Source organism: Drosophila grimshawi, unplaced genomic scaffold (assembly GCF_018153295.1).
Source record: "Drosophila grimshawi isolate 15287-2541.00 unplaced genomic scaffold, ASM1815329v1 contig_311, whole genome shotgun sequence".
In the NCBI taxonomy this organism is placed as follows: Eukaryota; Metazoa; Arthropoda; class Insecta; order Diptera; family Drosophilidae; genus Drosophila; species Drosophila grimshawi.
The window spans coordinates 9,263,450-9,396,158 of NW_025063098.1; the positions used below are offsets into that span (position 1 = coordinate 9,263,450).

General features: G+C 39.5%; 18 protein-coding genes and 1 long non-coding RNA gene across 27 annotated transcripts in view; 10 read left to right on the top strand and 9 right to left on the bottom strand.

Moving 5' to 3' along the window:
• LOC6563266 (transcription factor kayak) overlaps window positions 1-897 on the bottom strand; it is a 4,354-nt gene extending 3,457 nt beyond the window's left edge. The window contains exons 1-2 of the mRNA XM_032736947.2: window positions 829-897; window positions 1-681 (exon numbers count right to left, since the gene is read on the bottom strand). The exon at window positions 1-681 is cut by the window's left edge and continues 714 nt beyond it. Coding sequence (XP_032592838.1) covers window positions 1-681; window positions 829-897 — 750 coding nt within the window. The remainder of the gene's footprint in view (window positions 682-828) is intronic.
• Window positions 898-1,661: 764 nt separating this feature from the next.
• On the top strand, window positions 1,662-2,442 carry LOC6571150 (putative lipoyltransferase 2, mitochondrial). Its single transcript, XM_001997320.3, has one exon. It carries the CDS (start codon window positions 1,708-1,710, stop codon window positions 2,392-2,394), a length of 687 nt encoding a protein of 228 aa, XP_001997356.1. The 5' UTR covers window positions 1,662-1,707; the 3' UTR covers window positions 2,395-2,442.
• Window positions 2,422-4,181, bottom strand: LOC6571149 (tRNA (guanine(10)-N2)-methyltransferase homolog). Of its 2 annotated transcripts, XM_001997319.2 has the most exons (4): window positions 3,940-4,181; window positions 3,088-3,880; window positions 2,826-3,024; window positions 2,422-2,769 (listed from the first exon to the last, which is right to left on the bottom strand). In XM_001997319.2, the coding sequence occupies exons 1-4, from the start codon at window positions 4,066-4,068 to the stop codon at window positions 2,430-2,432; spliced, it is 1,461 nt and encodes a 486-aa protein (XP_001997355.1). In that variant the 5' UTR covers window positions 4,069-4,181; the 3' UTR covers window positions 2,422-2,429. The 2 variants fall into 2 exon arrangements, with proteins under 2 accessions (XP_001997355.1, XP_032598263.1); XM_032742372.2 differs by lacking the exon at window positions 2,422-2,769 and having other exon boundaries at window positions 2,899-3,024; window positions 3,084-3,880.
• A 37-nt stretch (window positions 4,182-4,218) lies between these two features.
• LOC6571148 (eukaryotic translation initiation factor 3 subunit A) lies at window positions 4,219-8,578 on the top strand. The gene is made up of 4 exons (XM_043215212.1): window positions 4,219-4,404; window positions 4,560-5,644; window positions 5,713-8,155; window positions 8,226-8,578. The coding sequence occupies exons 1-4, from the start codon at window positions 4,356-4,358 to the stop codon at window positions 8,273-8,275; spliced, it is 3,627 nt and encodes a 1,208-aa protein (XP_043071147.1). The 5' UTR covers window positions 4,219-4,355; the 3' UTR covers window positions 8,276-8,578.
• A 599-nt stretch (window positions 8,579-9,177) lies between these two features.
• LOC6563263 lies at window positions 9,178-16,143 on the top strand. The gene is made up of 7 exons (XM_032737139.2): window positions 9,178-9,358; window positions 12,074-12,193; window positions 12,254-12,362; window positions 12,447-13,187; window positions 13,260-15,169; window positions 15,247-15,392; window positions 15,461-16,143. The coding sequence occupies exons 2-7, from the start codon at window positions 12,081-12,083 to the stop codon at window positions 15,703-15,705; spliced, it is 3,264 nt and encodes a 1,087-aa protein (XP_032593030.1). The 5' UTR covers window positions 9,178-9,358; window positions 12,074-12,080; the 3' UTR covers window positions 15,706-16,143.
• Window positions 16,144-22,420: 6,277 nt separating this feature from the next.
• Window positions 22,421-51,390, top strand: LOC6563261 (serine/threonine-protein kinase 32A). 4 transcript variants are annotated; one of them, XM_032737724.2, is made up of 9 exons: window positions 22,421-22,442; window positions 46,192-46,561; window positions 47,910-47,965; window positions 48,054-48,219; window positions 48,498-48,568; window positions 48,684-48,810; window positions 49,940-50,065; window positions 50,213-50,394; window positions 50,457-51,390. In XM_032737724.2, exons 2-9 carry the CDS (start codon window positions 46,507-46,509, stop codon window positions 51,093-51,095), a joined length of 1,422 nt encoding a protein of 473 aa, XP_032593615.1. In that variant the 5' UTR covers window positions 22,421-22,442; window positions 46,192-46,506; the 3' UTR covers window positions 51,096-51,390. The 4 variants fall into 4 exon arrangements, with proteins under 4 accessions (XP_032593615.1, XP_032593614.1, XP_032593613.1 ...); XM_032737723.1 differs by lacking the exon at window positions 22,421-22,442 and adding an exon at window positions 35,654-35,761; XM_032737722.2 differs by lacking the exon at window positions 22,421-22,442 and adding an exon at window positions 35,692-35,925.
• On the bottom strand, window positions 44,164-45,437 carry LOC6563262 (ubiquilin-1). Its single transcript, XM_001989872.2, has one exon. The coding sequence runs from the start codon at window positions 45,397-45,399 to the stop codon at window positions 44,398-44,400; it is 1,002 nt and encodes a 333-aa protein (XP_001989908.1). The 5' UTR covers window positions 45,400-45,437; the 3' UTR covers window positions 44,164-44,397.
• On the top strand, window positions 46,609-47,212 carry LOC116805496. The gene has a single exon (XM_032737726.2). It carries the CDS (start codon window positions 46,710-46,712, stop codon window positions 47,133-47,135), a length of 426 nt encoding a protein of 141 aa, XP_032593617.1. The 5' UTR covers window positions 46,609-46,709; the 3' UTR covers window positions 47,136-47,212.
• Window positions 51,391-51,695: 305 nt separating the features above from the next.
• On the bottom strand, window positions 51,696-56,614 carry LOC6564327. The gene is made up of 6 exons (XM_001989870.3): window positions 56,386-56,614; window positions 54,499-54,669; window positions 53,708-54,426; window positions 53,566-53,634; window positions 53,268-53,484; window positions 51,696-53,190 (listed from the first exon to the last, which is right to left on the bottom strand). The coding sequence occupies exons 1-6, from the start codon at window positions 56,453-56,455 to the stop codon at window positions 52,772-52,774; spliced, it is 1,665 nt and encodes a 554-aa protein (XP_001989906.1). The 5' UTR covers window positions 56,456-56,614; the 3' UTR covers window positions 51,696-52,771.
• A 430-nt stretch (window positions 56,615-57,044) lies between these two features.
• Window positions 57,045-59,888, top strand: LOC6564326 (ATP-dependent RNA helicase SUV3 homolog, mitochondrial). The gene is made up of 6 exons (XM_001989869.2): window positions 57,045-57,447; window positions 57,509-58,012; window positions 58,069-58,378; window positions 58,449-58,583; window positions 58,642-59,271; window positions 59,332-59,888. Exons 1-6 carry the CDS (start codon window positions 57,132-57,134, stop codon window positions 59,738-59,740), a joined length of 2,304 nt encoding a protein of 767 aa, XP_001989905.1. The 5' UTR covers window positions 57,045-57,131; the 3' UTR covers window positions 59,741-59,888.
• Window positions 59,889-61,573: 1,685 nt separating this feature from the next.
• On the bottom strand, window positions 61,574-64,310 carry LOC6564325 (synaptotagmin-14). The gene is made up of 6 exons (XM_001989868.2): window positions 64,171-64,310; window positions 63,823-63,984; window positions 63,428-63,763; window positions 63,118-63,368; window positions 62,666-62,869; window positions 61,574-62,602 (listed from the first exon to the last, which is right to left on the bottom strand). Exons 1-6 carry the CDS (start codon window positions 64,208-64,210, stop codon window positions 61,832-61,834), a joined length of 1,764 nt encoding a protein of 587 aa, XP_001989904.1. The 5' UTR covers window positions 64,211-64,310; the 3' UTR covers window positions 61,574-61,831.
• Window positions 64,311-65,038: 728 nt separating this feature from the next.
• On the top strand, window positions 65,039-67,285 carry LOC6564324 (programmed cell death protein 2-like). Its single transcript, XM_001989867.2, has 3 exons — window positions 65,039-65,229; window positions 65,583-66,691; window positions 66,758-67,285. The coding sequence occupies exons 1-3, from the start codon at window positions 65,122-65,124 to the stop codon at window positions 67,011-67,013; spliced, it is 1,473 nt and encodes a 490-aa protein (XP_001989903.1). The 5' UTR covers window positions 65,039-65,121; the 3' UTR covers window positions 67,014-67,285.
• Window positions 67,286-67,290: 5 nt separating this feature from the next.
• On the bottom strand, window positions 67,291-69,125 carry LOC6564323 (F-box only protein 9). Of its 2 annotated transcripts, XM_032736820.2 has the most exons (4): window positions 68,960-69,046; window positions 68,822-68,869; window positions 68,036-68,757; window positions 67,291-67,979 (listed from the first exon to the last, which is right to left on the bottom strand). In XM_032736820.2, exons 3-4 carry the CDS (start codon window positions 68,713-68,715, stop codon window positions 67,346-67,348), a joined length of 1,314 nt encoding a protein of 437 aa, XP_032592711.1. In that variant the 5' UTR covers window positions 68,716-68,757; window positions 68,822-68,869; window positions 68,960-69,046; the 3' UTR covers window positions 67,291-67,345. The 2 variants fall into 2 exon arrangements, with proteins under 2 accessions (XP_032592711.1, XP_001989902.1); XM_001989866.2 differs by having other exon boundaries at window positions 68,822-69,125.
• A 2-nt stretch (window positions 69,126-69,127) lies between these two features.
• On the top strand, window positions 69,128-71,153 carry LOC6564322 (DNA-directed RNA polymerase III subunit RPC3). Its single transcript, XM_001989865.2, has 6 exons — window positions 69,128-69,536; window positions 69,604-70,105; window positions 70,159-70,264; window positions 70,323-70,672; window positions 70,730-70,897; window positions 70,965-71,153. Exons 1-6 carry the CDS (start codon window positions 69,262-69,264, stop codon window positions 71,130-71,132), a joined length of 1,569 nt encoding a protein of 522 aa, XP_001989901.1. The 5' UTR covers window positions 69,128-69,261; the 3' UTR covers window positions 71,133-71,153.
• Window positions 71,154-79,734: 8,581 nt separating this feature from the next.
• On the top strand, window positions 79,735-80,238 carry LOC116805452. The gene is made up of 3 exons (XR_004365191.2): window positions 79,735-79,892; window positions 79,961-80,098; window positions 80,172-80,238. It is a non-coding gene; the product is annotated as an uncharacterized LOC116805452 (long non-coding RNA).
• Window positions 80,239-82,133: 1,895 nt separating this feature from the next.
• On the bottom strand, window positions 82,134-94,616 carry LOC6564313 (hemicentin-1). The gene is made up of 17 exons (XM_001989864.3): window positions 94,600-94,616; window positions 92,922-93,131; window positions 87,936-88,493; window positions 87,545-87,864; window positions 87,229-87,432; window positions 87,009-87,160; window positions 86,238-86,382; window positions 85,929-86,059; window positions 85,636-85,795; window positions 84,974-85,143; window positions 84,630-84,753; window positions 84,411-84,571; window positions 84,181-84,322; window positions 83,989-84,112; window positions 83,501-83,919; window positions 83,199-83,428; window positions 82,134-82,429 (listed from the first exon to the last, which is right to left on the bottom strand). The coding sequence occupies exons 3-17, from the start codon at window positions 88,289-88,291 to the stop codon at window positions 82,190-82,192; spliced, it is 3,078 nt and encodes a 1,025-aa protein (XP_001989900.1). The 5' UTR covers window positions 88,292-88,493; window positions 92,922-93,131; window positions 94,600-94,616; the 3' UTR covers window positions 82,134-82,189.
• A 17,680-nt stretch (window positions 94,617-112,296) lies between these two features.
• LOC6564312 (band 4.1-like protein 5) lies at window positions 112,297-118,740 on the top strand. 4 transcript variants are annotated; one of them, XM_032737471.1, is made up of 10 exons: window positions 112,335-113,286; window positions 114,089-114,236; window positions 114,311-114,487; window positions 114,742-115,786; window positions 115,864-115,998; window positions 116,137-116,256; window positions 116,345-116,499; window positions 116,570-116,760; window positions 116,985-117,668; window positions 117,840-118,734. In XM_032737471.1, the coding sequence occupies exons 1-10, from the start codon at window positions 113,065-113,067 to the stop codon at window positions 117,996-117,998; spliced, it is 3,036 nt and encodes a 1,011-aa protein (XP_032593362.1). In that variant the 5' UTR covers window positions 112,335-113,064; the 3' UTR covers window positions 117,999-118,734. The 4 variants fall into 4 exon arrangements, with proteins under 4 accessions (XP_032593365.1, XP_032593362.1, XP_032593364.1 ...); XM_032737473.1 differs by lacking the exon at window positions 116,985-117,668 and having other exon boundaries at window positions 117,840-118,740; XM_032737472.1 differs by lacking the exon at window positions 116,137-116,256 and having other exon boundaries at window positions 117,840-118,637.
• Window positions 118,741-119,457: 717 nt separating this feature from the next.
• On the bottom strand, window positions 119,458-121,258 carry LOC6564311 (actin-87E). Its single transcript, XM_001989862.2, has 2 exons — window positions 121,154-121,258; window positions 119,458-120,935 (listed from the first exon to the last, which is right to left on the bottom strand). Exon 2 carries the CDS (start codon window positions 120,911-120,913, stop codon window positions 119,783-119,785), a length of 1,131 nt encoding a protein of 376 aa, XP_001989898.1. The 5' UTR covers window positions 120,914-120,935; window positions 121,154-121,258; the 3' UTR covers window positions 119,458-119,782.
• Window positions 121,259-123,822: 2,564 nt separating this feature from the next.
• LOC6564310 lies at window positions 123,823-127,451 on the bottom strand. Its single transcript, XM_001989861.2, has 3 exons — window positions 125,998-127,451; window positions 124,474-125,002; window positions 123,823-124,413 (listed from the first exon to the last, which is right to left on the bottom strand). Exons 1-3 carry the CDS (start codon window positions 127,449-127,451, stop codon window positions 123,901-123,903), a joined length of 2,496 nt encoding a protein of 831 aa, XP_001989897.1. The 3' UTR covers window positions 123,823-123,900.
• Window positions 127,452-132,709: the final 5,258 nt, after the last annotated feature.

The window sequence follows — 132,709 nt, forward strand, 5'->3', positions numbered from 1 at the left end:
GCTGCTGCTCGACGAGACACCAGTAGCGACATCTTCAACCTGATGAAATTGTGCTGCCTGTTGCTGCTGCTGCTGTTGTTGCTGCTGCTGCTGCTGTTGTTGCTGTTGCTGCTGTTGTTGCTGTTGCTGCTGTTGCGTTACAATGTTCATCTCTGGCTTTGGCAGCAGCGGATTGGTGGAAAATAATTCATAAAGTTGTGTTTGCATCGGTGGCGTTTGCTGTGCTGCCGCAGCTGCCAGTTGTCCCGGGGCAGCCTGTGTCTGCCCAGCTGTGGCGGCTGTCTGGTGATGTGGAAGCTGTTGCTGTTTCATTGATGCCATATTGATATGCTGAGCGTAAACATCGTTTACGGCGTTCTCGTGACACCGATAGACCTTGAGAAAATTGCCATGACCAACGGGCAGAACGGAGTACGTTTCGGGTTGACCAGGTGCGCTCGGATACGCTACTTTGTATAGGAATTCATTGTAGACATGCTGAGATGGAGCTGGCTGGGGTTGCGGTTGCATTTGTGGCTGATGCATATGTGGGGGTGGTGGTGGCGGCGGCTGATGGGGGTGGGGGTGGCCATGATGCGGCGGAAATTGTACACCCAAATGTGGTGGCCACATTATTGCCGCCTGACCCTGTTGCTGCTGATGCAACAAATGTTGCTGCTGCTGATGATGATGTTGTTGTTGTTGTTGGTGCTGATGCTGTTGCTGGTGCTGATGTTGCTGCTGTTGCTGCTGTTGCTGCTGTTGCTGCTGCTGCTGCTGCTGCTGCTGATGTGCCAGAAAGTTGGCAAATTCTGGGCTGTGTGGGGGCAAATTGTGATAGGCGGCGACAATCGGCTCATCGCCATCGATGATGCCACCGGAGCAGATGCGCTCATCCTGACGTGTCCGCGCCGTCATATCTCCCGCGACACAACGCTGGACAGCGTAGACCTCTGCGCCCAGCGCCTTTTCACGCACTGACTGACGCCTGACTTCTATTCGAGTTGCATGCGTTTGCTGCGTTTTTTTCGCTTGGCGTTGCAAGTTGGCAAGTTGGCAAGTTGCTCAAATGGTTTCCGATTGGCGATTGCAAACGATGCATGCACGAAAATAAATACGTTGCCACACTTCTTTTAACTAACTTTTAACACAAATAATATATTATGCTTGCGCGTGTGAGTGTATGTGGCACCAATGCCACTCACAATTCGCGCAAGCAGGGCTGCATAAAATATACATACGTTTATCGATTGATCGAATTTGCGAAATGGTTTTTGCATATTTTCAGTGGCAACAGCACCCATTCTTAAAACATCTGTATTAATTAGAATTTCTGGCTTTTTGAAAGCTTTTTGGTATTCATGTATAATGCTAATGATATACAAACTAGGTTATGTGCTTGTAATAGCTTAAGCTGTTTTTAAAATTTGTGTCTGATAGTGTTAACACACTTATTTTCTTAGAAATATATGAAGGCATAAAAAAGGCTAATAAATTTTCGAAATTTAAATTTTTGAAATGAGCATCCATTAACTGTAACTGTTACTTTCACTTCTTCAGCAATGCCAAGTTGAAATAGTGCTCTGTTAAGCTTCTGTTACGACTTTACCGCGCTGTTGACAACAGTTGAGCAACATGTTAAAATTCTGCATGTAAGAAAACAGACTGACAACCATTGGCGCAAAATTGAACTTTTTGATATATTTGCAATATAAAGACTTGGATGGAATGCCGACGGTTCAGCCATTTGTAACCGTTGTACGCGCTGGACGCTTGAGTTACGCAGCTGGGCTAAAGTTGCAGCAGGAGCTGGCAAAACAAAATGTGCAACAGTCCAGCGATTTTCGTAACTATCTGCTGCTCTTGGAGCATGATCCCGTCTACACAATTGGCATACGCACCAAAGGCTACACAGCACAGGACGAGGATCGATTACGCAAGCTGGGCGCCGATTTCCATCGCACAGATCGTGGCGGCCTCATTACATTTCATGGCCCAGGCCAATTGGTTGCCTATCCTATCATAAATCTGCGCCAATTCAAGCCGAGCATCCGCTGGTATGTTACCACACTTGAGCGCACAGTGATCGAAACATGCCGCCAAATGGGCATACCAAATGCAAGCACTACGCAGGACACGGGCATATGGGTGGGTGATCGTAAGATTTGTGCCATTGGTGTACATGGTTCTCGTTACGTCACAACGCATGGCATCGGTTTGAATTGCTCGACGGATTTGAAATGGTTTGAGCACATCGTACCCTGTGGCATCGAGGGCAAGGGCGTGACCTCTCTCAGCGAACAGCTGCAACGGCACATCAGCCTGTCTGAGGCAACTGCTGTGTTGCTTGACAGCTTTTCCAAGACTTTCGAGTGTCTTGTGCAGGAGCAATCAAAGGCACGAGTACAAAACTAAGAATATTACAGTATATACAAATATAAGTAAATTATTTAGTCAAAACGAGCTTTATTCAGGTCACATTTCTTGGCACGCCCATCGATATGCAGTTTCCCTCGCAGTTCCATCGCCAGACGGCCTTCCTCTCGCAGAGCTGCCTTTCGCATGCGGCGCTCCTGGCGTGACTCAACAGCACAATTTGTGTTAAAGTAGCGGTCCCGGAAGTCCTGAGTGGGCGCACCGCCTATGCTTTGTGAGGGGCAATCACTATACTCCAAATGTTTCTCGTAGGTGAGCAAACGACGCGCTGTGTTGCCCGCCAGCGGTTGCTCCGAGTTGGCCACCAACCGCAGATGCGTATGTTGAGGCAGCATTGTCTCATCGTAGTCATCGCTATAATTAATTGTGGTTGAAACGTGATCTGCTTGGATTTGTGCTCAGCTACTCACCGGTGAAAGGGCAGCCAGCAAACAAGGCGGCCGCCCAACTTTAAATGTGTTGCGCTAAACTGCAGCAGATCCGCATACAAGTTCTGCAGAGAATAGTGCGAAGTTGAAGGATAATGCGCCATTTCGGCTGTTCTTGTGTTCTCCTTAGCGTTAGACTTGTTCTCCACCTTTTCGGTTGCTTCGCGTATGCCGTATGGCGCTATAAATAAACAATTTGAAATGAATTGTCTGTTAAGGATTAAACGATAATTGCTGTACCCACGATCTGTGATTATGCTGTCGAAGGCGATGCGTGTCTGCCAGAGCGGGTTTGAAAAGTCTGCAACCAGAACATCCATATAGCGATCTGCACAGCCATACTGCTTCAGATTGGCCCGAATGCTCTCGTCCTTGTCGCGCACCTTTTGGCTAATGCGGCTGGGCCGGCATCGTGCGTGTATCATCATAAAATCAATGTCTGCACCAAGAACATAGCCTCCAAATTTGGCGGCACTAACCAATAGAGAGCCAGTGCCAACAAATGGATCGAAAACCAAATCACCATCACGCACCATTGCCTGATTTGCCATCAACAGGCTGAGTTGTGCGTCCATGCTGGTGTTGCCAATGAATTTGCGCTGTTTCAGTGAGAGCTGCTGTATTAAGTGCCGCTGTCCCTGTGTCAGCATACGTCCAAAGAGAATATCTTCGGGTGTGGCTGGTACAGCCGTGGCATCCATGCCCCAGAATTCCAAATACCACCACTCAACTAGCGGATTCTTGAGGTTAACAGCCCCTGCGATTGGCAAATAGTCCATGCTCTCGATCTTTTCAACCTTCTCCCGCTGGCTAAAGTGCTTGTTGTATGTCTCCACGGTTACCTTAAAACTATTCGCCTTAAAATGCACATTGAGTTCTCCTCGATGCAAGTCCACGTGAGCTCGCAATCGCTCATGGAATTCCGGAATTGTGTGCGCGTGAGAATAAAGCTCGATAATAGACCGCAGAGCGACCGAGCGGGAGGCGTACTGCAATGCTGTTTCATCATTCGGAAATTCCACCATCCAAAAGGGTTTCTGTAAAATATTTATGTTAGAAATATGATGGGATTTACACCGAGTCGGCATTCAGTTACCAAACGATGCTCTGTCAAATGACGAAATTGTATATTAAACAATTTAACAATCGACTCGAATTCTGCGACACGAAAATCAACGTGTTCCTGGGCAAACCATAGGATATATTTTTTCCATAACTTTGTCATTTTTCCAAATTATTAATATTCATTAGAACATTTACAAGTGCAGCATTTCTTTATTTTGCGTTATTCAGCTCTTAAAATATCGATTAATTTAGACGATCTATCGATTGAGCATACTGCATGCAACTCTGTCAGACGTCAAATCGGTCATTTTGTATAAATTTCGGAGGCACACGTAGGCGAGCTGAAGATTTTTATAAATTTTCTGCTTAAACAAGCCTCAAAGCTGTTCAAGCATAGTGAAAAAACCGAGTTAAAGGTCCTGTGCGTTAAATTGCAATCAAGTTAAGATGGCGCGTTACACCCAACGTCCGGAAAATGCTTTGAAGCGAGCCAATGGTAAGCTAATGAAAATTTTTCCATGCGGCTGCGAATTAGCTGGTGAAAGGGAAATGCCAAAAGTGGCTATCGCACAATTTGTCCGTGTTGCATTGTGAATGCCTATCCGTCTATCTCTCTCACTCTCTGTTTATCTCTGTCTTTCTGTTGTGTAGAATTTATTGAGGTGGGAAAACCTTTGCGTGCTCTGGACACGTTGCAGGAGGTTTTCCGCAACAAGAGATGGAACTATACCTACTCAGAGACGGTCATTGAGCCGCTCATGTTCAAGTATCTGTACTTGTGCGTGGAGCTCAAGAAATCGCATATCGCCAAGGAGGGTCTGTTCCAGTACCGCAACATGTTCCAGCTGGTCAATGTGAACTCATTGGAGAATGTGATTCGCGGCTATCTGAAAATGGCCGAGGAGCATACGGAGGCGGCACAGGCGCAATCATCGGCCGCTGTTGCAGTGCTCGAGTTAGATGATCTGGATAATATTGCGACTCCAGAGAGTATCCTCATGAGTGCCGTTTGCGGCGAAGATGCCCAGGATCGATCCGATCGCACTATTTTGCTGCCCTGGGTCAAATTCTTATGGGAATCCTATTGCCAGTGCCTGGAGCTGTTGCGTGTCAACACGCATTGCGAGGCACTGTATCATGATATTGCGCGCATGGCCTTCCAGTTCTGCCTGAAGTACAATCGCAAGAGCGAGTTCCGGCGGTTGTGCGACAAGCTGCGCAAGCATCTCGAGGACATCTGCAAGAGCAACAACCAAACGACTGGTGTCTCCATTACGAAGCCCGAGACGCAGCAGTTGTGCTTGGACACCAGGCTGTACCTGCTCGACTCGGCCATACAGATGGAATTGTGGCAGGAGGCCTACAAGGCCATTGAGGACATTCACGGCCTAATGGCCATGTCCAAGAAGACGCCGGTGCCCAAAACCATGGCAAATTATTATCAGAAACTTGCCATGGTTTTCAGCAAGGCCGGCAATCAGCTCTTCCATGCGGCCGCTTTGCTCAAACTGTTCCAGTTGACGCGCGAGCTGAAAAAGAATCTGACCAAGGAAGATCTGCAGCGCATGGCAGCTCATGTGCTGCTGGCCACACTCTCGATTCCACTGCCCTCGGCACATCCGGAATTCGATCGGTTCATCGAGGCCGACAAGAGTCCACTGGAGAAGGCTCAGAAGCTGGCCGTGCTGCTGGGTCTGCCCCAACCGCCCACACGTGTCTCTCTCATCCGTGATGTCGTAAGTGCAAATCAGGAAATCGGTAGAAATTCTGTTTCCTTATTGTCATTCAACTTTCCGCTTTGCAGGTGCGTTTGAATGTGCCCAATCTGGTGTCCGACGAGTTCCGCAACCTGTACAACTGGCTGGAGGTGGACTTCAACCCATTGAATCTTTGCAAGCGCATTCAATCCATTGTGGATACCATTGAGAGCACCGAAAAGGAGAATACTCTGTTAACGCCTTATATTCAGTCACTCAAGGATGTCACCATTATGCGCCTGATCCGACAGATCTCGCAGGTGTACGAGAGCATAGAGTTCAAGCGCCTCCTCGAACTGGCGCCCTTCTGCAACATCTTTGAGCTGGAAAAGCTGCTGGTGGAGTCGGTGCGTCACAATGATATGCAGATACGCATCGATCATCAGCGCAACAGCATCTTCTTTGGCACTGATCTAACCGAGAGCCAGCGCGAATACCGTCCCGATGGACCGGCCCTGCAATCGATGCCCTCGGAGCAGATACGCTCCCAGCTGGTGAATATGTCAACCGTATTGACCCGAGCCGTTTCCGTTGTCTATCCGAATCGGGAGCGTGACCAGCGAGCCAAGTTGCGCACCCAGATGGTGCAGCACTATCACGAGATTAAGGATCGCGAACATCAGCGCATCCTGCAGCGCCAGAAGATCATTGAGGATCGGAAAGAGTTCATTGAGAAGCAGAATAACGCCCGAGAGTTGGAGGAGGCTCGTCGCCACGAGGACGAATCACGCAAGGCCAAGCAGGCCGAGCAGAAGCGTCTGGAACAGGAGCAGGAGAAGCGCGAACGCAAGCGTCACGAAAACGAAATCCAAGCCATCAAGGAGAAGAGTCTCAAGGAGAAGGTGCAGCAGATATCGCAAACTGCGCACGGCAAAAAAATGCTCTCCAAACTGGATGAGGAGGGCATCAAGAAGCTCGATGCCGAACAAATTGCCATGCGTGAAAGCGAGGAGCTGCAGCGCGAGCGTAAAGAGCTCCAGTCCAAGATCAAGTCGCAGGAGAAGAAAATTGATTACTTCGAGCGTGCCAAGCGATTGGAGGAGATTCCGCTCTTCGAGAAGTATCTGGCCGAGAAGAATGTCAAGGACAAGGAATTCTGGGAGTCCACGGAGCAGACGCGCATTGAGCTCGACATTGCTGAGCGCAAGGACGCCGTTGCCCAGCAGGCTCGCCTTCAACGCATGTATCCCGATCGTGATGAGTATCTTAATGCCCTCAAAAAGGAGCGCGCCTCACTGTACGTGGAGAAGCTCAAGAAGTTTGAGATCGCGCTCGCCGAGGAGCGCAAGAAGCGTCTGGCCGATCGTATTGTGCGTCGCCGCGAGGAGCGCCGTCAGGCCTATTTGCGCGCCAAGGAGGAGGAACGCTTCCGCAAGGAGGAAGAGATACGCCATGCTCGCGAGGCTGAAGAGCGTGCCGCTGCCGAGGCTCGGCGCCTGGAACGCGAAGCAGAGGACGAGAAGCGTCGCCAGCAATACGAGAAGCAACGTGCCAAGGAAGAGGAGGCCGAACGCAAGATCCAAGAGGATCGCGATCGTCTCGCCCGCGAAGTTGCCGTCGAGCGTGAGCGTAGCGAAAAGGAGCGCGACGTCTGGCGTCCACGTGCCGAGCGAGCACCTGCTTCAGCCGGCGGCGCCAGTGAGTGGCGTCGCAATGCTCCTCCATCTGATCGCAACGATCGCAATGATCGCAGCGATCGCAATGATCGCAACGATCGCAATGATCGCAATGATCGCAGCGATCGCAATGATCGTAACGATCGCATTGATCGCAACGATCGCAATGATCGCAGCGATCGTAATGATCGCGGTGAACGCGCTGATCGTGGTGAGCGTGGTGAGCGCAAGGATAATGAAGGAGGCGCTGATTCATCGTGGCGAGTGCGTCGCGAACCCGAACCCCAACGTGGTGGTGGTGGCGGTATGGATCGCAGCGAGCGTGGTGGTGGCATGGAGCGTGGCGAGCGTGGAGGTGGCATGGAGCGTGGCGAGCGTGGAGGCGGCATGGAGCGTGGCGAGCGTGGTGGTGGCATGGAGCGTGGCGAGCGTGGAGGCGGCCTGGAGCGTGGCGAGCGTGGTGGTGGCATGGAGCGTGGCGAGCGAGGAGGCGGCGGCGCAACTGGTCGTGATGACAAGTGGCGTCGTGGCGGTGAACGCAACGATCGTCTCGGCGGCGACCGCGATCGTGACTCCTTCCGACGCAACGATGGGCCACGACGTGACGATGATCGCGGTGGCTTCCGTCGCGACGATCAGCCTCAACGTGAAACCGGCGGCAACTGGCGTGATTCGCCACGTCAGCCCGAACGCGACAATCGTCGTCCTGGTACCGGCGAGAGACGCGATGCCCGCGGTGCTGGAGCCAAGGAAGGTGGCGGCGGCGGCGGCGGCGGCGGTGGAGGTGGCGGTGGCGGTGGAAACTGGCGCACAGCTCCGGCTCCACGTGAAGAAAAACCCGCGCCCAAGAGAGAACAGCAGCCACAGGACAAGGGTGAGTTTGAAATGATAACAAAAAAATACCAGGAAAAAAACAATATATTCAAATAATTTTCCTTTCGCAGAAAATAAGGCAGCTGATGACGGCGAATGGACTAGCGTTAAGCGGCGTTAAAAATAAATACATAAAATATATCTTTCGCATTGTCGTCTATACACACAGCAATTCAAACAGTACCCATTTTTTTAATTATAATATATGTACACATAATTATTGTAATTGAAGCGAAATATGCGTTAATCTGATCCATAAAACACATTGGCCACGTTTAAAAAACAAAGAGAAAAATGACTTCAATAACAGAAGTTGTCAAGTCTTGTTCAAAATATACATATATTCGTATGCCAGCAGTCTGCCCTTGTTTTTTCAGATGCTGGCTTAAAATCAATACTAATAAATCTGATTAGCACAAATGTTCATTTTTTAAAGTATTTCAATTTAAATTTCAACCATATCTCGGAGAGTTGAAATCATTTGCAATGCATTCAAAACTGTAACGTAAGGCCAGATGGCGTTGATAGAAAATCATCGAGTTTATGTCGTCCAACTAAGCATCGATACCTTTAAAATCAAGTACACTTATTAAAGTATCGATATTTTACCGGCTACACATAACAGTAGAAGCGCTGTTTACAGCAATTCTTCTGTAGCTTATGAGTATGCCATAGCTACTGCTTAACTTAATCATGAATTTTCAACAGCTATTTTGAACTATTTATTAAACCATTTTATACCAGTAAAATATAACTAGTAACTGTTGTTTATTGGAATCAATTCGTGCTCGCTGTTAACAACAGTTCGATTTATGTTAACGTGATCGGTGGTTGTTCAACAAACAGCTGTAACGAAGAAAAAACGAGAACGGTCACATTTACCACATTAACTTATTCCCCGCGGTTCGCGTCCACGTGAACACATTTTAGCAATGTGATTCATAAAGTTATTAGATAAAAATCCTATTAAAACCGTCTAGTGTTTGATTAAATAAAAATTAAGATTAAATCATAAATAAATAATCAACATTTTTCAATAATTTTTTGAATAACTCATAAAGTGCGTGCGTTGGCTTTGCAGACGCGGCGCTTAACATGTGAGGTTAAAGCAGACAAACATCCAACAGCAACAAATATTAAGATACAATTTAAACAGTGTTTAACTAAACAAATATAACAAAGTGTCGTGCTTAATTCCTTAAAGGTAATGCCATAAGTGTTGCGAATCAAATACTCTCATCTAGTGACAGGTGCTCCAGCCGCCAGCAAGTGCAAATGATATGCGAGCTGTTTTAATTTGCATGGAACTGTTGGCGATGTCTGGCTTCGCATTTCTTCTGTTTCCTTTATTTATAATGAAAACAGCTTTCTAAACAAAACTGAGTGGGTGTGTGAGTGTGCGTGAAATGTGATAGTAAAGATTAACAAAAATCGGATACATTGTTTTTAGGCATCAGCATACATACACATTCACAAATACACACTTAAATATGTTAACAAAAAAAAGCACATGGTGCGGCGGCGGCACTCACACACATGCATTTGGTCTGTGAGTGTGTTATGTGTGCGTCGTGTATATGTGTGCCATGTGTGTGTGTGTGTATTCGTGCGGTGTTTCTTGTTATTGTTTTCGTGTTGCCAGCGAGTGTTTTAAGTAGATTTGCTATTTCGCATAGTAATGATATAAAAATAAGTAAAATGTTGATTTTTTAAGTCTGGAAAAAACCATAAAACATTTAATTCAAATGTTTAGGCGGCATACGCAAAATGCGGCATGGCGAATACAGAGACAACAGCATGTTGCTCAAAACGTGCCACGCTGCTTATTGCTGTTTCCTTTTCAACTAATTTTCGGTGCACTTCTAGCGTTGCCAACTTGTTGAAGTAGGCCCGCCAAATTGAAAGTTATCGATTTTGAATTCGTATGCACGTGGATGCAAATGTTTTACAATAGTCGGTCAACAATTTGAATAAATTGTTGCAAACGGAAACTCAGTAAGAAAAATAAATAAATTGCGAATTCTTCAATTGCGACCATTCGGGCAGGGCCATTAAAGATTCAAATTTATTCGGTCTTCATGTAGGTCTTTTAGAGTCACTAACCCCAAGTTATCTGATCACATTTTCTCAGATGTTTGTTTTAATTTTTTGGTTGTCTAAAGATAAATACAAATGTTTAAACATGTGTTTTCAGTGCTGTCTGAATTCTATGTTGAATACAGTTCAATTTATTTGTATTTTACTTGTTTCGGTAAATATTTTGTACGTCGTGGTTCCAGCATGTTCTCCTTATCCCTCATCCGCTGTAATATCTGATTTCGATTCCTTACCAGCTCCTCCAGCTGCCGTTCCAATTTATCGGTGATGCCAGTCTGGAGCAACACGGTATCCTGAACGTGCACATTTTTGGCTGCCAAATTGTTGAGCTGTGCGGCCAACTGGGCATCGGTGCCGGTGAGCACTAAATAGCCAGTATTGCCAATGATCATGGGTGGAGGCACATTAACTGGTTCCTCAGACTGCTGCTGAATATCGATTTTGACTGAAAGCGTAGCTTTCCCGGCACTTTTCAGTTTGATCATCTTTGTTTTTGTATCAAATGTTACGGATTTCGATAGTTTGTTTGGGTTGGGTGACTTTTGATCAGATGTAATATTATTTTTTTCGGGGTTCTTGGAATTTTGTTTGGCATCCGGTGTGATATCTTTTTGGGTTGCCTCATTTATTTGTGTTTTTGGCTTGTCTTTCTTCACGGGCTGTTCTTTTTTGACCATCTTGCTGGATTTTGGATTCTGGCCATGATTGTTTTTATTCAAGAGCTTCCTTTTCGCCTGCAGCATTGCCGCAATACGTTGCCCATTGGTCACAGACGGTGGCGCCAATTCGCCCTCCTCTGATTGCTGGGATTTAGGGGTAACATTTCGGGATGGGGGTGTAACGGAATGACGATGATTGCCAGGACGCTTGCCAGGATTCTTGCAGCAATTTTTCCCATTCGATTGATTTTTTCTGGCCAACATTTGATTTATGACCACTTTGCAGAACTCGCAGCTGCATTGTTGATTCAATTTGGCGTCTTCGTTGTCATCCAGTTGGACGCCATTGGTTGAATTCGTTGGATCGGCCACTTTTGCCGTTGGCTGTTTGTGATTCATTTTCTTATTGAACGCTTTGGATAGTTTCTGAATTTTGTTGAATGTTGCAACTGCTTGACGTGTCAAAGACTTGCTAAAGGAAATCGGCTCGTTGCCCGGCGTTGCTGGCGACGGAGGAGGCAGCATTAAGCCGGGCGCAATATTCGTCACCATATTCATTATTTCAGACTTTGTAATCTTGTCCTCCGCCACGATTGACGTTCGTTCCGTATTTGTGACAACGCCACCTGCTAACATCTTCTGCGTCTGCAACGGCTTTGGCTTGCAACACTTGCACGACGGCTTGTAGTTCAGCGCGCCCACCGGCCGGGCACCCAAATTCTCGATCTGCGGATCCGTGGTGCTTAAGTGTGAATTTCCCTCCGCCTGACGCTTGGCCTCGGCCGCTTTGCGCTGACGTCTCGTTATAACCTTTTTGGGCATATTCCACTTATCGCCAAATTTGAAATAAATATTTTTGAAAATATTTTTCATGAAAATTGGTTACGCCTTTAATCGAAGTGTTCGTCTACACACTTTAATTCACTTCGAGAAAATGGGCACATTTTCCTTTTGATATGTGTCAAATGAGCTTTGACAGATAAATTACAAATCCTGCTTGGATCTTAGAAAACCCATTTACGACAAATGATTAATTCAAATACAATGGAAACGTGTTTCAATTTATTTGTAGTGCAAGAAAAATGAAGGGATATATGTTAATTTGATAAATATATAAATTATTTTGATATATAGTAAATAAATGTACCATTTAATAATTGTAGATTGTTAATGAACTCACATATTATGGATTCACGTATGCTAAATGTGTTTCACGAGGATCCTTTCGAGGGGAACTTTGTCAAATATGATCCAGAGCCGAATTTCTGGTCTACCAATGATGAGTACGTCAATTGTTGTTGAACTTCAATTCTCAATACTTACACCCACATTTATTTCTGCAGTTTGCAGTTGACGGACACACTGAATGGCATCCTGCCCATTGACCCCACAGATGAATCACTGCTCAGCCAAAGTGAGACAGAGGTGCAGCTACAGAATAGTAAAAACTTGGTAAAGTTTTATATGCACAGCTCTTAGTTAAAGAGAATTTCGATTAATGTTGCGCTTGCTCTATTTTTTTTTATCATACTTCAGCTCATCTATAGCGATTTTATGGATCATCAGCTGAGCGACGATGCTCACGTGCTCAATGATCAACAGCGTAAGCTGAGTGCACTAATCGATTTGGATGAGGAGGAGGATGAGGCTGTTGCCGTCATTAGACTAAAGGGCGACGATGACGTGCATAGCCAGTGCAGCAATTCAACATTTCGGACACGCACCGACAGTTCTTCCATTGGAGATTATGAGTCGCACTCAAGCGACTACGATGATGAGATTGAGGGCGTCAATGATGAATGTCTGCTATCCACCGATGAATTTGCAATGCAGGAAGAGCGCAAGAATCGCACGCTTAGCACCAACACAATTGGCTCCGATGCGGATGCGTTTGGTCTGAACATTGATGTGAACAACTTTGATTTGGCCGAATTTATCACTAAAGATGATTTCACAACAAATGCAGCAGTTGCCGCAATTCCTATCAAATTCCAAACAGCCATAGTCAAACTCAAGACACAGCCAACCATTGCAGCTAAAAGACCAGTCGCTCCGCTGCCCAAGGCCGAGATTATATCTTCCAAGAGTCGCGACTCTGATTATGACTCCGATTCCATCATCGATGTGGAGACCGTCGATGTGGATGAGTCTCGGTGGGTGGCCAGACAAGCTGTAGAAAACTCTGCGGCTGCAGATGATTTATGCTATGTGGACAATGTTAAGGATGATCCATCATGGTGTCCCAAGCAGCAGGCTAAGCGGTTAGTCGCCGCTGAGGTGAGTACAAAGTGGTGAGAGACGAATGATGTGGAGCGTGTAATTCATTCTTCCAATGCTATCTCCACATAGCACAAGACACCGACGCCGACCAATCCGATGGCATCCAAGGTAACAGTCGCTCTAGCAGTACCTTCACAGGCAAGCACAGCAAAGCCAAAGGCAACCAACAACATTTGCCTGGTGCCCAACAAAAAGCAGTGCGACTTTCTTAAGCGCAAAGTGGGCGCCAAGATGGTGGGCAACCACAGCATGCCCATCAAATCCAAAGTGTCGGCTAAGAAAATTCATGAGGCTACCAAATCCACAACTCCCAAGCAGCAGACCAAGCCGGCGGAGTTGCCGGCCACGAGGCCTGCAGGCCTGGGATTGGGCGGCAAGAATTTGGCGCTGCTTAAGCAAGAGCGCGATGCGTCCACTGACGCGGTCCATCCTGTTGCAGCAACGATTGCGCCCAAGCGCAAGCTCAACCTCGAGGAATACAAGCAACGGCGCTGTGGAACAATTTTACCTGTAAGACCGACGACGATAACGCCGGCATCTGTGCCATCCAAGCAGGCCAAAGTGGAGACGAGCAAAGTGTTGGGCACAGCACCTGGGCAGAAGGCGCATCCATCACCCCAAAAGGCGGCCATTAGCAGCATTGTCAACAGTCTAAAGAGCCCAGTGGTGCAGGCAGCAGTTCCCACAGATCCCATTACAGCTGCCAAGAACAAAGTGCTCCGCATGCTGGAGATAAAGCGTGCGCAGCAGCTGAAGATTATAGATTCGCGGGTTACGGCTAAGGTGCCACGTGTCACAAAACTGCCGCCGCTCAAGGACATTGTTAAGGACACCTATTACATGATTGAGTCTGAGTCGCAGCCAGAGACAGCACCTACACAGGTCGCGGGGAACAGCAAACTGCTGGCCGACTATGAGGAGATCATCATCGTGTCAACCAGTTGCAATACAGACATTACGATACCGCCGCTTCAAGCAAGTGTTGCGCTCCGGGACAACAGGACAACCACACCATCGTCGCGCTCGCTGCTGAAATCGTCGGTGCTGTTGTACAACATATCGAACGGTAACGAGGCGGGCAAGGATATGACAAACTCACTGATAGCCAGCATACAGTGTGAGGTGGTCAAGCAGACCAATTGTGTTGCGCTAGCAACAACGGCAACAACAGCAGCAACAGCCAGTACAGGAGTTAAGTCTTCGGATAAGAATACACAGCATGGCGAAGATATGGTCATCATGCATCTGGCCAAGAATCGGGTGCGCAAGCGTATGGTCTCCATGGGCACCCAAACGGAACTGCAACCCGAATTTCCACTACTGACGTTGCCAACGACGCGTCAATCGCGTGAACGGACGCGTCGTGTGTATCGCAAACGTCTCCACGAAGGCAACGCATCAAATGACTCCAGCTGCAGCTCATCCTCAGCATGTAGCAGTATAGCCTCGTATCGTTCCCGTTCCAATTCCAATTCAATGGAACGTTTGCGCCACTCGGACGCAACAGCTGCCTGCGGCAGCAGCATCGGCGGTGGCGGTTATTCATCGCGCAGCACACGTCGCCATCGCAGTTCGGTGAGTTCCTCGTCCTATTCGGAGGCTGGCAAGTACGAGCGCCAGCAGCGCCAACGTCGCACTAGCTACAACAAGCGACGTTTTAAAAATCGGGCACATGACACTTGCTCCACTTCGGGTTCAGAGTACAGTGATCGGGAGCGCAGTCGCAGTCCGCAGCGACGCTCACGTTCGCGTTCCACGTCTGCCACACGCTTTGGCAACAATAACAAGTGCAACAACAATAGTAACAACAACAATAGACGTGGATTTGTTGATCGCAATGTATCACAGCCGGCTGTCGAGGAGCGTCGCATCGTCTACGTGGGCCGAATTGAGCCGGATACCAACAAGGAGCAGCTGCGTCGCAAATTTCTACCCTATGGCAGCATCAAACAAATAACGATACACTACAAAGAGAATGGGTAGGAGCGCTACGATTGAAATGGCGGCAACGATTGCGATTGTAATCTTGTTTTTGATTTTTCATTTAATTAAACAGCATGAAGTATGGCTTTGTGACCTTTGAACGTGCGCAGGACGCATTTACGGCCATAGACACGAGTGCCAGGGATGCCCAAATCAATATGTATGACATTAGCTTTGGCGGACGACGCGCATTCTGTCGCGCTTCGTATGCAGATTTGGGTGAGTTGACAATCGGGTTTGTTTGTGTTGGAGAGTTGTAATTTAATATTGAATCGCTTAATTTGCAGACAATGCGGGCATCAACAACTACCATTCGTACGTGTTTCCCAAGGCAGCACCAGCACAAGCACCACAGGAGGATTCGTTTGAGGCACTCTTGCTCAAAGTGAAGGCAAAGTTAAATGCCGGCAAGCCAGCTGCATCCGTTCAAACAACGCCAGCAGACCAAGAAGCTGTAACACCAACACCAACTGCAGTTGCCAATTTGGACGGCGATAATAAAAACCAAAATATGAATAACAGTCAAATTTGACATCTTTGCTGCATTTTGCAGATTGATGTATTGTTATTTTTATGATTTGCCAGAAGTTTTTCAGTTCATATTTAGTATCCCTACAACGATTTTCTTTTTGTATAGACCCTGAAGTTTCTAACTGCTCAACCGAAAGCCTGATTATCATTCATAACTCTTCATTATTATTTATTATAAAATAGTTGACAATACACACACCCTACACACACAAAGTACACACATGAAACATGTACAATTCGCGCTGGGATAATTTATAAATTTGATTAGTGCAGAGATTTGTCGAGTTTACAACCTACAGCGAATTAACAAATATGAAATTACTAAATGAAATTGTGATAAACGCGTAATGCATACAAAGTCATTGATTGCATATAAGTTAGCTGAAGCCACATACAGAAATTAATATTGTAAAAATAAAAGAAGATGAAACAATTGAAATGCAAATTGAAGTAAATAGCCATAACGTAACAACCGAAGCAGCGATCCCAAAATGGATAATAGCTAATATTTACCACATGCAACGTCTCTAGAAGAAATACAATTAAAAATACATATAAGTATATTCGATTGTATTGTATTCATTGTATAGAACTATGTTGAGAGAGCAAGGCACGCGCGCATGCTGCATGCGACGGTCACAAATTAAACTGTTGATAACTAAACTTTGATATTAGTTTGTAAAAGGAATATTTTGTACGTACGTAATTTTAATTTACTGGATACGATTTTTTTTTGTAAAGCACTGAACTAATCTATCAACATTTCAGCAAAATAAAAGGCTGCATTGAATTTCAAATTTACCTGTGTAATTGCATGCAAATCGCAGGTGAATACAATAACAGCAGCAACACACAAAATTACAAAACAAAAAAATATGAAAACAATATATTTATAATTTAGCTTGCATTGTTTGATTTCGTATATAAACTAAACTAAATTTGTAACTCATTTATAAATTTGATAAAAACTTTGCTAATCGCCCAATAATAAACAGGGTGAATCAGCCTTAGGTCAGATACACAATTTTCTACTTATGTAATTTGATTTAGTAAATTGCTATTCCCAAAGCAGAAGTCACTTTTTGTTAATGGAAAGGGAAACTCTTAATAAGCGAATGCAAATTTTTGTTTAAGTTTTTTTATACTACTCTTTTTTGAATAATTTAATAAATGCGATAGTTTCTGCAAATTGAAAATGAAATGTGCTTTTTGAAATAACAACTACCATGGCTTAGTTTGCAAAATACCATCATTTCTGTGTATTTGGCTGGCTAATTAATAGCTCGTTGCCCAAAATTGTCTTTTTAACGCACTGCTGAGTCTTTAAAATATCAGAGTTCTCGTTCGGTGAACAAATTTAAAATTTAATGAGAGAATTCAAGGCAGTTCTTTTAAGCTTCCTTAAGGCAAAAATTTCTTTAAATTTCGCTTTTAAATTCGCAAGAATTATATTTTCAAGCGAAATTTTGGTGAAATATAACCATGTCGTCTGCTCTTAGACTTGTAAACGGCTTTAGGCTATTTGGCGTTGTTGTATGACTGTTTGAAACATGTGGCTTTTAGTTAAATATAACTTTTCGCATGATGTCCCAAATAATTCACCTGCTTTTGCCGCCACTTTATGGGGCAATGTCTTTAGCTTCTGCCTTTGAACTCTGTTGCCAAGCCAGAAATTGTTGAAGCTTTAAACGGAGTGCAGATAATGTGCTCAATGTGCTGCTTACATAAATATTTATTTATTTTTATGAACACGCCGTATTATGTAACTGGTGTATCTAAGATATATAAATCTATATGTATGAATAACTCGAGTCCCTTATAAGTATTGGATTTGCGCTTTGAGGTTGTTTGTTGGATTGCACAAGAGTTTTTTCTACTTGGTTGAATTTAAAATGTTTATTTTTGTAAGCCATAAATATTTACAACCAGCCCATATAAATACAAAGAATAAAATAATAATAATAATTTGATTACAAAATTCATTTTATAAAGCTGCTAGATTACATTTCTATCTGAATATATATATAAATATAAAAATATGTATATACACGTATGCAATACAGATAGATACCTTATTCAATTTTCTTAAAAGCCATTGTGTTTGCAGATTCACACTTATATTGAGGGGGACTGTCTGTCCCACTCGTCAATCGCGGCCAAAATCGATAAAAAAAAATCATATTCAATCGTCCAAAGGATCCATCAACAAAATGGCAACTGTTGTTGGCGGCATTTACCGACACAAAACGCTTAACTCCCAACGTTCAACACCCCAGCGCCCATTTGCATACTTAATTTAAGATGTCAAAGAAATCAGAAGTTTCAGTCCCTAGACAAAATTCTAGCTTCGTTGCGTTGAATATTCATCCGCAAGGAGCCCCTCATGATTTCAAATCAAACACTCTGTTCTCAAATTTAAATTTGTAAGTACCTTTTGCAGATTGTGTGTGTTGCCAATGGATGTGCAGGTGTGCGTCATAGTTTGTGTGTTGGCTTTTACTCAAATTGTAATTAATTTCACTGCTCTCGATCAGGCTTGCATTTTGATTTTTTTTTGCATTTTATACTCTTTCCACTAGGTTCTTGCTGTGCAATCGATGCTGCTCATGTGCTCATCACAAGAGCTTAAGTTATGTGGCATTGACAGTGGCAGCCATCAAAGTGCACCATCATCTGACTTCATTATCATTTTCCACATGGGCGTCGTATCTCGCTTTTAACGTCAGTTTTGTCTCGTCAGCACATTACTTTCGTGCCTTTTGTCTTTGGCCAAGCAGTGAGTTAGACGAGTTCAAGCGAAAGCAAACGACTTTGTCAGAGTTCCAAGCAAAGCATAAAACAATGAGTGGCATTGTGATGAGTGTCTGCTAATGATGCTATCGCTCATTAAACTCATAAAAAGATATAGCCATGGTGTTGGCGCCAAGGATAACTTACCTTATTATTCAGAACGTATATTTGTGTCTCTCTAAAAACTATGATTTTTCTTTTCTTAAATCCATGTTGTGTACACAATATTATGAATTTATTATACATTAGTATTTTAAGAGTTCAAATATAATAATTGAAACATTTTAGACAATTTATAGATTCATAAAATTGAATTTCAAAACAACTACAATTTCAAGCTTTACCAATTTTTATTTTATGACCATTTTATTCTGAGTGTAACCATCTCTCATTAGTATCTTTCTTGCAAATCACATTTGGAACTGAGAAAAAAACTCTACAAATATGACTCAGAAAGCTATTTTAAGCAATTTATTTCAGATCTTAAGCCATAAAGGCACTTGACTATCTTATAATCACGACCAACTCGAACTATTTCAAACAAGCTAAGCTGATTACATGGCATCATTTGTACAAGAAGATACATTGTGTCCACAATTAAACACGTAATGTGTGCACACTGTAAAGTAAGTATTCTTAATCTACACTGCAATTATTTATATTCTAAGAGGTGCCTTTAGTTTGAGTTATTGAAAATGTTTTCGTTGCATAAATTTGCAAAACTTTATTCAAACATTTTCTACAAACTTTTCAAGGGGTATAGTTATCTGTTGTATCCTTTTCCTGTCCAAGTCATTTGACATCTAAGAAGAGTTTAGACTCAACAACAAGTGAGTCCCCTTTTGAGCAGACTTCAAAGGATTGCAGGGATCAAACCTCTTTAGCAATGCTCTTTGCCTCAGCTGTGTGACTATGATTGCTGTCAATGCTTCCGCTCGACTACAAAAACAGTTACTGTGGCAACAAGAACAACAGTGCCACACAAAACAACAGGGACGATTACAAACAAAGAACACAAACCTCACTGCATTACTCTCTTTTGGCTTTTAACAGTAGCCAATAATGTCAAAAAGCCGATTTGTTCTGCAATTTTCACTTGTGTGTGTGGGTGTGTGTGGGTGTGTGTGTTCTTTTGAGCTCTGTTCGTGTGTTTGGATTGATATATCCTGTCACTGTGGTTATCATTCGTATACTGTGTGTTATTACTTTCGGCTTTTAAGCATGCTCAGTCAACAAAAACACGAAAGCAAAATCATAAACCAGAATGCTCTACTAGCAGATACCCTCTAATGAATTTTGTTTTCCTTTTTTCTTCTTTGCTGAGCGTATTATACTTTTGTGTGAACTTCCACTTCAATCTGATTATGCTAATATCTGAGAACCAAAACGTGTGAAAACATTTTTACCGGCGAGCGAAGTAAATAAATTCGAAACGAGAAAATCATTGTCTTCTCGAAAACTACAGATACAATTCGGATATCCTTTAGGCAGTTGGTAGTTCTGGTCAACCGCCAAGATCTCGAATTAAGTCGGCAGGTCAAGTATAAAATTACACGTGCACTTAGTTCTTGAAATATTTTTTGTTGCCAAATTTGGATAACAAAGGCAAGTCTACTTACAGTAAAATCATTTTTTTAAGCAACAGCATAAGCAAATGGCGCCGATGATTTATGTAGTAGTCTCTTGTATAGACACTGTGTATAAAGTTAAGAACTGGAACGGAAAAGAGAGCATTATCCATATAAAGTTTCTGTGTTGCTCTTACGTCAGTTATCTTTCTTTCAATAACCAAAAGACAGCTTTGTTAGAAAATGACTATGAATTGCATGGAAATTATTGTTTTTGTAATTTAAACACTTGGCGACACTTATTAAAAGCAACGACACCCCAAGGATGAACCCAGGATAAACATTTGCAGGGTCGCTGCTGTATATAATTGTTTATATAAAATCGCAACGGCTGCCAGCTGCCAGCTGCCATCTGACTCAACTCACATGATTTGATGGTGTCATTTTAATATAGAGTCGCCAAAGTTGCCGCCTGTGCCAACTCAAATGATTGTCATTTCAATTGTGCAATTGTCTGTGCCGCGGACAATGGCGCTTGGAAGGGAGCACGGTTCGTATGCGCAATGAAAATAAATGGTTGACACTGTCGTCGCTGTAGTTGTAGTAGTTGTGCGATTGCAAAACAAATTAATTGCATTTGTATTCCATCGCTGTCATGCTGTCATATTCGCAACTGAACAATAAATAAATAATGCACAAATACAATATAGCCGGAGTCCAGGAATCCAAATGTCACTGCGATTGTTTCAATACTCTCCCCACATTGCATTGCAGCATATATTCAATTCTATGGGTATTTAAAATGAAAACACTCCATACATAACTCATTGAGCGATATGTATATGGGTTTTTAATGTGTTTAGAAGTGAATCAGTATTCAGCCCACAATTCCATTAAGCTAGTATTTGGTTTTATTCTGTGCCATCTGATTTAGTGTTGAATAAATATTTGCATTTTAATTATAAATTTTACCCTGGGCTCATTTCGTATAAGAGCATTTATAATTGAATATGTTTGGGATTAATTAATATATACAGAATGTCACGTGAACATTGTCGATATACCCAATGGGGAATTGTGTGCTTAATTGAATTTAAGCAGTCAGAAAAAAAGTTGCCCTTAGAAAAGTGTCTCATATTTGACGCCAAAGCTAACTCAACTTATTTCAATATTAAGTTTTTTTTAAACGACTATTTAGAAAATATTTGTAAAAACATAAGTTTATTATTTTTTTTTTTATGTTCAACGAGTTTTTTTTCTGAGTGTTGTCTGTGGTATACAATTTTCAGGCACTTTGTACCATTTTTTGAGGTCGATTTTTTCTTTATTTGGTTTATTTTATGCGTCTATGTGTGTGGTATATGATTTTCAGGCACTTTGTACCAAATGAAACTGGGCGTAATTGCAACGCTGAAAATCCAAATAAGAAAATATAAGCTTGCCATAAAAGGATTTCCTTCCTGGCCACGCCAACCGGAAAGAAACCGACTATAACGACATGGTATAAAAAGTCTTGACATACAGTTAAGAGTTTGTTGAAACAACAGCCAGACTGAATCGGCAAGGTCTTCTCGACTAGGCCATACTCTTTCGCCATGCACGCTCTTGAACGTCTATTGCATTTAGTCGGGTAAGCTTGTGCTTATAATATTTGTGAGTGGCTTTTAATGGCTGTCAAGTGCATTTACACAACTTTATTGTATCCATTTTACGCGTTATACAGGTACAAAGGATACAAAAAAGAAAAGCATTTCAGATTGTTGGCTGACAACATTTTTCCGGCTGCTTCTGTTGCTGAGCTTCAAAGTGGTGGTCGCCCCCACGCACCAACACCTGCGATTGTACCCCTCCCCTGACCAACGACCCCCGACCCCCGACCCCCCCTCACTTTGTTTACACAAGTCGCCAAATAAAAGCCGCTCTTTCAGCTGGATAAGCGCCTGCGCGTGCTCACGGCTAACAATGCAAGGCTGTCAAGTGTCGCACGGTCTTTTTATCCCAACGCTTTCTGTTTCTGTTTCTGTTTCAGTTTCAGTTCGGTGTTGGACTTTCAACGTTGCGGTGCTTAATGCTGTGGCGGCTCAGTATTGGCAAGCGGTTTAATAAACAAAACCTGAAAGACGCCAACTCGATTGATTGTATGTGTGTGTCTGTGTGAGTCTGTGTCTGTGTGAGTCTGTGTGGTGTGTGCGTGAGTGCGGCAGACTATGGCGCCAGCGAGCAATGTGCAAATAAATATCACTTACACACATAAACATCCTCAGAAAGCCGGAGGGGCTTGAGACATCCACTGGCGCCGTCCTGCATGTTAAAGTGACTTAAATAAACAGTGCCAAGCCATACCGAATATAATAAGCAGCCTGAGTACGAGTTTCAATGGGTATGTACGTGCACGTGTATGTGTGTGTGTGTGTGTGTGTGTGTGTGTACGTGTGTGTGTGTGTGTGATTGTGTGTGTGTGTAGTATGAAGTGCGATTGTGTGCTAATAATAAATACAATGGCCAAGGCAAGTGCTAACGAAAAAACAATCAGCAAAGATCTAGGGCCAATGAGCACCTCCTAGATATTTACAAATGTCTGCAAGGTGTGCTGCGATAAGTCTTTTGTTTATTTCTATCTGCAGTTTGACAGACAAATTGCCTCGCTTTGATCTCAATGCCAACTTTTACCTTCTTTGTGTTATGCGTATTTGTGCTTATGCCACAATTCAATTAAAACCGCTACAAACGTAAAGTTAAGTGCTGCTGGTTTGTGGCAGCTTAAGGATGTGGAGTACACTTTCTGTGTGCACTAATTGCATTTGTCAATTCACGTCAAAAAGTCGCTTACAAAAATTAAATAATGATTTATTCAGGTGTTTATTCAGGAGCTGTTTCCAAAACATTCACCCACCATAACCACAATCAGTTCCCAGCAGATTAAAATTTAAGTGATAATTCAGTCGAAGTATGTTGAATGCTTTAAAGAGCTAAGATTTAATCATGTTATAATACTCTTAAAATAAAGATGATTCAACAATTTCATATTGCTTGACGAATACAAAGCAAAAAAATAAAAATAAATAAGAGAAATTAATAAAAGCAAATGACTAGCATTGCAGAATCAAGTGTAGCAGCCAACAAATAACTATAATAAATAACAAAACCACAGCATTTGGAAAAGCTTTATGAATTAAAAAAAACATGCTTAAATTGGACCACATTTAAACAAAGGAAGATAAGAAAGCTTGCCATTGAATTATCTGAGTATGGGTTATAAAAAGTTTCCGACAAAGTCTACACATGTCCTTTGACTAATGGATGCTATTAGTTTAAGCTTTCAAAAATTATTTTAGCCAGCTTTAAGGCGTTCATTCATTTGTTAAATCCTTGTTGGAGTTTGCTGAGTTTGCTCATTTCCCTTTTTCTCTGGCCACGCAAATTATTTCGCCTTGGTTAGACTGCGGTGAACAGTTGGCTTAGTTTTTCTCCGGCAGGATATGGTTTGGCACAATGTTTTCACTCCAAACGGGAAATTAGCATTTAATGTAGATTTTGCCTAATGTACAATTTTGTGTGGTCAAAATGCTTTGAAGTTTTACAGTTGGGCCAACTACAAAAATGACCCATGTTTTTGACAGTTTAATTATCATGCAAGGAAACCCATCCCACCCTTACCAACATCTCCTCATTCCCCCTCTCTATCTGTATTTTTATCTGTATTGTTTCCTACAAGTTTTGTGTCTACTATATTATTTTTCAGGCTCTGTTTGGTCAGTATACGCGGTGACAATTTACGAGACAAATACACAATGCAAACAATGAAGAAAAAAGGTATCTTCTTGTTCATATATGAAAGTAAACTCGACTAATTTTCACACAAAAAATTGCATCATTTAAAGCATCTGATTGGCAAATAACAACACGTACATATTTAGACAAAATACGGGAATTACAAGTAAAGACGACGGGCAAAGGATGGGAATTGATTTAGTGATGGGGTCATTCACCATTTTAAGTGCTGAGTGCACGTGATCCAACTGTGAATCCACTGGGACCGTCACGGCCATAAAACGCCATATTAAGCAAACGGAAATACTTGGCTGAATATTTATCGACTTGGGGATATCCATGTCGTAGGTAGCTTAAATAACTTCTACATTGATCATTCAATTTTCCATCTGCAAAAATTCAAAAAGAAAACAAGGCTTATTTTTAAAATGCGTATTTTGAATATTTAAGAAGAAAATATTATGGAACTTATCTGAAACTCTTTATAAGTAGTCATAAAGTATATAAGAATATATTTCAAAATATCGGTAAAGTATACACTTTCAAATAAGGGACTCGTATATATATATATATATACATAGATCAACTGAAGTAAAAGATAAAACCATTTCAAAATGACTACTTATTTGGTATACCCGCAGTAAATGGAAAAAGCTGAATGAATTAAAAAAAATCAACGATGCCACGTATAATATTAGGGAACTTCTTTTATACTTCATAAAGTATTTATTGCCGCTCATTAAATATATTTCCATTTATTATACCCATGCCATACTGCGCACATGTTAGTTATATCCGCATTAGATGAAAACAAAATGCTTACAGGGTATAAGATATAAAACTCAATGTGGCCACGTGTCGATCGTTTTATGTCTATATACATAAGTAAGTAATGTAAATTAAATTTAATGAACTTTAAGGGCTGCTTCGATTTCCTGGAAACACACACTAAAACAAAGTAGCTCTGGCAGGGGCAACAAGATGGCCAAAAGTATGGTCAACTAATAGATTTTGAATTTATACTAAGTATATTTAGCGAGCATTTTGTACATTTTGTAATTTGGCGCAATTGAAAAGAGCTTAAGCATAAATAGTATGCCATTAATATTGAATTGAGCAAGTCAAGTTTAGAAAGAAGTCGAAAGGACAAAGTTTTTGACGAATCCAAAGGGGAAACTTAATATATTAAAGTGAGATGGTAAATATTTGCTGTCGCTTTCCTGGTCCATTATCCCCCTGGGTGGGTCTGGTTGCTGAAATTCTGTTCAAATGTTGACTTTTGTTTCAAATTACAGTTAATAGTGGACACACCAAAATGGCAAATCATTTTAGTTTTATATTGTTAGCACTGTGCAAACAACGACAGCCCGTGAATTAATTCATTTGCCACAAGTTTTCTGTTTTTATAGCCTGAACCCATTAAAAACGGGAAAAAGGGTAAAAGTCATAAAGAATTTATTTTTCTTGATCAGCATAAAAGTAGCGTTGATTTAGCCATATCCCTCTGTCTCTCAGTATGAGCAAACTGATGTCAGAGACTATAAATGGAAGATAAGTTCTCGTATAACACGCGCCGATCAAATTTATTTCAAGTTATCCGATAACTGACCCCATTTAACGGACAAAGCCATCCAATATAAGATATACGATACTTTAACATATTACCGGGCTGTAAAGATCGAATAAGAAATACCTAATTTATAGTCAAAAACGTATTTTCTTATTTACCTCATGACATTTGCTATAAATTTGTGTGTATTCTGCAACGCCCCGATATCTATGAATACGGTATATATACACTACACACTCAATGTATAAATAAAAACATAGACTTAGTTTTTTCATTCTCCTTCAGTAAATGTGTAGACCATAAGAAATGAGAGCAGTTCCACACATGATTACATTTAAGTGTGCAAACATTTTAAGAGCGAAGTTTGGCAATAAAACTAAAAAGATGTATATATTGAACAGCTATGTTCAGGCTGTTTCATAGTCGAGCCCACTCGAGTATAGCATGCTGACTCAACAATCGCTTATGTTCAGGCATTTGATCTTGAAATTAGCATAACATGAAACATGAAACTATGCCAACGGGCATGGCTTAACCATGAAATAGCTCTATTATCCGAGTGGTTGCTACCCCACTGCGCCTCCACTTTATAATGCTCTCAATTAGACAGAATAATTAGCTTAGATGTCACGTACACAGGGCGAAATGAGGGCTGCCGTCCTCTTGTTAGGGCTTAAGCCTAGCAACCCAATCCAGGCCACGTTGTTCATTAATATTTGCAACAAAAAATTTTCATTACCCCCCCCTTTGCAGAGCATACACACTAAACACACTTGCAGGGGTGTACCCAGCTTTTCGTAAAGGAAGAGCAGAATTTCGCTAAGAGGAGCGGCCCGAATTTTAATTGTTCATACATTTTAATACATATTACGTTTCAAACCGCCCCTACGAATGTCCTTGCACACTTGCATGTTTAATCCGCTTAACTTTTGCACTCTATTGAATTCACAGACTTGTTTTTGGAACTTCAAGCTTGAAGGCACTTGAAGGAATTATCAAGCATATCAGAATGTTGGATCTGATGTTAGTATACGGCTTGATCACAGAAGCACAAAATCAACAGACCTCTACTACACTCACAGAAAAAGTTTTCCTGAATTTTTAATAATTATATTTCTAAATAAATGAGAAAAATATTTATTAATAATTGAAAATATTTTTAAAATGTAGGAATTAAAACCCTTATTTTTATAAAACATTTTTTTTATTAAGTTCAGAATATAGTATTGCAATTTGCTTTACCGACTGCTGGGTTATCTGGAAATAAGACTTTTTTTTTCTAAAAGTCAGAAAAATGTAGCCTTCAATAAGGAAAAGAAGAATCACTGGTTATAGAAAGAGCTTCTGTTCTAGAAAAATACTTTCTGAATAATAAAGTGAGTTACCAAGAGTATGAGATTCCAAAAGTAGGGCGATTTTCCAAAACATTAATTACAACCTTTTTGCCAGTGTATATAGTTCCACTTAAAATATTATATACAGTGCCTTCACCCAATCTCGGCTTGAGCTTAAACTGTATGTGACAATAATGTTTGTCTGCCATTTGTCAATTGTCAAAGTTTTAACTTTACAGCATGCAAACACTTACATAAGCGCAAATGTGTATTCTATGTTATTTTTGGAAGTCCTTCAGTCAAGTTGAACAGAGCCTGGAGAAAACATTTTAGAGTTGTATGTCGTCTAGCGAACAATAAGTCTGCCTGGGTTTTCGAATGCCAAGCAGCGTCAAAGAGGAGCATTAATCTTATTTCTAGTTTATTTACCTTTTCGCCTTTTGCTTTCGTGTTGAGCTCTTCACTGAGGCCTACCCAAAAGCTCTGTCTTCCTTGCTTAAGCAAGAAGTGCCACCAATTGAAGCAAAGTGAGCACATGCGAGAAGTGTGGCTGCATGTAGAATGTTATATGAAAGCATGACATCACGTTCGAGTGCCTTGTTATTATAGTGGCACGGCACAACACAGCACAGCACGAAAGCAACAGACATATATATAAAGTCCCACAACATGTTTGATTGCCAGAGACATATCGACTCGGCAGATTGGAATTACGGGCCAAGTACTCTCACATCGTCGTCAGCATCAGCATCAGCATCAGCATCGGCATCAGCATCAGAGCGGTGCATCCGAGTACATGTCATAGAATTGGCCCAGGGCAACAATTACACACTTCATTGGCTTGATGCCTGTGCGCTTCATTAGATTTCAACGAGGCTGGTTTGGGTCCGCTGATAAATATGTATATATTTTATTTTAAGAGACCATACTCCTCCAGCCTCGGGTGAGCTAGCAAGGGAAACACCGCTGGAGTACATGTCATTAATCAGGCCCAAAATAACATTAGCCGCAAATTTAAGATTTTTTTTTTTCAAACTTGTTGAATGTAATCATCTTAATTCTTATGTAAGCTGTTTTAAGCATGCTTAAGGCTCTATCTAACAGCTTAGTGTATGTGCCGGGATTAATAATAAATGTTTTCAGTCAGTCATTAACAGCAACAGCAACAATATTTAGTAAAAGTTTTTGTTCTAGTTGCTGCTTTGAAGTTGGTATAAACTTTTGCCAAACAATTTTTAATTAACTGTATGCATTAAAATATTTATAGTGTCATTGTTGTGTAGTTTATTTTAGTATAGATGGAGTGACATTAGCTGTAAAGTTTGGCTTGATGGCGCTTTACACATTTCAAATTCTTGCTCATTTTTCATGCATCAAATGTACATGATTTAATCCAACAAAATGTTGGTCTCTTGTTCGTTTTTATTTGTATTTGTAAAAAGTTTGCTATTAGCCAGCCGGTGCTTTGCTGATTTTGTGGATTTGTTGACTTTGTTAAAAACGTGACTTCATGTTGCCTACTTTTGTGCGCCCCATAAAACGAATTCAACATTTTGGCCTACTAATTAAGATCCGTCGGGCTCAAAGACACGCACCATAGCTCGGGGCAATATAGCTGTGCGCAACAGTTTGTGAATTAATGAAATAATTTATTTAAATGTGAGTGTGCCGCAAAAGCGTCATCGTAAAAGCACTCTGAAAAGGCCTCTCCATTAACGCCTCTTAAGCGGCGAACAATACCAAAAAGCGTTGACAATTCTTACGCAATAATCCTATTTGGCCAACAAACAGACATTCGTCTGCAGTTTATTCGTGTGCATGCTATTCTCCGATTCCACAAAAATCCACAATTGTTGCCGGTAAGTGCACGTTGCACTTGACGTTAGCAGCAGACTTCTGCTCTCCATGTTGCACTTGCAAACTGCACTTTCCACAAGATTAAATCGGTAATCTGAATGTGCGCATTGAATGCGAGATAAATTTTGTTGTTGCGCTGCTTGTGAATTTTATTACACAAGTGCTCAAGAGCTTTACACTTGCTTTGTATTTTGGAATATATAGTTCGTTTACTTACAATAAAATGTTTCTGCATTCTTACAATAATTTGTAGATTTACGAAAAAATAAATTCTTAAGATTAGAAAGGCTGTTTTTATATTTTTCAGAAATATATTTCTTACTCATTTAAAATATTTTTAAAAAGTACAAATGCAATAGTGATTTTCAGAATAAATAGTTTCTGAAATTCAGAAAATGGTAATGCAACTTGCTCTCTCGACTTCTGTCTGCTTTAAAGGCATAAAGCATGTGAAAACTTAAAGCACAAATGTTTAATAAAAATATAAGAATCAAAACAGGTAATAAAGGAATTCTGTGTGCACATTTAGAAAACAACACACTGGACAATTTTGTCGTATTTTGGAATTGAGAAAAGAAAGTCTTTTGAATAATAATATGAGTTGACATTGACACCCAATAATAATGCGAATTTCAAAAATGCACATCATCAAAAGATGAAGTGACTTGTATTTCTACGCCACAATTTAAGTGTCTTAAGTTGTGGGATCGACATGAACATAAACATACTTTTCACCCTTTGTGACATATTATAACTACACAAATGTGGAGCATTCAGTAAATAGTCATAGGAAAAAAAATAATATAATAAAGTAAGCAAAGAAATAAAAAAAAAAGAGTATACTTTGCTTAAATCGCTTAAAAGACAATATATTTCGATTTAAAGTATTCCAGCAGATTACTACAGATGCTACTGGCTTAAGCGTAATTCGCACGAAAAGTATAAATGTGAGAATCCATTTGTAATCGATCAATAACACAGTCAAGTCACTCAATTATGCATCACGTAATAAATGTCAGAAACAACCATACTTAAACAATAATAGCAACAACAAGAGCAGCAAAATAAATTATTTGGATGCCTGTTGTTTTGGCCTTTCAATTATGCATGCGAATGAATGTGTGAGAGCTGCGTGTTTGCGGATTTGGCACCAGTGATGGCCTAAATCCTGACTTTCGATACATTCGCTCGTCATTGTGGTCGCAACCGCAGTGGCCAGAACTGCGATAATTGTCTTAAATGATGTGATACATAGCTGGACAATCATTTGTGTTATAATTTGGACAACGGGGCGCATGATGATGCATGGGCATTGATTATACTGAAAGAATTCGGTTACATTATAAAACACTGGAACAAAACAATAAACATATGTATATCAAGTTAAACGTAGCCACACAATTGATTGCCTACAAATAAACAAGGGATCTAAAATTGTGTTGTGGCTTTGCCGCCAGGCAATTCTGCGGGCACATACGCATTTTATTATCAAAGTTTTATTTGGTACCCCCTTTATGGCTGTTGTCGTTGTCGTTGTCGTTGTCATACCCAGCGGTGGATTATTATTGTTATTGCATATTGTTGCGTGTTATGACATGTGTTGCCAACTCCCCGATCCAAGCCTAAGCCACCCAACCAACCAACCAACCAACCACCCAACCAAAATGGTGATGCGGAAAAGATAACATAATAACAGCGTGGCAATAAAAAGGTTTGTTCGCCTCCAGCTAACTGCCAGCCACAAATTTATTGTCAATGGACCTGGCCAAGTTGTTATTGTTTATACCAACAAAAGGCACTCGCGTGACCGTTGGTTGACTGGCTTTGCCCAGTTTCCCACAACAAACAAATTTCAATCATTTTTGGCTGGCATTTTGGCACTTTTTCGCTGCAATATACGTGATATACTCAGGGGCATAGAGCTCGCTGAGGTGCCTCACAAAAGTTACTTGCCTCAATTTCATTTTTATTAAATGTTACAAAACATGTTGACAGTTCAAACTGAGAAACGGCAATTCATTACGCAACTTTTAAAGTGTTTTAATATTTATTCTGAAACACTGGAGAATAAACAACAGCAAAATACAAGCGGAATAATTGCCAAATGATTAAAGTTGGATGTGATGTGACGTGATATAAAGAGATGTAATTTATATATATCGCACAATTGTTGATGCTCTTTTGCTGCTTATTGGACATTATATTATTGGCGCAATTTTATGTACATAAAAAATGTTCCAAGAAGGGTATGTATGGTTGCTGAAAATTAAATAGTATTTTTAGCTGAGCTGTGCTGTGAGCTGTGACCTGCACACATTTCTCTACATATCAAATTTGTTGACTCTATTAAATTTCACATAATTGCGCAATACTATCGTAAACAAAAAAAAACGATTTAAAAATATCAATGATTAACAATCATGGAGTAAAACTACATTTATGGTAGGGCACAATGTATGTGCTGCTGTCTGTAAATAAAGATGATAGAAAAAGCTGGTAACAGCTTAAGGCGCTCACCGTAAGCGAACACTCAGAAAAATAATTGGCATGAATAACTTTGAAAATCGAAATACTTTTGACGCCAATTTTAACTCACCTTATTACGCAGAAAGTATATTTTTTGAAAGAAAAGGTTCTGTCTTTATAAATCCAAGATTATTCCTATTTTAATTTAAGGAAATTATAAAAGTTAAGCACATTATTATTCGTCATTTTTATTTTAAGACTTATATTAGCATATTAGATAATTTATAAGTTTATATTTTATGTTTTTAAGAGAGATGCCAATTTTTCTTTCCAAAAATATGTGATTGCATTTCGTTTTTTAAGAAATACATTTGTAAGAAAATGAAAAAATTCCTCTCTAATTTTAAGACATTTTCTCATTTTTTTTCTGAGTGCTAGCGCCAGAACTTTAATAACAACGATAGTTGCCAGCAAGCTGAACTATTTTCGATTTTTCCAGAAATGTTTGTGGCAACACGCGAATTCTGATAACGAATGTGGCAAAACTTTCAGCTCGGCAGTTGGTTGTTATTTTGAGAGCAGTGGCTTTGCCTACTCTGCTTGCCAGAATCAAATGTTAGAAAAGTTTTCTGCTTTCCTCCATATCCATGTGGAGGTGCAACCAATTGAGAGATTACATTCAACATGCAGCTATGCGTCATAAGTTGAGAAGCTTAGCTAGCTGGACTGCTAATTAATGGAATGCAATTAGCTTCGCATCAGCTCATTGAACTGTATAACACAATTTAACTATATATACAAGCTGCTTAAGCCGCGTTCGACTGTAATTTAGTTAGATAATTAATTTCTTACTTAACTCTAGAATTTTTTGGGGTTTTTGCGGATTTGCTGTGAACTTGGTGATTAATTATGCAAAGCCAAATTAAAATTTAGTAGGAGCCAAACAATTAGAAAATGGTTGTAAATGTAGTTTGGATTATTTTCCATGTATTTTTTAATCCTTCCCAAAATCCATTAAATATGGGTAATGACGGTATACTAAAGTTGTGCAAATGTACGCAACAGACAGAAGGAAGCATCTCCGATTTAATCAAGATTATAAATGCTTCAACAGTGTTGGAACTACAGTTCAATTTTAGAAAACAGGTTCTGGTGTACCTTTGGATAAACCAATTTTATTTCATTTTGTCGATAGCTCTTCCAGTTTTCTTAATTTCGATAACAATCGATTTCCGCTAGCAATGAGACCACCAATTTTAAAGGTAAAGCTTTAGGTAAAGCTTTACACTTTATATATAATACTTATTGATCAACTGTAAAATATAAATGAAATGTAATCTCATATTGATCCTCATACTATCAGCAGACGTACGCATTTTCTGTATACATTTTTCACAATTTTGATAGTCTAGGAGAAAACCACTGTTATTATTTTGAGTAGCCATTTTTCGATGTATTCTTTATTTTCAATGTTTTGGAACTAAATGAACCTAAATTTCGTGCAACTTAAATGCAAATTTCTTCTTAAGAGAGTATATTTCACTTAAAAACATCACTTCGAGCATGTGAGGAAGAATCCATAAATGTTGTAACCAAAGCTACAGCATTTTATGTGCGCACTCCCATCAAAGTATTTTGCTTAAAGTCTTTTTCATATTTGACTTGCTGTTGTAGTCGACTGACAGATATAATAAACAAGTGATAGTGTTACAGTCGGCTGTAATCGACTGCGAAATACTTTTATACTAATAAATAATACCGGCTGATAGCATGTACAATCGAACAGTGTGGGTGTAGTCAAGGAATACGGATCTTTGAAGAAGGTTCCTAGTAATATAGTAGACAGCTCGAAAAACATTGCTCAAGACCAATATACTCTTGAACCTTCGGTATCAGAGTATACGAATTTATGAAATTGGAAATATGTTATGGAGTCTTTAAATATTTGATTTGCTGTTGTATTGGGCTGACAAAAAAGTTAAACAAAACTTTTGAGAACTCGAAAAGAGAACATCATCTCTTGCAGACATTTTTTGATATTTATTTTTGTTTTATTTATCGCAAAATAAGTGGAGTAAATATGCGCCTGACTTCTGCTAATTTGACTAGGTTTTCATGGAAGCATCACGAATGTTTCTCTTATTTGCGATATTATTGTTAGGTGAAACAGACAAAGTGTAACTGTTATTAACGTGGTCTATACTTCAGTATGCGCACCATACATAAAAGTCGGCGGCTATCGTCGCTGTTGCAACAAAACTTTGTCTGCCATTTGAAAAACCCCATCAAACCTAATTGGCTTTTTGCACTGATGCTATATTCTTTTTTCTCAGTTTGCTGTTTTGATGTTGCTGGTACTTGTTTTGCACTCAACACTTTTATGGTGTATGGCAAAAGCATCTAGCAGTGGCATAGAATTGGGTAATTTGTTTAATTCACTAGTTGGGCTTTAAAAAAGGTACCAGGTATTGAAGTGGTTCATTATAAATAAAGTTGTTGGCAATTTTAAAAAAATTTTATATGCTTTGCCCAATACTTGGGTTTCAATGCAATCATAGTATACTCTAATTGACTCAGAAAGAAATTTAATCCTTTTTATTTAATGATGGCAACTGTGGAACATAATATGACAACAGCGATAATCAGTGATTGAAAGGCAAACAGAGGTCAACCACTTTAAGGAATGTTGTGGCAGCTGCTCTTATCAATTGTTGTTATCAATGCAACATTTGTCGTAATCGATATGCGCTATGTTGTATTAAAGACAATAGCAATATATGTATCTCAATAGACTTTGGCTGTATTCAGTATAAATTCTGAGCAGATTCTTGATTCGCTGCTTTGCCAGTTGCATGCCAAGGCTAAGGTAAAAGAAAGGAATAAAACACAAGCTTTGTGCACTCGTTTCAATTTATTTTCATATTAGGTATTCAATTGAATTTATTAAATGTACAAATCCAGCTGTTGTTATCTCACACAGCCATTAGAAAACTTTCATAACAAAATCCTAAATTTTTTTTGTCAAGATATTTTTTTATGTCACCTTCCTTGATAAATCCAGATACAGTCTATGCAATCTGTGAGCGACATAAAAACAAAAGAAACAGCGACAACGACCTAAATCTGATGAAAAAAAAAAAACAAAAGAAGAAAAAAATAAATACACACAAAATAGCAGAAGACCCCCAATTTGTATACTCTGCCAATGTGTGTGTGTATCCTTAACCTACATATTTTTGAAGCAATAAGTATTAGAGATATAAATATGATACCTAAAGTCAAATTAATTGGAAGAATTTTGAGGGTGCCAGAAATAAACTGAAATATAATATGTACAATGGTACATAAATGTATTTAAGCTAAATATTTGTGAATCGAATGCTTTAAATTGCCATCTTTCACTGATTTTGAATAAATGTTGTACAATTTAAGCACACTCGGAACAGTTTAATAAAATGAAAAGACCGAAATAGGTTGAAATTCAAATACGTACAATGCGACATAAATATTAGGACAATGAGCTTGTCTCTTGCACTGAATTTTTAAAATATATTACAAAATTGAAACGGTAGAGTATATAAACATGACAAGCCCTCCGACTTACCATTTTCAAAAGAGGCACACACTTACGCAGCCGACCACTTGGACGGGACAAAAAAAAAAATGCCGCTTTAAGCCTCATTGTTGACACAGCACACATAGGACACCCATACAGTTACTGAAGCAAACATACAACACACAAACTCACACACAATCAAAGGCACCCGCAGACTTGGAGGCTGTAAGACAATTTAACCGCTTTGGATTATTGGGCTTACTGGGTGTAAGGCATACAATTTTGACTTTACTGAATTTAAATTGTATTTAAAATACATCGGTTGAGTGAAGGCTTTTTTTAATATTATCTTTATGGGTTTGCGCTTGTGCACCTTGTTTGCTTTTCTTATGTCAAAACAAAGTAAACAATTGAATTTAAGCTAATCAAAAAATGATGAAACAATAATAAAATACATGTAACAGAGCAGAGATGGGTGACCTGAGGCCAATTGACACGATGTGTCATGTTCAAACAGATTCTCATATGATAAGCAAATTGCAACAAGAGCTTAACGCACGAGTTCGGAGGCAATCCAGTGGAAACATCATTGATGCATGCGACATCTTCAATGACAAGCAGCACACATCGACTTGATGTGTTCATATTGGGGATAGGATGCTGAACTAATGTGATAAAATGTCGTAAAATATGTTAGCAATAAATTTGCGTTTAAAGCAAAACAGCTAACCCAATTTGTATGGCCGTCTAATCATAGTCATAAGAATAATGATAATGATAATAAAGCAGAGCCTGGCCAACTTGCCGCTAATTGGCGCTCATTTATAACGTACCGATTTCAAAGGAGACTCTCTTTCCACTCACTCTGTGCCATTTGGCTCTCTCTCTCTCTCTCTCTCTCCCTCTCTTAAAAGCTGAGAGTCTGCGTGCTAAGCTAGAATTTTGTGCTCTTGTGCAGTCTGGCAACGCTACCATCGTAAATAACACAACAGACTCTACGTAGCAGCAAACAACAGTTGTTAGTTATGTGTTGTGCTAGTTGAATTTTGGCAGTGCTAGCTGACGGTCCTGATGCACGCGATTTTGTGACAGAAATACGAAAGCTTTCATAATAACGGTGAAACTGATTGCGTTCGCGTGCTTGTGTGAGTAGGTGTGCTTATCTTAACAATCGCGTGACTTTACCAAGCAAAAACAGTTACACCGAGTTCGGAGTCCGCAGTTCAAAGTGAAATTACTGGAATTTGTCTACGAATTGTTGTGGCCCCTTTGAGACTTAAGAACTTCCAACTCACAACAGGAGCAGTTGGTAAACATATACGATACGTACATATATGCATAAAATAAGATATTTATATGTTAAGTGTGCAGTTTGAATAAATTATCTTGTGCAATTTGGCTACACGGCTACACACACTTAATATGCATATGTATATATGGTATATGTGGTATATATGAGTGTGTTTGAGTTTCTTCAACTTCGAGCAATGCCAATCGATAAATTCTAAACGTAGGTCCTTACCACAGACTGAAACCCCATCCATCTATCCGCCACCTCTCAAGTGTTTACTTAACTCATAAAGCACAAGAATTTTTAAATGAGGTGGGGCGCCATGCACAAAATATTCTTGACTTGAGTAAAAATTTGCGTGATTTCGTACCAATAAACATTTTTGCACATATACATGTATGTGTGTGCGTGTGTGTGTGTGTGTGTGTGGAAAGTCTTCTGACAGTGTTAGTGTATGGGTGCGTGTTTTTGTGAACGCACAAAATGTCAATGAACCCTGAAAGCAGCGCATATTTCTTTTTGCCCCTGATTTGTTGATTACCAGTGTGCAAAAGTGCCCGTCAGATGCTTTGTCCATCCAAGTATTGCTGTTGATTTGATGTTTTGTAGGCTTGACACATGATAAGTGAAACATTGGAAAATATCTAGCAATTGTTGCTCCCTGGGCGAAAATGTTGGCCAGAAACAAAATTTGATTTGTCTAAGCCAATTGAAATATGCATGGCAACCAAATCGAATTAAAGCTGTTACTAAGTGGCAGCTACATTTTAAGATTGTTAGCTTAATACTCCTATTCATATTAAATGTAATACTCTGGCTTAGCTGAGATAATGTATATAAATTGTCTCCATTTATATGACATGTTTTTTACTTATATGAAGACATGTATGTAATGTAAGTTGTGGAATATTCATACGAGTATTTAATTTTAGTTGTCAAGGCGGGGATGTCACTAAATTGCCGTCGCTTTATTTATTTATTGTTGTTTTTTTTTATTTATTTATTTAATATCGACTAATATCAGTTGACACAAACAATTAAAAATATATTAAATAAAATGTATATTTTAAAAAATTAGAAACATTTTTAAGAATTCTCAACAGATTGAATTGCAATATTGAATTCATGGATTAGGGAAAACCCAAAAACATAAACTCAATCTAACCACAACACATAGTTCGCCACCACAAATGCATGCGAAAATGTTAATCACGAAACAAATCGTTTGAAATTGAGTTATTAATGACAGAAATAGATTACTTTGAGTTGATTACATGATAGTCTATTGCAATCATTACAGAAGCCTCCACAAGTTTCATGCAAGGCGTAATTAGTAAAACAACGCTTGGGATAAAGTGGGGAGAAATAACCAAGAAGTCTAAAGGGAACTGAAAAATTAATTTGGCTCATCAACGCAGTGTAATCGATTTCACCATTTAGTTATTTAACTAACAAATAAAAAACCTTGCATAACACGATGATTAATTAGGAAGGGAAGGTTAATAAGGAGGAGTCTGTCGATGTATGCAGGTAATACAACCCAGTTATAACGACGAAGAACAAAATGTGAGCATTCCTCAAATTCCTTTGACTAACGCATATGCAAGAACCTGAATGGCTTTGTTGACAGTGAAATTATGGCAATTGTATAAACGGAAATGCAAATTTATTCAATAAACATCGAATACCAATTTAATGCCTGGAAAACTGTTCGAAGTCATACAGGAAATATGGTTCCATTATACGCAGGCTTCAAATTCAATAAACGGACATTTTTTGGCTCTGAATTGGATTAATAGTTGATATTGCAATCATGTTTTTAATTTATAAGTACATTTTTTATTTTTTTTTAGTGCTGAATTGTGCTGTGAAAAATTATAGGAAATGTACTTATAATTAAACGTAAAAAACCTTATTTATATTCAATTTTACTTTAATTGCATGTGATTAAAGCATCGGGTTTTTTCATTTTGAGTTCAATGCACATTTTTTTTTAGCAATAAATCCCACTTGTCAACAGTGGCATAAAAAAGCCAGTAATAATAAGAATATCGCTTGATACTGAACCGTAAACAAAAAGTGTCATAAAACGTGGCCGTTTACGAGGACATTATGGATGTTTCTGTGGTTTTGTCAAAGATGGCCTTTAATGTGCCATAAGTACGTGCATATTCCAGCTAAAAGTGGACAACTTAACTGATGGAATCAGCGGGTATTGTCCCATCTAAGGGACATAAATAAGTTATGGTATTACTGCGAATAGTAAATTAATACAGTGCCAAATAATCGCAACATTAAAGTTGTATAAAAAAGTCTACAATTCACGTATTTTTCATTATTAAAGACATTATAAATGAATAGCACTCATTAATAATTTATGAATTTCTAATTCAGTAATTTCGTTTTACTGCCTTTCTTCATGGTACATTTTTTTTTGGGTATGATGGGTTTTTTATTTGAGCTTACCCCAATCTATGTAGCAAATATTGGATCAATTTTCCATTTAAAGAAAGCCAGACATCTTCAAAATTTTTCTCATTTGTTTAATTTACATTATTTTTACTTTTTAAATTTTAGTGTGTCGATTGATATTAATCCACAAATAAATAAATTCAAATTTAAGTGGGTGCAATATATAAGGAAAATATTAATATGATTCAAAGAGTCTAGTTAAAGTCAAACTAAAATTGTATGCTTGACATACTCAATAAGGCTCCAAGAGAAAAAGTCATCGAGTCACTCGTGCGTGGAAGCGCACCCCTTTGTCTGAAATGCAAATGCGATGGCGATTTTTAGACAGAGAGAGAAAGAGTAAGAGTAAGAGAGGGGTAAGGAGGGAGACTTTCTCTTCGCCTGTAAAGGGTTCGGTCACGCCTCGTTGGGTCTAACTTCAACTGGCAGTTGGCGCCAACAGCTGTTTAATTAGTTTTTCCGGCAAGAGCAACAGATTTTTGTTCGGTGGCGTTGAGTAAATACAGCAAACATTTTGAAGCCGCCATTAATTAACGAGTCCTTTCGAATTTCAACCGTCCGACTGACAGAGGGCAAAACGGATAAACAACAACAAATAAAACCAGAGAATTGTGCCGTCATTTTGATTGATGTGCCGCCATTTATTTTGTTAGCAACAACTAAATGGCCGAGTCTCCTTTCGTTTTGTGCTTGTTGTTGCTGTTGTTATCAATAGATCGATTATATAATGCCTACGTTATCTGTGATTAATGAAGCGTTGCGTGTTCCTATTGAAAGCGTATTGAGTTGTTTTGTATTGTATTTTACGAACATAATAGTAAATATTATGGTTTGATTATCAAATTCGATGTAGTTCAAATATGAATGGTGGCTTATGCATTAGGACTATTATACCCAGAACACAATCAAAATGGTAAAATGAGTATAATAAAGTTGTGTAAAAGTACGTAACAGGCAGGAAGCCGCTCCAAAACCATAAAGTATGTATATTCCTGATCAGCAACAACAGCCGATTTAGCCATGTCCGTCTATGTGTACAAGTCGATCTCAGAGACTATAAGAGCTGGAGACTTTTATCGATAATTGCTCCCGTTTCCCGAATATCGGATCGGTACACATCGATTTCTGATTGCAATGAAAGACAGTATTGTAAAGAATTTAAATTGATATATTGTATACCCTGTGAACTTTTCATTAAGATAGGAAAGAAATTCGGATTTTGATAAGCTAAACTTATATTTGTATTTACATATTACTAAACTACTAAAGCTTGTCAATTTTTGTTCTGATTTGGCTTTTTATTTTTTCCAAAATCCTTGCAATCGATATTAAACCATTTTAAATTTTAATATCTCCAGCTTTATGAATTTATTTTCTATATCCTTTTGTAATTGTAAGTAAATTTGTAAGTAAATTTAATTTGACTGAAATGTTATCAGTATTTAACCGATGGTATGGTATCTAGTCAAGCCATCTTGACTAAAGCATTCTAATTTTTGTTTATATAATCTAAATATAAATTTGTACATCATTTACATTTACTAATTGCCCTCCCAAAATAGGAGCAAGTGGGAGTGCTCTGGTCGAATGAGCTCGACGCCTTGACGCCAATAATTTGTATAATTTAAATTTGAATTAACTTATTAATTAGTTGTATTCAAATTTAGCAATCATTTAAAAATGTAATTAGCTTAAAACGTCTTCTGTTAAATACAAAAATTGAAATTCTTGGACGAGCAACTCTTATAACTTTCTACTACTCCGAATATTGATTTGAGACTGGCATATTTGGCCACCCTCATCAAATAAGGTTACATAAAAAATACACTGTGCATTGTTGAACAGTGCGATACCCTTTTTTTTTCATTTTTAATGAGTATAGGATATAATTACGAGTATATCTCACCATTCACCATTCACCTAACCGTTATTAAGCTATTTCAGCGTACCGAAAGCACACACAATTGTTAATTATGTAAAATCAATAGGGCTGCCGCAGCAGCGAGACAGCGTAGGGCCAAAACAAAAGGGGCTAAAGATATTCGGGTTGGCAATTAAGCGGATGGTTCGTCCATTGATTTTGGGTGAGCACTGTAGTGTGAAATATGACGTGGAATGGATTGTGAGCGAATACCTTGCTTAAAGTAAATCTCTCAAAACTTGGCTTTAATCCAGAAAGTCACGGGCTAGGCATGACGGATATTTACAAATCGAAATTTTCTCTACAAATAAAAAAGCACGTTGGATTTAAGGCTGTTGGTAAGATAAAACTAAATATAAAGCTAAAAGCACACGGCAAGGCCAACAAGGGGTTGAAGATGCTTAGAGCCAAAGGGTCGACCCAACGAACCAAAACAAAATTCCTGTGAAGTCCTTAAACTTTGCTGCTGCTGCTGCTGCTGCTGCTACTTCTCCTTTTTCTTACATACGGTGGTCTGATTCCAGAGTGAAGAGTGCGTGTAATGAGTTTTCAAATTCGCGAAAAATCAGTTTAATGTTCTGCATGCTGTATGCATAAATATGTTTTATGAGTCCCGGGAGGGGATTACTTACGGGTTCACACCCACATAAAACACATATGTAGCAGGCAGGCACGCAAAAGGCTTTACATGTTGCCATCCACAGCAGCTATTCATATACTTTTATTTATAAATATATATAACCAGTTGGTTATTCTTATATATTATATATATATATATATATCTTACAGAACTTGAATACCAACCAGGTGAGTTAAATTGTTTAGCTCTGAAAGCAGTTCAAGAACACCTAGCAAAAGCGTTCACACGTAGACAGCATCCAATCAAACATGCACTCACATATCGAATGTATCTTTGTTATCAGGAATCCAACGTACTCTTCAAGATCTGTGCACATTTCATTTCGATTTTACAACTTTGTATCTTAAGTTTTGTTGAAATGCAAATGAAGCGTGTGGCTTCCACATCGACAGTGACATTGAGAGCAGTTTGTGTCCTGGACCAACTTCAATTTATTTCATTCCTCTTTGGACCTGGCCAAGAACTTTGTATGCCATACAGCCGCAAGCAAGAGAAAACCGTCCGGATATTGTTGCCAAAGCCCAGACGTTGGCCGCAAGCCACAGTTAAATTGTGTCCGTGACTGTTACGTGAGTTGCAATAAAAGAATTGTGTATAATTTGAATAATGGCAAGAAATTCAACAAAGTAATACAGCAAATCAAATGCTTAAAAGATGCTAGAACAGAAAAGAGGCATTGCCGGTTAACATTTCAAGGTGACATTTGGCCGGGCTAAGACTCACCAAGCAATCACATTAAGCAAATGCTACTCAAAGTTGCTTGTTGTATTCATTGTTGTTGTTGTTCCTTTCGTTGTTGTTGCCATTCAATGTTGGCCGTCGGTCGTTGGTGTTACTTTGTCATTTCATAAAATATTTAAATGAAACTGAAATGAGCTGTATCCAGGCAAAAAAAAAAGAAGAAGAACAACAGCGTTTATGCCTATGTGTGTGTGTTTGTGTGTGTGTGTGTGTAATGAAACAACAAAAACTCTGCAGCTGCCGCCGGACACGTTGCTTCCGCGCCATTTTGTCACCTACAGCACAGAAGTCGCCTCCCCTGAGCTGCTTCCCACTAATGGCCCTTTTTTCTCTCTGCCTTTGTTGCTGTTGTTGCTGACTGTGCATTTAAAGCACATTACAGCTTAAATAACTAAATTTGTAAGGGTAAGTTTACGTATGCATGGCGTTGACACTGAAGATAGTACACCTTTGTGATGCTTTAATATACACTCAGCAAAAAAACCGCCTCTAAATTTTCTGATTTTTGGAAATAGTATATATACAAAAATACATTTCTTAAAATTAGAAGGGTATTGCTTATTTTCAGAAACATATTTCTTTATAATGAAATATTTCTAAAAACTAGAAATGATAACCTTTATTTTCAGAAAAAATTGTTGCTGAAATTCAGAAATTAATTAAATTTGCTCTCTCGAAAGCTTCTTCCTTAGAGACCGAGCTCAAATTAATTTATGTGAACTTAATAACTATCTAAAATGTTTGTATATGGGAAATCTTAAAGTACTAATGTTTTATAATAAAATAAATATAAGCCATCAACAGGTAATTTTAGAGCTCTGTGCACTTGGAAATTCTGGAAAATAATGAAGATAATGTCTTGAACTCGAGATGATATAATTGATATGATATTGATAAATTTATGAAGAACGTTAACTTTATCGAGGGAGCCTTTGAAAGGTCTTCTCGATAGCGCAGGTATGGAAACGATTAAAGAAATGCGCTTTGTGAATTCTGAGATGAGCAGATGTATCGCGATTTTCTAAAATTCAATGCGATTTACTTTCAGAGTTTATACATATTTACCTAGCTACCTTTTTGAAATGCAACACGTACTTGAACTACTTACTTAGTTCTACCACAAAGTTTTCATCTCAAGGTTTTTCAGAGATATCCATGACACAGTTAGGATTCCTTGCAATTGCTCCAAGTTTTATCCGTACACTTTTCTTCGACAAACAAATAAAAATAAAAGAAAGTAAAATCAATAGAAAGCTAAAGGATGCGCACAAAAAAGTTGTAAACAACAAGCAGCATACATTTTTGATGCAAGTATGAAAATATATTTATCGAATAATATATAAAATATATACATTTTTTATATATATTTATTTTTTTATTTATTCTGCCAGCGACTGCTAGACAGATTGATAAGTAAGCGCCTCAAATAATGATATGTTTGCCGCAATTCAAAAATAAGAAATATGAAACGGCTGTCGGAAACTTGTGGCATGCGCCATTGATGGAAACTGTCAGGAACCTTGCACCACAGATGTATTGATGGCTGGGTGGCTTGTTAGCTGACTGAAAGGATGGCCAACGTAAAGTATTGCCCAGCCTGACAAAATTGTTTCCATCAATCATATATAGATTGTGACGGCAAATGGATTCGTCAGGATTTGCGTCTGCTGATGACAAAAATGAAAAATTTCTAGACGAACGGCAAACCAAAATAAAGAAAAATGCTGAAATGCTGAAATGCCCAGCATTTTATAAAACATTCAAATTTTGTATGAGAAATGCGTATGTACACAAGCAAGTGTTATTTTGAGAAATATCCTTTCGAACTCTGTCTAGCCGAAATTAATTTTAACACTAATCCACTGGAAAGCTAGACGACCTAATGTGAAGCGCATTGGCTCATTTAATTAGCGCAAATGAGTCAACTGCACTCGGAAAAAAATCGCTATGAAATTTAAAAAGTCGACATAATTCTAGGCTGGATTTTTCTAGAATTTAGATGAGATATGTCAAATATTCAGGGTGTTTTTTTTTTTTTGTATGCACACCTAAATATTTTGGTTATTTACATAATTATTAAAATTTTAGAATATTTATAAATTCGTATTATTTTCATTTCAAGAATCTTACGTCTAAAGCAAACAACAGTTAAATTCTAACAAAACAGTCCAATAATAACCAACAATTACAGTTTGCATTTCTACTTTCTAGAACAATTTTATATTATTAATAAATAAATTGGAAAGAAATAGAAAAAAGACTTTCTATTTTTTATACATTTCTTTTCGTACATATTTCTAGTTTTTAGGGCGATTTTTTTTTTGAGTGTACGGTTGAGTAACAATATCCATCACTTAGGAAGGTGGTCATTTTCCCCATTTCCGATGCGACAAGCGATGGGTCCAGGACCTCAACTTGGTTATGAGCTCCGCTGCTGTGGTTAAATATTTAGCAAGGACATGCCACATTTTTGGCAGAGCTATTACACACACACATACACTCGTATTTATTCGCTCCCCTTTATGTAGATAGACAATAATAATGAAAGTAAAATGTATTGAAAATAATTTGACATTTTGAGAGCAATTGCCACTTAAAGTGCATACACAGGCAATGCACCAAAATGAATCGTATAAATTAAACGTTTGGGTTGTGTTTTTTTAAGTGGCCGGTTAGTTGGGGTAGTTGAGTAATTGAATAGTTGTTGGGTGTTCTTTTAGCGGTTCCATTTCTTCAATTGCTTGACGGCAGTGGGTACATCACCCGAGGATATGAGCAGTGCGCAAATGTTGCGTTGCCAATCCATGTGGCCCAGCTCACGCAACTGCTCCAACTGGGATCGAAATTGCTCCTCCCAGCGCTTTTTATTCCGGGACATAAATTCAAATAGGTTGAGCGATGTAACATCTGTTTGGGTGGGCTCCAGCTTCTCTAAGAGTTCCCGTGCAGCCTCAACGGATATCTTTTGGGCATCCAGCAAGGTAAGGTCACATTTCACTTTCATCACAACGATCGTGACCTGCACATCCGTTTTCTGTTTGACTCGCCGCCAGGGATTCGGTAGTGGCAATTTATTTTCACGTCCACGCTGCTGATTGTGCTGACGTTCTGATGTATTCTGATATTTTTGGGCCACATTGTCCTCGTAGGCCTTGCGCAAACGGAAGCTAATCTTACCCAGTATATGGGTGCAGCCATACATCGACTCCAGTCGCATGAGGTGCACATCGTGCATGCGACGCATCTCCTGCTGCTTGGCCGGACTCAGCATGATGGAGAAGACTTCGCGCAGATTACGGTCGCTGGACAGGAATTGCCTCATGCCCAAGTTCTTCTCCAGCATGGCCTTCATTTGAGGCACTGACTCCAGAATATCGCGCAATGTGCCAGAATTCTCTAGCAGCGGCTTGATGAATTCCCTCATCTTAAATCTCATAGCGGGCGGCTTAAGCGTGCCATTATCCGGTGGAGTGGGTAGCTTTATTAGTTGACGAAAGATCACGTGGACAGTGACACCTGCGGTGATGCCATGGCCATCAATGGTGCCCACATCCAGCAGTACCTGACCTCCAAAGACAAGCACAACGATTTCGATGGCCTTCTCAAATCGGGCCGCAACCAGAACACGCAGGTTGCCAACGAGCTCAGTCTGGCGCAGCGAGATGACAGCCGTTCTATTGCCGGATTTGGCATTTATTTCGATGATCTTGCTGCACATGGCAATTGTATGTTTTGTTTATTGTACAAGGAAGTATTTTACACTGACTTCTCTCAGTTGTCTAAATTTTGTGTTTACTTTCAGCAGCATGGGTTGCTGAGATTGCTTTCTAATTCTTTTATTACACATATTATTTAATTTGTGAAGTGTAAATTTCAAGAATATTAATATAAAAACTTAAAGGTTGTTTTGAAAAACTCAGCTCAGAAAACCGTTTATACACTGAACCCATTGTTTTTGTTTTTGCCCCGACTTGTCCTCTGCTGCAGAATGTCTTGCTGAGATAGCTTTCTAACTAATTTTCTTACACAATAATAAATTTGTGAACTTGAAACTTCAAGAATATTTATTTATTAATAAAACAGCCAATATCTCTCGCGTAGCAGTAAGATAAAGCGAAAACTTAGCGGGGGGTTGAAAAGTCGACCGGGTTTTTGAGAAAATCGCGAAATTTGTTGTGCCAAAGGTATCTCACTTTATTATTCAAAAAGTATACTTATAAAACGAAAAGTTGGGTCTACCTACAACTCATAGTTTTTCTTTTCTTAATTTGGAGAAAATATTTGCAATTTCCTGGTATTTTTTTGTGTATATTTGGCAAGTTTAATATCAGTTTACAAACTATTGAGTGGTGTGAGTGTTGAGTGCAGTTCGCTATTCACAAAAAACTCATTCTAAACTTGAGTTACAAATATTTGATAATGTCTATTGAATGCTGACACCTTTACTTTGATTACCTTTATAGATATATATTCTTAATCTATGTCTGCCTTCTTTTGTGTGTTCTTCTAGGTGCACAAGCTACTGTAAGCTGCCACAACAATCACATCATTCTCAATATGAACAGCAACAACAACAACGAAACAAAAGTGCAGCGAGGCTAAAGCACAAGTTGCGGCAGGACACAACAGCGAATCAATTGAATTCAATCGAAGTGCCACAAACAACTCGAGCAATCGGCGCAGCAGGAGTCGCTAACGGAAGCACAACAAACACGCAATCACGCAAACAAGCAACAAGCAACAACAAAAAAACAAACGGCTAAACAACAATAATAAAATAGCAAATAAAACCGCAAGGAAGGCGGCACATTGATGTAGCTACAAAATGGGCGCAAACTCGTCGAGCAGATCCGACCCGAGTCTGCACCAGGACGATGACGGTAAGTGATTTTGTGTCGAACAAAACAAACAAAATTGCATAGCATCTGAAACCTGAACTAACTCAGTAGCTCGTGCTTGGAAATTTAAAAAAGAAAAAGAAAGGGAAAGTATTTGGAACATTGAGACAGACGAATTTGGGAGTCGGCCATGGAGCATCTGGATGAGCTATGTCTGCAGCAGATCTTGTCATATTTGCCATTGCCAGATCAGTTGGCTATGCTGGAATGCGATGATCGCTGCTATTCGCTGCTGGGGAGTCTTTGGCGCCGTCACTTGACCAGAATTGAGCTCAATCTGCTCCAGGTGCCCCTAAGCAAGGAGCACTTTGAGTTCTTGCTGCTGAGCTGCTGGCGCAAGTTAATTGTACTGCGGCTCAACTATCTGGACAAGGAGAAGTTTGAGGTGCTGGTCGGGCACAGGTTTCCCAAACTCCAGATGCTTCAGATCGATGCGCTGCCTCCCTTTTTCCTCTGTTGCCAGAAACAGCAGCAACTAAGACACATGATTATGAAGGACTATCAGGATAATGCCGTTGGCGCTTGCGTTTCGCAGCAAACTCAGCTGACCTGGTAATTTCTATAAAATATAATAGCTATTCCCGCAAAGGGCTGCGCATTCAATCAACCAAATAAAAACAGCCAAAATGCCAAGTCTGTGTTTAGAATAAATGGCCTGAAATCATTCGTGCAAACCCAAACAACTTAATAAACAAGTTTAAATGCTCTAAGCGAGACAGCTCGACTTGCTAATACCCTTGACACAGCTTTAGTTTCTTAGTTTCTTATGCGATGCTATTTAAATGCTTTAAGTTGATCCATAATATGTCAGGGTATATAATTTTTCAATTAAAAATCAATATCATTCAATTGCAGTCTTTTATAGCTATTGAACATCGATTTGTATCGATATTTGCGAAACGGGTGTAGTTATCGATAAAATGAAATAAACTGGATCTGCCTATGGTATACTAGAACTTATATGCCCCGTTTCAAGTCTCGGCTTGTTCTTACAGGCGGACAGACATGCATGGCTTAGTTGACTTGACTGTTAATACTGATCAGGAATATATATACTTTGTGGATTCGATGATGCTACTTTCTGTCTGTTACATAGTTTTGCACAATTTCACTTTGACCTTTTCCCATTTTTAATAAGCTCAGTTAAACAAGCTAAACAAGTACAGTGGTCACTCGTACATGAGAATGCATTTAAATATATCGACTTTAAAAATCATTCAATATTATTACTTTGTTACTTCGTTTTCCTATAATCGTATAAAGATTTACGTCTTTAATTTTTTATCGACCACTTTAAGCGTAATTATATCTGTGTCGGTTTTTTTCACAGTCAACTTTGATCATTTCCAAATCCTGCGCGCCATTGGCAAAGGCAGTTTTGGCAAGGTGAGTAACCATGGCAACCACGGCGGAAGCCTTTTCCGTACGTAACCTCAATGTGTCTGCGTGTGTGTTGTGTGTGTGATTATTTTAGGTGTGCATTGTACAGAAACGTGATAGCGGCGTCCTTTATGCCATGAAATATGTTAGCCGTTCAGTTTGTGAATCGCGCGGCGCTTTAGGCGGTGTCATCAAGGAGGTGGAGCTCTTGTCCTCATTGGAACATCCATTCCTGGTGAATTTATGGTTCTCGTTTCAAGGTACGTATACTAGGACACACCTATGAATGTGTATAAGTATGTATATGTATGCATATACATATATACATATGTAAATCACGTTACTACCTGTAGAGTGGGCGTTGTTATCGCCGACGCTGAAGAAACTGCTGATTGGCAATCAAAATGCAAATTAAATATGTGCATTTCTTTTGATGTCTGAACATTCACTTGCTACCCATTCATTCAGCCATTCACATACGTATCTCTTGCTCTTTCTCTATCCCTCTACCACTCTCGTTCTCTCTCGACGCACACAGATGAGGAGGATTTATTCATGGTGTGCGACCTGTTGACTGGCGGTGATTTAAGATACCATTTACAGAATCGAGTATGTTAAGCTGTTGCTTTTGCTTTTCTCTTTTGCTATTGACAATGTGATTAGCCATCCCGACTAACTGAACAACTAACCATTGAAATTCACACATTTCTCCAAACCTGTGCAGGTCGAATTCAACGAGCAGAGTGTGGCCTTATTAGTGTGCGAGCTGGGCAGTGCCCTGGAGTACCTTCAAACACAGCGTGTGATCCACAGGGACATCAAGCCCGACAATATTCTATTGGATGATGCCGGTAAGTTGAACCAACAAATACCAATATGTATTTGTAGACATATATATATATATATATACAAATATACACGCCTGCCAGCCACTTGGCACCCAATTTCAAGTCACATGTCCAAGTTTCCCAAACGCATCCATAATTCATTATAATGTGTCCCAGACCCATGCTAGCAAATTTATTGATTTCATGCGCGCAGACAGGCAAAAGTTTGCTGCCCCAGGTGAATAATACTTGGGGAGAGCAGGCTCAAATTATTCATATGAGCCCGCCAGGCGTCTAAGCATCCGCCTGACTGGCTGCCTGCCAGGTGCTACTTAAGATATCTCACGTTTGCATATACACATACCCATTACATACATACATGCATATACATACATATGTATTTGTGTCTGTGTATGTACAGGTCGCAGTTACAATTAAATTTATGCGGTGTCAAATTATGACTCACGCCAGTTTGTGATTGAGTTGGCTTGTGGATTAACTCAAATGTGAAATATTTTGAAATTATTTAATTTTATGAATTTTCTTACTACACAAAAATCTGAGCAATATTCGTAGTTTGTCGTCAAGCATTTTAAGCTGAAAAATATTGTATAATCATAATTTTGGCATAAGTCTCAACTTTACATAGACGCAAGGTGTTTTGAAATGGTGAGGAAATTTAAGTTCAACCCCAAATCTTTTTATGATTTAAATATACTTTTCGCTGGCTCGAATCCTGATTATAAAAAAAATGGCGCCTACTTATGTTTTATAATATTATAATTTACAAAAAGGTAATGAATGGGCTCCACTGTACACATAAAAAATACCCTGAAAATTAGACATATTATATCTCAATATTGTTTCTGAATAATATTATGAGTTAACCTTTGTGCCAAAAGTATGGGGATTTTCTAAAATTCAGATCCATATTTTTTTCTGACTGTTTTGGGAGTATCCAAACGAAATCGCAATCAGCGCCTGAATAAAAATGCAATTGAATGCACCCGCAGACAAGCATAGCATAGTAACAGAAATATACACACATCAGTTGCTGTCATTCACACTCGCGTGCACACACACACACACACATACAGTCAATCAAGAATGGTTTACGGCTAAATGGAAACCAATTACGTGCGCATAATTGCAGGACACGCTCATTTGACTGATTTTAATATTGCAACGAGGTTGCAGAAGGACTCCCTGGCCTGCAGCATGTCGGGAACGAAACCATATATGGCGCCAGAGGTGTTCATGTGCGCCCTAGAAGAAGTCGGTAAGTGAAAATCGTAAACACTGGAAAGGTCCTTTGCCCCTTTCCGTCCACCAGGTCCTAGTCTCCGTCACATCAACATAACAATTCAATTTGAGTCGAAAACAAAGTTAATTGAACGTGTCCGGTCATTTGGAATCCAATTTACAGCGGGTTATAGCTACCCAGTGGATTGGTGGTCCCTGGGTGTTGTTGCCTACGAGATGAGGTCCAATAACCGGCCATTTGTGCTGCACTCCCACACGCCGCTGGTGGAGATCAAAAACGTGCTGAATACCAACGTGCACTATCCGCATCACTGGAGCCACAGCTTTATCGATCTGCTGCAGAAGGTATGTGTGCTAATCGTAATTGCAATCGTAATTTATTTTTTTCAACTGAGTTCTGCATTTAGTTGCTTTGCGTGCATCCTGGAGCGCGGATTAGTACACAGCATGAGCTACATCAGACGCCGCTGTTGCGTCCTCGAGACTTTCAGCAGGTGCTCGATAAGAAGATAAAGCCCACATTTAAACCGCCAGAGGATCATCTCAATTGCGATCCCTGCTTGGAGCTGGAGGAGATGATCGTTGAGACGCGACCGCTGCACAAAAAGAAGAAACGTCTGGCCAAACAGCGCTCAGCGCAACGGGACAGTGATCCAGAGACGACGCTAATCAAGGAGTTCATTGTGTACAATCGCTTCAAGGAGCTCAAGCGCAAGGCCATGGAACAAAAGGAGACAGACTGGCAGCGTGAACTCGAATTGGCCATGGCTAACTCGATAGTCAACAGTTTGGCGCCCATACAGGAAAAGCCAACAACATCCCTTGTCACAGCGGCAGCAACAGCAACAACAGGAGCAACAACTGCGATTAATGCCGCCAGTGTTCGTTGCACTCCAAGCGCTCCAACTCAGCCCAAAGATAGTGATAATATTGAATTTATAGATCGCACACCATCTCCACAGGCGGCACAAGCGATCCAAGGGATACAAGCGACACCCACGCCCCGAAGATTCTGCTGCAAGGCGACCAGCACAATCCGCGAATAAACTGAACAATTCAGTTTGCAATTGGAACCATTAACTCAATGCACAACTAGCGACAAAGTCCAAATAAATCACAGGTTTCATGGCTCACACACACACACACGCACACATGCATACCTACATAGCTATAAATGCACTCAATCCAAAGATACAAATACAAATTACTACCGATAGAGCTTCTACAAGAATCAATAAAAAAAATATTTTTCGAGCAAACATATAATAATAATAACCACAAACATAATTTGTAACATCTGAAAAAACACTAATAAACAAAAAACACGCCATATTACATCTTTGTATTGCATATATATATATGTATGCTATTTTATAAGTTTTGCGGTGGCAGCATATGTTGCCCGCTTCAAACTGTATATATACAAAAATATGTACCTATTTTTTAGATGTTAGCCACAAATCAAAATAAATGGTAATGTCCCCAACTGAAATAGTGATTTCAATTCTTTTCGTTAATAAAAATCATCAAATCTTTATTGCAGCTGGCAAATCAGTCAAATTGTTAATTACAATAATAATAATAAAGCGTTGCCAATTCGATTTTTTTCTTTTTCAGTTTTTATTTCAAGTTATATTTCATTCATGTTTCACATAAGATTTTTTAATGCTTTTTCTTTGTATAAAAGAGTAAATAATTACGGTTTGTATGTATAATTTTTTTGTTTTCACATCTTGTTGATCTTCATGTTGTTAAAATATATATAATAATTGTAAGGGTATTGGTATTGGTGTTGTTTGTGGCCGTGTGGGAAAAAACACTAACCAAATTACAATAATTATGTTTTATTGTTCGTTTCTATATTGATTTCATTCAGCAAAAAATGCAACATGTTAATTATTTGTTAATTCAATTGCTTTAATCCACGCGATTTTGTTTTTTTTTTTGCATTGTTCTCAATTTTTTTTTTTTTTTTTTTGTTTTTTCGTGGTTAATTTAAGAATTTACGAATATCAACATTTCGTACACGAATTCCCTAATCCACGCGCAGGGCGTGCTCCCAAGAATAGCAGCTCAACTGTATCCTGGGCGGCACGCACTTAGCAGGTGGGTTGGGGCCAGGTGTTACAAGTTGTAAGGAAAACGTTTAGAAAATCGTAAAATATTTATATTTTTTTATTTGACTTGTCAAGGAAAAAGAAAGACAAGTGGTGAGTGGATGAAGGATTATTACCTAGCTTGAAATAATGATCCACTTTGCAAATTGTGGAACGAGTATTTCATTCATATTTTTGTTTTTCATTATATAACGAAGTTTTTTTTGTCGTTTTGTTTTCTTTTAAAGCAAAAAACAAATGCAATTGTTTAGAAATAGCGTCAGAGTTTCAGTTAGAATTGAATCGAAATATTTTCTGGCGCTTGTTGTGTCTAAGAGTTTAGAAAGAGTGAATGAGAAGAAACTACAAAGCTGAAAATTATAAAGTTAAAGTGTGTTTGGATGAGTGTTTAGTTTTTCTTTTGTTTGTTTGTTTGCATGTGTTTTTTGTGTTTGTGTGTGTGTTTGGAGCTCAATTCGGTTGGTTTTTTGTTGTCTGTTTGTGTGTTACTTCATTTCGGTTGTTTCTAAACAAAATGTTACTCTTTTTCGTTGAACTCCACACGTGGCACTGGCGGCGGACAACCGCCGGGGCCGTTTGGTGGCAGCGCTACCGACTTGGTCATACTATACAGTGGTTGTATCCACCGACTCAATGCGTGAAGCGCCGCCCTCCTCGGCATTCGCATTGGCATTGGCATTGACATTGACATTGACATTGGCATTGGCATTCTCGCCATTGCCATTCAATGGGCTGGCATCAGCATCAACATCACCACCCTCGCCAGCGTTGCCACCGGCATTCTTTTTGCCAAACTGAAGTAGCTCCACATTGACATTTATGGTTTTCGTTTGCCCTGGTGCATTCACATTCTCGACTGGCTGCTCCTCGGCACCAGCTGCAGTTGCCGGTGTTGACTCGAAACCGCCTGTGGTAATGGTTAGCGAGAGATCGTTCAGCGACTTGAGAACTTTATCAACATCGTCCTGAGTACTCGGATTGCCATTGCGATTGCCAAAGTGCAAGAAGCACTTTCCAAAATGACCTAACGAATGAAAAGCGATAATAAATAATAAATTGTGATCCACACAGAGCACAATTGTTGCAGTTATAGTCACATACCCTTCCATGTAATCGACAGTGGGTTACATTCGCGCTTACGCAGCTCTGTCTTCAGATCCTTGACGCGAACGTCGCGTGTCAGGTTTGTCAATTTAACACAGAAATCACGCGGCGGGCGATTCTTCTTCCTTGGGCGACGTTCACCAGCACCGCCCTCATCAAATTTACGATCTTCACTCTTAACACCAGCCTCGACACCTGACTGGTCGCCCTCAGACTGCAAAAAATGCAAATAAAAAAATATCAAGCAAAATATAACGAGCATCAAGTTTAAGGAGCGTTTTGTTTTTGACTTTACCTTGTTCGTACGTCTGCGACGATTAACGAAACGATTCTTGCGGCGAGGTGCGCGCTTCTGCGCATTTTCCTGCATGTAAAAAGACAAGTTTTATAAGAAAAAAAACTCTTTGGGCATTAAATGACGAGGTTTGTAAACTTACGCCGCCTTGTTGTTCGTTGTCAGTCTGTGAGGTGGTGCGTCCTGGGTTTCCTCGTTGGAAGCGACGACGCAACGGTCCACGACGGCGTCTACTATTCTGATGCTGCTCAACATCGGTATCCTCCTCCTTCAGGGTTATCTGCTTACCCGACTTCTCCAGCTGCTCCTTAAGCTGTTGCAGCACAGGCAAGATCTTCAAGCGGCGCTCGGACAACAGTTCCCAGAAAACGCCATTTGGACGCGGCAAACGCTTGGCCACACGTATAACCTCGGTGGGTGTTACAATGATGTCCACTGGTGTATCGTATTTTTGGAACAAATTAACGGGCAATGTGTCGACAACCTGCACATCATGCACAATTGTTACAATGGCCGTCTCCGGCGTGATCACTCCCAGCTCAATAAGCAAACCAATATCCAAATCGGCAAAACCATTGCCGCGTCCAATGCGATAGCCATCACGTGAAACGACCACCGAACCGATGACAACCAAATCAAGCTTTAACTTGCTATCGAGACCAATCTCCGAACGGAACTTCTGTATGTCTTGGACACGCAATGCCTCCTTCTTCTGCTCATCGGTGGCATCATCCGCCACATCAACCTTCAGGCAGAGTGCGGGCGAGTCCCGTGTGCTGGGCAAATACACAGATTTATTGGCCAGCATCGACTGTTCCTTAAAATCGTGCAAGGCGCGATCGATGTTCACTTTGATGTGCTCTATAATTACATTAAATACATAATACATCTAACACATTTTTTGATCGACTTTAGTTAAAATGCGCTACTTACGTGCTTTCTTGAACTCCTCCTCCGCAATGAGCAATGCTGCAGCCTTATCGGCATCAACGAACGCAGGAATACGGTTGAATATGCCATTGAAGCCAATTCCAACTTTGCCATCCTGGATCTTTTTCCAGGTTAAAACGCGCAACGAGCGCTTTGTCGGCTCTGCGGGTTGAGCTGTTAAAAATCAAACATACAGCGGATTAATAAGGTTCAATAAATCTATTAGAAAACGTTTAAATTTATTTTATGTCGATTTTTTATGTGTGCTGAACAACATACCACAGGCCACAACAAAAACAACGCAAACGCATCTTTGCCCAAAAATAAAAATACTCCAGAAATTATTGGTATTTGGTAATCATTTGAATTTTCCAGCATTAAAAATATGCGATCGTTGTTCATGGATATGGCATATGGGGGTCTAAAAATAAACACAAACAAATGCGGCGGCGGATATTGCTGCTGCTTGCTGCTTGCCAGAGAGCAACAATGAGAAAAGTCCCATGAAGAGAATAAGCGAGAGGGGGAAAGAGAGAGAGAGAGAGAGAGGGAAGGAAAGAGAGTGCAAGTGCAAGATCTCGCATTACCGGCAACAAATTCATGTTTGATTTGTCAGCAGCAGTTGTAGCTGTTCTTATCGCTGACCCATGATTAACAAGCAAGCATGTTATCACATTAGGTCGAGCAAAATATTTCTATGCACTGCTGATAAACCGGTTTTCACGCCTAATAATACACACACACATATGCAAGTGTTGACGAAATCGGCAATTTAGTTAAACAAACATCGACTAAATAGCATTTGCCAGTAAAAAAAAACTATAAAGATATACAAAAAGGGGTTGCCACCTGTCCGAATGTAACATTTATTTACATAGTTGTATATATTCTTCTAAATCAAATAGTAATTATATATGCAAGGTGTAAGGCAAGAATCGTACGCGCCTGTTAATACATCAAATGGTGAAGACATTAATATATCGATATTGACGTATGACATATAAGTTGGCAACGCTGCGGCACCTCACACACACACACACATACGCACTCGATTCTCAACACATACACACACACACACATAGAGCATTTCTCAGCGATGAGCGCATCAAGACGCGCGAATTTTTCAATTAATATGTATGTATGTACATACATACATATGTATATGCAAAAGTATAGCTGTTTTTGCTTGCACACACACAAACAAATAGTCCGACTATGACATTAGCACAAGAGCAAAAAAAAAACTAAAAAAAAAAAAAAAGTTTAAATTCATATGGGCCAAGAGCAGGCAAAATGATTCACTACGTACTATTTGGACATCAAGTTAGCAATTGCAGCACTTGTAGCATTTTGAGCATAAAATTGCGCGCTCGATGACGTAATTAATAGAAGAAACACGAAAAAGAATTGTAGACCAACAATATAAACGCTCACGTATAAATACGCATGCATACAAATGTGCATATATATGTATGTGTGTGTGAGTGTCTTCGCTTATATACACATTTGTAATTTGTTTTTTTTTTTTTGCTGCTGTACTTGTGTTTTATTTCTCTCTGTTTTACAGTTTCTAATAGCAAAATTATGGGCAGTGTGTCAACTCTTATTTACCGCTAGAATATATGAGGAAAAAATATGGCGGCAATTTGACAAAATTTTTGTGTCAACGCTCTACAGAAAATGGCCGTGCAAAAAAAAGAAAGAATACAAGAGTGTGCCCGTGATCCAATTTTATGTTCGAAGGATAAATGCAATGGACAATATTGCAATCCATATTAAGCCCGGCTAATAAATGTTAAATACATACACATTTTTATATCTACTACTACAGCACAAGGTAAATGATTTGCTCACAAACAGAAAATTGCTGCCCTCACCCCGAAAACTTACTTGTCGATGATACCTCCGCAGCGGCGGCGGCGGCAGCGGCAACGGGAGCTTCGTTGCTTTGATTTTCCATCGTATTTCGTTTATAAACTGTGTATTTAAACTGTTCTTTTTTAGTTTTTCGTTTTCAACAATTTATTTTTCTTTCACAAATTTACACAAGTTACAGAGCAACGTCTACCTTCTCCGGCTGCTTCCAACAAACCACGTTTCTCACCCGATGAAATTCGAGTATATCGATGTTCGTTCTAAAGAATACGCGATGATAGAGACAAGTAAAATTAGTTTTAGTATTTTTTTTTTTTTTTATTGATTTGATTTTAAGAAACGAAATGGCAAAGTTAATTAAAAATAAAAAAAATTCAAGGAAACAAACAGTCACTCACACGAATTGCAACGTTATGAGAAAACTAACTAATTTCAATTGAATTGATGTTAACAGTTAAGTCAATGGCGATTTGTTCAGAATTTCGCTTAGAGAACCGATAAATTACTCAGAACTGAATGATTTGTGCCTACCTTATCAAAATGATCACACTACCTACCTGTATATTTGTAAAAAAATAAATAAATTGCTTTGCGGTATTTTTGCCATGGTCGGGAGAAAATACTTAAAAGCGAGCGCGAATTGTGAACAGCGTACGGCTCTATTATGTCACAGCTGTTCTGTTCACAACGTGGAGCGGTCGCTCGCTCGACAAATTTATTATTTGAATTTCTTCAATTAAAAGTCAGCCTGTGCCAGCTCGATGCAGAACTCGGCGCATTATGCAATTTCAACTGGCAGACGTCTGCTCTGCGCAGTGCGCCCGAGGCTCGGTGTTAGTTCCTATTTCGAGGAGCGTTGCTTGCACCGTGGAGCAGTTTATCTATCGCGAAATAGGAAACACGAAACGAATGTTTCGGCGCTATTCAAGCCGGTGCAGGTGCAGGCCAATCTCGATGACGAGGATGTTGGCTCCGAGCTGGTGGGCAAACTGGAAAAGTCCGAACTGCTTAAGATCCTCAACAAGTTTGCACAGCGTCGGGAAATCAAAGCGCTTTGCAGTGAGAATGGATTGGATTGTGAGTAGTGTGTTCTTGCTGATGATATCCAAGTCTATCAAGGCTAATCTCTGCTTCACAGCTTACTTGCAGCAACAGGCATTTGGATCGTTTCGTCGCTTCTGCATCGAGGCTGAAAATCTGCCGGTTGACATTCACATCATTTTCAGCGATATTATGCAAGGCGCTGGCCACATTAACGACATCTTTCCCTATTTCTTGCGGCATGCCAAGACCGTGTTCCCCCATCTTGACTGTATGGATGATTTAAAGAAGATATCCGATTTGCGACAGCCAGCCAATTGGTATACCAATGCCCGAGCCATTACCCGCAAGATCGTTTTCCATGCCGGACCCACGAACTCGGGCAAGACGTATCATGCTATGGAGCGATATCTGAGTGCAAAATCTGGCGTCTATTGTGGGCCACTTAAGCTGCTGGCCACCGAGGTCTATAACAAGGCCAATGAGCGTGGTACGCCCTGTGATCTGGTCACTGGCGAGGAGCGCAAATTTGGCATAAGCGAGAACTCACCAGCAAGCCATGTGGCCTGCACCGTAGAGATGACATCCGTAAACACACCCTGTAAGTACTAACTAAAATAGCAAAAATATATTTCATGATGACGGGACTACCTACAGACGAGGTGGCTGTTATTGACGAGATCCAACAGATGCGAGATCCTCAGCGTGGCTGGGCTTGGACACGTGCATTTCTGGGGCTGATTGCCGATGAGGTGCATGTATGTGGCGAGGCGGGTGCGCTGGATTTGCTGGAGAAAATATGCGAAACGACGGGGGAAACGGTCGAGGTGCGTCGCTACGATCGTCTCACGGAATTAACAGTTGAGAGTTCAGCGTTGGGATCATTGGACAATGTCATGCCTGGGGATTGCATTGTTTGCTTTAGTAAACATGACATTTACACGGTTTCGCGAGAAATTGAAGCGCGGTAAGTGTGCATCGAATCGAATCTGTAGTTAAACAGTTTCCCCAACGATTTGTGGATTCATTTGTTTTAGCGGTAAGGAAGTTGCTGTAATCTATGGCGGCTTACCACCTGGCACCAAGCTGGCTCAAGCTGCCAAGTTTAATGACCCCGAGAACAGCTGCAAAGTCATGGTAGCCACAGATGCCATTGGCATGGGCTTAAACCTGTAAGTCTGCTCCATTCATTTATTCACTCAATTCCATTAATAAATCACTCAATTACAGGAGCATTCGTCGCATAATTTTCTACTCGTTGGTGAAGCCGACGATGAACGAACGCGGTGAACGCGAAATTGACACAATATCAGTGTCCTCGGCTCTGCAAATTGCTGGACGTGCTGGTCGTTATCGCACTCAATGGGAGCATGGCTTTGTCACCGCCTTTAAGTCTGATGATTTGAAAATTCTGCAACGCATACTGGAACAAACACCGGAACCTTTGAAACAGGCAGGCCTGCATCCCACCGCTGACCAAATTGAGCTGTACGCTTACCATTTGCCAAACTCATCTTTGAGCAATCTGATGGATATTTTCGTCAATCTCTGCACTGTTGATGACTCCTTGTACTTTATGTGCAATATTGAAGACTTTAAGTTCCTTGCCGAGATGATACAACATGTTCCTCTGCCGCTGCGTGCCCGCTATGTATTTTGTTGTGCGCCCATCAATCGCAAAATGCCATTTGTGTGTTCCATGTTTCTGAAGATTGCCCGACAATATAGTCGCAATGAGCCAATAACATTTGATTTTATTAAAAGAAACTGCGGCTGGCCGCCAAAGTTGCCCAAGACAATTCTGGATCTAGTGCATCTGGAAAGCGTTTTCGACGTCATGGACTTGTATTTGTGGCTGAGGTGCGCTTATTGTTTGAATACTTCAATTTTCTTGTTTGACCAATTTGTATTTCTTTGCAGCTATCGTTTTATGGATCTGTTTCTTGAAGCGTCTAGCGTGCGCGAGGCTCAGAAAGAGCTCGATGAGATCATACAGCAGGGCGTATTTCAAATTACGCGGCTACTCAAGAACACAGAAGCTGGCCAGGACGGTGAAATCCCATCCTATCAAATGCGCCGTGCGACTTATGTCAAGGAGCCGCGGCTGCCCAGCTCATCGCGTGGCCGCCTCACGGAAAGACTACTCGCCCAGGGTTTGCTGACGCCTGGCATGCTCAGTGAGCTGCGAAAGGAGTGGGATGCACAGCAGCATGCAGTGCCCCAAGTCCAGTCAGCCGACAAAGACTCTCAGGAATATGTTACGGATAGCGATGATGACGATAGTCTTGCGGGGAACACAAAAAAGACTCGACGAAAACGCAGAAAGTAGTTGTATTAGTAGAATCTGGTTGTAGGAATAGGATGGGAGCCATGGAGCTATAAGCTTAGTGTGGTTGCTGTTGTTAATGTTATCATTTTATTTTTAAGTCACAATTATGTAATATTAAAATTATTATTTTAATAATCAACAATGACAATTTAATTGCTTTAAATTGAAAAATAGAATTTTGTAATCTATTCCAGGAAAATCCAATCACTTCATTCATTCTTATGGAGGGAGTTTCTACAAAGAGGCTGAAGTACTTTACAAATAAACTGAACAATTTATTTGCATGGCCCTTCACTGTTGTTGTATAGTTTAATTGGATAAAGTGGAATGCACACACATAGAAGCTTATATAATAAATATGTTTTACAAAAATGACTTGACAAAGTTTTTAAGTGTTCTTTTTTCCGTTTTCCAACTTTCTCTATTTCCCCTCTTTCCTCAACTGTGTTCAGCCCTCCAAAATTAAATTTTAGTTTAACTTTTATATCGCAAAGTTCATTAACAACGAACACATATTCATTGAATTGTGATTATAAAATATTGGACATCGAAAACATAGAGATTTTAAAAAGATACAAATATATATAGTAAAATATTTAAACTATTTTTAAGGTATTTCGCATATGAGCATTTGTTGTACATAGTTTAATACTTGTTTTTTAGTTTTAGTTTTGTTTTGTTTTCTCTTAATAAAAACTTTGACAATTTAAAATCAATCAAGTACCGACATTTATTAAAGCTTTCCATTTGCATCCTCTGATGACATAGTTCAACCCATGTACTCAAGGTAAATGCTCTCGCCCTTTTCAGTAGGTAGTATTAACGCTTCTCTTCCGAGCATTCCGATATTAGAGATGCTCTACAAAATTCTTTGGTTATAATTCAATACTTCAACATTTAATGTTGTTTTTGTCGCTTATATAATTCCCAAGCAACCTTTATTAAATATGTCTAAATGGTGCTGGATATCCAATTTCATTCTTCAACTTGATCTGCCTCTCAACTTTCACTCAGTTGTACAATAGATTTTTGTGCGTATATAATTTGAATCCTAAGGTACTGGTATTTATTATATTCACATATAAAAAACTGGAACAATGCTCATTGTATTCTTGTTAAAAAACTTCAAGAATTTCTTTGTGGCTCTGTATATGGTATGCGTTGGCTACAATTGTTGCTGTTGTTGCTATTATTATTTGGAGTACGTTTAACAGGACACCTCGAAATGTGATACGGAACTGGTAACAAGAGTCATCGTTCTGGCCGTGATTGTATTTTCTTGTATAACAATTTTCGGCATATCGGATCATCATTATCACAAATCCAAGTGTTCTAGTTAACACATGGTTAACAATGCTATTTATGCATGTATATAATTATTTTTGTTTTTGGAATTTCTTATTTATGTTAATAAAAAAGTGCTAGTCTGGTTAGACCATCAATAAACCTTTGCGGTTAAATATTTGTTGTTGAGATGCAGAGAAATAGTAACTACAAAAATTGTACATGTACTTAGATGCTTACATGTCACTGTTCTTTCGGCCTTCTTCTTTTCATATCATATTCGTTATCACAAACAATTATAAAGTTCAAATTTTTAGTAATAAGTTATGCATATGCAGTTGCGTACAAAATTTTAGTATTCTAGGTAATTGTTTTCTTTTGTTTTAGTTCTGTTTTCCTCCTCACATTCTATAAAAAATGTGTGCCAAATCTGATTCGTTTCCAAATTACAAATATTTTGTTGCTTTTTTTTTTTTAACCCATTGTGGGCTCATATCTGGTTATTAAAACTCCCAGATTTTCCAAAAATGTTGGGAACACAATGTACGATCAATGTACTAAAAATTTTTTTGTGTGTTCCATTAAAAAACCAATCATCAAGTTAATAGTGGACCTTTCGGTTCAGTTTTAGACAAAATCAAGCTCCAATCCCGGCTCAATATCCACTGCAACCGCATTGTCTGCAGGGAATTGAACCTCGTCCATCTCCTTACGGGTTTTATCCTTGGACCTGTCCTTGAACGCAGCAAAGCCCAGTTTCTTGAGCGCTTTACTGCTGCGTCCTGAGGACTGGCCCAACTGTTCGAATCAGGAATCAACCAAAACGTGCCATCGCGCCAGAATCTCACCCTTGGGCATTTCGCACACATCTGCCCAATGCGCACATTCCTCCGGTCCGGATGAGTTTAGACCCAGGCTAAACCAACCGACCATCTCGTTCTTCTTCATGTGCCTCTTGGCATACACTGAGATCATCAGCGTGACATCGTTCAGCTGGAACAGCGCCACTTGAAACGCGAAGGTCTCCTTAAACAGCGGATTCGGCCCCCTGCGGATGGACGTTTTTGCTCGCGAAATCTCCTGACCAATGCTGCTGACCATGCACAGCTTCACGTATGTGTCCGGCGCCTTATTCAGTGTCAGGCTGCGGAACTGGCTGCCCTTGATAATTTCGACACTGAGGCGACCCGTCACTCCGTTATAGCTTAGACCCAAAAGTAGCTCCGAGACACCTCCATGCTGCATGGAGGATGTGGAGCCGGCACTGTCTGATCTGGCCAGGCTCAGCAGGTCGCTTGTTGATCCCAAAAGTGAAGATGTGTTGCGCGGCTCCAGTGGCAGCCACAGATTAGTCTCTAGCTCCAAATCGACAGTTGCGAAACTCACATACGCCTCGCCAATAAGGCGCTCCTTGCGCAGCCGTTCGCAACCATAAAGACGGACTCGCAGACCCATGTTGTTCACATCCTCGGGATTGACACGATGCAGCAGAAAACTCTCCATATACTGTGGATTCTCACCACTGCGTATCTTGGTTTTGTGCTTTTGCTTCTTATTCGGCAGCATTAACATGCGCACCTGGCCAAGCGGAATGGAATCAGTGATCTTTAGCTATAAAAGCTGAAGTCAATTATGTCTCACCTGGGTATGCGTCTGCTGGCCATTTGCCAGCGGTGGCAGACTTCTCGCCTGCATCACATGCACCGTCATCTTACGCATGGGTGCATCATACAGCAAGGACATCTCCAGTTCAATGGGCCCACGTGGAGCTGTGATTTTTGAATCGCTGACCGGAATATCATCTGACTTGATCGATCGCAAATCACTGGTATCAAAAAGGGGTTCCTGAAAGCCAATATTGACATCATCATTATTAATATGTCACCAAAATACAAAATAAAAGTCTATTATTCATTATTCATATTGTTTGTCGAAGCCGAAATAGATAAGTTAAAATTATACGATATTGCTGAAGATATTAAATTTAAAAGTATTTAACTTTAACAAAAATAAAAACGTCAATAAACATTCCAAAATGGGCAACTGATCTGAATAAATTATAGTTTTATATGGAACTTGATAAGTGTAATTACATCATCGTTGTTGTTGGGGTTGTTGTTGTTGTTCGGGTTGTTGCTGTTGATGTTGCTGCTGCTGCTGTTGCTATGATTGCAGTTATTATTTGCGGTGCTAATATTGTTGTTATTTTGCTGCTGTATGCTAGTAATTGGCACCACCACCACGCTATCCCTATCCTTTTCGGACTTCTGTGGCAACACATCAACCTTGTGCTGATATTTTTGTGACTTGGCATAGGAGCTTCTCAGCGATGACATCGGAACTGCTGTGAACAAATTGGATAAATATCAATTTGAATTACAGTCGAGTCACTTAAATGCTTACCTCGGCTCTCGCCTGTCAAAATGCCAGTGTGACTGTCGACAGACGCCTCGATGGAGTCATTGGAGCTGCACTCGCTGTGGGATGAGGGTATACCGACCTTGCCCCGTTCAGCAATTGCCAAAGGGTCACGGGTCACTGTGACCCTTTGCAGGTCAGCCTGCTGATGATAATTGAAGCTGTGGCCTGTCAATGGGTTCATTTGCTCGCTGCCCATTCCATAGCCGACTAATTTCCCATTGGGGGGCAGAAGGTTGTTGTTCTGCTGATGCCAGCGCAGGCGTCGCAGCATATCCTCCTCGGAGTCGGAGCTGGTGTTCTCATATCGACGTTTGCGTGCTGAATGACACACTGTATTTAATTGATTAATCTATGTCTGATATAAGTGTAATACTTACTAATCTTTTGTACACATTTGGCCGCCAAGTGACGCTCGTCACAACAGTTGATGCCATGGCGATGATGAAAACAGCACCTGCGACTTATGTACAGGAACAGCAGGAGGAGCAGCACTAATACACCAAAAAAGGCACCCAAAAGAGTGGTCACCTCAACCGTACCTGCAACAATCAAGATACATATTAAGTTCACTTCGGAATCCATTTTCATCATATCAAATAACATTCAATTAAAAGTGTCGTGTGCTTTTCAGGCCGACCCCACCATACCACTCCGCCCGTCCGTCCGTCCGTCTGTCCGTGTGTCACCCCGTAAACAACAAACGGAAAGTGACATTGAGTACGTACCTAATGAAGCAGTGCTATCCACACCAGATGTAACAATCATGTTGGTTCATGCGTGACTTCGATTTTAAATCAACGTTCCTTTTTATCAATTTTACATAAACCTCAATTGCAGTGCCTAGATGAAATAATTGCGTTCATATTAATATTGCGTTCGATTTGTATTGAACTTGAGTACGAAAGCTCATAATTTGACAGCAAAGAGAGTGTACCACTGTAAGAATTTAATCGATTTTTCACAGGACAATGACTATTTTGTTGACCGAGAACTCGAATTACTCTTCGCAGCAGAAGCAACTAAACAAATGTTGCGTCAATTGCATCAGTGGTTTAAGTTATTACTTAAGCACTTTGTTATAGTTAAAATCGACTAATATTAAGAAAAACTAATTTTTATTTTAAGTTCAAATTGAATTTAATTATTTTTAAAAAAATATGATAGATTTTTTAATAGTATATTGTACTGGTGCCGTGCGGCACAGACTACGGTTAATTTTGAAATATTTTTGCACTGACTATTCGAGCATTTGTACTGTTTTTATAGGAATAACTATCACGGAAGCAAATATACCTGAAAGGACTCGAAAGCTTTCCCCCACATCCTATTTGTGTGTATAAGTATTTGTGAAAGCTTCCCTTTGACAATTGCAATGTCAAAACAACTGTTGCTTAGCCACATACAAAATAATGAGGTTACACAATTTAACAATTATTTTCACACAGATCTATGCATTGCTTAGCTAGACAAAGTAATTATTAAAAATGTGCAAATCAGACGTTATTGTTCAGCTTAAGCGCATTTTTTCCGTTTTATTTATCGATGTCAGTTGGGCCTGGACTTATCGATGACATGCCACTCTTGCTGTATCGATAAGAGCCAAAACGCTGGACAGCAAGCTCGCAGCGCGTGTGGAGGAGGAATCAGAGAAACAGAGCTATTGAAAAGATGAAAAAATGGCAAAGAATAAGTCAACGGTGTACTTAGGCTATGACGATGAAGAAATTACAGCCAAACAGGCTGCATATCTGAATAGCAGCACAAACAAAATCGGTGGTACTCCAGTAAGTAGAAGCGAGATAGAGATAGAGATTCCTGTGACAGGAATTTGCAAATATCGGTGACAGTGAATACATATATATGTATATATGTATATAAACATACTTACATGCGTATATGACAAATTGTAATATGCGATTTTTATGTAATATGTAATATAAAAGAATATTTAATTTGATATTTAATTATGTCAGACTTATGTCCTTCTCATTGGTATGCAAATTTCATGCATCACTAGCACTCATACATGCACGCTTACATATGTAAATGCTGCACACACACACATACATATATATGCATATGTGCTCGGCGAATAACTGAGATGGCAGATAATTGAAATTGATTTTTTTACATGTAGAATTGGCCGCGACATGAAGTGACCGTCCCCGCATGCCCACTGTGCGGCATGGTGCGTCCCTTGATTGTGCAGATGTATGCTCCTTTGGATCGTTCGCAGTTCCATCGCAATCTGTATGTGTTTGCCTGCGTGAGCCCGGCCTGCTCGCCGAATCAGAAGAGTTGGGTGTGTGTGCGCACCCAGCATCTGGACAATCAGTTTGATGTCATCAGTGAGCAGTCACCGAAGTTGGCCACCAACAAGCAAAACAACAAGAAGAAGCACAAGTCGAGCGGATTGCCAAAGGTGAACTGGTGCAGTGGAGCCGACGATTGGGGCTGGGGCGAACCGGAGATCGTTGACGAGGCCATGGATCTCACTGCCGACGATGAGCAGAACGAGCGCAATGGCAATGTGAGGCCAAGTGCCTTGCAATATGTCCAGCCTGACGATGATTTCGAGGGATCATCGGACACAGCGGGTCACGATATCGGCAAGGTGGTCGGCGAGAATGATGATGATGACGATGAGAGCACCTCAGTTGAGAATGATTTGGTCAGCGGCTTTGGTCAAATCGATATGAATTCACCGGAGAAAGCTGGCGAGGATCCCAATGCGAATTGTGCAGCGGCAGTTGTGCCAACAGCCAGTGCAGATGGAGCAGGCGCAGCTGCCACAGCGATTATTTGTGCCGAAATTGAGGGATCCGAGACGGATGTTGTTCTGGTCGACACCCCAAAGAAACCGGAGCGAGATCTGATTGCGTTGCTGAAGCACACCTCGTTGCCGGCCACTCTGGGACCACTGTCCCAGATCAAAGATCTGACTCTCAGGTCAATTTACATTGCAGTGGATGTTGAAGCGAATGCCAAGCAGGATGATTATGAGAACTATGGTGGCTTGCTGTCCATGGATCACATACGCGACTTGTACCAAGAGTACAAGCTGCAGGATGAGAATCCATCTCGTTCGCCTGTCGCATCAGCCGCTGCTGCTGCTGCTGGCGGTGGTGGTGGCAACGAAGCAGCCGATGAGCAGGAGACTTACGAGAAAGCGTTACCCGCCCACGGGGATTTGGTGTTTCACAACTTCATCACAACCATCCAACAAAATCCCGGACAGATTCTGAGGTGCGTATGGCAAGCAAAGTAATGTTGTGTACTCGAGGGAATAATATTTATACTTTTGTGTATTAGATACTCGCGTGATGCACATCCGCTGTTGGTGGCGCCACTAAACGAGCCGCTGCCAAAGTGTCAGAACTGCAAGGGTGATACTATTTGTGAGGTGCAGCTGTTGCCAACGCTTATTCCCAAGCTGCGATTCCAACAGAATTCCTGCAATGCGCCAATCGAATACGGCAACGTCTTAGTTTTCACTTGCCTAAAGAGCTGCTGGGATACACCCGACCAGATGCGCTATGAGCACGTTGTTGTGCAGTCTGAAACATAGATCAACTTCAGCCTGCTGCAGTAGCTTCTAAGGATCTCTTGCAGTCCCAAAACAACAACAAAAACAAATAATATTTTGATCGCAAATTGCAATTATGTAACTTAGAGAATGAAAAGCAAAGCTTTCTCACTTATCCTAGGATGATTTTATGCTCTAGTTGTTAAGAACGTTGTACGCTTTTAGACAGCAAATGCTAAATATTAATAATGCATACTTGCTAAAGACTCGTTATTTCCACTCACACTAAAAACTTTTTAATTAGAGAAACGCTATGCAATCTGTTTTATTTTTTTTATTCACATTATGCATTATGTGTGCAACTAAGGGGTAGATTAAGCCAATGGCGCATCCGCATCCAGGTGATAGCTCCTCACCGACGAGAACCACAACGGTGGATACCTTGCCGCCGTCAAATCGAACTCGGAGCTCGTCTCCACCTTATTGCGCTTCTGCACCAAGGAGTAGTTCGACCAGATCAGTTGGGCAAATCGCCGCTTAGGCGAGTTCATGATACGCATCTCGATGACATAATGTGTGTGGTTGCCCTCCTCGTCGCCGGGCATGATGCTGCCACGTCGATGACGCTGTGCCGCCGCTGGCCGGCTTGCCTGCGACTTTTGCAGCATGAGCGTCACAGTGCTGCCAAAGAGACGATAGCGACCCCGCAGCACATCCGGCCGTGTATTGTAGAGTTGCTTCAGTTTGGTCACACCCTGTGCCGGCTCATCGGCACTGGTCATCATGAGCACCTTTCCGTCGGGCAAGAAACGGATATAGCGATAGTATTCGACCAGCTGCAAGGGGCGATAGAACTGGTCCTGGAAACTGTTCTCGCCCATGCGTAAATAAGTGGTTTTGCTAATGTAGCAGCCGCTGAAAAGGACCCGCTCGCGTCGTATGAACATGTCGCGCCACGTCTCATAGCCATCCTTGGCATCCAACGTGCCCAAATTGTGACCCCAGACGCTGCAAGAGAAACGACAAAATCAGCAAATGCTACAAATCTTTGGTGTTTCACTTACTTTGCGCAGGCCAAACGCCAGAGCTCCTCGTCGCGTCCATACACATAGAAACCTTTGCACACAGCCGAGAACTGCTCCAGGGAGCGCATGTCCAGCTGTGAGGACACCACCCAGCGCAGTATATGAATCAGAATCTCGGGCGGCAGATCAGAGATGTGCAGATTGTTGCCGGTTGTCAAAATGCTTGCATCGCGACTATTTAAGACGATCTTGCCACCGTAGATCTCCTCGCAGCAAAGATCACGCTGAAACTTTTCGTATAGGCCATCGATCGGCTCGGCGTCCTTCTCGGCATTGGGGTCTGCCAGATCGAGTTGCTTGCTGAAATCGCTGGGCAGCTGGTGGTACTTTTTGTAGACATCGTTCTTCAATTTTTGCTGCTCGTAGAACTTGAACTCAATATCAGGTACAATCTGAGTGGCCTTGCGATAGAAGGCCAGTGCGTCGTAGACTTTGCCACGCTGCTCCAGCTCAACGGCAGTGCGATAGAAACTCTCCGCCCTGGCTTGAGCCTCAATATTGTCATGTACATGCAGCGGGTGCCCCTGCAACTCCTGCTGATCCACTGATGGCGCCTGCGGAGGTTCTGCTTGCACATGCAGCTCACGTTGCCAATTCACTCGGAATTCATCGAGCGCCCTGCTCTGAATATAATCAGATGGGTCCTCCGTGTCGGACATGACAACACCGATTGGATATGTACAGTCGGTGGAGGGGAATAACTGGTGAAATACAACATATGAAATGAATAATTGTCTCCTTATCTTATCTGACGCAATTTCTAACCTGCAATTAGGATGTTGATTATTATCTAGAAACTCGATCGCGCTAGTTCTGATGCCAGATCCATGTAAAAATCAGATTCGTTAGATACTATAATAAATGGACGTGCGTATTGTTGATAACGGCCGCTTGCTGCTTTACCCATGGACTTAAACGTAGCTCTCCGTGGCATGGGCAATTTATAGGGCACTTTTTCAGAATAGATTTTTGTAGGAAAAGCCCTGCCAGCCGTTCTATATTTATTAATTGTATAAATATTTTGCTGCGCAATGATATACTTGCAAATATCGATTAATTCCGAGCGATGCTGCAAATTAGTTATCGATATATCGCGTGGCGAGTCGTGCTCGATGTGACCGGCTGATTTGTTATTATTTATATTATTTGATCTTAAGCTAAGTGAAAAGTGGTTAGACGTTGATTGCCGTCGATTGCTGTCGATAATGTCTGCCGACTATGCGCACCTGTGCTCCTCCATACTGGAGCAATGCTTTGGCCAAGTGGTGCAGGCGGTTGCCGATTGCCTGTTCTCAGCCACCACGCGCACATTGTCGCAAATTGTGAGCACCACGCAATTAGCACGCAAGGAAGTGGCACTCGCTCTGGCGGTGCTCATCAAATTCCGGCTGGTCAGATTTGAGCCATCGAAGAGTAATCAGTTTCTGCCCGAGTATTCACTCAAGCGGGAAGATGTCATTTGCCTGCTTCGATATTCCCGGTGAGTGAAAAAGACTTCATTGAGAAAAGCACAACTAATCCGATATTAATATATGTATATTCATTAGCTATATACATCTTGTGCAGACCAAGTATGGCAATGTTGGTGCGTCCATTGCGGAAGAGTTGCTCAATTCGGGTTCGGAGACGGCAACCAGTTGCTTGCTCAAGTGTCTTTCTGATGGTGACAATAAGGCGGAGAGTGCGGAAACTTATCGGACAACATTTATACAGATGATCGCCGATCATTATATCATTAAAACACCTGAGCTGGTAACGGGCGACGAACAGGATGACTGTGTGCCTAAGTTCTTGAGCAACGAGTGCGATTTCTTTGTGCCGCCAAACATTGATCTGCAGCTGTTGGCGCAGATACGCAAAGGCGACGCCACAATTGCAAGTGCCACAGATGGGGGCATCGTTTGGAGCCTCAACTTTGATCGCTTCCATCAGGAATTTCGGGACGATATCATGAAACTTGCCATCGAGCGCAAGTTGGGTGAAACTGCCGCCGAGTGCTTTAGTTTTATTCTAAGCCTCATCTACAAAACCACAGATCCGTGGCAGCGAGTAAGTCTTTAAATTATCATTAAAATTAACTTACAATTTCATCCGTTTTGCAGAAGGCCTCAAATCACATAACATTTGTGGAGATCAAGCAGGCAATTGAGCGAAAGTCGAATAATCTGGACTTGATGAAGTACTTGGATCAGTACATAAGCTTGATAAGTAAGCAACTTAAGCCACATACAGCATCCTTTAACAGAATCCATTTAACCTTTTACAGCGGATGATTCGCTTGGTTTTCTGCGCAGAGTTGGCGACATGGGAGGTGGCCAATATGTGATAGACATGGAGCATGCATTCGAATCGCTGGCTTTCGCCTGCGTGGAGTCGGTGATAACCGAACGATTTGGCTCGAAGGCGACCCGCATATTCCGGGTGATTAGATTTAAGAAGTATATCGAGCAGGAGGATCTGCAAAAGGAGGCCATGATACCCGCCAAAGAGGCCAAGTCTCTTGCCTACAATCTGTTCCAAGAGCAATTCATTCACGTGAAGGTTATCAAGAAACCCGGCGGAGGAGGCAGTGGACCAGCAAAGGCTTTCTATCTCTTCCAAATCAAAGAAAAAGATGTACGCAAATTAACAAATTCAAAACTCAGTTTATTTAAATAGCTTTTGATTTTGTAGACGGTGAGAATGTTGCTAGATAATTGCTACAAGTCGCTTTACAACACAATCCGTCGATCAAATTTTGAGAAAAATGAGCACAAGGGATTAATTGAAAAGTCCCAAAGATTGGACAGCATAGTTGAGACTATGAAGGAACGCGGTGACTCCGATGACTACATTGCTGAGGTATTCACTTTATTTCGATTAGAGAAATCAAATGATTTTAAATGCAATAATTAAATTTATATTGCAGATTGTGGAAACATTTACGCCGCCCGAGTGTGAAATTCTGAATAAGGTTAAGAATCGTATCAGGACCTTGTCGAAGGCTGAATTGACATTGGACGACACGATATTTCTTTTGCAAATGTATCAGCACCATTGCACAACGCTGCCAACTGGCATTAAAAAATTTAAATAACAATGCTGATGAAAATCGAAATTCTCCAAACTTTTTTTATGTCGTATTTGCTTAGATCGTATTTCACGTGTGAATTCCCAGTATTTTAGTTCAGTGCTGCGTAATTGTTACTGCCATGACATTTAGCTTTTGAGTGTATAATTTCTTTTTTTCTTATAACAGTCAGCTTTTTACTTGCATCGCTAGACCTTTTTTGTGTAGTCTGGCATCACTAAGACAATCTTTCTTGGTTTGGCAGCACCACATTTAATTTAAATTCAAATTTGAAAATTGCACCGAAGTAAGCGATAAGATTGACGAAGTTGAAGTCAGAATTTGTTGCACCGGCCAAAATCAGAAATTGATTTTCTTTTAAACATATTTTAGAAACATAAGATGTGGTTTATTAAACATATTGATTATTCTGTAAAAAACACAATTGGTAATGCAAAAAATCGTCTTATAAACTTAAACTTCGACAATAAATTATTTTCTTATCTGATTAATATTAATCGTATAATATCAGCTGGTGGTAATTGGATTTTGTTATTCATCCAAAATTGAATTTGATGAAAAACTATGACAGCTATTGCTATAAAAATATGCCACATGAGGCTTTTGTTCCAATTATCTAACTGGAAACCATGTTCTCATGTTCGAGGTGCTAACGACCATTTGATTTACTTCTTTTTTTACCCGCATTTGACCTCTGACATACGCTCGCTTTGATATGGGCTCCGATATCTACAACCGCAGTGCATAATAAGCTGGGGAGCCAAGTGCTGACTGGCAAGAAGAACAGCAATAAAAGCGTAAATTAATTAAGAATATCGTATTTCCATATGCTGCTCCATATGAGAGTGAGCAAGGGGAAAGTCAAGACCCGGGCATATTTTGTCAGCGGCCACACGCCTCAAATGGCACGCCCCCAAAAGGCCCGCCCAACCCATGCCAATGACGCCCACAACACCACACACCCTATGTTTATTTGCATAAGTAGCTGAAGCTCCTGTCTCCGGCGGGCTTGGAACGAGATTAGGGCAGGGGAGAAAGGAGGTGTGTGTGTGTACAAATTACGAACGAAAAGAATTTCTTGACGGCCAGGAAAAACTTAACTCAACTCTCTACTCAGCTGAAGCTCAACTGGTTGAATGATGTCCTTCATAATGACGAAGCAAACCAGAGCCTTAAATAAACAGAGCAATGGGCTAAGAATATCGTTTCCATTTCCTAAGCTTGTCAGAGCTACACACACACACACACACACACACACACACACACACACACACACACACACACTCACGTAAATTGTACATATAAGCGGAAATATTTGTTTTCAGACAGTTTTATCTTTCGGGCAAATGTCAAATCATATGTCATCTTCAACGTATTTATTTAGCCGAGAGTACATTTTTTACAAAATGCGTATATGTATGGGTCGAAGGTTCGGCAGTCAAAAAAGGAGGACCAGCCTCAGACAGACAAATGGACGGACGCACGGACAGTGGGACAGTAGGACAGGTGGACAGATTGATGCTCGATTCCGAGAAACATTATTAACAAAGTTTCCAGTTCCCTTCCAACCAACCAGCCAGCCAGCCAGCCAGCCAGTCAGTGGTTATTGCGGTTGAGTTTATGTTAATCACGGCTACACACACACACACGAACACACACACACACACACAGACACACACAAGGATGAGCATGAGGAAAATTGGGTAGCTGTTTTTGTTGTTCTTGCCTACATTTGACAAATTGCCCAGTGCGAATGTGTTGCAGAGAAGAACTGTGTGATTTATGCGCGATATGAGAGCGTGACTTTTAGGATGGGGAAGGGGTCTGGTAGAGTGGAGGGGGTGGTGCTACTGAAGTTAACCTTCGGCGATAAAGGTAGAGGTAATTAGGCACAGACTGCCTTTTGAGTCTGCCTGCAATGATTTTCCTTTCATACATGTGACTTTTAGCACGTACAAACGTGTTGCAACCTAATTAAAATTAAAAAAAAAATAAAAAATAATCACACACACACACCGAAAAGAAAAAATGGAGTCCAAGTCCTTGACACGCCGTGCTGACAACAGGCTCAGCTAATGCGTACCACACACACACACACACACACACAAAGCCGAATTCGTGGCAGCCCAAAGCCAAATGCCACTCAAACCAGTCAGGCACGAAGCAACTCATATTCTCCGTGGCATGGGCTCATTCACACACACACACACGCACACCAAGAGTCGCTCGATTTGATGCATGCTGCAAGCTGCAAGCTGCTATGATGAACACTTCTGGGGTGGTTGCGGCCGTCTTCGTGCCTCCAATATGCGGGCAGACTTAATGTGGCCCTCACATGACTACCATTCTATGTATATATATTATATATATATTCATAATATTATTATATATATATATATATATATATATATATATATTGCATTAGCATTGACAAACGCCGGCATTTGCAGCTTACAATTTTCACGAGGGTGTTTTGAACAAAAGCGTTGGTTACTTACTTTAAGACAAATCTTAGAAATTGAATAGAAAAAAGCAAGAAAAAGACGCATTCGGAAGATGACAATATAAGATGACGAGTGATCCTGATCAAGAAAGTATATGTTTACTCTATGAGATCGGAGTTACCAGTTTCTTTACGACAAAATTATAATACACTCTGTAAGCGTATATCGCGGGAATGTCCTGAATCTATAAATATCTATTCTCTGCGTTACATTGGATACATCTTCCCATTAGTCCACATAGAGCAATATAGCCAGGCCAGTCCATTTGTCAAGTTCTGGGCAAATTAGGCCATCAGTTAGCTAGCCGACCTATTTCAGTTAGTAAATGTAGAACTAAGCAAAAGTGCGAAATATATCGAAATCGTCTGATTCCGTCGATTCCACCCAGTTTCAGAACAAACGGAGTAGAATCCAAATCCGGTAGTATAACAGCTCAATTCTGGCCTAACTGAGTTTGCTTTATTGACCAACAACTGTCTAACCTTACCTAAACTAGTCTCTTAACTTCAATCGATACAAACGTGTGAAGGAGTGGGTAGGATCGAATCACTACATCCAAACACGTTATCTTCATGAAGAAATGTGTCAAAACTTTTCACACCAATAACTTTGTCAAAACTTGACCAATTTTCTAAAAACAATACTTTTTTATGGCTTGGCCTCTGAATATGGCTGTGCCTCTAGATTAGTGCTGCATTCAAGTTTGATGTGGTCAACTCTATATGTGAGTGGGCTGGGAGTAACCATAAACATACACTTCATCCATTTCAACACATTAGCTGTAAACCTTTGTTTCACTATATATATATATATATATATATATGTGTGTGTGTGTGTGTGTGTGCATTGCTTTCTTGTTAGATATTTGAAATATTTCTCGAATTGAAACAACTCTTGGAATACAAAAGTCAAACTTTTGAGCAACGGAATGTCGACTTTTGTCGGTGAATTGTAATATGTTAATAAGTAAGTTGAATACGTATTTGCTTATGTATGTACAGTAAGTAATACAGAATACTTTGCAACAATGGCATAAGCTATCTGCATATTCGATGATGCCGATATACCTTTCAATCGATCAAGTACAAATTGGTTTTTGAGTTCACGCTGCTTTCTGGATAGCCTGGATAACCTGAACCGGGACTATTGGGGGCAACTGGGGCATCCGGGGTCTTGTTGTCGCCTGTCTGATGCTCTGTGAGAGTCATCCTTGCCGTTGTATTGTAGTTAGGTGGATAGGTGGATATAGGTGGATATAGGTGGTTTTGCCCACTCCTACGATTACAATCAATATAAATCACATTTACCCAAAGCGAGAATGTTTTCTACTTCAGTGGAGAAGCCAAAAATTCATACGCAACAGGGGAATTTGCTGGTTATATTTTGTTTGTTTGTTTGTTTCTTTTTTGGATTTTTTTTTCGTTCTATTTTTTTTCATACATGCGTATTACATACATATATCTACTTACTACAACCTTTAACTGCAGATACATGCGAGGGCTCACGACTGAGAGTGTGCAAGGGGTGGAGGGGGTGGATGGGGGTGGGGTGCTTCAGGCTGCCTCCCACACAGCTGGCGTTGTCGCCAGTTTTGCTGCTGTTGCTGCGGCTGCTGCTGCTGCTGGTGCTGCTGACTCTCATAGTGAGCACGTCTATTTTTTTCCATTTGGCCAAAAAGGGCAACCAGTCAGGCAGTCAGGCAGGCAGGCAAATATGCAACAAATTCTCATTCAAAACACGCACGCAAATTTCTCCAATTCGCATACATGGCAAAAGGCGAACCGAAACTGAAACCGTGGCAGAAACAGGAAGGGGAACGGGAAGGGGAAGGGGAACGGGAAGAAGAACTTGAATGGGGAACGGAAACTGAAACCGAACCTAAGTGTAATAGAATGAGGATCGAAAATGGTACAACAAAGGATGGCATAATAATAAAAAATTTAAGATGTGTAAAAAACATAAAAAGAAAATTCATTTGCGCCAAATTTGTGGATTCCACCTTAATCTTTGTGTATCGACGACCCCCCCAGCTACACTTCAATCGCACCCTCCCCACCCCCAGTAGTCGACAACAATGTGTGTGCCGAAAATCGATGTACCCCAATGAGTGGATACTCTTCTCCTCCCAAGGCAAGGGTTTAGCCCAAGTCGTTCCATTTTATAGGATTGCGGTGAAAGCGCCACGTTCAAAACTCGTATTTGTAGATGCATATGCCTATGTCTATGTCTATGTGTGATTGTGTCTGAGTGTGTCTGTGTGTGTGTGTGTGTGTGTGTGTGTGTCTGTGTGTGTGTGTGTGTGTGTGTGTGGGTGAGTGGGTGGGTGGGCTTAGCTGTAAGAGCTATTTAAGTTGACTTGCCCCGGTCTTGAGTTTTACAATCGCTTACGTGCTCAATGTACACACATACACATATATTTATAAATATATCTATTATATACATATATATATACTCTAGTCGTATATATATACTGCCTATTAAATCATGTATTCGCCGTAATAAGGAAGCCACATCTTGTATAATGCATACTGAATCTCAAATTCACATTCACACTAGAGATGCTGGACGGGACCAAATTAATGTCGTTGACGATTTGCTTCCACTGCTCACAGACTGACTGACTGACTAACTGACTGGCTGACTGACTAACTGACTGACTGACTGACTGATGTACGTACTTCGCCATCCTACTTTCAATTGAATTAATTGAAATTCTTCACTCAACTAAGTAAAATATTCAGACGAGCGTATTTATCACAAGTTTAGTTCTTTTCTACTTTTATGTGTATGCCACAAGTCAGTCATTATGGCTCATGAACGATACTGTGCAATCACTTACGGAATGCATCCCATAATCCATTTATATAAATACTTATTATCGGTTAATATATACATGTTTTACATTTATAAGCTCTTTCCATTATTGCTTTTTTATAAATAATACTTGGCCTTAAAGAATTATTTAGCATTGCAATTAATTCAATCTTCATTAATCTGAAGGTTTTAAATAGCTAAACTACATTTTTAGAATCTAATTTTTTTTTTGAATTTTCAAAACATATTATTGTGTTAATCTTTTAAGGTTTTTGGCTTATTATAAATTATATTCGGCCTTTTTTCTCTAATGTTCTTAAAATGCACTCAATTCATAATATCAAAATTAAATTTTTAAATTTTCTTTTATATTTTTTGTAATTTTAATACGTCTAAGCTTGTGGGTTGTATTTATTCTTCACTAAATAAATACATATTTCTATCATGACTTCATTTATGTTGTTCGCAGCGGGAATTTCGCAAATTCCTCACAAATTTACACAAATTTAACTTAAACAAAAGCACGTCTTAAGGGAAATACATAAATGACAAAAATGTATGAATATTTCATTTAAAATAATAATGTAAAGTATAACACAGGAAAACGAATTCTAAATTCAAATCGTCAATATTTAATGTATATTATGAATATCATAAATTTGAAACAAATTTTAAATCGCAATTCATGCTGAAAAAGCCTTGGCAAAACTGCTATAAAGTTTTTTTTAACTAAATAAGTCCTCAAAAGAAATTTTCTGTAAAAATGTGCCTATTTTTAATAATTAAATATGTTTAACTAAGAAGCAAAGAAGTAAAAAACGAAAATTACATTTTATAAATTATTGATTTCAATACGTTTATTTTTGACTTAAGTGCTTAAGGAATTATCTCTAAGAATTAGTCTAATTTTATCAATAAAAAATATTAAATTAATAAAAAAAATGTATTGATTTCAATATTTTTGCTTGGGCTCGAATTGCGTCAAAAATTTAGAATAATGGAATCCAGAAAGCCCCTGCATAGTACAACCATAGCATTTTGAACAGAGAAAATTGACAAACATATTTTCAGAGTGTATTTTAAATTTGTACTTTCGATGCATAAATTTGGCTGTTTCGGGTTCGGGTTCGGGTTCGAATTGACCCTCATCGTGCCCTGCGAAAAGTGCATAATACTGATGGACATTTGAAATGCATTTGCCCAGCAGCTGCTCAGATCAATTGAGCAAACGCTTGGAGCAATTCTATTTATTTATACGGGACTTTCGCACTTGGGACCAGCCTAATCTATGGAATTATATGCACGGCAATCTGAAGCCGGCAATGATGGCGATTTAAGATTGAAAAAAACTAAATAAAAATACAACTAAGAAGAAGATGGAGAGAAACAGAAAATAAAACTGTAACAAGCTGCACTGAGATAAAATAATCTCATATGTGAAAAGGGGGCTGATATTTCGACTACTTCTATAAATGCGGGACATTTGCCGAGCTTAGTTAATAATCAACTGCTGCTGCTGCTGCTGCTGCTGCTGCGGGGCTGGGCTCGGCCGGGGCGGTGCAGGGCGTGGCGAGGCGGGTTCGCTCGTTGATCGTTCTTTTTGTGTTGCGGAATTGAAGTTGATGTCGTACATCATCAGCAACGTTCATATACTTATACATATGCATATACATACATATATAAATGTGCATGAGGGCGGCGTGTCGAACACACACACACACACACACATAGAGAGGGAGAGACACACTTACACGATTGAGGCTCGGTAATGAATTGATGGTTATTTTCAAAAATCCAATGACTGTCCGAGCGATCGCTGCACAAATCAGTTGAAGAATCGCACTCGAGCGACAATGTTCTCAGCGCTCTCGCGCTCGTCTCGCGCTTAAAAGACTCGGGACTCGGGACTCGGACTCGGACTCGGACTTGGATGAGAGCATTAAAAGAATATTAAAATAGTGTAGCTGGCAAGCTTAAGCAAATAATTATATATGTATATTCATATAAATCTATATGAACATGTATGCATGTGTGTGCACCAAAAGAGACATTGGCACGAGCAGTCGTTGCTGCTACGTCTGGTCAATTCTCCATTCGGCGGGGTTAAGACCCCTCAGAAGGCGCGATAATCATAATCGGCAGCGTTGTCGGCGTCGTCATCGTCGTCGTCGCCGACAACTGAGAGGGGAACAGTTTTGCTACAGCTGCTCTCAGCACCGGGTGGGTGTTCTTTTTACTGTTCTTCTCCTCATACATTTCTCAAGATTCTGGCAAATCGTTGCGAATGCTGCATTTCGAAAAATACAAGAAAAAAAGACGCACTCAAAAACTCAAATTTTGCAACAAATTCGAATTGGAATTGTGTAACGTGGACTGGGAAATATAACTAAAAGCGGCTTAGGGCTTGTGAGCTGCAAGTATTCAAAGTTTTCGAAAACATAAAATGGTAAGCAAAATACCAAGCAAGGCAAATGCCCAAAGAATGTGATAAGCCACAGACAAGATAATTTTTTGAATTGCACAAGTAAGGAATGAGTTTTCAGTTGTAATTTGCATGACTAAACGAGTGCAATTGAATACATGTACAGTATGTACAGGAAACTGTCTTACTCATAAGTGCTGCTATCAATTTAGTACTTATTAATCTATATTTTAATTTATGCGCCATATGCATTTGCTGCATTTTGTATAATTGGCTTCTTAGCCATTGTGTTGTTGTTGCGGTAGATTTGTTGATTTGTTGATTTGTAGATTTTTAGATTTGTATATTGTTTGCGTTGCTTGCAATGACAATTTACTACATATTTTTGGACAAGCATTTCAGTACTTGGCGTATACAACACAATCTCAATCAAATGGAGGCAAGTGGTGGCAGCAACAGCAACAACAACAACAACAAAAGCAACAGCAACAGCAACAACAACAACAATAAGATTCCTGCTACACTCACATTGTGTGTAGTTTTATTCGTTTAAATTCAATTGACTTTGAATGCTCCACAATGAAGGCAAACAAGCGACACACACACACAGACAGACACACATACACACACACATACAGACAGACACACACATGCACACAGAGTACAACAACAAAAACCCAGAAGGAGAATCGTCGTTGTCGTTGAGCGGCGCAACGGAAAACGAATGAGGGTCAATTAAGCCAATTTAAATTTAATAAACTTATGTATTATGTGCAAGAGGTTACTAGCCATAGCAATATGCCATATATGACTTGTAATGATACACACACACACACACACACACACAACAGACAGACAGACAGACAGGCAGACAGAGACAGAGATACACAGAGAAAGAGATGGGGCGAGATAGATACAGATAAGTGAGTGAAAAACTGAGCTAGTTGGCCGCTGATCTTTCCCTGCTTTTTTCGGCGGTGGCAGAGAATCATTATTCAAGTAGATCTCACACAGACTGCACATGAGGTTAAGTATATATATATATATATGTGTGTGTGTGTGTATTAATAACTCAAAAACTGTATAAATTATAGAGTGCATAGTTCACAAATACGTTAAAATATTCGGCTTGCATATGCCGCACTTACTCAATGGATTGAGGCAAGCTGTCATACTGTGTGGCAGCATGTTTGATGTGTGTTGCCATGTGGCATGAATGCGACTCGATTGGGGTAAGCTACATAGCTACATATTAAGTATTTTGGAAATGCATACGATTTTGAAGACATTAACATATCTTTGCAGAACTTTCTCAAATGCCGCAGCCGGATGATTAAAGCTGATTTGATACAAATGCAGCTTGTGGTATGTGGTAAGTAGTTCGTGTTGTGGCACTTACTTGAGCTTGATGCGTATTGCTTTCCTAAGTACTAGTGCCGCAGGAGTTAGGTTTGTGTCCGCAATGCCTCCTGCTGCCCAAGTGCTTATTAAGGCGACGAATTTTCCAACAATGTGCGAGTGAAAGTCCTTTTTGTTTTTTTTTCTTTCTTTTGTATCATTTATTATTTATAATTGATTTAATAGTATCTTTTTGAATAGTTATAAATACTATTTTCGTTTCTTTCTGGTTTCTGACAATTTATACTAATCTTTGCAGTTTCTTCATTTGCTTTCAGCTTATAATTAACATACATTTCTTGGACAGAAATTGCCTAAAACACTCACACACACATACATTATTATTACTAATTATTAGCTACACTGTGTCTTCGACATTATCCCTTCGAATACGAAGCATACATATGTACAATATATATATATATACATATACATATATATATATATATGTGTGCGTATGTATAATTAGGAAGTCGGTATAGAATTGCGTTACAAGTTTTTGGATGAGGACACAGTTAGCCAAACATTGTTTTTAAGTGGGGACTGCCTTCTTTTGAGTGGCTTCAATTGTTCTAAATCATTGCGTACATGTAAATATTAATCTTAAATGCTCAATTCTTGACTTTATTTCTAGTTTTGGGTAGCCTTTCCGTATTAAAAACTATTTATGCAACAGCATCGAAACAAATATTTAGAAATTAATTTATCAAAATTTTTATTTATATACAACTAATTCATATCAATCGTTGCGATTTCGAAATTGAGGCATTCAAAGAAGTAAATTCCAAGAAAACATTTATGCTATGTGAAGACTTTAACCATTTAATGACCAACTAGATCTATCCTAAGTGTATATATATATATATATATATATGTATGTGTATGTATGTGTGTATATGTACAAGCCTTACATTTATATATATAAATACATTCTTAAGTATTTAACACATATGTGGCTAATAGTAGTTAAACTCGTTTGCTTAATGATATCAACACGTTTTTTTAGTTACATCAACGAAATTAGAAAATCAGTAGGTAATACTTTTATAGAGATTGAGAAGGGTTCTTAATGGTTTCTCAGAAATGCGACTCCCTCAGAAATCTGTTGGGTCTGGAAGAGTTCAGCGCCTGTTTAGATAAATTTGATATCAGGGCATAAATTAGTTGTTTATTTTAATTTTATATATATCTTTTTGTTTTTGGAGAGAGTTGTTTGTTTGTTTGTTTGTTTGATTTCTTACGACATTAATCACATATCTTTGATAGAAAGAAGCATTATCTGGGTTAAGCAATATCGTTCGTTAGATATGATCGCAATTTGTTGATATCCGAATTCGGGGAGATATGCATGTCAGTGTGTAAATATGTGAATTGAGATTGCTGCCATGTAAATTATACAACAGATTGGAGGATATGTAAGACAAGCATTACTGTGTGTGTATATCTGTATCATCTGATAGCATTGCTGATCGTTAACGTTACGAGTATTAATTAGACTTACGTGAGTAATTACAACAAATGACAACGAGTTAAGTATTTACAAAACGAGTGTATTCCACTTACACTTTTGGCATTGTTACCTATATGAAAATTAAAAATGCAACAATTACACAGAAATGCTTAAAATTTAGAGAAGTCTTGCCTCAAACCATGCGAATATATGTATAAATAAATACTATGTATGTCCAGCTGCTACGATCTAAGTATTATTCGGTACGATATTTATGTATTAATACATTTGTTGTTGTTGTTGTTGTTTATGCTTGTTTTCCATTTGATTTTCTTACACGCAGACACACACACATACACACATACTCAGACATAAGTACATTGATTTATTTATGAATAGTACTATTTGTATGTATATTGTATAAATAATTATTATATATGCAGATATGTGGCATTAATGCATATATGTACGAAGCTTATATACAACTTTCCTGTATGCGATTCGAAGTGGTAACAACCTCCGGCCGAAATCGGTATTCACTCAGCGACGAGGTCACCGATGCATTATTCGGACTGAGTAAACTGACCTCCATCGGCTGCGGTGTTAGATGATATGATGATGAGGGCGTCGATGTACTTACATTATATGCCGAACCCAGCGAACCCAGCGGCGGGCTACAAGTCGTTATGCCCTTCTTATTTAGAGTTGCATAGCTCTGTTATTTGGGCAAGCAAAAAATAAGAAATGAAAAATAAAAATAAAAAAATAGGAGAAGTAGAAGAAGAAACCGCAGCAGGATGGCAAAAAGTGAGTGTGTGAGTATATATATATATATATATGTATGTATGTAGTCCACTCATATAAAATCGGACTGAACTTTGGGTAATTAGCCAATAATGAAAATCGCATTTAAACTAGACCAATTTTCGATTTCGGAAAAATCGAACAAATTTTAGAAAATCGTTCATTTATTTTTAAATATATCTCTGAAATATAAAAAAAATTTAAGAACATATTTCGAATTTCTAAAGAGTAGAAAAACAAACACTTAAAAATTCTTTCTGAAATTCCTAAAATAGTATTAAAAATTTGATCTTTCGACTACTATTTTAGATTTTAAAATCGTACGTTTTTTAAATTCAATTATTTGAATTTATAAACTATCTTAAATTTTTGTATGTGTGAAAAAAAGTGATAGAAAGCTAATACTCTTCAAATTATACACATTTCTCATAAGTTTTGGAAAAATATATAATATTAAAGATAAAAAATGTTTTTAGAAAACCACAACTATTCTTTCTAGAAATATTCTTTCTGAATAATTGGCTGACTTAAGCTTTGGCGATTTTCAAAAGTTCAGTTCAATTTTTATCCGAGTGTATATGCGTAACTGAATAACCATAAGATATTAATCCAACACCCATCCCACCCTCTCTCTCTTTCGCTCTTTCTCTCTCCCTCTGTCGCTCTCAAGTGATACTTACGATTTGCTTGCTTGGCCGGAAGGTATAATGCAGCACTTCGTTGCCCGAATTGCTCAACAGGCCAATGGTGCTGGCATCCGTGCCACCCAGTCCGGCCATGGCTGCCACACTGTCCGCATTGCTCTTCAGCAGCTCAGCGTCTCGTCCACTGCAATAATCCCGCTGCATCAGCCTCGTCGAGGGACTGGCAAAGCCGGGCGAAGCACCAAGTGCCTTAAGTGGCCGTTTTTCTAAAAAAAATAAAATAATCAAAGCAAAATATGACAGCAGCTGCTTTGAGGAGCTTTCTATTGAGCGCTTACCATACTGATTGGGTATAACATCGGGATCGGTGTCATCTATGTCCGCTGGATCGCTTAGTAGATGTGGATTAGGACGAGTGCGTGTTGTGGAGCGCAGTGTATCGCTGGGCAGACCATGATGATGATGATGACCACCACTTGGCGATGTTCTCGTACCGCCATCGATGCTCACCTCGCTCAAGTTGGCGGCGCATTCGACCGCATTTCGATTATCACAATTAATTGGAAGGAGGCTGTGGTGGGACTGATGGTTGTTGGCCAGCTCATGATGACCCTGCCCGTGCCCCTGGCCCTGTCCAGGGCACTGCCCTTGGCCATTCGATGTGTGCGTTGAGTTGGGATGCAACGGATCCAGCTGACAGTCGGCTGGTATGGCTAATTGGGTGTGCTTCACAGCTTTCAGATTGTTATCGTTGCGGCTGCAATACAAATTGATTGGTTGGTTAGCCAAAAAGCACTCAAAAATTAGAATGTACACGGAAGCATACCGATTGGAGAATCGGCGATAGATGGCGGCCAGTATGATGCAGGAGAAGGCAAATAATAAGCCGCACACAAGCGTCAGAACAGCTAGGAATGGCGATAATGGCACTATCAGCCCAGTGGAACTGCCTAAAACATGTGAAGGGTGTATTTAAGTCAAATATATATGATTTCAATTGTAGTTTTGTAGTTGCGACCTGTCAGCTTCGCCACGCCCTTAAAGTTAATGTCATCGATAATTGTGGGCTCCGAGCGACCTTTGACATTGACGGCGAATATAATCATGCGATACGTGGCCGTCTGATCCAGATTCTCAATCACAAATGTGACAGGTGTGTGCTAATATATGTATATAAGATGTATAGTTTATATAAGCATTCAAATTTCATTATATATACACAAATACATATATAAATGGATCACTTACAGATACTGTTATGTTTCTGGCCAAACGCAATGAATTCAGCTCGACCAATTCAAGCATAAAGTTCTGTGGCAAGCCACCATCGAATCCCTCAATGCAATCCACTTGCAGAGAGTCCACAGATTGGTTGGTCACCGTACAGTTTTGCAGTGGAAAAGGTCGTCCTATATATATATATAGTTGAAGTATATTTGAATAAGTCTGTCTGTGGCAAAGACTTACCCGCAGCCACAATTTGAAAGATACACGGACTCTTCTGCAGTCCAATCGAGTTCTTGCCCCAGCAGGATATCGTGCCATAGTCCAGATCCGAGCTGGGCGTATAATTCAGTCGCGACATACCCGTCTGCAAGGAAAACCAGTTTAGCTAGCTTATCAATGATATCAATAGTTCAATCAGTTCTAATTAACTAAAAACTAGAAACTCGAACGTCATTCGACCGACCGACCAACGGATAAATTGCACTGGAAAGCTCTTAAGCAGCTTAAGTGGATCTTAAACATCTTACAATTAGTGGTGTATCTCACACTCTCTCTCTCTCTCTCACTCTCACTCAAAGTCTCACCTCGCTCGAGTGGAGGCGGGCGGGCAACTCCGTTTGCTCCCCGGATGAGTTGAAGGTCCAGTGGAAGGAGTCGGCTGGCGGTGAGGCATCCACTTCGCACTTCAGTGGCAACGTTTCGTGTTTGAGGGCGCCCAACAGCTCCTCGTGGTCGATGGCGCAGATGGGTGCGTCTAACAGGCAGCAAATAAATAATTAAAGCATTTATTCAAATGTCAATTTATGTATATATATATATTTAATGCGCTGTCCTCACTGCTTAATTTAAATGGCTTAAATCAACCGCACAAATTTGGGCTGCGGCCTTTAAAACTTCTATTATTTAATTTCAAATGAGCTGCAATTTTCATTGCTACTGCCAAAACAAGCAAATGCATTTATTACGCCATAATCTTGGTCATTAATGTGGAGAGACTTCAAGTGGGTCGTGTTGGGATGGGTGCTGGGTGCTGTGTGCTGGGCGTGGTGATTACTCCCTATCCACAATCCAAAAGCCCTACCTTGCGGCGCTTTTGGATGGCGGCCAGCAAGGCGATGCTGCTGCATTGGCAACCCACATTTCGCCTTTACGCAAATGCATTAGGCGACATTCAAGCTCAAGGATTAAATTGTAAATTACACAGACGGTGGTCGTTGCCAAAATTGAGTCTGGCTATTTTACTTACAGCGTATGCGCAATGTGACCGGATTACTGAGGCCTTTACCCTCCGAATTGACAGCCAGGCAGGTATAGTCGCCGGCGGAGGCACGCGAGACGGTCTGCAGGACCAACGACTGATCCGACAGGATGATGCCCACGGAGATGTTGTGCTGCAGCTCCTTGCCCTGTATACACATATATATATATATATATATATATATATATATATATATAGAGAGAGAGAGAGAGAGAGAGAGAGAAATTGTCATTGGGTTTTAATCACTGCCAGACAAAACTCGCAATAATTATGCGGCTTACATTGTGAAACCAGGACATCTTGTATGGTTTGGGATTCGATTGCACAAGACACTCAAAATAGGCATCGTCACCTTCCTTAATGTCATCCGGATTGAGCGAGGAGCCCATCTTCAGCACCGTCGTTGGCTGGTCTGCAAAATGCAAAACACGCATTCAGTGATTCAGTCGCAGTCATAGTCATTTTTATTGCCCAGGCATGTATCTTTGACCCCGATCCGGGCATAATTAGAGCTTCTTGACTTGGTGGAGTGGCTTATCCCATATCCCATGTCCCTTATCCCTCATCCCGTACCCCAATCGGTCACTTACAGTGCACAATGAGACGCCATTTGTCCTCGATGGAGCTGCCATCGATGAATTGATTTTCTGCTCGACATGTTAAATATTTGCCATCGTCCTCCCGGGTGGGTGCAAACGTCAGTATGCTTAGGGATTGATTGTCTGGCTCATTAAACTAAAAACAAAAAAAAGAAAGAAACAAGAAGCGCAAACAGAGTCCATTAGGAAATGAATAATGAAAAAGTGGCGCTAAAACGAAAGCGCGAGCTCAGGCGAAAGTGAAAGTGAAAATGAAAATAGCAGCAATTATAAGTACAGCATATCCTTATCCTTGCCCAATACACACTCACACACACACACACACACACAGAGAGAGAAATCCACTCTCGCGAGGGTCGATCAATAAATAATGAGCCGACTTCTCACTACAAATTATACAAATTAAGCAACATTGCCAAGGAGCAAAAACTTGACTGGCATTTTATTAATTATTTCGTTTTCACTTAACTTTACTTTTCATTTATTTAATAGCAAATTGTTGTCAAAATGCCGCACAACTTTCCCAGTTCACTTTACATAAATCAATATAGAAAACGAAACAGTTGCTGTCAGTTTTTTGGGGAAAATGTTTGTTTAAATGGGACAATTAGGTATTGGACTACGATTGCCTTCTATGTACATAGGATGGGAGCATATGTTTAGCAATTAATTAATTGTGTGTGTCTTGTTAATATTAATGAGAGCGTGTTTTTGTCTATATTTAATGAGTGCCGCGATAAACACTAAGCACTAAATACTTACATTCTTTGTCAGTTTTTTTAGCTGCTTGTTGGCCTTCCACCAGGTGATTAAAGCCGGTGGCTTCGAGCCCGAACTTTTGCACTCAATGTCATAGGTGCGATCCGCGGACACAAACCGATCCTTGGTCAGGATGTGCACAGCAACGGGTTTCACTGTAAGCGTAGAAATAACAGTCAGTTAATTGGCAACTCTCTTTGTCTCTCAATCTCTCTGCACGCACAGTTCACATCCAGTATGACGACCTTGTTGTTGGGCGGCGTCAGATTCGTATTGCTGGCCACGCAGACCAGTCTGGCATTGAGATGCTGTCTGCCTATGTTGGGATAGGATAAATGGTTGATGGTTTTGCCATCGGCCCGCTGATCGAATGACTCATCGATGACCGCATTGTCCAAGTACCAGGTAACATTGGGGCGTGGTCGACCTGTGGCAATCACACACACACACACACACACACATACACACACACAGAGACACAGAAAAAGCATTTAATTACATGCAAGGGGGTTGGAGAATGGAGTCAGAGCCACCCTTACCTCCGGATACCTCGCAGGCGAGCACAATATCGTTGCCCTCGTTAAAGGACTCTACATTGCTGGTCTTGTCATGCCTATTGGGCTCATAGATAATCGGTCTGTCCGGCGGCACAATAACGGTTAGATTTATCTTTAGATTGCGGGTGGGTGAGTTGCGGAAGTCCACGCGACACCGATAGACACCCTCATCCTCGATGCGCACATTATCGATTTTCAGCTGGGCGGGATGCGAGGTGCTGCTAAAGTGCGCCCGTGTGCCAAACGCCAACGGGGATGACCAAAGGCGAGCCTGCCCAAACTGACGGCCCCTCACATCGAAGCTGCAAGCAAGCAAATGGAATACCCATGTAACTCCAGTTGGACTTATAGAATACCGCTCGCTGTGACTCACTTGTAGATGGGCTCGCCGTCGCCGTCTCGAAACCAGAGCACCATATAGACGGCATCGTCGCGCTCCAGCGGCGTTATATCACATGGCAGCATTGCCTGCCTGCCGAGGACACCTTGCACCGATGTCAGCGGCACCGGACGATCCAGCTCGTGTATCAGCTCATCTGGTTCCAGATACGAGGCTTGGCTCTGCCAGCAACTGCCCAGCAGCAGCAGCAGCAGTAGCAGCAGGGCATCCAAGTGGAGGCGGCCCGTTTGTGGCATGTGTCGCCGGCAGTTGAAATGCTGATCCAGCTCCAGGTCCAGCTCCAGGTCAAGTTCCTGGCATTTGATATCGGTTGTGAGCTCAGGCTGCATCTCTCTCTCTCTCTATCTGTTTGTTTATATGTTGGTTTGCTTTTGTTAATGGTTGCTTTCACTGAATAAGTCTTTCACTTCATTCATATTCCATTTGGTTCAGTGCTCTTTAATGCCGAATTTACTCTCAAGTGTAGGTTAAGTTTATGTGTTAAACTCCTGGCCATCGTGGACAAAGGAAGGAGTCGGTTGATGTTAATGGCTGCAGGCAATGGAAAATGTGCATTAAGTGCATATTTCATTTAAATAGTATATTTTCATGTTAAGCCATGTTTAATCTTGACAGCTTGTAATTGATGCGATTGAAGGCAATACAAAGAACACAGCCAACTGCGAGCTGTTTGCAAATTAATGTCGTTTTATACATAATTATTAAGTTGCTGTCAATCGATATGCATAAACCGATTTAGTTGTCTACAAATTGTGTAGTTTAAGATAATTATTTAAATCAAAGCATATATCATATTACTCCTTTATATTTCATCAATGGTTCGAATGGCTTCTTTCATTTAAATGCTAAACATTGATTTATAAATTCAATTTAGAAGTTTCGTCAAGTTATTAATAAGAACTGAAACTATTAAAAGAAATAAAAACAAGTTAGAATGCTTAAGTCGAGAGAGTTCGAATAGCAGATACCCTGAATATATATATATATGTGTATATATGTATACATAGTATATATATATAGTATATATGTAAAAAAAAGAAGTGCAGAGTCTTTTCCGAGATAATCAAGACTAATTATTAAGAATTGTGACTTGTTTGCTATCGGAAATGGGATGCCTATCGATAATTGTGTAAAAGTTATCGAGTGACAGACAGCTCTCTCAATTATAAGATGCCGTGAACCCAGCCGTTTTTCATATTATATATTTATATAATATATACATATATAAGGTAAATTTATTTATACTATTTATTTGTTGTTATCGGAAATTGATTTTGATCGGAAATTGATTTATATCGATAGACACGGCTGGAATGAACTGTTGATTCTGGCTAAGAATATATGAAGTTTACTATTGAAAAGCTGTGCATTGAGAATTGTGGCTTTTGTATCGATGTTTGCAAATAATGAACTGTTATCGATAGCTCGAATCGACAGTTGATCAAGAATATATTCAGCTGAAGGGCTTGGAGATGTTTGCTTCTGCCAGTTTCCTATTCTCGCACAACATCATTAGATACCCTTTACCCATTTTACTAATTTTAAATAGCTACTGGGTATAAATAGTTTGAAGACAGCTGAGTAATGAACTTAATGAGCTTCGATTAAGTAATCTGTGTAAGAGACAAGGGGACTTAGAGTCAAGGCAGATGAATAGTCAGAAACAGCCGGATGAGACTACGTCTCTTAAGCTGTTTGGCAATCGGAAATACCTCAACTACTACGTAAGCCATTTCATGACAAAATAAAAAATAAAAAAAACCATAAATAAAATCAAACAATTTATTTGAAGAATATGCCAAAAATTATCGGATATACAACACGAAATTCTAATTGTTTGAGACACCTGAGCCCATTGGAATTCAAGGGAAAAAGTTTAGACGAAATACATATGCGAATAGGGGTATAGCCCAGACAGCAATTATCGGTGTTTTTGGCTAGGAATGAAGGCAACAAAAAAGAGCATGACAATTTTTGGTTTAAATCTCTGTTTTTGTGATGAATGAGCTCATGGCCATGAAGGAACCCATGACGCTATTGCGGTCAATCGTTCAATAAATTTTGGTGAAATTCTTGTCTATGTACGCTTGTGTGTTGTGAATTGTATTTTGTGTGTCTTGAAACGCTCAATCTCACCTGTCAGCATAATATCTTTAAATATGTGGAGTCATTTATTTGGCACATGGCTCGCATTGCCAAAAACTGGCAACAGCTCACAGAAAATAACTTTGTTGCTTGTGTGTGCTGGTTATGAGAGTAAGCATGATTGGTTTGCTTCCTCACATCCACCAAATTTCACACCCTCTCGCCTTGTCAGCTCCTGACCATAAATTGTGTTGCACAGAATGTGTCACAAAGCATCAGCAAAAGCAAAAGCAATAGCAAAAGCAAGAGCGATATCTAAATCTAAGGCAAAAGCTAGTCTGGCAGAGGCGATGTGTATAAATTACTAGATGGCTACCCCATGCCTTTATATGCCTTTTACGGTTTTAGATCTCAGGTGATAACAATAAGAGTTATGGGTTTTCACAAAATTTCTGAGATTCTGGCCAATCAAGCATGGCCCATGATTATATATCCACAACCACTCAAAGTTATGGCCATAATGCCCCTTTATGGACATTTAATATTATAACTTAATTAATTATTACGATATGCTCGACAACAACAACAACAAGAACAGCAACAACAGCAACACCAAAATACAAAATAAAATAGAAAAAATATCGAATAATAATTCCGCTCGGCATCCCCACAATTTGCCTATGAATGTGCCCACAGATGAGGTTTTGTTTGGCCGCACTTGAGCACCAGCTACAGTTCCATCTTCATCTCCATGACCAGCTAACAACTCTGACAATGGTCAGCAATAGGCTGGCCTTTGTTTATCTTTAGCTTTATCAAGTCAAATGTGTTTATTTTAAATGTATTTTGAAATTGAACCGGTTGTGACAAATGCAAATCATATATCAATGAACTTGAATTCTTGCTCATTGAAATTCATTAGGCTTTATCTGTTTTAATGGCCACAAAAAAACACAGACAATAGATGCGTTGATTTATTAATATTTTGTTTAACAAATTTCAAAAATTATTATTATGTGATTTTAAACTATTTGCATGTCGAATAGCATGGCAATTTCACATCACTTATTTTTCCAAATGGGTAACAGCTGAACTCTGATATTTGCTAATGGCAAAATAAACGCAACTTATGTAAATTTACACTCGGAAAATAGAAATGGCACTGAATTTTAGAGAATCAACATACCATTGGCAATAAGCGTAACTCAGCTTATTATTCTGAAAGTTTATTTTTGAAATTAAAAATTCTGTTTTTTTTCTACAAACTTCAGGGCTATATATAAAATATATCTAATTTGTTTTTTAAAGTGTGTTCACCAAGCTCTAATATAAGCTTTTTGTTGCTTATATTAATTAACAAACATTTACGATAGTTCATAAATGCATACATTTTAACTAGGAATTTAAAGTATAATATTGCATTCGAGAGAAGAAATTTCTTTACCATCTTGTGAAAGGATTACTTCTAACAATAATGATTTGCCCTTCGACTTTTCCTAGATGTTCTCCATTATTAGGAAATATACCTTTGAACAAATGCAAAATAGCCTTTTTGCTTTTAGGGATCTTTTGGCATATGCCTAGACATTTTTTGCATGTCAAGAAAAACTTTCTAGTTTGAAGGTCGATTGTCTACAATTCAGTGCAATTCTTTTTCTGCGTGTACACACACACACACACACACACACACATTTAAATGTTACAATCATAACAAGTGCTAAGCGTTTTCTAATGGAAGCAATTAAAATGCTTCCCGCCATAAAAATGCATTTTTAGTGCTGCGAGAAGTGAACGTCCAAATGAAATTATTTAATATGGGTTGCCCCCTCCATGTTCTCGCTGCTCAAGGTGCGAATTTGTTTCTTCAGTCAGGGTGAGAGCAGATCAAAAGAGATTTTTGCATATTTTAACCAAAGCCCGAAGGTGGCAACACACACACACACACACACACACACACGCTTTATATGAGAACATCGGTGGCGACAACATGCTAACTACAGATTGTCAAAGCTGGAGGAGCTGGGGCAGGAGCTGGGCGAGCCTGGAGAAGCTGGCCGCCTTTGTGGAGTGCTTGCCAGCCTGATTCCCTGAGCATACACTGGCGCTGCATATTTAATATTTAATATTAAATATGAGCAGGTAAGTTTGTTAACTGCGTGATGGGCAGCCGGTTGGTTAAAAGCAGGCGTGTCGGCCGCTTTGACTTCGGTTTGTTCAAATCGCCTGTTGTTTATTTGCTGGTCATTTGCTACAAAACACCTTTGGCTCCAATACAGAAAAATATGATACCCAACCGGTTTCTGGTATTGAATGGTATGTGTATTTCTTTATTTTTTTTTCACTCAATTTTTTTTTTAAATTGTACACAACGCTTTAAAATGCTAAAAGATGTTTGGGTTGAGTGCTGGCGCTGAGACCCCTAGGCCCCTATAGCCCCCCCCCCCCCCTCTCCCTCTCCCTCTCAACCAAGGTACGTCCCTTGTCCAGTGTCTCGGTGTGGACGCTGTGGTGTTGCTAATTAAGATTACAGACATTGATACTTTTCGGTACGCAGCGCAGTGGCACGTACAGCCACATAACAAAGTATATAAAACAAAAAAAAGAACCTATATATGTATATATATATATATAGATATATACATGTGTGTGTGTGTATATAATGTGTGAGTTTGTAAAGTTTTATGTGCTGTGGCCAGCATCAGCCACTTGATGGCATGCTAAGGTGCTAGATCAACATATCTGACAGAGTCGACGGCCTTTTTGCCTTATTAATTATGTAGCTTAATTTGCGATTATGCAGATATGAGCATAAATTTTCAAGAGTAGCATAAGCTGCCTGAGATAACTCACCAACACTCCACCACTCCAACTTACCAGTTAAATTATGTGCATACACGAAATCAGTTCATTCAATATTCCATGTTGGTTTCGGCTTGACTTGACTTAATGGACCAACTGTTTTTTAGTTTTGTTGTATTTTGTATTTTGTATTTTGTATTCTTATTTTTGCTCTTTTTCGGTTGTTTTTTACTACCTGCTGATCAGTTTATAAGATCAATAAGCGACACGCCGTCTGAGCTTTTACTGCGTTCAAACATAAAATACTTATGATATACATATATATATATATATATAGATGTATATATATATAGATGTATATATATATATGTATATGTATGGGAGACACTTCTTAACGAGCGCACGCACTTAATTGGCCAAGATTTACGTTGACGCTTTTTCCAATAACGTTTTGCACTATGCATTCACAGGAGGCACCAATAACGACACAATACATTTGTCATCTTGTTTCTTTTTCTCTTTACTTTTGTTGTTGTGGTTGTTGTTGGTGTGTTGGTATTGTTGCTGCTGCCAAGTGTAATCAAGTGCCACTAAAGAGATCTCGAATCTCTCTCGGTTTGACAACTATTACCATAACAAATCAGCGCGCCTGGCTCTGACAGGCCAATTGAACCGCCCCGGCAAAACGGCAAGCAGCGAAAAAAAATATTTACACGGCACGACTATCACAAAGAGAGGGGGTAGCGCTGCTTAGGATAGAGGAGGAGGAGGAGGCGGGGGGGAGGGTGTGTGTGTGTGTGTGTATTTTTTGGTAGGCAGGCTGGCAAAGCAACTGTAACCGTTACCGTCAGCGTCAACAAACAATTCCCGCAACGAGGCAGGACGTCAACGAAAGCGGAGGCCCGAAAGGCAACAAGGATTTGTGGAACGGGGAACGGGAGGAACGAGGGGAACGGGAAACAAGCAACGACAACGAGCAACGTAACGTAACGTAACCGTTCACGGGCCGTGTTTGGGCCGTGGCTTATCCTTGTGTCTGTTCTGCGTTTCGCCTCTTTTTATGCCAGAGTCGTAAATTCCAATTATCGACGAAGTCGAAGCCAGCCCGCAGCCAGCCAAGCCAGCCAGCCAGTAACTGTAACTAGCCACAGGAGCAAAAGCCGACTCGACTCGACTCGACGCGACGCGATTTGATGCGACTCGACTCGACTCGACTCGAATTGAGGAGCTATGTGAAGTGGAGCGATTTTCAAAGTCAGACGCGACACGAATCGGCAATTGTTGTTGTTGCTGTTGTTGTTGCTGTTGTTGTTGTTGCTATTTTAGTCACTGGCTTTGTGTTTCGTTTTCATTAGTATATTTAAATTTTTGGGGTAATCCTCGTTAGGTAAAATGCAATTTTAGCCGAAATTGAAATTGCCTTCTTTTTTGTTTAGCAACTTGGCAACCGGCTTGTTGTTGTTGTTGTTGTTGTTGTTGTTGCTGTTAAGTGCGCACTTGAAGAACTACATTCATTCATTCATTTATTCATTCATTGATTGAATGGGTCACTAGTAACTACTTGCCACTTATAGTTGGCAGAATTATGCTTGCCTATTAATAAATCAACTGCACTCATTACTTATTATTATTTTTATTGGGGTTTCGCTTTGGGTTTGGTTTTGGTTTTGGTTTTTGGTTTGGGTTTGGGTTAAGCACTTGGGCAAACAAACACCGTGTCGAGTGCCAGAATTCACTTAAATTTCACAAATACCTTGACAGTCTCTCACACACACAAACAAATACACTTGCCTCACTCTGAGTGTGTCTGTGTTCGTGTGTGTGTGTAGATGTGTGTGTGTATGTGTATATGTGTGTGAGTGTGTGTGTGTGCGAGTGCTTTAAACGGATACCCTAAAGCGAACGCATTGGGCTACATTTCAGGCGTTCCGAGTGCAGAGTCCGAGAGCAACATGTGTACCGTTATGGCTTCGCGTATCTACTGGATACACGACAACTTCAACGTCGTCGTATTCGTCGCTGCTGCTGCTGCTTTGATTTTTCGAAATTCGAGCTCGACCCTCTTCTCGACTAAAGAGAAACACATAATTGAAAGCAACAGCAAACAGCAAATAACAGCAGCAGCTGAAGAGAGTGCAGCATTTTTGAACTGCTGAAACTTGTGTTTGGTTTACGTTTTGAGTTTTGGTTTTTGGCGCGATTAACGATTAACAATATATTTCTAGGAATTGGTATTTGAGTTTACATTTTATAATAGTATAGACTTGATATATGACATTCTTGTAAAGTTACAATACATAATTTTAGATTATTTTTAAATAAGTTAGCTAAATTCTTTAACTACTCATAGCGACAGTCGTGGATCATGGCTATCCAATGAATTTATATATTAACATTATTTATTTACTGATGTAGCCTGATGATCGTCAATCTGCATTTAAGCGCTTAACATCAGCAATATCAACCATTTAGCTAATCGCTTAACATGTTATTGGCTGAGCGCTGCTGTTAAGTGTGTGTTAAGTGAAGCCACTGCTTTGGTATTCGAATTTCGAAAAAGAGCATGAAACTGGCAATCAAGCAACCAGCTCAAGAGAAAACGTATGTGAAACTTGGCGATATTGGCATGATGTTAGCAGCATTGAATATCGTAAAGCGCACACTAACACGCTGTAAGAGCACTAAGAGTCTTTAAAGGGAAGGACTGTAATTTAATTTCGATGTCAACTTGTATCACAAAAACAGAAATGCTAATGTTAATTTTTGGCGATTAGAAAATGTGTTGCCTTTTAAATAACTGTGGAATTTTCAACATGTTTAAGGTGTGAATTTTTATGACTTTAATTAGTTTTTTTAGTCGAAAAGACGAAAAGCCGCACTAGCCATAATTTCAAGTCGCTTACTTTATGGCTTGGCGAAGATTGATTTAGTTCCTATTATGAGATTTTAGTTTTGATGTGGTAATAAATTGGTTTTAAAATCATGTTAAATTAAAAAAATAATAATATTTAAATTGGGTTTAACATAATATTAAATTAAAAATAGTAATAACAATAAATAAATTGGTTTTAAAATAATTATAAATTAAAAATAATAATAACAATAAATAAATTGGTATTGACATGATTTTAATTCAAAAATAACAATAATAATAAATAAATTGGTCTTGAAATGATTTTAAATTAAAAATACTCATTTGACTCTTTAACAGCAACAGCGAAAAGTGCATATTCAATGCTTAATTGGGTAATGTGGCAAACAAACAAATAAACATTAATATACATATATAATTATGTATAAATCAGCTTAAATTTATATATATCTTACTATAAATGGAGCTTTCATTAGGGCTGCATAATGTGTAGTAATGATTCCAGTCACCAGTCACAAATTGTGGAATAATTCAAGCCACAAATTGCTGGCAAACATTGTGGAATATGTTTTGATAACTTCAGCTGATCAGATGCGTATAATTTTTGGTATCAATCAATTTGTTGAGCCGCGGCTTGTATAAATACATTCTTCAACTTCTTCAAGTAGATTTTCATAACTTCACTGTATGTGTGTGTGTGTGTGTGTGTGTATTTTGCAGAAAACAATTCACTTTTATGCGGCCAGATGTTATTCATCATTTGGCTTTGTTGTGCTTTATCCGTTTGATTGATGCGCCATATTCACACGATAAGATAGCGATAGGAAGTAATAAAGATGCCCCCAGGCAAGCACACACACACACACACACTATATATATGTATATGTACTTTAGATAGCATTACATATATATGTATATATATGGGAGAGAGAGTACAATCACCTGGTCCACCATCGAAGCTGGGTGCATTAAATCGTTATAGTAACGTATACAAATTAATGCAAACAAATACAAATCGAGTGCTTTCCACAATATCTCTTTTGTTTTTCCACCCCTCCTGCTTTTGTTTTCCCTCTGGGCTGGCAGTTGTTTGGGATGGGTGGGGGCGGTTGGGAGTTGGGGTGCCCAGTTCTTGTCGATAGTTACGACTTTCTGATGTGCCACGGAATGCTAAGCAGATCAAAAGCCCGGGCACCAGCACGTGAGGAATGAGGTGCGAGAAATCTCAAGTGAGCTGCCCATGCACTCAGCTGCATATGCTCAAAGAAACCAAATCGTTTCTTATTTTTAAACAAGTATATTTAAATATATTTCTTTTGACATTGAGATTCAAATTGAAATTCACAAATGTGATGTTTGAAGCCATCTGGTTTATAGCAATAAATTCTAAATGTACGCAGAAAAATTCATAGAAATTATAAAGTTTTATTTTTATATAGCCCGACAATAAGAAAAAATCGATATAAATCGATAATCGGTCGTAATTATTAAACTTAATATTTCAATTAATACTTGATATTGCCTAAGAAATTATCGATCAAAAAAGCTATAGCGGAATTCAGAAAATGAATTTATAAACTAAAATGTTAGAATATGTATCTTAAAATACTAATGTTTAAAACTAATATAAGCAAAAGACATTTTTTTCTAATTTTTATACAAATTTGGAATAAAGAAAAGAAAATCCCTGGTTTTTAGAAGGACATAAACTTTATTTTATTTTAGAAATATAGTTGCTGAGTTATTAGGTGCATTATATGACGACTTTATTCTGAGTGTATGCACTGAACTGCATATTCCCTGTTGCGCCTAGGCAAAGATGCAGATGCCGCTGCCATTGCGGATGCATCCCCGATCCCCGCTTCCATTGCCCCAAAATGCAGCACGCCTAGGCTTTTATTTTGGACTTAACACTGGGGATTTGTGGTTTATTTTTGGGCACACATTGTTTGCCTGTCTGCCTGTCTGCCTGTCTGACTGACTCGCTGTCTGTCAGTTTGTCTGGCTGTCTGTCTGGTTGGATGGCTGGCTGGCTGGCTGGGTGAGCTCATAAAATAGGTGTGGTCATATCATCAATAAATATGCCCCGGCTGTTCAATAAAAAGCAGAGCAACGAGTAAATTAGCTAGAAAAATACAAAATGTTTGGAATTGAAAGAACTTGCGCGCTGTGCAATGTAAAAATAGCATGGCGTACGTATGTAAACAAAAACAACACAACACACACAAACACACTTGAAATGTATCTGTGTGCGTGTGGGTGTATTTGTATCTGCATCTGCTGCTGTGGGGTGAGAAACGTGAATCGCGGTAATCGCGTGCCAGGGCAGAATCACTGGCCACGTACGTATTGAATGAAGAAGCTGGGCGAACTAATGATGTGCATTTTGTTTTCTGGGAAACCCTAGACGATTCTCGATTTTCGATTGTGGCCATTTGCATTTGTTACGCACGTCAGCGGCAACATTCATACAATGTATCAGCGGCACACACTCAGAGAAAACTATTTATACCAGCATCATTTTTTTTCAAAAAAACTTCCAAGTGCAGCTCAGATTTTTCTCGCAAAACATATTTCGAAAATGCTATTTTATTTCTTTCCAAAACCAAGTTTTTTTCTTTTCATAATTCCAGGCTTTGTTTCTTACAAATTTATAAAAAAAAATATCTATAATTTCCATGTTATTTTTTTTTTACTGTATGAAATGAACTTTTAAATAAGTTTTCTATTTCTATTAATTATTATTAAGCATTAGAATTTTATTTTTAACATACACCGACATTTTAAGCTGCTATAAGCAAACGAGTTTTTCTAATATTAAATTCAATTTATAATAAAACAATGTTTTTGCAGCGCAACTTAGTTATTATTTCTGAAAAAAAGCTTGAAAGTCTGTTAATCAAATTTTGTTTTATTTGCATTGCCATATTAAATTAGAAATTGTACATATTTGAGATATTTTATTCATTTATATATTTATTTAATTTTAATAAGAAAAAAATTTAGATCTGAATTCAATTTAAAATCACTTCTATTTTCTCAACTTGCCAATGAACTTTTTCCAAAGTAAATGTGGGGTTTATTGTTAAGAAATATACTGCTGAAAAATAGCAAAAGCGCATTTCTAATATTAACCAATATTCTTTGTATTTTTTAAATTATTTCTAAAAACAAGAGAATATATTTATTTTTAAGGGCGATTTGAATTATGGCTTATTTTACAAAATATGAGTTTTAGTTTATTTTCTGAGTGCATGCCAAACTGAGGCGTTCGTTTCACAGCCAAGGCTGAGGCATTTAAAAGCTCATTTCAACACGCGTTACATGTGTTTCTTACTGCTCGAACATTTATTGTGATGCCCAACTTGAACTGAGTGGCATCTACAGCATTTACAGCATCTTCAGCTTCTTCAGCTTCTTCAATTTCTTTAGCCTCGCAGCTTCGACTCGGTTTCCGAATCAGTATTTTTGTCTGTGCAATTTGCATACGGCATGTGTTTTATTTTATTTCGGTTGCCTTTTTAACGAATTGCTTGTCAAACAGCAATTAATAGCAGCTGCCTGTCAAATTAGACAAGAGCATCGTAATCCGACGACTTAATGACAACTTCCAAGAAAATAGTCGAAGCAACGAGGTATATAAAAACAAATTTATTAAATTTACAAAAGGGCCACAACTGAGATATTGCTCGATAATTTGGCCATCAAAAATTTGCATATGAATGCCCAAAATGTCGTTTAAACAATTTTTCAACAAAACCAAAAAAAAAAAAGAAACAACAAAAAATGGTAGTAAAAAAAACAACTTCTAAATGCCGTGTTTGGTCCCATTAACATTCGCTCGTTCATTCCATTCGCTTATTAGAAACGGATGAGGAACAATGATTTTGCTATGGTAATGGGCATGTCTACTGGCGGTTTGGGAAGGGGGTGGTAGGAGTGGGAGAGGGAGAGGCAGGCGGGAGGGGAGTGCCCTCTCAAATCCTATATATTCATCGATTTATCGCTGCACAAACATAAACGCACACAAACAAACGCACACACACACACACACAGACAGGGACACACACTAGCGCCTCAGCCACGTGCTTAATACGTGCTTAAATGTTAACATTTCAATTTGCAATTTGGACTATCTGTCTGTCTGCCTGTCTGTCTGTCTGCATGTCTGTTTGTCTGTTTGTCTATGTGTATTTCTGTTTGTTTGTGGGTATGTTCTGCCTGTCTGTGTGTTTGTCTGCCTGTTGGCTTATGTGCCTATGCCTATCGGATGTTCTCCTGGTTCGTCCTCTTACGCACTCTCGCCACGCCCAGCGTGCTAAAATGTTTTCCAAACATGCAAAGATCATTTGCGCGCACACACACACACACACACACACACACATACATGCAAACTGAGTTAGCTGGCTTTGACCCTCAGCGAACCGAACCCTTTGACATGTTTGTCTCCATCTCTGTTCTTCATCGAGTTGAGTTTTTAGCCCAGGCCAAGGCACAAACAGCTACATACATATGCGGATACATTTATACACATATGTATAATCAGAATTCAAAGGCACGCATTATTGAATAAGCCCAAAAAAGAAAAAATTTAAAAAAAACACAAGTAAAACGCTGTTGAAAAGTGAGCTCGACTACGAGATACCCTCAAGCCAAAGACAATCACAGATATATTTGTATAATATTCCATATTATTATATAATATTCAATTTCGAAATACAATTGTTTATATTGTTATGTTTAAATATTCGCGAAATTATTGCAGTTGTCAATAAAATTAAGATATAACTGATTGAACTGATAGCTCTTGTAGACTCAGAGATGGACTTGTTTATACATAGTTGATATATTTAATAAGTTCGGAGTTGCTTCCCTCTGCCTGTCACATGCTTTCGAACATAACCATTATACCCTCTTAACCCATTTTGAATGGGTTTTGGGTATAAAAAGAAATAGAAGCGCCGTCGTGCTGTTGGGCCATATAAGAGCAGTGTTCTATCGTATGGGTATCATATCCGTAGCCATCGCCCCGCTGAATGTGTGTTCTCCAGATAAGATACTTTATTGACATTGCGTGTCTAAACACTTTACCGCTACGCTAGTATTGCTATACTTCCCCATTCTCCACGCTCCTGTTGTTGTTGTTGTTTCTTGATTGTGATTGTGCGCTTTAAGCTTATTTGCATAACCATAATTCTTTATTCAGTGAGGTGTGCGTGTGTATTGTTTAGCACGAGCACAACAAATACACACACACACAGAGACACAGACACACATGTATCCATGGCTTGTGTATCTATCGGAAACACAATTTTAATCTAAACAAAAATAATAATACGAGTTATTTTGAATTGCTTAGTTTGGTAATATTAATTTTGTAAATTAAGCTGTTTGAGATATGAGATATGGCAACAACTCAAGCAACCAACCAACCTGGCCAAATGGAAACTTTTAACTCTTTTCCGTTGTTATTATATTTTTTTTCTTTTTGTCGTCGACCTTAGCAATAAAATCAACCCCCACCAAGCACATTTTTAAATTAACACAATGAGCCTGTATAAAGTGGTGCTCAAAACGAGTGGCCCTTTTAGCCTAACCGCACTTAAGTTAAGGCTGAGCTTGGCTAAATTTACAGTTTGATTTACGATATGGCCTGTACGGGGTATTTAATTTGCCCCACTCAATGGGCCATTCTATTTCTGTACACCAAACAGCGACATTATAAGCATATTTTACTACTTGTGCAATATTCATAACTCCAACAGGCAGTCCAAACATATCTGAGAGTGCTATGGCTCATAGTAAATATTAGTTACAGTATGCAAAATGGAGTTATTTTATTATTTTATTATAATTAAATATTTACCATATGGCAAATTCAAACATTCAATCAATATTTTCCTTTCGTGCCCCATGTGCTTTGGAATATTACTTTATTTTAGAAATTAATTTGATTAGCATCACTTTTCTAATTTCAGGCAATTTGGGAACATAATTCGAAACCAAATCGTAGTCGTGATCATGAGGGGGAAAGGCAAACATTCCAGATTAACTCTAACTCCAAACTACAACTTTAATGTTGTTATAATTCTAAAGAATTGAAGCAGACTACCTCAGAATGTATATATATAAATTCTTGATCAGCAGCACTACTTACAGCTCGTCTGATCTCATTTTTTACGACCGTTTATTTCTAAACTTGTTTTGTTTAAAGTAGACTTATCTCCTACTAAAACTCATCAGCTATGCGCATTATTACTCTCCCAAAATTTTGACAATATTCAAATCAAAGTCTGTCTAATTTATCACATAGTTTTCATATGAATAATCGGTTGTTGTTTTTTATTTTTTTTTTTAGCAAAATTGAAAAGTCGGCAGCTTGGTTTCGGACTAAAATACAATAATATAAACGATCTTTCTTGCTTAAGTATATCTTTAGATCTCAATTTAAAATATGATTGTTTATTTTTTTTAATATGAACTAAGCATAGTCCACACATTTTGAGAAAGGTTTTAACAAATTAAAATTTTAAATGACTAGCAAATAAACGTTACAAATTGAATGATAAAAAGTAAAAATGAATAATTAAATTAAAATTAAAAGTGACAATAAAATGATAATAAAAGAAAGCACTTCATAAATCTGTAGGTAATAAAATGTTAAATGGTCCAACATTTATGACATGAATTGGGGAAACCCAATCAGATCAATATAGCAGTGGTCCGATCTTGCATAGCCACCTAGGTATTTCTTTTCTCATTTATTCAAATTCGTATTTATAAATTTATCAATAGGTATTCGCCTGCTGCAGGTTAATAAATACATATGAATCTTCAACTATTTGGCACAAACCAGAAAAACAGGCGGACACACAAGACACAAGTGAAACAAGTGTCTGATTGTTGTTTTGCTGGCAATGATGATGATGATGATGATAATGATAATGTTGTTGTTGTTGTTGTGGCCATGTCAGCATGTTAGCCTGGCAGTTGTTGTTGTGGTCGCCCCAAATCATTAATTTCACAAAACGTGACTTTTTTGCCATATTTTGAATTCTAATTCCACTCATTAGGCGGCACTGTCGCCATTGCCGTTCTAAACATAACTTCAAAAGGTGCAGACTGCACTTGTGACACGTTTCGTAATCTCTTGGTTGCTTGGCGTGGCTTGGCTGGTTGTTTGGCTGCTTGGTTGCTTGGCTGCTTGCCTGCTTGGCTGGGCAAAGCCTTTTTCGCATTTCCCATAAGCAGGCGACAACAGCACACACACACACACACACACAGACAGTTGCAACTGCAAATACCAAGATGCCGCATGGCAGCAGATAGCAGATACAAATACAGATGCTTAAGCTAACCTGCATCTAAGTACACCTGAATGTATGACTTGGATGGATGGTGCTGGGTGTGGGGCTGTGTGTGTGTGTGTGTGTGTGTGGGCTATGAGTCTAACGTCAGAGTGCATTACAAGCTCAAGTACAAGCTATTTCCGTAACGGAAGGCAACACATTTGAGTTTACCTTTTGTGCCACTGCCGGCTCAGTCAGCGACGCAGAGTCTAATTAAAATAAGCAAGAAAGCTAGAAAAGGTCGTCGTAGATAGTTTTCTGCTGAGTGCTGAGTGTGCTGAGGGCGTAGTGGGGTAGGGGGGGCAAGGTTGGTAGGGTTTTGGGTTGGCAGTGCAACATTTGGCAGTAGGTGGCTTGCAGTTTGCAAAACACGTTGCATAATTGGCCATTTTTGTGTGCAGTTGCCGCACATCATCCTCAATCTTAATTAACAAATATATATATACAAGAAATAAAAAGTGTAACCCAGGGCCAGGAGTAAGCAGAGAGCGCGCTCCAAAGATGCCACATAAAAAGAAAAAAAGACAGAAGAAAAAAAATTGCAATTTACGACTTGTCATAAAGGGAGACCCCGCCATATAGTAAATCATTTTTTATGTAGCTGTGGACTGTGGGGCTACTAACAACGCAAATAAGCCACGGTTAGGCCCCACATAAAATCCTTTAGCACCTTTAAAATGCCTGGCCAAAAGTCCTAAGCTCAAAGCCATGGACGAGGCGGACAGACGGTGGCGAATGCGACTGCTAAACAGCGAAATTTATACAATCAACAAATGACATAAAATTGTTGCTGAACGACGCAAAAATAAAAACAACAACAACACCATCAACAACGAGCAAAAAAAAAAAGAAAAGAACAAATAAATTGCATGACAAATTCCTGTCGAGGGTCGCAGGTCCGCATTCGAAGTCGAAGTCGAATAAGGATGCCAACAAATGATGGACGATGATTATATGAGACGCAGCCAGCAAACACACGCTCAACATGTGTGTGTGTGTGTGTGTGTGGGCTTGCAGGACCTTTAGCCAGGCTCAGCATGGTCGCAGCGAGAGCAAACAGGCGAACCAACAATTTAAGTCCTCAAATTCCAGCATGTGAAGCAATAATAATAATTTTATTGTTTTAACACAGGTAACAAACAGAAAGTTATTTCAGCCACAGCTGAGCGGCTTTTAAAAACAAATCTTGGGGTGAACTGGCAGCAGCCAAGCAGCCAAGCCAAGCAGCCAACCAGCCAGGACAACCACCCAGCCAGGACAGCAACAAGGGTAAGCGCCAGGCAAGCGTAAAGATACACACACATACACAGCACACATACACAAGTAAAAGAGGTTTTCGCTTGCAAATGTGACGCTGCAAGGTGTATGTTGTGCACAAACAAACCAATCTTCCATACACACACACACACACACACACACACACACACACACACACAAACACACACATTCACACACACACAAAGGCGAACAGCACAAACATAACTCGAAGAAGAAACAAATAAAAATGGCGAAATAAACCAGAATAAGATCTGTAGCGAAATATTTTTATTGCCTTTTTGGCAACAACACACAAGCACAAACACACACACACACACCCATACACACACACACACACACACACGCACAAATACGCTACGTGGGTGTGTGCCAGCCAGGTAAGTATGGCGTTTGTTTATTTGTGGATCTCTTTTGATACATAAGTAGACAGGTGGCAGGGGGTTAAGGGTGATAGCGGGTGGGGCGTGTGTGCAACCCAACATAATTTACGCCGCCATAATTTGTCATAAAAATCTTCCAGCAATAATTTAATGTTGAAATGCAAATTTTTAATACATTTTTATACCCAATACCCCACTCAAAAAGAAAAAAACAAACACAAAATTCGCATGAGCGGTTTTAAATGTTGGGTGTATTGGAGGTAAACGAAGGTTAACACTATATATATGTATATATATTTATCGTTTAATTTAATTTAAAATTGTATTTTAGAAGCTTACACTTTTGAAAATCGCACAGAAATTTGGAAAGTTGCACTGAAGTGTAGCAAATCGCACTGAAATAAATACAAATTATTTCTAAATATGCAAAGGAAATGTCTTAAAAAGGTAAACTGGCTTGTCCTGTTTTTCGGAACTATGTTTCCTAAACATAGAAAATGTTTCTATGAAGTATAAATGCCAACTCATATTTCGTGAAAAAATCCTTTCCAAAATTCGGCTAACAGTAATGAAAATTAACCTCGTACGTTTTTTCAAAATAAATTATACGAATTTATAAACTATCTGAAATGCTTGTAGATTTAACATGTTCAGATACGAATGTTTAATAAAAATATAGTCAACAAAAAAAGAACAACCCAAAAACTAAACACAATTTACCTAAATTTAAGCAAAATATACTCAGGAATTAAGATAGTTGCAATATTCCGTTTTAGATATCATATAATAATCTGAGTTTCACTTGTCGGCCAGAACATGCAAATTTTCTAAAATTCCTGCATGAAAGGGATATGCTTTAGTCATGTACTTCTAAGTTGGACTACAATTGCTTTTTTACTTGATTTGTCTATAAATTTAACAAAGCACACATTACATATATCATATCTTTGTGGTACATCTGTGTGATATATAGCATATAACTGAAATATCTTATGGGATTTGGCTTGCTGCCTTTTGATTCATGCGCTTAAGCCTGGCTAATTGAGTGTAAGCAGTTGAATTTGCAGCACTTTTCATGATTTTAAACTGGGTCAACGAAAAGGAATTCCTTGCTGCATAATCAAATAAGCAGTTAGCACAAATCATGCCAGTGAAATGCTGTATATATATATATATATATATATACATACTCATTTTTGACTTGCTGCCGCTTAAGAAGATTTACATGCGGTGCTGAAAGAGTTTTGTGCCACTAGTGAGCTGAATTGCCGCAACGGCTGTCATCGCAATTGCCACACATGATTACGCTGTAAACATTTTATGTACCCCGGGTACGTAACAAATATTTAAAGAACTTAACACAATGATATGTGAGCTGCATGAGAGTTTTATGGCCACATTGCTGCCGCTGCTTGGGACGGGTGCAAAAGAAGAAATGCATGGTTACTTCACTGCTGTTTAATCTTTATGGCGCCTAGGCAACCCAAACCCTCAAGCTCCCAAACGCAACCCAAAACTCGAACTCGAACTAAATCATAATCATGGCTAACAAATACTGCGTGTCATTTGAGCACACACATCATAAAGCAGCAATTAAGACAATGTTAAAATCGTAAGCGTCAAAAATGCCATAGAAGACTCTGTCGCACAATAAAAAAGAAAAACTGTCATAAAAGGAAAACACACTCACAAAGCGACACAAAGGGAGAGTCAGCAGCGAGAGGGTGAGACCGACATAGAGAGAGTGAGAGAGAGAGAGAGAGAGAGAGAGAGAGAGAGAGAGAGAGAGAGAGAGAGAGAGAGAGAGAGAGAGAGAGTGAGAAGCCATCCAATTTGAGACGCTTGCGTGTAAAAGAAGTCAGAATCTGGCAGTCATTGGCAACACTGCTAATTGCCAGTCAAAATTCTATGCACAATAAAAAGATGAGATAAATGCGTAGTAACAGCAATAAACTCGTGAAAATGACAATCTCTTTGTAAGACAAGGTGTGCTGCATTGCAAAAAATAATAATAAAATATATACATATAGAAAGTTTCAAATTATCGTGTCACAAGTGCGACGAGCAAATATATGTATTTAACATTGCAAGTGTTTGCCGTTTTATCTTTGGTTTATGGCTTTTATTAAATGAGCTGTCATTTGAATTTTATATTTTAAATGTGAATCAAAGATGTTGCTTAAATTCAAGTCAGCGCACTTTCAGCAACATTTCTACACACAAAAAAAAAAGATTTAAAACTTAAGAGATTATCCTAAAATGAAAATCACCTTGAAAAATATTCTACTAATTTCTAAATATACCAAAACATATTCTTATACTAAGAAATGCTCTTTAATTGCTAAGTAATTGAAAATATTCCTAAAAAGTTCAAACTTTGTTTAGTAAAATCCTTTCTGAAATTCTGAAAATAGTAATGCCTTTTTCCTTCTCGACAGCTATGTTATAATTTAAATTCATAAGGTTTTCCAATTAAATTAAATCATTTATAACATATTTAAAATGTTTGTATTTGTCCTTAAAATACTAATGTTTAATAATAATATCATTAACAAAAAAGTTTCTGTACACAAGTAAAAAATCACCCTGCATGTGATAAATATTTCATTAAAGTTTCGAAAGATTTGCCCTAGAATTAAAATACAACTTTCCGCTGTAGAAATATACTTTCCGAATAATATTATTAACTGTCCATGGCGCTAAAATTATGCCGATTTTCTTAAGTCGACGCTGATTTTCTGAGTGTAAGCTGTGTTTATTTTACGTTTGTGTTTTTCTGGATTTATTTAAAAAGTATGATTCCCACAGGCAATGTAGTCATAAAATGCTTTTCAAATTGAATTTATATTTATTTTGTTTTTGTCATAAGTATTTAAAATGTGTGCATTGGAAAATTGCAGCAAAATTAAAGAGAAAATGACAAAAGTGCTATTATTGAAATGGTCAAATCTGAACAGTTGCCACAAAGACCGCACACACATAACACCCACACACACACACACACACACAACAAACACATGAGGAACTGACTCTGTCACCTCAGGGGCGTACACATGTTTGTTTGTAGAGAGTAGGGGAGGGGCTGTGGGGTGGTGGGTTATGAAACGGAAATGACTCTTAGCAGCAGGCCCGATTTAGACCAACTGGAAGCCAAACCATTCAGCGAACTAATGCCGACCTAAGGCAAATATAATTGCGTGTGGGTGGCATCGGGGAAGAGGGGAAGTGGGCATGTTGGTAGCGGGGCAGTTAGTGGTAGCTATTTTCTGCACAATGTTACAAGACATTTGCATGCAGGCGTCATCTGGTATGGGTTCGGTTTTGGGTTTTGCGGTAAGCGTATGGCCAGAAAGACAACACCAAAGCGTTCGACAATTGTGCTGATGCCGAGTATTGGTCACTGCCATCTAGGAGATGACACCCCACCAAACCCACCATCCACCCACCGTCAACCACTTGCTACTCCTGTTGACGGCTGCTGCTGTTGCTGTTATTGCTGCTCCTCTTACTTCGCCTGCTGCATACGTGCCCAACAAAATATTGATTTAAATGAGTTTCAGTTTCGGTTTTCATTTCCTATCGCAAATTCCAACAATCAGCAAATTGTGCTGCTCAATGAACTACTTTTTCCTCGAGTGCTACTCCTCGTTAGATGTTTCCCAAGCAAAATGCATGATAAGCAAAATATTGCAACATTGATGATGAGCTCCTCCTCCTTGACTCCTCAACATGAACAATGTGGGTGGCTGCGAATGCGATATCATTTTGTGTGTGGAATGTGCGAATGGCACATGTAAAACCCAAATACCCCAGAACCCATTCCAAAAAATATGCTCATGCTGAAAATGGCCGTTTTGGCTATTATTATGAGAACTTGCGACTACTTGCCAAACTTGAAGCCGAGCGCACAGAAAAACACATCAATAATATAAACTACAATTTAAAGTTGATAGTTTTATTGTTGCTGCCACATCCCAAGGGTAGAATCTTGGACCAAACAAATGCCAAACTGTTTTTGCTTTTTGCTGTCATGGCCAAGCGTATTACACACTCCCATACACACTCCCACATACACACACTTCCACTCACACACACACATAGGAAAAGAGTTGTACATATGTCCGAATCAAGTGTAAATGGCCAGAAAACCTTTCAACTTTCTTGGTTGGGCAAAAGTCATTTGAAGTCATTTCAGAGTCGCATTCACCCGAAAAGCCGCAGACAGTCAACCAAAGCTAAGCAAACCAATGCGAAAAACCTGACCGGAAAAACTTTTCCCACAGTTTCTACCTACTGGCATGGAAAAAAATATATTTGAATATATGTAATATCTCATTTGCATATTGTTTGGCTTTTGTTCTACTACTATTTGTACTATCTGGAGCATAAGAAAGCAGCAGCAGCAGCAGCAGCAGCCTCCAAGCGCTCTTTAAAGTTTTGGCAGCAACTTTTGGCCCAAAACTGGCCACATCCCTGGATTTGGGTTTCTTTTTTTTTTTGTGGTGGTTTTTTTTTAAGGAGCTGTCTCCATTCAGCGTTTCATTTGGTAAGATTGCTACAGCTACAAAGCTCTTAAAGTAATTAGTGGCATAAATTAAATCCCCTGGCTAAATAACAATGGCCAATTGTTTCAATGACCCTTGTGCCACTTTTAATTGTTGCAATGCTGTGAAAGTTTTAGACCTAGCCATGGACCGGAGCTGCTCCGGTTGCGACTACTGTTCCAGCTTCGGCTACAGCTTCAGCTCTTCTCCCTGTCCCAGAGCCTGTTTCCATTCTGGATTAAAGCTTCGGGCCCCCAAAAGATGTGGAAAAAGGGCCGATAGAAATTTTTTCTTTCTTCATTTTTTTTTTTGTGTTTTTTTGGTGACACCACGTTGGATAGGCTTGGGTGGCGGGCGTGGTGCGTTGAAGGGGTAAAGCTGTGGTCACTAAGCACCAGCGCCCCAAATGGCGTTGCAACAAAAGCAGCCCCGGGGCATAAATAACTTTTTATACATTTCATATGTTTTTTTTTTTGTTTTTATAGTAAGGTCGCAACGGCAAAAAGTTGACACATTTTAAATTGTATACGAAATAAAATATATTTTTGCATAATTGTACGCATTTAACATATTTTAAATGTGTTTTGTTTGGTCCAACCACCTCTGGTATGTATGTGTATCTAATCTAATTATTTAGCAGTGCAAAACATTTGCAACAACATTGATTTTCAATTGATTCGAACGCCTGCCAATCGCCGTCCGTCATAAAAATAAGAAAAATACTCATCGAAAATTACACGGCCGAATAAAACAAGCTGTTGACTTGCCAAATAGCCGTGAATTATTCCCCCAGGGCGTAGGTGAGCAGGTAACGGCAATCGCTTAGTTTGCCCGGAGAAATTCGCTGAGACGACAAATGTTGGTTTGGTTGTTGTTGTTGTTGTTGTTGCTGGTGTACGTACCCCCATCCCCTGGCGACCCGGACGTCATCACATCCTGTGCTGTCTCTTTGGCCGACAATAACGAGCCGTGAATCGAGGCCAGAATCGAGTCCAGAGTGAGAGGCAGAGAGAGAGCTCGAGGATATCGTAAAGCGACACAGAATCACACATAAAATTTTACAACACAAGGATGTTTTTTATTGCATTGACGGGCTTGTCCACGTCCACGTCCACATTCACGTCCCTGGCCATCAGGTTCGCGTACCAATCGAGTCCTTAAGTAGCCAATTACTGAAAAGTTCGAATTCCTTGCAGTGGATATCAGTGTGTCGAGAAGGCATTTTCAGCTAGATGCGACGACGGGTTTGTTAGCCTTAGCTGAGGGTAAACAGCAAAACATTTTTCTATTTAATTAAAATGAATTTACCTTTTCGGTTGCCATAAGGATTGGAAGGCCAAGGCGGATGGTAGATGGTGGATGCGTCACGAGCATCGACTGATTTATGGATGGCCACCGTATAAATTGCGTTGCCGCCTCAGCCGTGGTAATTTAAATCACGAGCTGCGGTTTTAATTAAAAGGAATTTATTTTACGCTCAACTGCAGATAAATGCACACTTTCAGTGCACAGTTGAATTATACACACACACACAAATATTTACACACACACAGAAATATAAGCACACACACTTAAGATGCTACCCCTTTTAAACTAATACAATCCAAGTAGAAGGAACCCCATTTTCCTGATGTGAACCTCCCCTCCTAAAGGCAAACCATTTAGCTGGCTGTCATAATTAAGGCCTACGCATTTGTTTGCTGGCAATTTTGTTATGGCCAGCTCAGGTTGTCGTTTTATCGTCTCGTCTCGTCTCGTCGGTCGCCTAATTGTTATGAAGATGCATGGCAAGGCCAGCTTGGCCAGCGTTGGATCGGGTTTCCATATTAGCCCGCAATCAATCATGTGCACCATGCAATAATGGGGCGCTTTGTAATTATGTTTTCATATCTCAAATGCATTTCATCTATGTGCAAATACAGATCTGGCCAAGAGATTGTGTGAAAATTGATAGCTAATAAACCTTGATTAATCATCCAATTGCGCTTGAATAGTTTACGCTTTTAGTAACAAGAAAAGGAATACAAACAGCGAAAACAGGAAACCAAACACCAACCAACATCCCGAGGGCCCACTAAAAGCACGATATAAACATGGCCAACAGAGTTAAGAAGGCAGAAAACGTTGCACACCGTAAGAAACACAGAGACACACACTCTACACTCTACACACACACACTACACTCTACACACACACACACACACACACACATGTGTGTAAGCATACGGAAATTGTCGGTGATAAATCTCCCATTTACCTTTAAACTCAAAATATTGCGACCAATGGGAGCCGCAGCGTTGGCTGACTGCGTCGCTTACAGTTACATTTACAGCTACAGCTACAGCCCCTAAATCCACTAACAAATAAAGGAATAAATTGCCCATAAAAAGGATTTTGCAAATGCCGGCTGCAACTATAAGTTCCCCTTACCCTCAAGCACCACCCTCCCCACATCATGGCATGTGTTTCGTATTTACAGCTATGGTGGACTTTTGTTGTAACTCCAACTTAACTGATAGTTTTCTTTTGTACTGCCAACTAAAGTGAAATGTTATAAGCATACAATCCACTAACTTTGTCTCAATTTTGTAAGCCCTCATTGCTCATATTACTTTTACAACTTGAGTAAATGTTCTTTATTTTGTGAATATATTTACTCAATATCATTGTGTTTTATGAGATGATTTCATTTTAGAAAGCGCGCTGGGCTTTGAAATTGATTGCGCTTATCGATTAATTTGCAATCGAACAATTTAGCGCGTGTCAGTGTTGGGCTACGCAAGCAGAGCTGGCATTCTAACAGGAGACTGCTATAGCAATTATTAGATTATGGATTTTCAATAAATAACAATTACTTAATAGTTATATACACATCATAGTTTCTAGTTAGCTTAATTGTAATAAAAGTTTCTCTCCTCAATGATATGTGTGCAATTTGAGTAAAAGTGCGACCATGCTTTTCAAATATAACTATGGCGATAGCTATCGATATATTAACAAAGAGGCCAAACATATCTGCGCTATCGCGCTTCGGTCACACTGCAGCACCTACCATCATCGCATAAAAGTTTGGTCGAAAGTACAGCAAATTTACCGTTTACTGCACCAAAATAAATAAAATAAATACAATTACATTCACAACTCACGCCCACAAATGTAACAAAACGTCGCGCAAACAAATTAACCAAACACAAAGGATTGACTGGTGTTGCAGCAGCAGTCGTTGACAGTCGTTGTGTTCTGTGGCAGGAACGAAAGGAACGGAACGTGTTTGGGGCGGACTTGTTTTTTCTGGTGCCTGTGCAAAAAAGGGGACGCCGCCGCCGTTGCATCAACTAACTGTGCTTATTTTTTGGGGGCTGCAGGAGCCCACAGCCAAGCCGCACAGCTCAACCAGATTCGTTTGTCTGCTGGCCAAGTTAACCAACGGAGGCGGGGGGCGTGTGTGCTAGTGTGTGTCTACATATATATACAAGAACAAGTTGAAGCGCACTTGTGTGTGTGTGTCGGTGTTGGTGTTTTCAGTTGTGCAGGTGTGTGTGTGAGAGTTCTGTTGTGTGTGTGTGCGCGCTGTGGTCTTGATGTCTGTGCTTTTTCCCAGACGAAGACGAAGACGTGAGCAGCACACAGGTGAATTATTGTTGCAATACGCTGAAGCTGCCGCTGCCACTGCCGCTGCCGCTGCCTCTGCCTTGGCGCTGCTCTAGCCAAACAGACAACACACAATAACACTCAAAACACAAACGTTCAACAACAACAACTACAACAAAAACAACCACAGGGACGAATTGAAAAATGCTGCGTTTTCTAAGTCGTCGCAAGGTGCGCAACAACTATGCCGATAATGCGAGCAATTCACGGGTTGCAGGCGGCGGTGGAGGTGGCGTTGCCGTCATTGCAAGCAGCAGCAGCGCTGGCGGCTCCCAGATTAAGCCCCAACGCATTGTCGTAAACAAAAACAAAATCGACTGTCGCGTTATACTGCTGGACAACACTGACCTTTCCATCGAATTATCGGTGAGTCTAGAATTACAAAAAAAATCAAACAAACATTACATTCTTAGCTTATCTACACAGGGACAAGTTCTGCTCATTAAGGGGGTGAAGGGGTTGGTTTGTCTTGATTGTTGTGTTTACTTTGGGCTTTGAGTACAAACATTCCATGGATCGCGATGTCTCTGCTGTGCATGTGTGTGTGTTTGTGTGCATGTGTGTGTACGTGTGATAAACACAAAATTTATTGCTGATCGGCCAAATATTTTAAGAGACGAAAACAAAAAAAACGACAAATAAAATAAACGTGATTGGTTCAGGGCCAATGCAATAATTTGCATGCTAACTACAGTAGTCTCTGGCTGGTAACAATTGTTTTGGTTTCACACATAATTTTTATTTGGAGTAATATATTTGTCTATGAAATCTGAAAATATATTAACGTAGTTTTATTTTTAATTTAATTATCTCCATGAAAAAATAGCAATTTAGTTTTTATATGTTCATTGTTATTTTTATATGGCCACTGCTAGAATTTGGTGGGTTAACTACAGTAGTCTCTGACTAGCTAGAACTCCTTGGTTTCGGAGATAATTCCAATTTGAAAAATTTTTAAATCTGATAGATTTTTTTTTGTACACAAATTTAAAAATAAATTGAAGTTGTTTTTGTTGAAATGAATGAGCTCAATAATGAAATGATGAATTTCATTTTAATATGTTTATTATTAATTTTAAATGGCCACTATAAAGTTCAAAATTTCATTTTTATATGCACATGCATAAATAAATGAATTGAATTATTTTTTGATTGCTTTTATTTGCAGAAAAAAGCGCTGGGAAGTTTTCTCTATGAACAGGTTTTCTATGCCTTGGATATCATTGAGAAAGATTACTTTGGATTGCAGTTTATGGATGCGAACCATGTGAAGCACTGGCTAGATCCCACCAAGCCCATCAAAAAGCAAGTGAAAAGTGAGTGACAAGAAACAAACCTACATATATACGTTGTCTGTATCTGCATTTGCATTATTGTTTATAAATTGTAGTTGGACCACCGTACACCTTTCGCTTGAAGGTCAAGTTTTATTCATCGGAGCCGAATACGCTGCGTGAGGAGCTGACGCGTTATTTGTTCTTCTTGCAATTGAAGCAAGACTTGCTGGAAGGGCGACTCGACTGTCCGGATGACAAATCCGCCGAACTCTGTGCGCTGGCCTTGCAGTGTACGTGATTCTCACTCACTCAGTGTGCTGTGCTGTTTGTGCAAGAATACAAAGTTATATACATTTTTGAGCACAATGCATAGCTCGTTAAGTTGAATTGCCACCTTAGCTGTGACCTTTGACGTTGCAGAGTACGAGCTAGACGATCTCTGGGTTAATAGGTTAATGGGGTGCTTGTGCGCATTTCGTATAATAACTATGTATTCTTTACGATTGTTCAACAAATTGTAATTATTTTTGTATTGCATCCACAGCGGAGCTGGGCGACTACGATGATCAGGTGCATTCGGCTGCTACTGTCTCCGAGTTTCGTTTTGTTCCCGAACAGACAGAGGATCTGGAAATTGCCATATTGGAAGAGTATAAGACATGCCGGGGCTTAACGCCCGCCCAGGCTGAGACGGCCTTTCTCAACAAGGCCAAATGGCTGGATATGTATGGTGTGGATATGCACACGGTGCTTGGCAAAGATAGCTGCGAATATCACCTGGGCTTGACGCCCACAGGGATTCTGGTGTTCGAGCGTGACCAGAAAATTGGCCTCTTCTTCTGGCCGAAGATTAGCAAATTGGATTTCAAGAAGAAAAAACTAACACTCATCGTTATTGAGGACGATGACGAGGGACGCGAACAGGAGCACACTTTCGTCTTCCGCCTGTACAATGAGAAGGCCTGCAAGCATCTGTGGAAGTGCGCCGTCGAGCATCACACCTTCTTCCGGCTGCGAGCGCCAGTTAAGGGACCCTCGGCTCGACAAAACTTCTTCCGCATGGGCTCGCGTTTCCGTTATTCCGGCCGCACTGAATTCCAGACCACACAGCAGAGTCGCGCCCGTCGCACCGTTCAGTTTGAGCGTCGACCCTCGCAGCGATTCGCCAGTCGTCAGTCGCATTTGTTGCGTGAACGCCAAAAGGCATCCCAGGAGTCGGCAGCCTCAGCCGTGGCCAGTGTCAATGCTCGTGCGGCCGCCGCTGCTGCAGCTGCTGCCACGGCCGCTGCCACAACGCATGCTGCACCGTATGCTGCGAGCAATGAGAACAACAATGAAACATTCGATTCGCTCATTTCGGCTGATCCGTTTATCACCGTCACCCCCTCACCCTCCGTTCTGACTGTCATACAGAATTCGGCCATCATTGAACCGGATGCTGCGTGCAGTGCCTCCATTAGCTCATCGACTCAAGCAGCGGTCACTTGTCCCTCGCTGGGTCGCAATTCACTGAAGTCCAACTTTAGCAACGATGATCCGGCCTACAGCAAAATTGGCTCCATTGGCAAGGCAGCGGGTCTCTCTGTGAAGTAAGAACTCTCTCTCACTCTCTCTTTAAATGCCATTACATTTTTATTATATATATATACTTCCTTTTTTTGATCAGACTGGAGCCAGAGTACACGCCACCCTATTCACCCAATGCCACCAAGAACTTTGACGAAACGAATCCGTTTAGGAGTGCGGCGGCTTCGCATCATGGCAGCTTTGGCAAGGCCTCAATTAGCTCAGGCCAGCTCAGGTGTGTGTTGCGGAATTAGTTTTACCCTTTCATTGCTATTCTTATTGTTGTATCGCTCTTTGACTAATACGCATTGTTTGTATTTCTCATGCATTTTGTATTGTTGTATTCTCGTATTCTGTATGTATCATTGTGCAGTGTTAGGAGCGGCTTATCGGATAAAGATAGAGAGCTAGATTCATTACTTAAGTCCATTGTCAAAGATCCATCCCCATCAGTGCTTGCAAACGAAGCCATTAACGATGCTAACAGTATCAGGTAGCGTAAATAATTCAAAATCACTTTTATATCTCATATATATTAATAGCATTGTAATGCAAAACTAAATGGGCTTTTGCTTTCTTAGAGTTACTATTAACAAGACCTTTGACATGGATCACAATACAGAGACACTGAAGCGACTCTCGACGACAAACGAGAAGCCCAACAATCAAGTGAAGCTGGCCAATGTGGGCGCCACTGCGTTGCCACCGGGCAATATCAAGTGCAATATACTTAAGGGTAATAATGCTATTTATTTAATACTCATTTTGAATTGTTGCTTAACTTTATGTATTTATTTTTATCATAGCGCGCGTAGAGGAAGAACTCGGCGCTAGCGGAAACGCTAAGCTGACCAATCAAATGTTTGTGCCCGCTGCTCACTCCAGCAGCAGCAACATGCACGTCAACAACAACAATCACATTGGCAGCAACAGCAGCAGCGGCAATCATACACACAGCGATGGACCCGATTCCCTGAATGCCACCTACATATCAGTGGTGAGTTTTTCACTCCAAAATGGAAGAAACAAAACCAGTTAGCCCCATGCCTTGCACTTATTTCATGCTTTCTGTACATTTATTTTTTATTTACATTCGTTGTGTGTGCACTTTGTGTTTTGTGTGCGGTGCTTACTTGCACGCTTGCTGTTTGTGTGTGTGTGTTTGTTGTCATTGTTGTTGTTGGATGTTTGGCTTGGCTATAAACACACACAAAAAAACAGGGCGGCGATAAGTTGACGCTCAGCATACCGGAACAGAAGCCGAGCAGCGGCTGCGCCAGCGTCAACAGCAGCTCGAGCACCAGCAATAGCAATAGCAATGCTAATGCAAATACTAATGCTAATGCTAATGCTAATGGCCGTGCCAGCAGCAACTCACCCTTCAGCAATGCCACCTTTCTGTCTGGCTTCAGTGGGCCACCAACGCCGCCGTCGTCGCTGCCAGCGACAATAAACAATACGAACAACAGCAGTTTGGCAGCAACCAGTGTGACCAACATAAGCACGCCCAGCTGTTCGGCTGCTAGCGTTAATGTTACTGCCAGCAGCAGCACTGCCAATGAGCTGACCGGCACTAGTAATAGTGGCAATTTCAGCTCCGCAACGCCCTTGCTGAGCAATGCCTCGGCAGCCGAAATACTCATTAATGAAATCTTCATTAACAATATAATAAACAATAATGCCGCGGCGAACAACAGTAACAGTAACAGCAACAGCAATAGCAACAATACCAGCAGGTCAGAGGTGGCAAAAGCCAAGTCCTTGACAACGACAAATGCAACGTCAACGCCTAGCGCTGGCACATTGCTCTTCTCCACGCTCAGTGAGCAGGAGCGCTTGGAGGCGCAGAAGTCGAATCAGCAGCAATCCAATCAGAGCCAAGTTGATGGGCCGCAGAGTGAAAAGGTTTGGCCAATTTAGAGTTGAGAAACTGTCTGTCCTTTAACGCGCCTTGCAAACTAACATTTGTCTTCATTTCAATATGCACCTAATATTAACAGCTTCTATTTGAAATATATTTATATATATATATCTTTAAAACTAGATAATAATAATCAAACTCAATACTATTCGCAGAAGAACAGCAGCAATCAACAGGAGAACATTCGCATTCCATCCAATAATAGCAGCAAGGATATGGTCTCACCTTGGCTGGTCTCATCGGAAATCGTTTCAGCTCCCAAGGGACGTGAGCCGACCATAATACGCAAATCCGTTATTACAACACAGTTGTAATTATTATTGTTTAAATTGAACAATTTTTATCCGTAAGACTTAATGATCGTATTTATATATGTAAGAAGATATAGCTATGACAACCTTAGACAACATTCTTTTAAGCATTCCACGAAACAGCAACATATAAGACAATGAGAGAGCAGGTCCAATCAAAAAAAAAAAACAACAACAAAAAAAACTAAAAAACAATGTTAACTGTCCATTAAATGTGCCTTAAATTATACTTATATACATGTACGATATGTGTGCTCGTTAACGGGAAACGAGAAATGTGCTTAAAGAAACGGTGTACTTAAAACATACATAATGTATTCTATTAAATGATAAGTGTATAGACTGGATTTTTAACAAGCAAAGTGATGTCTTTCTGCTTAATATACAGCGATCTATATTATAGCTAAGAAAATGTGACAAAATATATATTTTTTAAAATTACAGTATTCCAATTAACAGACAAAACAATAACAAAAAGATCAACGAATGTCGCATATCGCTAGACTTGGAATTGAATGTCACTTAATATATACATATACATATGATTTCAATTTTAAATCTAGTGTCGGCAAACTGACAGCTAACTGATTAAATCTACTCATATATACATATTATTATATATTTGAATTGTTAAGTGCAAAGAAAGCATTTCAAATTTTTTTTGTATACAACTTTAAAGCAACAAATGCATTTCTATAAATAAATGTATTTAAACATATCCAATAAAGTAATTTGTGTGTGTGTTTACGGAAATATTTTCGGGATAGTTGGGTTCTTTCTTTCAATTAGGCAGTCCATTCCAGGAAGCCACCAGCTGCCATGTGACCTGCAATGTTCAAGTACACACCACCAACACCACCAACAGCAACAGCAGAAGCAACCAAAACAACAACAACAACAGCTCGCACACACATGTACTTGAAATTCCAAGATGTGTATTTTTGCAGCCGCCGAGGGTCGAGTTGTGGCACTGCAATTAGAAGAAGACAGCCGGCAAGCACTGTTAATGTTTGATTCCAAAAGTCGACGCCAATGTCTCCGAGCACTGGTGTGTGTGGTCATGTATGAGTTTTATATGTTCGAGAACATATTTGTTGACGTTGCCACTGTTTTTCTTGTTTTTTTCTTTTTTCATATTTGTTATTTTTAGCTGGCCAACAACAACGGCAGCGAGTACGATGAGGGGGTAGTTGTTGCATCTGCTGTTGGGCTGTGGAAAATGTACTTGTTTGGAAAAGCGAACGCGACTATTTCTAGATCTAGATAAGCATGTGTATAGAGAATGTGCACACACGCACACTCACGCACACACACACACACACACATAGACACACGTCCACACCTTTTGGCAACGCTTCTCGCAGTGGGTGTGCGTATTTGCAAAATTATCGTTATTTGCTGTAATGCTAAAAATAATTCGACTTGCAGCAATGCAAGAAAATCAAAAGGTCCAAAGTCGGTATCTAATTTAAAATGGATGCTATTTATTTATTTGTAAAACTGTAAATTTCGTATGGTTCTTTTATCTCAATTTCTCCGTTCGTCATCTGCGACACTTCCAATAAATATTAATATAAATATAATACATTTCATTGCTGTCTGATTGATTGTCATATATGGTATTGGTTTTGGCCGGGCAGCAAGAGGTTCAACTTAAAATTATTCATCATTAATCATTAATCTTTAGGCGCCACCACGGAAGCGACGCCATTTGTTTTGTTGTGTACGTGTGCATGTGCATGTGCGTGTTGTGTGTGCTTGTGTGTGTGGATTTGTTGTGCCATTGCTTAGAAGCACTTGCGGTGCACAATGCCGGGGCCGGATTCATCGTATTCCTGCTTGGAGATCCACATCTGCTGGAAGGTGGAGAGGGAGGCCAGAATGGAGCCACCGATCCAGACGGAATATTTACGCTCTGGTGGTGCAATGATCTTAATCTTGATAGTGGATGGCGCCAGGGCGGTGATTTCCTTTTGCATACGATCGGCAATACCGGGATACATGGTGGTGCCACCGGACATAACAATGTTGGCATACAGATCCTTACGGATATCCACATCGCACTTCATGATCGAGTTATACACAGTCTCGTGGATGCCGCACGATTCCATGCCCAAGAATGAAGGCTGGAAGAGGGACTCGGGGCAGCGGAAACGTTCGTTACCAATGGTAATCACCTGACCGTCGGGAAGTTCATAAGACTTCTCCAACGAGGTCGAAGCAGCAGCTGTGGCCATTTCCTGCTCAAAGTCCAGGGCAACATAGCACAACTTCTCCTTGATGTCGCGCACAATTTCACGCTCAGCGGTGGTGGTGAATGAGTAGCCACGCTCGGTCAAGATCTTCATCAAATAATCGGTCAAATCGCGACCAGCCAAATCCAGACGCAGGATGGCATGGGGCAGGGCATAACCTTCATAAATGGGCACAGTGTGGGAGACGCCATCGCCAGAGTCCAATACGATACCAGTGGTACGACCGGACGCATATAGGGAGAGAACAGCCTGGATGGCCACATACATGGCTGGTGCGTTGAATGTCTCAAACATGATCTGCGTCATCTTCTCACGATTGGCCTTGGGGTTCAGTGGCGCTTCGGTGAGCAGCACTGGGTGCTCCTCGGGTGCGACACGCAATTCATTGTAGAAAGTGTGATGCCAGATCTTCTCCATGTCATCCCAGTTGGTGATGATGCCATGCTCAATGGGGTATTTCAGGGTGAGGATACCTCTCTTGGACTGTGCCTCATCGCCCACATAAGAGTCCTTCTGGCCCATACCGACCATTACGCCCTGATGGCGTGGACGACCCACAATCGAGGGGAAGACAGCGCGGGGCGCATCATCGCCGGCAAAGCCAGCCTTGCACATACCGGAACCATTGTCCACAACCAATGCGGCAACTTCATCATCACACATCTTGGCGTCTGGTCTGTGTTAACTGCAATAAGACAGCAATAACGTACACTTAATAATATTGTTTTGCGAAAGGAACACAAATTTCTAAACGAGACTGATTGAGACAACGGTGTAAAATAAAATAGTCAAAAATCATAAATCCTACTCAAAAGCACACACAATATCAAAAAGTTACTTGGACTTGTGAATGAATTTAGATCAAATTATTTATACATATATATATATTTTTATTGTACTAACCGTTTTGGTAAGAAAGAAGAACTGTAAATTAAATAGCAACACTTTCGCTGTAGAACTGCGAGTGGCTGCTGGATTGTAATGAGCTAATATTTATACCATTTGTCCGACCCTCAGTCGCACAGATCTTCCACACAGATACACGCACAGAGCAGACACAGATACAGATACAGATACAGAGCGGCGACGTCGCTTCTCAGACATATGCAGCACATGGATGCACATTTTGCTTAAAGGGGAAATTTTGAATATCTTTAAAAATAATATTTTTTCTTTCATAATTTCCGAGAGGCCAAAACCGTCGTCGTCGCTGAGCGGAGGGTAAACAAAAATTGCTCACACACATTCCCACACACACACACACATACACACACACACACACAAATAGAGATGTGTGTGTACAGTCGATCCTCCGTGAAGGCATCGTAGGCGTTGTGGTGCTCGGCACTTTTTGTGTTTGTGTGCGCATTTAAATTTGTTTTGTTTTGTCTAATTTTTAATCAACATTTGCACGTTGGTCCAATCCATACATGGGGATGGTTGGAACTCTCTCTCTCTCTCTCTCCTCGGGCAGAGAGCGCACTCGTAATTAGAAAAAAGAATTTCAAAACAAAACAAAAAATTAAGTATCGAAAATACGCGCCACATATTTTCTGCTATAATTCGTTGGGTGTGCGTGTGGGTGTGAATGAAGGTGGATGTGGTTGATGTGGATGTGAATGTTGATGTTGATGTGGATGTGGAATTGGAGGTGGAGGTTTCGGCCCCATAATCACTAGTCGCAAATTGTTAATAGCTCGCGCATTGCATTTGTAGAATCGGCAATTTATTGCACTTTAAGAACTTACATGCTGAAATCATCAATTATGTAAATATAGCTGAATACATTTCAGCATATTTGGCTACACATAAAACAGTTTTAGCCCAGCGATTGTTTACTTATTTATTAACTTGAAAGCATTAAAAGAATATGTGTTTGTTGTTTACAAAAGAGCTTCTGCTTTTCTGTTTTAGACTGTAAATAAGTAAAAAAAAATATAATATAAATACAAATATCGTGCGCTCTCACGTTTTCGCATAAGATTCTTTGACGCTGACGCGCAGATACGAATGGAATTCTATTTTTATATCCAGATTTTAAGACTATATATTTATATAGCTATGTATGTTTGGCCAGTTAATACAGGTGCAAACACTGCACGGGCTTTGAACGACTTGCATATACCCTACTATATATATACGTTTATGATTTTATTGCATTTGTAATGTGTTATTTTGTATCATTTTTACAAGATTGTATAATTTGAATCGCGTGAATTTCAATCATTTCATTGTTTATTCATTAAAATTATTAACAATTATATTAATGTTTATATAATTCCTTGAAACACTTAAGTATTATATTAACACATTTATTTTATTCCGCATGAAGGGCATATTGGACTGGACTGCATTTGCTTTGACTTCCATGTGCTTCGATTTTATTGGTATGTTTTAACACCAGACTATATATTAGCTACGATTTATTCAATTAGCTCTATCACTTTAATTGCTTAACAAACGACAACAGCAAAGAATTTATTAAATATTCAGCTTATAACTAGTTCTTTCAGGGTCTTGCCGCTAAAGTGTTGAAACTCGCCAACAATTTCTTAATATCTCTATCTTTAAGCTATCGTTGTACATATTAAATTTATTCTAAATCGAAAAGGTGTTGCAAAATTCAATGAAAATTACATGAACTAATAAATATACTAACCAGAAGCTCATTCAGCCAAGCACATCGCCTAGCTATACGCGAGCAGCTGATTGAGTTGTGTTGGCCAGCAACAACAAAAACATGCCAATTTGATGATACCACAACAAATGTGTAAATCTAAAAATATGTGCTTATTTTTTGTGTATTTTTTGTTTAATTATGAGAACATCTGCATATATATTTATATATTATTTTTGTGTACGGGGCAGCCGACGTAGTGGGCCACCACCTTTTAAGGATGCATCAGCCAAGGAGGTGATGACGACCACGAACAGTGGCACTATCTAAACATTTTGAAAGACTAAAATCAAAATTTATAAAAATATTTTAAGTTATTTCATGTAAATCTATTTGTATTCTTTCTTCAAATTTATCTCCCTTTCTTATTAACGTTTTTTTCCTTATGTTTAACAACTGATTGGATTTTTTCTGGATTTTCCCAATCCTTTGAATAAATTCTAAACCAATTTACATTTTACTTCCCCCAAATTTAATATTCTCTTTATTTTATTTGTATTTTTCAAATTTGTATTTATTATTCCCATTAATTTGTTTGTTTTTAGTTTATGTTAAATAAATAAATACAAAAATATATAAAAAGAAAAAAAAAGTTGAAGTCTGTCAGAAAAATCAAAGTGAAACTGTTAAATTAAATAATTTAATATAAAGCAGATGTGCTTAGTTTAGAAAATTTTTTTTTAATATAATAATCGGGTTCTTAAGGGACACTGTAGATCAACGACAACTGCTTGGATTAAGACAAGCAGCCGCAACGGTAACGCTGCTGTGCATTCCACGCCATATTGCAATTTTATATTTTTAAATTGCATAATGTGCCAAAAGAATATGTAAAATATATAAGTATATGTACTATATACATATTTATAAATGAATATGAATATGTTTTGCAATTTGTATTTTCCAATCAGTGGCGCTTTTCGTCATGTGAAAGGTTGCACTATGCGTATGCGTAATTTTCCCTCTTTTTTTCTTAGAAGCGTCCAAAGCGACGATGTATGCAACGTAGTACCCTGAGGCGTGTGCGCCACTTAACCACCAGTAAATACACCACACATTCCAGGATAAAGACACCGCCGGCCAGCAGTGTAAGGACGCTGGCAAATGCAAAGGCACCGTGAAATGCGCCCAGTGTCAGCGCCTTGAAGGCATCCTCCTGCACACCTGTGATCTTCTCCTGAATCATTCGCACCATATCCAAATCACGTGCCCACTTCTGCATGTGTCCCGACTCGATGACGTGCTGTATAACCGCATTGATGTGGTGCAGCAGATGATATTTCTTGGGGAGCAGCATAGACACCTGATAGACATATAAGGATTCCTTACGATCAAAGCAATATAGGCGATCTCGCTGAATTCGGGCGTTGTAGAAGGCATGTTGCCTGGACACGGAAACGACAACATTTTCTTGGTCCGCGGCATTATTGAGACACTCCACAATATTTACGCACACCTCAAAATTTTCACGTATATACTTGAAGGTCTACAAAGAGAGAGGGAGAGAGAGTGCAATTTAAAGTGAGACGGCTCTGCGGATACCCACCTCACCCTCTTTACTGAGATGCCTCACATTCTCGGAGCTGATCAAAATCCTCATGCGTTCACTATAAATCTCCTCCAGTTCACTAATTTGGGCTTGTGTCGTCGGAGTGGTTAGTGTGCTGATCAGAACACTTTGATACGTGTTGCTGAAGAAGAAGGCCAGAATGAAGGCCATAAGCAGTAGCAAGCGCAAAGCATTTGGCATTGCTTGGGCATTCACATTAATGGCCTGGGTGACCAAAATGCCCAGCATGCGTATGCAGATGGACAGATAGTTGCGCACACTCTTCAGCTTAAAGCCGGAGATGTGCTGTACCATCACCACGCCCAAAGAATTGACTACGATGGTCAGCAGCAACAATAGCCAAGCAACGGCATCAAAACTGGCCAAAAAGTTGAATAGGCTATGCTGGCGCTTTGCCTTCGCCACGCACCAGGTGAGCTCATCCTGATGATATGGTGTGGAACTGGACACAAACTGACTGATTTTGGGATCTTCATCGATGCCGCCCACAATCATTTCGATTTTTCTGTTCAATAATCAAAAATAAAAGTTTAAATCATACATACGTACGTAAAGATATTTATTCACTTATTTAATGTGAACTAAATGCAGTCCCCAATCATTTAAAAGTTAAAAATTAAAGTTGTACAATAAATTATAAACAATTAAAAATAATAACACTAAAATATAAAATTCAATAAATGAAATATAAAATATCTGGATATATTTATATGTAAAATAGTGATATAAAGAATAGTCAATGAAACTAGTTTAGTGTATGAATAATATTGCAATGATAAAATTGCTATCATACATTTTGACCTAAAATTATTTTGCAAGTCTAGAGCAGAGGCCCTGGCCAAAAAGTTATTGCACTTTAAAATCGGTTCAGTTATGGGAGTGGCAAGTTCAGTTTGCTTTTTTGTGGCACAGAATAAGAAATATATTATTATTAATATTTGGATGTTTGAATCTAAATCTAAACATACGAAAGAAATAGAAATACTTACAGATCAATTTTGTACAAAATCTATTTTTATTAATTATTTAAAACTAAAAAATTATATTACTAATTCACTAATTTTGTAAATAAGACATGTAACATATAATATATAAACATTTATTAATTTATAAATTAAATGGAAAAGTTCTATACTTTTCAATAATTCTACAATTGTGTTTAAATGTTCTTCTCTTGGTTCTGAAATCTGTAAGCCTATTTTCCAATCTTTTAGCCGAGTGGTGATTGCATGTATGCCAATCACATAAATGCCTTACCAGACTAAGACATAATCTATTTTAATTTTTGTTGTGAGCAGTGCTAATCAAACTTACTTCCGCTTTAGAGTCCGACGCTTATATGGATAATCTAAATTGTTAGTCAATCTTTTAGTTGCGTATCTTAGTCTAAGTGCGTATCTATATCCCTAAATGAAGCTTTAGTTCAAATTTCAGTTAACAAGCACTTAACCTTTTAGCCACAAGTTATCAATCAATCAAAAGTTACATCAAATCACTTACCCCTCGATTAGCTGCTGGAACAGATGGAATACATTGCTGCTCTTGGTGGTGAAATCGATACTCACATGGAGTCGCTGGGCAATGGTCTGCGTTAGTTGATACTCGATGCCAGTTAGCGTTGACAAGCCAACCGATTCATCGACTTGATTGGTATTTGGCATTTCATCTTCTGCGTTGTTATAATCTTCTTGCATTTCATCATTATAGTCGTAGCTCGGAGCGGTCTCGTTACCCGCTCCGCCTGTCTCGTAATAGGCTGGGCCTACTAATGGCGCCTGGCTAATGGGGAATATATACGGCTCCCATGGACCACGATAACCAGCTCTAATGGGACAGCCGCTCAGATCACGGGGGAATTTATCTTCAAATCTAGCACGTACATATTCTTTGACTTTTATTTCTGGTTGATCCGATTTGGATGTTTTATTGGTGCCCTCGTTTTCTTGACTGTCCATTTTAAAGCTACTATTCTCATTTGTCGTTAGGCCTAAAGCCCGGGCAGTAGCATGAGAGTTCATATCCACAATTGTGGTATCATTATATTCATCTGCATTTTCGTCAGCAGGTTCCACCTCATTGACATATTCCGCTTCCTCGACTGTAGTTGCACTATTTTCATTTTCTCTGTTTTCAGTTGGCCCATCATCATTATTCCCGTATTCCGATTCCGCTTCTCCATTGTCTTGAATAAACTCGTTCTCGATTTCGTCTTCAAAATTTGTGTCTTCGTTGTCGAGTTCACTGCTGGAATCGTCATCCTCCTCAGCTTCTTCATAGCTGCATGAATCCAAGAACTCTACGGCAATCACACGATTACCACAATTATTATCCGGATGATATGGAAAGACTGTCTTGCCAGAGTAAAAACTGTTTTCATCACTCTGCCCGATCACATTCACATTGTAGAGATGGTTGTTCATGAAGCTCAAGAGTATCTCGACCATCAAGTCGGTCATCTCTTCGTCTGTCTCCTCCACAGAAGCCAAATACACCACAAACTGTGCCAACGGGTTCCAGTTGAGCATGCCCTTCCAGTGTGCCAGCGTCTCATCCAAATCCTCATCGTCCAGATTGTCCACTACCAAAAAATAGCCTTGTGGCTTCACTTGCATGACTTGCTGCCCATCGAAGTTAGTTTTTGTGTGCGTCACCAAAATGGTCCATGGACAATCCGGCTGAATGTTAAACTCACGCAGCAGCTGCTCCTGAATATCGCGACTATAGGGTGTGACACTCACGCAGAGCACGGCACCGGAGAGTGTATCTCCGGAGTTGAAGTATTTTTGTAGCAGGGCCAAGGTGCATGCTGCCTGGGACTTGTCCTCGTCGCGTACCTGCATTAAATTAATGCCAAAACCGTTAACCACAACTGTGCGCAATGTCAGCTGGAGCAGCAAAAGTGCTGCCACCGAAGTGGTGCCACCACTTGATAGTCGTAATGGTGGCGTTGACATGCGGACGAAAACTAAACGCGAAACGCCCTCGTTGTGGCCTAGGTAAGCGACACACTCTAAGCCACAAGGGAGCCTTGGGGCCAAGTTATTATTATCCAATTACCCTTGCTAATATTCAATTCATGAATTTGCCCTCCGGCAAAATCCAAACCATTAGTGTTATTTGTTTTTATGTTTGTTTTAGTTTGATGCGCCCTGCACGCTTCTATATTTTCCTAGCTTTCATATTCGAAGGTTAGAAAATGTCACATAATATAAAAAATGCAAAATGATGTTGTAATTCGGCATTCAGTCTGCACAGATTTATAAAGTGGTATTGGTCCTGTCACACCCAAAGTTGGCACCAACTAGTTTGGCTACGGCAAACTGGAAATTGTGCTGTCGAAGTACAACAAAATAAAAAAATCAAAAATGAAAAGTAAAAATACGTATATTAAAGTGCGTGCGTAAAAAGGACTGAAGTCTGTCATGTGGCTATTCGTTATTCATATACGCAAAATATATGTAACTGTTGTCACAAATTCTTTTTTTTTTATCTGAATGCTTGACAACATACCAGTTTGAATGTACTAAAATTAAAGTAGGTAAAATTGTTGATTTCAAAACTTTTGATATATTTTTTTTTTTGCAAATTAAGACTACTGCACACTTTAAAAAAGACATCAATTGCGAAAAGACTCATGAATTTAGATTTTTGCTTCGATATTGAGAAAAACATGACTTGTCACAAGATACGTTTAAATTAATCGTCGCTAGGCAATTGATTTTCAAATGTATACTTAAATATTTTTGATGTGACTTAAACAAAAATTCAAAGAATAACTTACAACTAACTTGTTTTGTCGTTGAAAAAAAAAGTGCATCCGGCTTGCAACGTGATCACGAGTTGCTAAATATGTTAAATTTTGAATTTGTGAAAATCTGAATTTCTATTTGTATTCTATAGAAACTGACAGCCGGGACTTTTTTTTTATTATTTTAAAGTAAAGGTATTCTTATATATAATGTCGTATTTAATTAATTCAATATACAACTGCGACCAAAATTATAGCCCCACTACCATAAGAAATGATTTCTTTGTTTAATTTTAAAGAACCTATGAAATCATTTTTAGTAGTGAGATACGTTTACAAAAATCTGAGAAAGAAAATAAATATATCTTATCATTTTCTTTATAGTTTTTAAAACTTCTACATGCAATTTTCAATTTTTTGATAATTACAATAATTATCCATGGTTTCTTATTCGTTAAGCTTGTGTCTCTACTTTATATGTATAATGTTAGTTTATTTATACTTTGAATATTACATATAATACTTGTACGTTTATGCATAACTTGTAATTGATTGATAACCAAATGTAAAAATGAATTTTACTTCGCACAACCGTTTTGTGCTAGCCACCAGCTTCAATGTCCACGTCAACGTCAGTGGTTCTACCTTACAGGCGTGGTGCTGGCCTTCATTCAAGCCAATATATATATAAATACGTAAATGTATTTGAATATGGAGGAATGTCTGTATGTATGTTGACTGATTTATGGCAGCCAAAATGGGTGTATGCACCACAACAATACCTAACTGACCATAGAATGCTGAAGTCGAGTTAGTTAATCGAGTTCGACTGCGAGATACCCCGAAGTCAGATATTCAGCAAGTTATATAAGTTTTATTGCCAAATTTACCTTTAAAAAGCTTTACACACTCAATTGTAAGCAGTTGCGCTCATTTGTTATGGTCGGGACAGGTACTAAAGGGGTAAAAATAATTAAGGCGACTCAAGATCTGATTCAGAAGCCCAAATTACGAAACTTGTACAATAGTCTGACAGACAAATACAGACAGATAGACTGATTTGGTTACATCGACTCGTATGTTGGTGATGACTAAAAATATATATACTTGATAAATTGGGAGATGCTACTTTCTGCCTGTTACAAACTTTTGCACAACTTCTGTATACCCTTTTTATACATTTTATATAAGTTCAGTGTATAAAAAGCAAGAAAACGAATAATATTTCATTGTATATTGCACAAAGCAATGATACATAACTGGGTAAATGCAGAGTGTTATCGATAATCTAGTATGATATTATGGTTGATGAATTCAGCGGAAACTGAAAGTATAAACACACCATTGTGGTAAATGCTGCTGGAGCATGGATGGAGAACCGGCTGTTGGCGCACCTTTAGCGGTGGTGGAGCCTTCAACGACCTGATATATTGATCAAATTGGCTAAATGGGATAGTTTTATAGTGATCTTTAAGCGAGCACCTTAGGGGTACTTTTGGAGCGTTGTAAATCTCGCTTATATGAGTAAATTAAGTGTTTAGCCAAATTTGGTATTTACAATTGTGCAAACGCTAACAAAATGCGTTAAATGCCTACCAAATTGAAGACCTTGTCAACACTTCGAATCCACTAATTAAACTGACAAGCTGCGGCTTTGGCGATTCAAAAAAAAAAAACTGCAAATAGTTGGCAATAAATATTCGGATGCCATTAAAATTCAGTATGAAACGGCGCACAGACTGCAGAATTTAAAGCAATAACAATGACGATGAAGTGATAATGATGACAGGGTATGCGTAAGTGGAGAGCGCCACAGACGGCCAGACAGTTAGGCAAAAGTAAGTAGCTGCACTCAGAAAAAAAAAACAGAAAAAGTTATACAGATCTTCATGAAAGCTTTATTGGGGATAAGTGAAATTCGTTTAAAAACATGTACAGAATTTTGTAAATTTAAAAGTAAGAAATATTATTGTTAAGTATATTATTTATTTGGTTTTTCCAATTTGAATATTAGTTAAATTATGCAAATTAAAATTTGAACTTAAATTTTAATATTTAATTCTTTATTTAATTTTGTCATTTGAATTTTTTAGCTTTAATTTAAATTTTAAATATTATTTTTAAAACCTTTTTTATAAAATTATCCACTGTTATTTAGTCCATGTTAAATAAATTAATACTAAAGTTGTTAAATACACTCTTCTCACAATTTTTCATTGATTTTTATATGTTAACAAATCAAAATTCATGGAACACGATCTCTTCAGTACTAAGATGAAGAAGAGAGTTTTTTTCTAACTGTACTATAAAAACGATTGGATATACAAAGTTCATTTCGTAATGACGGCGAAACCAAAGAGTCAAATGCTACAACGCTTACAGTTATAAGCGGGTAAATGCTCAAATGTGCATTAAGTGAGCGATTGCGGCTATTAATCTTCATGTGAGTGGAGTCGTCACTTTGCCACACTCCGCCTCAGACTGGGCTGGGGCTGGGGCAGGGGCGGGGTTGAGCAGCAGCCTAGAGCGTAGTGTTTCTCTATGAATTGGTTACTTTCGAAATACAAAACAGCTAATGAGCGACTTGTGAGGGCACTGAAGCCATTGTCGTCGTTGTGAAAGGAGAACTGATACAATTGTTGTCAACGCATGCCTCAGAGCGATGCCACCTACACCCACGTCACCAGATTCAGTTTTCACTCCAACTCCGGGTTGGCTTTCGTAATCGTAATCGTAGTCGTAATCATGTTATGTTCAAGTGCAAAGAGCATGCGACAGTTTGATTCCATACAACGTATGTTGCGGTTATATCATTATACTATTACCACAGATGTCTGTTCATATGGCCTTGACTTTGGCCATGTTGTGTGCCTAGAATCGGGCCCTAAAAACTCTATACTACATATGTACACAATTTGCACAATTAATCAGTAAATAAAAGCAATTAAGCTGCTTAATGAATTTATGAGTAAATAACATTTGAAACGAAAGTGAATGCTTGTTTTTTCTTATGATTTCGATGGCCGGAATTTAAACTTGTTAAAAGTTTTTGTGTCCAATTAAAACGAAGCAAGATGAACTTTACAAGAATTGCTATACTGTTATATGTATATATATAAGGCAATTGGGCATTACGTTTATGGCTCATTCTCAGCTACTCCACATGCCCAATGCATACAAGACCCAAACCTACACGAGCTGCTCTAGCTTGGCTAATTCAGGCGGCAAACCAGTCGGCAAACCAGATGTTGTTGTTATTGCAGTTGATATATTTTTGTATCTTATTTTTGTTTATTGCTGCTGCTGTTATTGCAGTCTCTATTTTGTTGGCTACAAACGATATTTTATTTTTACTTTTATTTATATTTGATTTTTTTTTTAGCTCTGCGCAACCACTTTTCGATTACTTAATAGTTTTTAAACATTTTCACAAAGTAAAAAATGGTATTCATTAAAAATTGTCAAAAATAATCTGTTTTAGTCGTAGATTTGTCTCTTTTTTTGTGGCTTTTTTTTCGGCAGTCGAATTGTACTACGAATGGTCAGCGGCCAGCAAACAAGTTGTTGTCTAAAGATCTCCACAGTTCCTGGATACTAACTTGGCTTTCACCACTCTTTAGAGGGTAGAGTCACCACATGGGTAAGTTTAATACATGTGCCCGCAAGTGTTATGAAATGCAGTTGCAATTCACTTTAGTTCACTCGTCGACCTCATTCATGCTCAAGTCTGCGCCTGTTTAGGATTTACAGCTTAACCTGTTCATTAACCTAAAAATTATACAAATAACGAAAGCTAATACTAAATAATAATTCAATTTACTTTACCTTATATACATTTATTATTTATGAATATGCAAATCACTTTTATAGCCTTGAATAGGGTATAAAACTGTATCAAAATATTTTTGATTTCAAAGCAAAGCACAGTTTAAAATATAATGCTATAACCATTAATTTAGCCAGGCCAAAATGTCAGCTCGTGATACGAATAGGTACCCCAGAGTCCATAAAAAATAACTAATAACTAAAAAATTACAAAAAAAACTAGCAATTAAATTCTGGTTTATATGTTAACACCTGATAAATTTATTATTTATTGCCTTATTTGATTGTGAATGAATTAGAAGCTCATAAATCTTCGGCAAAGGAGATGAAAATATCCATGACAGCAAATAATATTTTAAACACGAGTAAATATTATTAATCTGTGTTGTCGATCTTTTACTGCTCTAGAGAAAAGCTTAGCATACTTAAATGCTTTTGGTGTAAATATATTTTTTGCTGGCTCCAATCCAATTGTTTTTATTTTCGGAGATTCGGGTGTCGGGATTCGTCAGCAGGAAAATATTCACAGAGTCCATTCAATTAATTGTGAAGTTTGAAACCAGTTCAACTTGACCGGGAGCCAGTAAAAAACATATTTAAATTACGAAAAGATGTCACCAGACAGTAAAAATTTGGGTT

Excerpts from the sequence above, each read along its gene's own strand:
- LOC6571150 (XM_001997320.3), top strand. The coding sequence starts at position 1,708 with ATGCCGACGGTTCAGCCATTTGTAACCGTTGTACGCGCTGGACGCTTG.
- LOC6571149 (XM_001997319.2), bottom strand. The coding sequence starts at position 4,068 with ATGACAAAGTTATGGAAAAAATATATCCTATGGTTTGCCCAGGAACAC. Across the intron at positions 3,881-3,939 it reads ATTTGACAGAGCATCGTTTG|AAACCCTTTTGGATGGTGGA; the intron begins GTAACTGAATGC and ends AATATTTTACAG. Across the intron at positions 3,025-3,087 it reads CGACAGCATAATCACAGATC|CGCCATACGGCATACGCGAA; the intron begins GTGGGTACAGCA and ends GTTTATTTATAG.
- LOC6571148 (XM_043215212.1), top strand. The coding sequence starts at position 4,356 with ATGGCGCGTTACACCCAACGTCCGGAAAATGCTTTGAAGCGAGCCAAT. Across the intron at positions 5,645-5,712 it reads TCTCTCTCATCCGTGATGTC|GTGCGTTTGAATGTGCCCAA; the intron begins GTAAGTGCAAAT and ends TCCGCTTTGCAG. Across the intron at positions 8,156-8,225 it reads ACAGCAGCCACAGGACAAGG|AAAATAAGGCAGCTGATGAC; the intron begins GTGAGTTTGAAA and ends TTCCTTTCGCAG.
- LOC6563263 (XM_032737139.2), top strand. The coding sequence starts at position 12,081 with ATGAACTCACATATTATGGATTCACGTATGCTAAATGTGTTTCACGAG. Across the intron at positions 12,363-12,446 it reads TACAGAATAGTAAAAACTTG|CTCATCTATAGCGATTTTAT; the intron begins GTAAAGTTTTAT and ends ATCATACTTCAG. Across the intron at positions 15,170-15,246 it reads ATACACTACAAAGAGAATGG|CATGAAGTATGGCTTTGTGA; the intron begins GTAGGAGCGCTA and ends TTAATTAAACAG.
- LOC6563262 (XM_001989872.2), bottom strand. The coding sequence starts at position 45,399 with ATGTGCAGCAAGATCATCGAAATAAATGCCAAATCCGGCAATAGAACG.
- LOC6563261 (XM_032737724.2), top strand. The coding sequence starts at position 46,507 with ATGGGCGCAAACTCGTCGAGCAGATCCGACCCGAGTCTGCACCAGGAC. Across the intron at positions 46,562-47,909 it reads TCTGCACCAGGACGATGACG|TCAACTTTGATCATTTCCAA; the intron begins GTAAGTGATTTT and ends TTTTTTTCACAG. Across the intron at positions 48,569-48,683 it reads GATACCATTTACAGAATCGA|GTCGAATTCAACGAGCAGAG; the intron begins GTATGTTAAGCT and ends AAACCTGTGCAG.
- LOC116805496 (XM_032737726.2), top strand. The coding sequence starts at position 46,710 with ATGGAGCATCTGGATGAGCTATGTCTGCAGCAGATCTTGTCATATTTG.
- LOC6564327 (XM_001989870.3), bottom strand. The coding sequence starts at position 56,455 with ATGGAAAATCAAAGCAACGAAGCTCCCGTTGCCGCTGCCGCCGCCGCC. Across the intron at positions 54,427-54,498 it reads GGAGGAGTTCAAGAAAGCAC|AGCACATCAAAGTGAACATC; the intron begins GTAAGTAGCGCA and ends ATGTAATTATAG. Across the intron at positions 53,191-53,267 it reads ACTGTCGATTACATGGAAGG|GTCATTTTGGAAAGTGCTTC; the intron begins GTATGTGACTAT and ends TTCATTCGTTAG.
- LOC6564326 (XM_001989869.2), top strand. The coding sequence starts at position 57,132 with ATGCAGAACTCGGCGCATTATGCAATTTCAACTGGCAGACGTCTGCTC. Across the intron at positions 57,448-57,508 it reads CAGTGAGAATGGATTGGATT|CTTACTTGCAGCAACAGGCA; the intron begins GTGAGTAGTGTG and ends TCTGCTTCACAG. Across the intron at positions 58,013-58,068 it reads GACATCCGTAAACACACCCT|ACGAGGTGGCTGTTATTGAC; the intron begins GTAAGTACTAAC and ends GACTACCTACAG.
- LOC6564325 (XM_001989868.2), bottom strand. The coding sequence starts at position 64,210 with ATGATTGTTACATCTGGTGTGGATAGCACTGCTTCATTAG. Across the intron at positions 63,985-64,170 it reads GGATAGCACTGCTTCATTAG|GTACGGTTGAGGTGACCACT; the intron begins GTACGTACTCAA and ends TGATTGTTGCAG. Across the intron at positions 63,369-63,427 it reads TTTGACAGGCGAGAGCCGAG|CAGTTCCGATGTCATCGCTG; the intron begins GTAAGCATTTAA and ends ATTTGTTCACAG.
- LOC6564324 (XM_001989867.2), top strand. The coding sequence starts at position 65,122 with ATGGCAAAGAATAAGTCAACGGTGTACTTAGGCTATGACGATGAAGAA. Across the intron at positions 65,230-65,582 it reads ACAAAATCGGTGGTACTCCA|AATTGGCCGCGACATGAAGT; the intron begins GTAAGTAGAAGC and ends TTTTACATGTAG. Across the intron at positions 66,692-66,757 it reads AATCCCGGACAGATTCTGAG|ATACTCGCGTGATGCACATC; the intron begins GTGCGTATGGCA and ends TTTGTGTATTAG.
- LOC6564323 (XM_001989866.2), bottom strand. The coding sequence starts at position 68,715 with ATGTCCGACACGGAGGACCCATCTGATTATATTCAGAGCAGGGCGCTC. Across the intron at positions 67,980-68,035 it reads TGGCGTTTGGCCTGCGCAAA|CGTCTGGGGTCACAATTTGG; the intron begins GTAAGTGAAACA and ends TTTCTCTTGCAG.
- LOC6564322 (XM_001989865.2), top strand. The coding sequence starts at position 69,262 with ATGTCTGCCGACTATGCGCACCTGTGCTCCTCCATACTGGAGCAATGC. Across the intron at positions 69,537-69,603 it reads TGCCTGCTTCGATATTCCCG|CTATATACATCTTGTGCAGA; the intron begins GTGAGTGAAAAA and ends TATATTCATTAG. Across the intron at positions 70,265-70,322 it reads TCAGTACATAAGCTTGATAA|CGGATGATTCGCTTGGTTTT; the intron begins GTAAGCAACTTA and ends AACCTTTTACAG.
- LOC6564313 (XM_001989864.3), bottom strand. The coding sequence starts at position 88,291 with ATGCAGCCTGAGCTCACAACCGATATCAAATGCCAGGAACTTGACCTG. Across the intron at positions 83,920-83,988 it reads TATCGCCGATTCTCCAATCG|CCGCAACGATAACAATCTGA; the intron begins GTATGCTTCCGT and ends TTTGTATTGCAG. Across the intron at positions 83,429-83,500 it reads TGTTATACCCAATCAGTATG|AAAAACGGCCACTTAAGGCA; the intron begins GTAAGCGCTCAA and ends TATTTTTTTTAG.
- LOC6564312 (XM_032737471.1), top strand. The coding sequence starts at position 113,065 with ATGCTGCGTTTTCTAAGTCGTCGCAAGGTGCGCAACAACTATGCCGAT. Across the intron at positions 114,237-114,310 it reads CATCAAAAAGCAAGTGAAAA|TTGGACCACCGTACACCTTT; the intron begins GTGAGTGACAAG and ends TATAAATTGTAG. Across the intron at positions 114,488-114,741 it reads CTGTGCGCTGGCCTTGCAGT|CGGAGCTGGGCGACTACGAT; the intron begins GTACGTGATTCT and ends TTGCATCCACAG.
- LOC6564311 (XM_001989862.2), bottom strand. The coding sequence starts at position 120,913 with ATGTGTGATGATGAAGTTGCCGCATTGGTTGTGGACAATGGTTCCGGT.
- LOC6564310 (XM_001989861.2), bottom strand. The coding sequence starts at position 127,451 with ATGTCAACGCCACCATTACGACTATCAAGTGGTGGCACCACTTCGGTG. Across the intron at positions 125,003-125,997 it reads TTCCAGCAGCTAATCGAGGG|AAAAATCGAAATGATTGTGG; the intron begins GTAAGTGATTTG and ends ATTATTGAACAG. Across the intron at positions 124,414-124,473 it reads ATCTCAGTAAAGAGGGTGAG|ACCTTCAAGTATATACGTGA; the intron begins GTGGGTATCCGC and ends CTCTCTTTGTAG.